The sequence below is a fragment of the Papaver somniferum genome, chromosome 1 (genome assembly GCF_003573695.1).
Source record: "Papaver somniferum cultivar HN1 chromosome 1, ASM357369v1, whole genome shotgun sequence".
Lineage (NCBI taxonomy): Eukaryota > Viridiplantae > Streptophyta > Magnoliopsida > Ranunculales > Papaveraceae > Papaver > Papaver somniferum.
Genome location: NC_039358.1, coordinates 61,496,496 through 61,640,674, shown reverse-complemented (window position 1 = coordinate 61,640,674; position 144,179 = coordinate 61,496,496). Strand labels below are relative to the sequence as shown.

Below are 144,179 nucleotides of genomic sequence, written 5' to 3'. Positions count from 1 at the left end.
ACGGCTGCTGTTTGTGGAAGAATTCGTTTGAACCTCCGGAGAAAAGTATTGAAGGCACCCCATTTTTGGGAACCCCCAGAAATGTCCCAGAAGAGTTGATAAAGACACCCATAAGAGTTTTTGCTATTTACAGCCCGAAATTACTTCTTGTAGCCCACAAATTGTTATTCCCACCCCAGGAATCGCTGAATGTACCCCAAATTGCTAAAGGGACGCCGGATTTTGATAAGGGGAAGTTATCTTCCTCATTTGAATTTTAAATTTTGGCGGAAAAAGTTATGGCAGAATTAGGGTTTGAGAATTGACGGTCTTCTACTGAGACTAAAGTGCTGAAATTGAATGGGTATCCTTCTTAAGACTAAACAGGCCTGGTATGGTCGTCCGATTGGAACAAAATTGGCTAGATATCGATATTTTAAGAAAACAATGTTCCCTGAAATTGGCGAGAAAGTTGTTCTTCATGAACCAGAATTAGGGTTCGATTCTTCAGCAAGTTAGAAGGAGATTCAATCGATGTTCTGACTTGGGATCGGCCTGTTAAGGCTAAACAGGGAGGATATGGGTGAATGCTTCAGTCCATTTGGGTTGGATAATCACCGGTGATGAAAACAGAGTCGGCAATACACTCGGGGTTCTGTTGAGAAGATTTGGACCTTTGCACTGAGATTTAACCGGTCAAATGGATTACAGTTATCCTATTACGACTTAACAGGTATGGTACGTGTGTTGGAATCGATTGGATTGGGCTACACCGTCGGATTGAAGTAAACAGGGGAAGAAGTATCCACGGGTCTCTGTTGGTTCGAGTTTGGAAAGTTTGGGAGAATCTCAAGGGTTCTACGGTCTGGTTACATTGTTACCTAATCAACAAGGAAGAATGACGTGTTTGGGATCAAAAGAAAGAAATAAATCTCTTTATATTTGGTGATTTTGTAAAACAGGGAAGAAGAAGTTACGGGAAGATTGTGTTACGTGGAAAATAGAGAATAAAATCCTCATGTGGTTCGTATCTGTTAATAAAAGAATAAGTTTGATAAGTTTGGCATGGGATGAAACACGCAAGGAAGCTTAGAAGAGAATAATCCCGTAACTTGGCCGTGAAGAAGAAAAAAAAAATTAAAAAGGAAAGGATATCAATGAGAGTTATTGCGAGAGATTGGAAGAGCATGTGATGTATAAATAGAGAGGGTCTGAATCATAGAAGGCATACGGAGATCCTAGGAGAGAATAGATACTGCAGAATCGAAAAATCACAAGTTTCAGAAATATTCCTACTGCTGCATATTCAAGAACACGAAGAACATAGCCTGTCCGAAACAGTCGCAGAACAATATCGTTTTTCAACAACAGAAGGGGTATATCGTTCTTCAGTCAGTAAAGAAAGATCTTCATCCACTGTGCCGTGTAATAGCTAAGATGCTCAATTTAGTAGATGAATACCTTTAGCGACTCGAAATCATTGTAAGCAGATTTCTATTATTTTTAATACAATGAATAATCAATTTTTCTCCAATTTTCGATCCATGAGTAGCTAAATCTCTTTTCTAGGGTTTTGGAAGAAGCTATTTTCAATGATGTGAATTTTAGTAATTATTTTCTTTGACTTATTACTCCAAAATTGTGCTTTTAATTCGTCTAAAAATTTTCTCTTCTTTACATGCTTCATAAAAATTGTTTTGGGTAGTTTAGCTACCGATCTTTAATAAGCGACGGAAAATTAGGCCTTAGAATAGCGACGAGAGTCATAAAAAGAGCTTGTAATGTTATCTTCCAAAGCATGAGATTGGGTTCGAAATTATTTTGAGTAAAGTAGGAGTATTTTGTCAAAGAAAATATTATTGAGTTTAAAAATATTGGAAGTAGTGGAATCCAAAACCCTAGATTCATCCCTCCTTGGTAAAAAAAATCAAATCAAATTAGTTTGTCTTAGTATTTTCTTTTAATAATAAAAAAAAAACAAATCTTTAAAAAGAGTCTGAGCAACGAATTCCTTATTACCACTTGTAAAACTACATCATATATGTATCATTTGAAAGAAGTTCTTGTATATATACATATTTCTGAGCGGGCTAGTTTTGGGTTAAGTTTTTATAACAGTTTTCTTAATTGAATGCTTAAGTATTTGATTTAGATCCGTAGTGCCTCTTTATTTAGTTAATTTCTTGGATTAGTCAACTGCTAGCTTTGTGGGCGCTACATAATTCTACTCCAAATGTAGTATCAGATACTCAAATATGTGGAGTCGATGAATTCAATGACATGGATACAAATCCTGGAGGTTTGTTTAACCAATTTCTAACTGACACTATGCCTCATGTTGTTGGCTTGAACATTAAAGCAATTAGGAAATATACTCTTTATACCCCAATTGCCTCAACCACATCATAATTTCAACCATTTCAAACTCATACATTTCAAGATTGTTATTTTTTTCTCCTCCGCGCGAGTGATCCCGTTTCTTTTCAAGGTTTTGACAATGATGAGACTCAACCACAAAGTCAGTCTCAAAAAGAATCAATCTCTGGTATATTAAACCGTTGATCCAGAAAGCATGACCAACTAAATCTTTAATGGTCAGGGAAATCAATATTTTATGGATGTAATTTAATTTCAATAATTTTAAAGTACTTTTTTTTTTGTTTATATTAATGAAAAATGTCTTGAAATTAATGTTTTAATCCAAACTAGTTTTACATTTCATTAAGTTCCAATATTTAATTGAAAAACACAATCACGTTACATAACACTTAATCAAAATTAAATCCCTGCACCTGAATCTTGTAGAGATGATAGCGTTCATCATGCTTAGACAATACAATGTTGTCTTCAACAAATTTGGTGGTATGAGTGAAAATGCGGGGGTCTAACAACCACGCCCAACAATTCGTTTGGCAATCTGAGAGGACTTACTCCAATACACTTTCTAGAGAATCAACTAGACAGTAAGACTCAATCTGGAATAAAGTATATCAAAGAGTTGAATCTCTAACTCTTAATTCAATCCGCAATCAGCAACTAGAAATCTGCGAGCCCGATTGAATATAAGAGGAATTACTTGAACGGTACCAAAGACCAATATTCAAGTGTCAATCAATGTAAATCAACAACCAAAGGTTGGATATTCTAATTGATTGAACTTAACGAACAACATGTGATATTTCAATTATAAAACAAAATATAATGCGGAAAAGAAATAACACAAACACCAGAATTTTGTTAACGAGGAAACCGCAAATGCAGAAAAACCCCGGGACCTAGTCCATATTGAACACCACATTGCATTAAGCCGTTACAGACACTAGCCTCTACCAATTAACTTTGGACTGGACTGTATTTGAACCCTAATCAATCTCATACTTATTCAAGGTACAGTTGCGCTCCTTACGTCTCTGATCCCAGCAGGATACTACGCGCTTGATTCCCTTAGATGATCTCACCCACAACTAAGAGTTGTTACAACCCAAAGTCGAAGACTTGATAAACAAATCTGTCTCAGACAGAAAAGTCTATAGGATTGAATAAATCTGTCTCCCACAGAAATACCCAAGAGTTTTTGTTTCGTCTTTTGATAAATCAAGGTAAACATGAACCAATTGATAAACCGGACTTGTATTCCCGAACAATCATCCTAGTATTATCAATCACCTCACAATAAACTTAATCGACTAGCGAAACAGTTTATTGTGGAATCACAAACGATGAAACGAAGGTGTTTGTGACTACTTTTCTATCTTGCCTATCGGAGATATAAATATCAAGCCAATTTTACAATTTCACTCAATCACGATAGAAACAGCAAGATCAGATCACACAACTACAAAGAGAATAGTTGGGTCTAGTTTCACAATCCCAATGAAGTCTTAAAGTCGTTAACCTACAGGGTATCGAGAAGAAACCTAAGGTTAGAGGAGAATCGACTCTAGTTATGCAACTAGTAACACACATGAGGTGTGGGGATTAGGTTTCCCAGTTTCTAGAGTTCTCCTTTATATAGTTTTCAAATCAGGGTTTGCAATCCAAGTTACCTTGGTAACAAAGCATTCAATATTCATCGTTAGATGAAAAACCTGATTCAACCAAGCTAATATCTTTCAACCGTTATATCGAACTTAGCTTGTTACACACAAATGAAATGTGCCCTCATTTAGGTTTATGTAACCGTACCCAAACGTGTACACCATGTTGGTTCACAAATAGTTAACCGAGGTTAGCCATATGATTACTCTCATATCAACCTTATTCATCTTAACCATAACTAGTTCAAATGACTCAAATGAAACTAGTTAAAGAGTTGTTCAATTGCTATATTCTCATGGATTTATACAAGAACACAATTGAAAAAAATCGGTTTGATACACTCGAATCAATACATGAACATTATATCCACGGTTTGCAAAGATTGCATTCCTTATTGATAAATGTTTTAATTTCATGTACAACCGATTTTAGAAAGTAACCTACTTAAGTATGCGTACGGGTATGCGTACTTAAGTAACCGGATTTGAGTTTGTTTTAGTTTTCAAACTCAGTAGAAATTCACGGACGTGAACTTTCCACCAGTATGCGTACGGGTACGTGATTAAGATTTTTGATGGGGTTGTAGTAAATAGGATTCGTTTCAGACTTGTGAAGGAAATAGAATTTTTAGATTTAATAAAAATATATATACAAAAATATTAAAAATGGGTGAGAGGTACTGGGACTAAGGATTTGGCTGAATTCACTACACAAGGTTCATTCATATATTCTTTGACAATTAAAACTCAATAAAATTAACATAGACTCTGATTTTGCCAAGATAGATTCTTAAAACATTGATTGTAAGTCCTAAGCATGATGTATCAAAACAACTAAGCTAAGCATACATCATCAAATTAAATAACAACCAATTAATTCAAATCATATTTCAATTTTAGATTAATGCAAAAGTCATAAAAAAGAATAAAATAAATTACCCCAATGATGAAATTCAGCCTCCTTCATCGTCCCAGTGTTGGGTTTTAGCTCCTCATGATGAAAACACACTCAAAATATATTTTTATAGCTCAAATGGTGTTTACAATGGAGACAAAAGGAGAAAATGGTGTAAAACTGTAATCTGCGAGGCACAAAAAGCGTCACAGAATGAACGATAAAACACAAGTGGTGCTGCTGTTTAGACTGCACTGCGACCCACGGCTGTGCATCTTAGACACTGTTGATAAACGACTGTCCTTGCGAGTCTGTTCTTCGTGTTCTTGGTGTTCTTCATCAGCACCAGCAGCAGAAACAAAGTTTCATCAACTCTTGATTTCTGCTTCTCTGGACCTCCTCTCGACCCTAAACTCTCGACCCCCTTCTAGGACACCCAGGGAACCTATTTATACCCAACAACGACAAGAAATCACGCTCAATAACTCTCCATGATCCTCCATTACTCGGTGTTAAAAGAAAATATTTTCCGAATATTTTCTTTCCTGAAATGATTCTCCACGCGTAAACAGCTTCTGATACTCCCTTATTTAGCTTCTACACGCATCTTCAATGACTAAGTGTCATCCAAACACGAGCAGCACACATCAAACTTGCTGAAAATCCGTGAATATCATTTTCAAACCCGTGTTGCCCTGATTTCTTCCACGTGATTATCCAGCCAAATTCAGTCGAAACAATCACCCATACCAGCTCTGTTATGATATATTACATGTTTCCACAAAGTTTCAGCGATTGAATCGCACAAACTCACGTCCAAATACAATCGAGAAAATCTGCCAGTGAAGAGCAAATATTTCCCGCCAAAATATTTTTTTGAATTTGTGAAGAAGGTCACCCCTTATCCAGTGGTCGCCCCTTATCCGTTGCTGGAGTCCGAATAACACATGTCCTTTGGGTGCCTTAAGTAATTTTTCTGGGGTGTTTCCAGCATTTTTTCTGGGTTCCTCCGGCGCATTTATGGGGTGTTTTTAGTCTCTATCCTGGGGCGTAAAACACCACTTTTCGAGCCAATTTCGCCGCAAGAGCTTATTTTTCCAAAAACATCTACAAAAACATAAAATAACACAATAAGTATTTAATCGAGTCTAGCAATACAGAACATTGAGAACAAAATAGACACATAAATGTGTCTATCAAATACCCTCAAACTTATTATTTGCTAGTCCTCGAGCAAAACTAAAAAATAAAACCGAGTTAATCTCGGGAGGATTTACCAGAGGTGTACCCACAAAAACCATGACTTATGATTGGTAACAAGTATCTAAAGATCTATGAGGACATACATATTCTCAACCTATCTCCAAGTAACTAGAATGCCAGAGAAATTAAAGGTGTCAGCTCTAAAGCTGACTGAAGAAAAGGGGAGACACATCCACACCACTGCTAGATAAAGAGATATCCGATACACAGCTAGATAAACATTGTAAGATGCGTCCGCTGCTTTACAGCTGGATAAGATTAGGAGAGAGATAAAAATGAGAGGGACATCTGCTACACAGCTGGATTAATTACGTGTGATGAGTTAAACCAGTGCTAGAAAGATCTTGTGCCAGATTGAAAGCAGACTAACAAAGCAACCAAAATGCATCTTTCTTCGACTCTCTCACAGTGCTCAGTAGAAACAACGCCTTCTTCGGTCTTCAACTGTTGATGATAAACTCTCGAACCTCATAGAACCTTGACAATTAACTCTTCTCTCGATTTCTTTCTTGACTTATAAATTTCTTCTTCCCTATGGCCTTATTGAACAAAAAGAACGTAATGATGTTCCATTTTTTTTTTCATTTTTCATTTTTTTTTTTTTTTTGAAAACAAAAAATTACAAGACAAAAATTTACATGGCCATGAGAGAAGGACTTTCAAAACTTGGATCTTCGCAACTTGTGATGTCTTGGTATCATGGATTCTAACAACTTATATCATTTGCTCTTATAACTTCAACTTTGATTTTTGAATTATTCTCTTCTATTGTTGCGTCTTCAACTTTCTTCATAGATTTTGATGTCGCTCCGCTTGTTGATGATGATAAGTTTCTACTAATAGAGGGTCGCAATCCAGTAACTAAGACTACATTGTGAGGTTGCTTTGTCTTTCTGGCATTTCCCTGACCTACTTGCCTTTCCATCATGTATGGTTAGGTCCATCACGGTTACCCTCTAAAAGGAACAAGTTCTCTCCTTAATTTCAAGGATCTGAATGTCTTTTTCTCTAATGTCTCAATAAGTTGTTATCTCTAGCATTCCAATTTCTATCTTTTCAGTGAGAAACAATATGTAAACTTAGCTAACCGGATACCATGTGACGCTAGAAGTTTCAAAAGTGCAACTAAAAAGTTTCTCCCATACCACCAAACTTAAATCTAACATTGTCCTCAATGTTCTAAAGATAAAATTAAAAGTATATGAACAAGGAGAAACTGTTACCATTTGAAGCAAAAGAGTTAAGGAAAGATATTACCGTGTTGCATGAGATTGGGTTACCTCCCAAGAAGTGCTAAGTTTAAAGTCTTCAGCCAGACATCGGAAGGACTTAGTCACCTCATAGAATCATATAGAAGTAGCCGGAATAATTGTGGGTCATCTGGATCAAAAAGTGCTAACCACAAGAAGAGGAAACTGCAACAAACCAAAAAGATACCGAACAAGACTATCAATCCCTTACTTAGTTTCCTGATTAAGAAATTTATATCTAATTGTGGTTCAGGTTCAGGTTCTATGAAAGGGTCTAAATAGAAAATTTTAATAGGCTGCGTTTTTTCATAAGTGGGATCCGAATCATTAGGTCCTAGAGTCTTGAAAAACTCAAATATGATCTTAGAAGCGCACAATAATAACCTAAATAACTGAGGATCCTCTAAGTCAATAAGATTTGACTTACATAATTGACCACAATGAGAGTAGTGGTCATTCTTAAGCAAAAGTTTCGATTCTAATTTCCTAAAGCATTTAGGTTTAGTCTCACAACTTAATATTCGACACATTTGAAATATAAACGTTCCCACATTTTGGAAGAAAACTATTTGATGGGAAAACAAAGTCAATCTGTGTATCATAGCCTGGGCAAACCACATCAACCAGAGGATGGATTTCTAACGATTGAACTTCTTCCTAGACATCATTAGGTTCGGGAAAACGAGTATGAAGGTAATCTTGTAAAATGGTCGAGGCAGAGATATCAAGTCCAAAATGAGGGATCTCTGTAAGATCTAAAGGTATGGCACAAGGAGAATGATAATCACCCCCAAACTTATATTTTTGGGTATCTCTAGATAGACTAGCTACAATTTCCATAATTTCTAGATCATTGGAATCCTTAAAATAGTCTAAGACTATTGTTTCTAAGTCGCTAGACTCTAAAACAACATTTTCGGAATAAACCCATTCCTCTAAAGCATTATCGGCTTCGTAATCAAAAGAAAAAACTACATCGTCTAAAACGGTGGTATCCCTAATCAAATCCTCGTTCTTTTGAATAGGTGAATAATCATAAAAATTATTTGGATTTGAACTAGAAATAATAGAATCATTATAAAGCTCAATTGGATTAATAGACTCTTGATCACTATGCCTACACATTTCAGATTCTTCATTACTACTATCCTCATCATAATAGTACGAAGATGATTGAACCTCATCAAAACAAGTAGTGCTACCAATTCTAACCTTGTTATCTTGATTATGTAAATAACTATCTTCATTCTCAAGGGTATTATTGGATACACTATATTGGCAATTCAAGTTATTTCGAGCAATTCTTTCGTTCGTCTCAGCTATCCGCTCGAGGGATTCCTCTATAGAAAGTTCACTAATTATTGTAGTTTTTTCGTCTATAATTACACTATTCATCTCAGCTAACTTACGCGTCGACTCAGCTAACTCCCTGAGGGACTCTTCTAATGGAGGAATAGGAACATAGGGATCATAAAAAAGACTACTTTTCAATAGTTTGATTGTATCCTCTAGAGACGAAGAACTAGTACTATAATCTTCTTGCTCGTAAGACTGATGCATGTGTGGATAGTAATTGGGCTCACCAGGGTATGACCCATATCCTTCCAAAGGATGGCGTTCCCAACCACTATTCCCAACATGGTCATAAAAAGGATGATGTCCATATTCAAATTCAGGTCGATAATCATTGTATTGGCTTCTATCATACCAGTTCGACATTCTTAATTGCAAGGGAATTCTACACAATCACAAACAAGGCTGACTCGACCAAATCAAACCTATAAAATCTAGCAAACAACAAGCATGATGTATCCACTTAGATTGTTTCTAGACCAGCTTCTAATCCTTCGAAAGGGAATTCGTTAAAATTTAAGCAAACCCCTCTGGAATCAATCCGAGTCAAAGTAAGTTGAATTGAGGCGAGGGAAGCTCAGTCGAGCTTTGATACCCAAGGCCTCACCGCTATCACAAGGCGGCGCAGTCACGCATTCAACTTACAGAAACCATCATGAACTTCGAAGTATGCTAAAAGAGTAACCAATATTTTTCGAACGACTTTCCTACTAAGCTCATTACCCTATAGGTCTCGTTCTAGTCAAAATTTTAAGCTTAGGTTCGCGTTTGGTTTCGTTTTCCTAAAGCGGGCAAGAAGGGAACGGTGATGAAATCCGAACCCTTATCTTATATGGCAAGTTCTTGCCCTTTACTAGGAAATTAAAGCAGCCGGTTCAGTCCTCAACATATAATCACCTTAAGGAAGACAGTAAACCCGCTGACAGGAGATTCGCGGGTGTTTAGAAGTTTACTTCCCGTACCAGACGGGCGAAGAACCGTTGTAGTCGACTCGGGCCACGACTCCTATGTCGTGTACGAACCCGAGGGGCCGAGACGATATTGTAATCGTCGTCCTTCCCTGCAAACAGTTTATATTTATTTTATTTTTTTATATAACCCTTCCTTAGGGTTTAAAATTAAAATAAATTGTCCAAAGTCCAGTCCAATGAAAAGAAATACAAAAAATAATAATAATAATTACAAAAAAAATAAAAAGAAAGTCTCTTAAAAAAATTAAAATAAATTAAAATAAATCTCTCTCTTTTTTTTCTCTCTTTTTTCTTTATTTTTTTGCTTTGTCTTTTTTCCTTCTCTTTTAGCTTTAATCTTTGATTCCAAGGTCTTTAGTATCCAACTTCAAACCTGCAATACAAAGACACAACCAAAGAGACGTAAAAAGAACAAATGGAATAATAAAAAATAATAAAAACCTAAAAATTCTACCGAAGCACAAATCCCCGGCAGCGACGCCAAAATGATTAAGATTTTTGATGGGGTTGTAGTAAATAGGATTCGTTTCAGACTTGTGAAGGAAATAGAATTTTTAGATTTAATAAAAATATATATACAAAAAATATTAACAATGGGTGAGAGGTACTGGGACTAAGGATTTGGCTGAATTCACTACACAAGGTTCATTCATATATTCTTTGACAATTAAAACTCAATAAAATTAACATAGACTCTGATTTTTCCAAGATAGATTCTTAAAACATTGATTGTAAGTCCTAAGCATGATGTATCAAAACAACTAAGCTAAGCATACATCATCAAATTAAATAACAACCAATTAATTCAAATCATATTTCAATTTTAGATTAATGCAAGTCATAAAAAAGAATAAAATAAATTACCCCAAGGATGAAATTCAGCCTCCTCCGTCGTCCCAGTGTTGGGTTTTAGCTCCCCATGATGAAAACACGCTCAAAATATATTTTTATAGCTCAAATGGTGTTTACAATGGAGAGAAAAGGAGAAAATGGTGTAAAACTGTAATCTGCGACGCACAAAAAGCGTCACAGAATGAACGATAAAACACAAGTGTTGCTGCTGTTTAGACTGCACTGCGACCCACGGCTGTGCATCTTAGACACTGTTGATAAACGACTGTCCTTGCGATTCTGTTCTTCGTGTTCTTGGTGTTCTTCATCAGCACCATCAGCAGAAACAGAGTTTCATCAACTCTTGATTTCTGCTTCTCTGGACCTCCTCTCGACCCCAAACTCTCGACCCCCTTCTAGGACACCCAGGGAACCCATTTATACCCAACAGCGACAAGAAATCACGCTCATTAACTCTCCATGATCCTCCATTACTCGGTGTTAAAAGAAAATATTTTCCGAATATTTTCTTCCCTGAAATGATTCTCCACGCGTAAACAGCTTCTGATACTCCCTTATTTAGCTTCTACACGCATCTTCAATGACTAAGTGTCATCCAAACACGAGCAGCACACATCAAACTTGTTGAAAATCCGTGAATATCATTTTCAAACTCGTGTTGCCCTAATTTCTTCCACGTGATTATCCATCCAAATTCAGTCGAAACAATCACCCATACCAGCTCTGTTATGATATGTTACATGTTTCCACAAAGTTTCATCGATTGAAACGCACAAAATCACGTCCAAATACAATCGATAAAATCTGCCAGTGAAGAGCAAATATTTTCCCGCCAAAATATTTTTTTGAATTTGTGAAGAAGGTCACCCCTTATCCAGTGGTCGCCCCTTATCCGTTGCTGGAGTCCGAATAACACATGTCCTTTGGGTGCCTTAAATAATTTTTCTGGGGTGTTTCCAGCATTTTTTCTGGGTTCCTCCGGCGCATTTCTGGGGTGTTTTTAGTCTTTATCATGGGGTGTAAAACACCACTTTTCGAGCCAATTTCGCCGCAAGAGCTTATTTTTCCAAAAACATCTACAAAAACATAAAATAACACAATAAGTATTTAATCGGGTCTAACAATACAGAACATTGAGAACAAAATAGACACATAAATGCGTCTATCAGTATGCGTACTTTAGGTAACCGGATGAGTTTGGTTTTTGTTTTCAAACTCAGCAGAAATTCACGGACGTGAACTTCCGCCAGTATGCGTACAGGTACGCTACAGGTACGCGTACTTACCCAGTCTCCTACAACCTTTTTGTATACACACAAGTATGCATACTTTAGGCTCCCGGTTTTGGACTTATACACTAATGTGCGAACACACTATGCTTATATCCAAAGATGGTTACAAGATTCTAAACTCTTTATTTCAATCATTGAAACTTTCTTCTATAATGACAATAGCCGTTTTCACACACTATTAGCATCAAAGAAATTTTCAAGATATTGAAATAATCATTATCGAAACATTCCAAGTCTTACACCAAATGATTGTATCACACAAACCATGTAAGATGTTACTCTGCAATTTTCTCATGATATAAGATGAACTTGGTCGAAGTGAAAGCTTACTAACACATATTTCGAGAAATATGTAAGCGAGATATACTCAGCTCGAAGTCTCAAATGTGTATAGAGAAAACTACATCGTAACACGACTTATGTCTCAATATAGGAGATAGACTAGAAATAAACTTTCCAAGTGATATATGAGTTTAAGTCTCCACATACCTTTTGTAGATGAAGTTCCACAAGCTCTCCTTAGTAGTTCTTCGTCTTCAAGTGATAAACGCCGTGAAGTCTAAGCTCAACTACACAAACTATGTCCTAGTCCAAGACATCTATAAATAGGCTAGAAATCAAGACATAGGTTTGATCACTAACATTGACAAACATGCTTGAGATAGCAACGCATGCGACTTCGACCGAGCAGTGCTCTAACAATATCCCCCTTTGTCAATTTTAGTGACAAAACTATCAATACATATGGATTACAAAATAAATAAAAATTGTAGCTTCTCATCCAAATGCTTGATCTCCTTGGCATCTTCAACACGACTCGAAATCTTCGTCACTTCCAAGTACTCCATGATCCTAATGGTTGTAAGTTCAGCATCATAGTTGTTGAAGATCCGTAGCGATAATAATGAGAAAACAAATGCTCTCAATCATTGTTATACCGTGTCATAGTATTATCACACAACATCAAAGTTCAATTGTATCACAACTTTGACAACAATACTATGGTGATATGTATCACTCCCCCTTAGTCAATACTTCATCTCGACATGAAAACCACTCCCCCTTACATAATGATCCGTAAACCATATGTATTTGTAGTATCACAGTACACATTAATGCTCCCCCTTTTTGTCGATATAATTTGGCAAAGGTACGAAAACTAGTGGGATCCTCATGAAATTTTCATAGAGATACTTCATGACCAAAAGAGAATACCATATCAACTTATTTAGATGCCGTCATAAAGCCTAAGTTAAATGCATTCATCAAGGAGTTTATAAAGATACAAGATAACCCCTATAATATTCCACAACCGAACTCCCCACAAAGATTTGGAAATTAAGCACAAGTTCAAAAAGAACTCTCCCCCATAAAATGTCATTCCCGAAAGAACAACAAAGGCGACCTTACTTTCACAAGAAAAGAAGGATTTCTTTGGACATAATCAAATCACATGAAAACATGAATTTGAATCTAAAGTATTCAATTGAATTAACCACAAAAGAATCCATAATTAATCCAATCGAAATGCACAACTAAAGTAACCACAAGAAAACCCATGATTCATTCAATCAGAATTACACAACCAATTAACCACAAGAAAGCGATCAATTCAATTGGTCATGCTCGTCATAAGAGAACTTACGGAGCAACAACTAAACTGACCAAAAGAGAATGATCAATTCAATTGGTCATGCTCAAACATAAGAAAACTAATGGAGCAACACAATATATGCACAAAAATGTGGATCGGAGATTGACCAATACTGCGGAATATACAAGGATTCACTCTATTTTTCATCACTATTTGCACAGTGACATATAATATACTTAATCCTTGTAAAAAAAAGTTTTATCCTTTCTTCCATCAAAACAATGACATAAAAGGCTTTAACTTTTGTAATGTCAAAAGTTCATTCTATCTTCTATCAATACTTCCATACCGACATAATAGAGATAACTTTTGAACAAATACGGGACAGTCACAGGTTCACGGACATAAACAACATATCCCATAACAATTTGCAATATATAAAATCATAAAGATTAAAATTGCAAAAATCATCCTCCAAAAACTAAGAATTTAAATAAATAAGTCTAAAAACATTGAAGATGAAAATCGTTGGACATAGCTATGTGTACTCATAATAATGGCTATTCCAAACCCTAGTTATTCTTCTAAAATCACAAGAAATAAATTCTCATAAGAAGATTTACTAGACAACATCAAGACAAACTCGTAATGCACATACAAGATGATTTGTTCTTACAGGGTAGAACCAATCTTTTTCGCACGGATTTACACCAATAATAGCTACCAAAGGCGTATAAAAATATTTTCTTATCAAAGAAGAACATACAAAGTCAATAACGACCATGCACCATGGTTCACATAAGATGATTGTGAACATTCAAGAATCCCATAGCAATGTGTACTACTGCCCATTCTTGAACTTCCTTCTTTGTGATTCACCAAAAACATTCTTGTAAAATCTACAAATGAGCTTAGAAGAGTAGTACTCCAAGGATCCAAGTGTCCAAGTCCAAAAGAAGTGGAACAAGTGCGACGAAACGGAGCAAACCACTTAAAAACAAGAGACGAGACAAATACCAATCTTAACTCATCCAAATTCAAGAATTCTCGTCTCCAGAAGAGAATTCAAAGAGGAAGATAATGCAAAAAGAATGAGGTCGTTCCGAGTTCGGATGAAGAATATACGGCCAAAACAAATTTACCGAATATTGACGACTACAGACAAGTATGCATACGGGTATGCAAATGGATTTTCAAACGAATTTCCCTGGATTTTAATACAAAAACTCATTTGTAAACTGGTATGCAAATAGGTATGCATACCTGAAGTGTACCATGAAGGCCAAAACATCCCGAACAACTATTTTCAAACTGGAACATTTAAGAACCTTAAACACAAATCAAGTTAGGTAGACATGAATGATACACAAGGTACATAGATCATCATAAAACTTTCTCAAGTTTAGAGACATACCTTTTTAGAAGAATCCGATCGAATTTTACAGTGTTACGAAACATTCAAAATCATACCCAACTTAATATGTGTGCCCCAGTACTTGTGCTTCTCTCACCGTATACATAACATGGCATTTCTTGGTGAGGATGCAATTTCAACACAATCAAGCTGTGTTGAGGTGAACAATGTCTTGCTCACCATGGCACCAAGAAAGAGTTTCTTTCCAGTAACTCTTACATCTTGTAGTGTTGAGAAACACCAAAGGAACTGTTTTTATAAGTCTATCAAAGAACTTCAAGAGAACCCAAAAAGATTTGTGTTTCTGATTTCTTGTTTTCCAACTTATAAAAAACAGTTTCTGCAGATAGTTTTTAGTACTGCGAAGGGAAACTCTTTGATAAAAGGAGACGTGCTAGCTTCTTCATAGAAGAAGACAATACTACTATCTTGATAGGAAGTATCAGGAATTGAGCAATGAATCGATTCATGCTTTGAAGTGATATACTCAGATGACTGAGATTTAAACTCCTATTGTAATTCGTTTAGTTTGTTACAATTAATTTAATTACGCAGAGGAGGAGCATTGCTCTCACTTATTAGTAAATCAATGTCGACTTCAACATGAATATTATTCCTCATAAATTGATTTAGCTTGTCAAGAGATTCTTGTTCTTTCTGGAGGTATAACTCAACATCAAGAGATAAGCTTTCAAGTTTCTTTTCAAGCCCTGAAAACACTTCAAGAGATTTTAAACCTGGTGGAGGTTTAGATAGAATTTCTTCTACAAATTTTATTAAATCAGTCATAGAAGAAAATTCTGCAATCCCTGGATCTGGTGGTGCATTTATTGAGATAGCACTTCTGTGCATATCAGATCGCTACAAACACAGACTTATGAGGTTTTTAATGTGTTTGACTGCTTTGATACAAATTGAAAATGCGGGGGTCTAACAACCACACCCAACAATTTGTTTGGAAATCTGAGAGGACTTACTCCAATACACTTTATAGAGAATCAACTAGACAGTCAGACTCAATCTAGAATAAACTATATCAAAGAGTTTAATATCTCTAACTCTTAATTCAATCCGCAATCAGCAAATAGAAATCTGCGAGCCCGATTGAATATAAGAGGAATTACTTGAACGGTACCAAAGACCAATATTCAAGTGTCAATCAATGTAAATCAACAACCAAATGTTGGATATTCTAATTGATTGAACTTAACGAACAACATGTGATATTTCAATTATAAAACAAAATATAATGCGGAAAAGAAATAACACAGACACCAGAATTTTGTTAACGAGGAAACCGCAAATGCAGAAAAACCCCGGGACCTAGTCCAGATTGAACACTACATTGCATTAAGCCGCTACAGACACTAGGCTACTACCAATTAGCTTCGGACTGGACTGTATTTGAACCCTAATCAATCTTATAATGATTCAAGGTACAGTTGCACTCCTTACGTCTCTGATCCCAACAGGATACTACGCACTTGATTCCCTTATTTGATCTCACCCACAACTAAGAGTTGCTACGACCCAAAGTCGAAGACTTGATAAACAAATCTGTCTCAGACAGAAAAGTCTATAGGATTGAATAAATCTGTCTCCCACAGAAATACCCAAGAGTTTTTGTTTCATCTTTTGATAAATCAAGGTGAACATGAACCAATTGATAAACCGTACTTATATTCCCGAAGAACATCTTAGTATTATCAATCACCTCACAATAAACTTAATCGACTAGTGAAACAATTTATTGTGGAATCACAAACGATGAAACGAAGGTGTTTGTGACTACTTTTCTATCTTGCCTATCGGAGATATAAATCTCAAGCCAATTTTACAATTGCACTCAATCACGATAGAAACAGTAAGATCAGATCACACAACTACAAAGAGAATAGTTGGGTCTAGTTTCACAATCCCAATGAAGTCTTCAAGTCGTTAACCTACAGGGTCTCGAGAAGAAACCTAAGGTTAAAGGAGAATCGACTCTAGTTATGCAACTAGTAACACACAGGAGGTGTGGGGATTAGGTTTCCCAGTTGCTAGAGTTCTCCTTTATATAGTTTTCAAATCAGGGTTTGCAATCCAAGTTACCTTGGTAACAAAGCATTCAATATTCACCATTATATGAAAAACCTGATTCAACCAAGCTAATATCTTTCAACCGTTAGATCGAACTTAGATTGTTACACACAGATGAAATGTACCCTTATTTAGGTTTATGTAACCGTACCCAAACGTGTACACAATGTTGGTTCACAAATATTTAACAAAGGTTAGCCATATGATTACTCTCATATCAACCTTATTCATCTTAACCATAACTAGTTCAAATAACTCAAATGAAACTAGTTAAAGAGTTGTTCAATTGCTATATTCTCATGGATTTATACAAGAACACAATAAGCAAAATTAGTTTGATTCACTTGAACCAATACATGAACATTAGAGCCACGGTTTGCAAAGATTGCATTCCTTATTAATAAATGTTTTAGGTTCATGTACAACTGATTTTAGAAAGTAACTACTCAGCTCGAAATCTCAAATGTGTATAGAGAAAACTATATCGTAACACGACTTATGTCTCAATATAGGATATAGAGTATAAATAGACTCTCCAAGTGATAGATGAGTTTAAGTATCCATATAACTTTTGTCGATGAAGTTCCACAAGATCTCCTTAGTAGTTCTTCGTCTTTAAGTGATAAATGCCGTGAAGCCGAAGCTCAACTACACAAACTATGTCCTAGTCCGAGACATCTATAAATAGGCTAGCAATTAAGACTTATAGTTTTGATCACTAATATTGACAAACATGCTTGAGATAGCAACGCACACGAGTTCGACCGAGCAGTGCTCTAACAATGAGCTCTAATTTTCTGAAAAAACAAGTATAAATAATAATAAGTTAATATGATTTAAATTAAATAAAACTCAGATGTTATTTAAAAAAAAAAACTCAATAGTTCCTTGATGGACAACCTAGGATGATCCCCTTTTATCATCCACAAAATTTTTTCATACTTTCTCACGTCGTTATTGATAAAACGAAATCTTTGTTGAAGGCTCACATTTGTTTTTCTTGAATTTATATTACCTAACGCCATAAAATTTTGAAACACAGTGTCCCATAAATTAAAATTGATTAAATTGAAATCTGTATCGCTTGCAGCCGATCCAACATCGAATTAGAGAAATATCTTCTTCTCGAGTGAAGCGAGCAATAGCCACGTCGGTGTAGTGAGCACTGACCATGTTGAAATGAATTTGAAGTTGACATGGTGTGGTTTGAAATGAATTTGAAGTTGAGTATTTATAAGGGGTGAATTCTTGACCGTTAGATGACGAACTATTGAGCGTTGATCATAGCGTCGAGTGATAAAAAGACTATCGTTGGCGCAATAATGACCATCGAGGGATGGAATATCTGTCGCTCGATAGAGTCTTTGCCGAGTATACAGTATATTTAACACTTAGGCAGTTATGTATTCCACTTTACCATACCCATAGTGGGTGCAAAAGTGGCAAGTTGTAAGTTTTAACTGGTGCATAAGAGTAAGGATTAATAACACTATTATTACTTATACCGTTGGCAGAGAGGTCCTGTAATACCCCGATTTCGGCAGTGGTACACCGATGGAATGGAATATAGGTAATGATTTGTCATTTCCTAACACCGAGGCCTTTTCAGCACAATTGGCTGCAGAATTGGCAGAAAACTCGGCAGTTAAGCGTGCTCGGCCAGGAGTAGTCACAAAATGGGTGACCTCTCGGGAAGCTGCTGCTGGATTACCGCAGCAATGCCTGTTGAAACCACATAGTGTCGGATGACCGAAGTGGCTAAGTGGGGACATTATCGGTGGAGGGACGGATCATTACAAATGGTATCAGAGCCCATGACGGTTCACCTTCCGAGGGTGAGAGAATACGCTGGACGGGATATGTCAGGTACTGCTCTCATGAGGGACAGGGAACGTCGGAGATCTGGGCTTGAAAATATATGCTGGAGCCGAGGACGGCTCCAATTTAAGGTGGTGGTATTGTAATACACCGATTTCGGCAGTGGTACGCCGATGGAATGGAATATAGGTAATTATTTGTCTTTTCGTAACACTGACGTCTTTTCAGCACAATTGGCTCAAGAGTTGGCAGAAAACTCTGCAGTTATGCGTGCTCGGGCTGGAGAAATCCAGGGATGGGTGACCTCCCAGGAAGTTGCTGCTGGATGACCGCATCGATTCCCGTTTAAAACCCCACACTGCCGGATAACCGCAGTGGCTGAGTGGAGATAATATCGATGGAGGGACGAGTCATTACAGGTCCTTAAAAGAGTTAAAGATAAAATAAATTAACAAGGAATATTGCTTGCCATGGGCATTAATTTTTCAGTAAATTTTTATTTTATCCACAATTGATCCATTCACATATCTCCACACCCCATTGGAATCTATATTATATATAAGAATGGTTCATGATCAATGAACTTTCTAGGTCATGTTCCATATAATCTTTTTATTACTATCCCAGCTGCCAATAAGGTCAATTAAGTGTAGGTTAGTAAACAGTTTGGTTAGAAGCTAAAAAATGAATATCAATGTTTTTGGAACCCGTGAAAATGGTCACTTTAGTAGCACCCAATTACAAAAATAATCCTTAATATCTTGAGAAAATCATTTTACGTAAATAAGATTTTTTTTTTTAATATATATTTTTTTTTGGAAAAATAGAACTTATATTGTTAGAAACCCGAGTAAAAATCAGGATCGGTTAATTCAAGCATTTTTAAACCAATAACATCAACACATCCAACACCAGATTTGAAGTTAAGTTGTAGACTCTGAAGTAAGGTCTTGTCCATTTCAAGAGACCGATCCGGTAATAACACTACTAAGTTCAATGGTCTGACAATGATAGCTAATTTATCCATTCTGATTAACAATTCTGCAACTTTTAAAAATATTTGGATTCATAAAGGACCCAATCAATTTGGAGGTTTGTCTCTTCATCTACACAGTAACACATGTAACAAGAGTTAAATGTCTTGGTTTGGATTGTTAATCCATCAAGACTGATTAACAAATATGCAAAATAAATGAATGTTAGGATCCACTATAGGAACCCGTCATTTCTTAGAATTTGTTTTTCCAACACTATAGGGTCAACATAATCAATCTTTTTCTTCCTGGATTGTGTGATATTGGTTGATATCTTCATCAGAATCGAAAATTAAAACTTGAACAAGATTAGAAGGAAAACAAAACTAACCAGATCTATTAGCAAATAAGTAAATAAAGATGAGAGATCGAGATAATAATATTTTTGTATCATGTCTCAGTGGTATATTATTCTTGAATTAAATATGACCAACTATCGCTACAATACTAGAATTACTGGGATCAGGCTAATATGTTCAATAAGATATTAAGGTGATCATGTATGATAGTTAAAAACTTTTTGTAAGTTGGTTATCAATACCTTTAAAATCCTAACTCATCTAAGCTCCCACATCGCGCGGTGAGAATACCCACCCTTAGGTGAGCGTCACCTCCCCTTTGAAATTGCTCCCTTCCACTTTTCCTCAAAGTCTATTAATGTAACCGTGAATACCGTTTTTTTTTTATGAAAAAAACGAAAAAAAAAACAAACTAAAAAACAGTCGTCACGAAAAAAAAGAAAAACAAAACAACAGGAAAGAAAAAAAACATTGCGACGTAATTCTATTTTCTTCTTATCTTTGTTCTTCATATCCATTATTACGTCTCTAGGCTTTTTTTTATGTTTATTTTTCTTGATTCAATTCAACTTCCATTATGGGTTTTTAAGATTGTAAACCCTAATTAATTTTTGTTCTACCTTCAAAACTCTTTTGTAGTTTTGTAGTTAATATACTTTTTTGTATTTTCAGTGAAGTTTTTGTTTTAGGGTTTTAGGAAGAAAAGCATAATCAGAAAGGTGATGAGGAGGAATACAATAAAAAGGTATATAAACGTGTTAGAGCATTGCTCGGTCGAACTCGCATGCGTTTCTATCTCAAGCATGTTTGTCAATATTAGTTTTCAAAACTATAAGTCTTGGTTACTAGCCTATTAGAGCTAAGGTCTTGGATTAGGATAGTAGTTGAGATCAAGACTCCATGGAAATCATCATACAAACGAAGGACTACTCAAAGAACTGGTGGATCTTCATCGACCAAAAGGTATGTGGAGACTTGAACTTATCTGTCACTCAAAAGTCTATTTACTATCTCCTACTCTTGAGACAAAAGTCGTTTTGATATATAGACTTTCATTATACACATTTACTATTTCGAGCCGAGTTTATCTTGCCTATCTATTTCTCGAAATGTATGTTGGTAAGCTTCCGCTTTAGCCGAATTCATCTTTACCAAGTAACGAAAGTCATGTTATGTTTCAATCACTTTGAAAATTGCTCTGACGAAAAATGGTCTGTAAATAACGGCTATATAACGTTCTCTGAGAATGTTTCAATGATTGAAATGAGAGTTTATATTACATAACCATTGGTGGATATAAGCATTGTTTTGGAAACACATATATGCAGAAGTCTTATTCCTTGAACCAAAGTCTGCTAACTTTGTTGATCAAGTGAAGTTGGAAGTGGCGTGAGCCAAGTACGCGAACTCAGTCCGCGAACTTGCGTAACTTCTCGGCCCGAGATTTTCTGCTGGAGTTTGTGTACTCCTTCCATGATCTTAAGTCCGCGAACCCAGTCTGCGAACTTGAGAAGGTTATATCTAAAGTCGGTTGTTCTTGAACTAATGTTTAAATAAACTAAGGAATGCTTTTGCAAACCGTAGCTATAAAATTCATGAACCGATTCGAGTGAATCAAACCGATTTTGCTTCAATTGTGTCTTGTGTAGTTACATAAGATTTCTTTGCAATTGAACAACTCTCTAACTAGTTCATTTGAGTCATTTGAACTAGTTATGCAAGGTTGATATGAGAGTAATCATATGGCTAACCTTTTGGTTGAACTTGTTGAACCAACAAATGTTAATATTTGGGTACGGTTCATAAACCCAAAATTGGACATTTCATTTGTGTGTGACAAGCTAAGTTTTCGATCTAACAGTTGAGAAATATTAGCTTGAATCTAATCAGGTTTTCATCTAACGGTGAATATTGAATGCTTTGTAACTAAGCTAACATTGATTGCAAATCCTGATTTGAAAGTGTATACAAGGGAGAACTCTAGCAACTAGGAAACCTAATCCCCACACATTTTGTGTGATACTAGTTGTGCTAAGCTAGAGTCGATTCTCCTTTAACCTTTGGTTTCTTCTTCTAAACCAGGTTAACGACTAAAGACTTCATTGGGATTGTGAAGCCAGACCTATACTACTTTTATCGTAGTTGTGTGATCTGATCTTGTTGTTTCTATCGTACGAGTACAATTGTAATAATTGGCTTGAGATTGATATCTCCGATAGGCAAGATAGAAAAGTAATCACAAACAAACTTCGTCTCATCGTTCGTGATTCCGCAATATCTTTTTCGCTGCATCGATTAAGATTATTGTGAGGTGATTGATAATACTGAGTTGTTATTCGGGAATATAAGTCTGGTATTATTGATTGGTTCCTGTTCACCTTGATTTATCAAAAGACGGAACAAAACTCGTAGGTATATTAGTGGAGACGGATTTTGTAGGATCCAAATATCGCACAATAGTAGGATCTCGCGAGAATGTAGCAAGAGTCTGAGAGAACATAGCGAGAGCCTGAGATAATATGAGATGTAATCCACTACATATGAGCTGTCATCCACTATGTAATATCCTATATAAAGAGAAAGGAAAGAGAGAGAAATAATAATAATCAGAAAGAGATACACATTTTAGGATGAGAGAGGGAGACACAATTAGGGAGAGAAAACAGAACTTGTATTATTGTTATCTTCTTATTCTTCCTCAAAAACCAGAGAGAGAGATCTCCAAATACTCATTAATGGAGTCTTAATTGTAATCCATATGTAATTACAAATAATCATAGTGAAGATCCCTAACCCCGTGGATGTAGACCACATTGATCGAACCACGTAAATATTGTGTCTTATTTTCTATTTTAATTATCTTTATCTTTATTTTCATATCAAATAAGTTTAGATCTAGAAATCATAATCATGATAATACAAGGGGTGTGTTGTAGTATTTCCTGCAACTACATTTTGGCGCTAGAAACAGGGACAGTAAAGGATTTATCCGCCTGCAACTTGTTAAATTCAAAGAAAAAATCCAGAGATTTTCATGAAATTTGGTCGAGCAAGATCCAGCAAAGTTAGTTGAAGCAGCAGAGAAATCTCGTTGTCTCAGCCAGCATATCCACTTAGTTAAAGAAACAGCAGCAAAGAATCAAGACAATCTCCTCTCCTAAACCTCTTTATCTCTTCAATTTTGTTGTCAAAAATTCAGATCTGGACATTTACAAACAAATTTTTGGGAAAGAGTTTCATAAAATCCTTAATTGTTCTTCATCAAAAATTGATTTCATATTAAAAACAAAATTCAAAAGGAGTTTTCAAAGCAGTCTTGATACTATCAAGCTCCGTTTTACAAAACCATGTGATTGATTTCAAAAACATTGTGTATCAGAAATTTATAGTTGATTTGGGGTTTTTCCCAGTTACGAAGTTGTAGGGACTATCAGTGATATATTATAACTCACGACCTGAATTGCTAATTGAATTAACTTAGTTGATTGCAGCGAAGAAGGATAGTCTACGAAGATAATCCCAAACAGAACCTTGACGAAGCAAAGCAAGTATACAAATGTGAAGATGATATTTGGATGAAGATCGTATTCCAGCTGACTTTACAACAGAGATCAATTCGAGGGTTCAGGCAAAGTGATATCAAGTTTACAACATGCGAAAATTGCTTCAGCAAAGATAAGTCCTGCGAAATTATCTTCGTGACAAACCGCCACCTCGTCAAAGGGAATAGAAATTCTGAGAAATTCTCTTCGTCACCAACCATTACCTGCAAGATTCAAATATATCATTTCTTCCAATCTTTACCTCATCAAGTACGGGATCATCGCTTCCATACGGAGAGACAAACTCCTGTCACTGCTCATTGAGACAACCCCAATCGAAGTAAAACAACTCAAAACAAATTCATTTGGAAAGGTCATCTCGCGGAAGTTAACAGTAATCTGAACAATGTCTCAACTCAAGTTTGAACCATCACAAGTAAACACAAAGGAACACATACATTTATCATACAATGTTCTCCATCATATCAATTCCGGGGAGATGATATTCATCAACAATTCTTCAATCAACTTCGTCAGCAATCAGTAAGAAACAAGATAACTCGCAGAGACGTAGTATCTCAGGTTTAACTCGCTGGTTTGGACAACCAAGGATCAGCAATAATCACTTCGTCAGTTAGATATGGAAACATTACTTCGACATAGGCTCCAGCAAAGAACAACTTTGTGATCACCCGCGAAGAACAAGATCATCACTTCGACAGTTCACCATTTGCGAGATGATCAGTTATAGTCCAACCAAAATTCAACTTTACCCAACGAAGAAGCAAATTTACTTCGTCATCAACGTCGAGAGCAACCAAATAAAAGTGGTAACTCGCAGAAGCAATCAACAAAAGAAGAAGCAGTTAGCCACTGAACAAAGAAAATCGAAGAGGAGAAAATGACATCTTCGTAAAAAGGAAACGAGATTGAAATGAATTCGTGAAGATTAAATCTTAAGTTAGATTGCCAGGCAAATCAATTCGAGTATAATTCAACATGAAGCATTCAGGATTGTATCTATATTTGCTTGGCGAGATTTTGACTTCGTGACTTTGTGTGATATTATTTGACAGGGGCAAAATGCACAAAACCCAACAAAAAACGAACCTCAACCAGTTCCAAGAGATTACGATTAAAAAAAACTACTAGTCTATGAATACCATTGCTAAAGGCAAAGCAATCAACACAGAATGGCGAAATAAGATCATGCGAAGAGATAAGACCTTGTGAAGTGACAATGTTATCCAAACTAGAAGGACAGTGAACAAAGACATAAGTTCGGAAACAAAACTTTCTTTGTCAACAAACAACTTTACGAAATAAAATCGGAACTAACCAGCGAAGAAAAGAAATAAAACATTCAAAATTTACTTCACAAGACAGACTCAACGAATCAACTCGCACAATGATATGATCAGTGTACTTCGCTCGAATGCTTTTCTTCATCACCTATCCAGTTCAGAACATCTATCAATTCAGAGAAGAAAATCCATTCAAATTGTTAGATTTACTTGCATACGTAGTTGGTTCACTAGCAAAGATCAACCACAAATCCGAAGGAAACGAGTAGAACGACTGAGAGGTATGTATTCTTTCTTTCACCACCTTTGACTTTAAAAATTATGTAGAGTATATCAGATAATGTCGCAAATTCAAATTAGGGTTCCATGATTTGTTATAGGCTTCACATGACAATTATTAACCGTTAATGGTACTCACAGGGGGATGTATATATAAATATGAGATGAAAGAAAAGTTGAACAATCATATGGTTCAATAACGGAAACAATTAAAGAGGACATGCAAGTCCAAATGGAGCTAGTTGCAAACGTAACAAAGATAAGTAGAGCAGAAGTATATTAACTTGCACCAAAACAACCATATCACCAGCGAAACATCAAGAGAAACACAACTTGGTCAAGTAGTAGACAAAGTTCACCGTCATCTCAGTAAAGATTAATTGACAAGAAGAGGATTATTTTCGAAGAAATAAACTTGCGAAATAGGCACCCTGAACAGCTCATCTCGCAAAGAGGGACAACTTATAAAAAGAGTCAGCCAAATGAGCTATGCGAATTTCACAAAACAAAATGCAGTAGATTTCTACCATGAACAATCACGCAAAACAAGATGTAATAGATGCTATTATTTCATCATCAAATAGACTTCTACCATGAACAGATAAGGGAGGAAGAGTTTCAGCAAAGGAAGTTCATCAAGGAAGCACGGGAAGTTAAGGGATAGAGAGCAAAAGAGTAAACAACTAATGGAGAAATATCACCCACACAATAGAAGAAAAGAAAGACGAAGACAAAATTTATACAAAAGAGCGATTAAATAAGAATAAGCTACGCGAATTGTACCTTCCAATCACAAACAGAAAATTCGTACAGATGGTTCAAGGCTGAGCGAACAACAAATAGGTCACGGGTTCGAATTCGCAGAGACACAATTGGTCCAGAGAGCAGTATGTGTGTTCGTGGTCGCAAGTTCGAATTTGCCTGCGAACGTAGTTTTCTTCTTTTTACAGATAGGCGAAAAATGAATAATTTTGCAATATTGTTTCATTATTTCGCAAACAAGAGGCAGCACAATTGGTCATCTGCAAAGTTAATGAGTTCATGGTCGTGTGATCAAGTCCCAACACATGCGTATTTTTTCGCACAGATATTTCTTTGATTATTTCGCACGGAAGAGAATTGATGATAATTTCGCAGAGATATTTCGCAAAGAAGAAGCTTGCACAGTTGGCCAGGAGGCATGAATGCAAGCAGCAGGTCGTGGGATCAATTCTTGCTTCTTGCATGTTTATTTTTGTTACACGAAATTTATACAGAATTGCCTCTCACACAGTTGAAATTTGATTACTTCACAAGAACTTTGATTATTTCGCAAGAGAGGGTTAGCATAGTTGGTATGGTGCGAGAATATGCAAGTAGCAGGTCGTGGGTTCAATTCTTGCCTTTCGTATATGTTTTTGCTAAGCGACACTTATACGTCATGCAACGTATTTTTCGCGCGAGATTGACAACAACAACGAATCACATAAAAGCTAAGTACCACTTTCCTTGAACATTTTACTTTTACAGAAAATAAAAGATTTTTGATTTGATTTACAAAAGGCGATATAATCGCATAATTACATAAATTTCATAATTACAAAGATTCCACAATTACAAAAGAAACCGAGAAAAATCTTGCACAGATCAATTTATATATTTCTCTTGAAAATTTGCTTTGTTTCAAATGAGAATGACATCTAACATGGAGAGTAGTAGGAGGAAAAATAAGACCTTCCATCAACAGGCTAGTAAGACCTTCCATCAACAGGCTGCATAAGACCTCATTAGGATCATTTCCATGAAAGATGTTTATCGGATGAGACGAAACAAGTTATACAAAGGAAATCAAAACAAAGAAAAACGATTTGAACTTGCAATTAAATGAAAATTTTTGATAAAAGAAATGTTGAATACTAATCTAAATTCTTATTTGCATTACAGCATTGCATGAGGCAGAGAACGTGGAGTATAATTTCGCAATACTTCTTATTCGCAAACAAGGACGGATACTTCTTATACTTCTCAAAGGATACTTCATACTTCTTATATATTTCGAGGATTAAGTACTTCTTATACTTCTCAAAGGATACTTCATATGTCCTTTCGTATATGTTTTTGCTAAGCGACACTTATACGTCATGCAACGTATTTTTCGCGCGAGATTGACAACAACAACGAATCACATAAAAGCTAAGTACCACTTTCCTTGAACATTTTACTTTTACAGAAAATAAAAGATTTTTGATTTGATTTACAAAAGGCGATATACTCGCAGAATTACATAAATTTCAGAATTACAAAGATTCCACAATTACAAAAGAAACCGAGAAAAATCTCGCACAGATCAATTTATATATTTCTCTTGAAAATTTGCTTTGTTTCAAATGAGAATGACATCTAACATGGAGAGTAGTAGGATGAAAAATAAGACCTTCCATCAACAGGCTAGTAAGACCTTCCATCAACAGGCTGCATAAGACCTCATTAGGATCATTTCCATGAAAGATGTTTATCGGATGAGAAGAAACAAGTTATACAAAGGAAATCAAAAAAAAGAAAAACGATTTGAACTTGCAATTAAATGAAATTTTTTGATAAAAGAAATGTTGAATACTAATCTAAATTCTTATTTGCATTACAGCATTGCATGAGGCAGAGAACGTGGAGTATAATTTCGCAATACTTCTTATTCGCAAACAAGGACGGATACTTCTTATACTTCTCAAAGGATACTTCATACTTCTTATATATTTCGAGGATTAAGTACTTCTTATACTTCTCAAAGGATATTTCATATGTCCTTTCGTATATGTTTTTGCTAAGCGACACTTATACGTCATGCAACGTATTTTTCGCGCGAGATTGACAACAACAACGAATCACATAAAAGCTAAGTACCACTTTCCTTGAACATTTTACTTTTACAGAAAATAAAAGATTTTTGATTTGATTTACAAAAGGCGATATAATCGCAGAATTACATAAATTTCAGAATTACAAAGATTCCACAATTACAAAAGAAACCGAGAAAAATCTCGCACAGATCAATTTATATATTTCTCTTGAAAATTTGCTTTGTTTCAAATGAGAATGACATCTAACATGGAGAGTAGTAGGAGGAAAAATAAGACCTTCCATCAACAGGCTAGTAAGACCTTCCATCAACAGGCTGCATAAGACCTCATTAGGATCATTTCCATGAAAGATGTTTATCGGATGAGACGAAACAAGTTATACAAAGGAAATCAAAACAAAGAAAAACGATTTGAACTTGCAATTAAATGAAAATTTTTGATAAAAGAAATGTTGAATACTAATCTAAATTCTTATTTGCATTACAGCATTGCATGAGGCAGAGAACGTGGAGTATAATTTCGCAATACTTCTTATTCGCAAACAAGGACGGATACTTCTTATACTTCTCAAAGGATACTTCATACTTCTTATATATTTCGAGGATTAAGTACTTCTTATACTTCTCAAAGGATACTTCATATGTAACACCCCAAATTTCGGGCCTGGATTCCGATCCAAATCCAAACCCAAAACTCGAAATGTCACTTTTAATATCAGGCCCTGACTTCCATACTTGGCCCAAGTCCAAACGACTAATTCTTTGTTTAATCTTTATTTATGTTTAATTCAGGAAATCTGTTGCAGCGGATACATAAAAATTCTTTTCGGAACATCTAACCGTTAATTTGACGTAATTTTTAATTTACATGAACCCTAAAGAAATATACTTTATCAGAAAAATTAATTTCACCATTAAAAGTTCCAGATTAAATCCAAAATAATTACGTTTTTAAGAAAGATTCATAAAACAGGAACTGACGCCAGGTCACTCAAATAATTTTACCGAGTCCAATACGAATCCATAAATTATTATAATTATATATTCTGAATCCTAACTTATCTCCTATCCAGTAATAAAATTTCTAGGATTTTTAGTTTACCTTAAATACCTTTTGACCATAGTCAAACGAGTAGTTGACCAGTACTGCAGAAACGCACAACAGTGACGATTCGTTTTAGAAAAATCATATCAATTCACTCACAACTTCAAATTTTCTTTGGTCGATCATTATGAAAAGATAAAAGAACCATATTTGAGTTTTCAGTAGACTTTAAAGGCTAAAACATGACATAGAATATTTTAAAAAAATAGACAACTTCAGTAAAATTGAATCTGACAGAAAACGTCTGATCCTTGTACGGTGAAAACAATTGATTTAAAAATACTTCTGGAACTCAGAAAATTATGAAATTTTTATATGTACATATTGAGAGATTTTTACATGTAACATAAAAAAATGAGACAAAAAAGTATTATATAATAATTATGATAGACAGTCAAACTGACATGATCCAGAAATTTCCATTATTCAATCAAATAGAGTAGTCTAAACAAAGCATTGTTTTCTTTGGTTATACATTAATCCAATAATCTTTAAAGCTTTAATAACCAATAAATAACTAATTAAATCATCTAAAAGAGTTGATGATATTTTATTACAATCCCAATCATAAATCCTATGCAAACTACTAATAATAGCACCAAAACCGATCTCTACGCTTCTCCGCCATTAACTCCTTGTGATGCCATAAAATATGGAATTTTTTTGTCATTAAACGACGTGAGTTGTGACACCCAGTAGGAAAAGAAGCAACAAAACATTTTATCAAACGTTTTCAATTCTTTTTAAAACAACTAGCATGGTTAATATCATCACAATTACATGGAAACACCACATCCATAAGAACAATCAAATCAATCACATCAAATCCGCTCGCCCCAGGGAGCCCCACGTGGGTTTAGGGAACAAAACCGTTCCCAAGGATATCTCGTATCCCATCATAATTGTTTTTAAGAATCACAATCTATGGACCGCAGCCCAACATACATAACCATACTCACAACATCGATTATCATTCATATATGAATCAAAACTTACAAAATAAAATTAATTAAAAGAAACTTAAATAAAAAGAAGGTTTTTGATTGTGTTGCGCCTACCTCAAATCGCTAGCCAAATAAAGATATGAACGATACAGAAAGACCAACTTTGGTAACACCCAAGAAGAGAATCATGTCTTCAGAAAAGCCAATAATGGGCAGTAATAATTATCTTTAATGCAAGGATAAATCTTCTAAGGACTTCACGCGAAAATGGAATATGGACACCGTAACTCTCCTTTTCTCAGTCGACTAATTAACTTTTTATGCCCTCTCTCCCTTTCCCTTCCCTCAAAATGGTCTACACCAGTCCGTTAATTAGAAAAATTCTTATTCCTTAAAATCAAGTCCACCCACTCTTGAATTGACACACAGCAAGGCATTAACTGCAAATAAGATTTCCTTCCCTTTACCAAAATCTCACAGCACACTAAATTTATTCTCTGGCGTAAATCAAGCAAAGCCACTAACTTAATTAGACAGTAAAACAAAGAAAGTCTAAAATGTCAAATGTCAACATAGATTCGTCTTATTAGGGAATTTTTATTTCTATTAAACCTAAACATCAGTTCCTAGCTTACCCAGTGTCGACACAAAACCAAAAACTTAACAAAATAATTCCAACATATTTTCAGTGCGTATGAACATGAAGAACTCTGTTGACTTGTGATAAGCATATACTTGGTATCGCATGGAGAAGATCTTTGTTTACAATTCCATATAGAACCTTAACTAAATCCTTTTCTCCTATTTATATTTTTCATTTACTCGTTTATTTGTCACAAAAATAAATAAAAATGAAACGGCAAAAGCCTATAGGCGATACCTGCATATGATTACTAAAATACTAATATACCAAAACTGGTTTAAATTTCAAAGGAATTAACGTGATTAATTACCACACCAACCCTAAACATTTATAGCAACCATCATAAACCATGCAAATTCACCAAAATACCTTATAAGGAAAAAATGACTATTTTATCCTCGAGAGTAAAATGACACAAGTACCCTAAAAAAAAATTGGGACGGGCCTTACATCATACTTCTAATATATTTCGAGGATTGAGTACTTCTTATACTTCTTCAAGGATACTTCATACTTCACATACTTCAAGAGATGATACTTCTTATTTACTTCGCAACGCTCCGGAACTTCACAAAAGAATAGAGGCAAGTACGTACTTTTCAAGTCCAATATTCTTTCGCTCTTTCCTCCAACAACTACAACAAGGTGGACTTTTCGTTAAAGATCGCTCTTAAAGCAATATTCAAGGAAAAAGAGGCAAGATGTAGGATCCAAATATCGCACAATAGTAAGATCTCGCGAGAATGTAGCAAGAGCCTGAGATAATATGAGCTGTAATCCACTACATATGAGCTGTCATCCACTATGTAATATCTTATATAAAGAGAAGGAAAGAGAGAGAAAGAATAATAATCAGAAAGGGATACACATTTTAGGATGAGAGAGGGAGACACAATTGGAGAGAGAGAAAACAGAACTTGTATTATTATTATCTTCTTATTCTTCCCCAAAAACCAGAGAGAGAGAGCTCCAAATACTCATTAATGGAGTCTCAATTGTAATCCATATGTAATTAAAAACAATCATAGTGAAGATCCCTAACCCCGTGGATGTAGATCACATTGATCGAACCACGTAAATCTTGTGTCTTATTTTCTATTTTCATTATCTTTATCTTTATTTTCATATCAAATAAGTTTAGATCTAGAAATCATAGTCATGATAATACAAGGGGTGTGTTGTAGGATTTCCTGCAACTACAGATTTATCTAGTATCGTAGACTTTTATGTGTGATACAAATTTGTTTATTAAAGTCTTCGACTTTGGGTCGTAGCAACTCTTAGTTGTGGGTGAGATCAGCTAAGGGAATCAAGTGCGCAGTATCCTGCTAGGATCAGAGGCGTTGGGGCATAACTGTACCTTGGATCAGTGTGAGATTGATTGGGGTTCCGAAGTTATCTTGGAGTAGGCTAGTGTCTGTAGCGGCTTAATACAGTGTGTGTTCAATCTGGACTAGGTCCCAGGGTTTTTCTGCATTTGAGGTATCCTCGTTAACAAAATTTCTGGTGTCTGTGTTATTCCAGTTTCCGCATTATATTGTTTTATCTTTATAATTGAAATAATACATGTTGCGTTAGATCATCAATTAGAGTAATCCAACCTTTGGTTGTTGATTGTCATTGATTGATCCTTGGATATTGGTATTTGGTACCATCCGAGTTATTCCTTGTATTTGATTAGGACTCGCTGATTTCTATTAGCTTGAGTAAATCAAAACAAGAGAGAGATATTAACTCCTTGAGATACTTTTACCTAGATTGAGTCTGACTGTCTAGTTGATTCTTTAGAAAGTATTTCGGAGTTAGTCCATACAGATTGCTAAGAGAAATATTGGGTGGTGTTGTTAGACCCCCGCTTTTTCAAAACGGAAACCCTAAAATCATATTCTTAGATTTGTTTTGCCTCTTCTGATTCTTAGATTTTGTGGTTTAATATATTTCTAAGAAGAAATAAGGAGAAACAGAGACTTGGTCTTTTAGGGTTTGTTAAAAAAAACCCTATTAGAACGTTAATCCTGATAGGGTATGTGAGACAAATAAATTGATTTACTGATTTTCATCTTTTTGATAGGAACTGGAAGGTCTTAGTTGATGAGCTTAGACAGTAATTAGCAAATTCATCTATTTGTACTGAAATCTCTTGCAAAATATAATATATACATATAGCAGTGCATTTTTTAAAATGTAATGATCTTATAACTTGATGGTAGTGTAGCTTGATGGTATCTAAAATAATACCTTGACTCAATACTAACTGACATGGATTCTTTTTGTACCAGAGATTTATGTTTCCCTTCTCCGGCAATATGCATAATAACTTAAAGTTCCAGTTATGTTGATTCTGATTATGTTATTGCTGTCAGTGGAACTCATGGTAACCGAAGATTTCATCTTATTTCCTTCGAGTGATTATTAGTATTTATAACAATTTACAGTCATAATTTACTATATCCTACTTCCAATGCAATGCAAAAGTGTTTGTGTGAAAAAGTTTGCTTGCTTATGTTTCAAGAGAAATGGTAGATTATCCTACTTCCAATGCAATGCAATGCAATTCCTCAGGTATTCTCTTTCTCATTTATCTTCCCCATAGGAAAGAGATTGGAGATATTAGGTATTTAGTATTGGAAAAGGTAGTCGAAATGCTTCAGCTTCCTATAGGTATGGTCCCTGAGATTCCCAGAGATATTTCCATACTTCATTAAGAAATAGAATTTGGTTGGGAGTAGGTTAGGATACATTCAGAGATTAAGTGGAAGAAATTGCACCATCGGTCTTATTACAAACAAAAATACAAAGTGGTTTGAGAACCGGAAGCGGAAAAATGAAGGATGTCAGGATTTGAGGCTAAAAATTATAGTATAGAACAAAAATAACATATAACCAACTATAACCTCCACTGATTACCCTGTGAGATATCCTGTCCCGTTTCAGTACGGTGATTCCCTAGTTTCTAATATAGGGTTATCCGTTTCCGAAGAGTAGCTTCGGTCTTTTTTGTAAAATGATTAAACTCCTTATTACCCTCTTGATGTGTATACATCTAATTAAATTACAAATATATGTTTCTTATTAAATAAACAGAACAACATATTAATAAAAGGTTCATATAATAGGGATAAAACAACAACATATTAGATGTGAAGTTAACAAACCAGGCTATATATATTTATAACAACCATTTATATCATACACATGATACCACATGTATCACATGTACCATTCTTGAAAATATTTACGGTAAAAGTGACAATATAATTTTTTTTAATGAGATTCATCGATTTCGCTTAGGATGTCTAAATATTTGGAGGCGGTCTTGCCGTATTTAGTAAACTTTTACTTAGAAAATTGTATTTGTATACTTATATTGCAATTACTAAATGCGAACTTTTAAAAAACATGTTTTACTTAATAAAAGAAAAGAATTGATTTAAATATTATATTGTTGTGACGATCATGGTCTTTAGACTCGAACAAGTCACCATACTGATTAAATATAGTAGAATCGGAAAAACGAATCTAGTGTGGATAGGAACGTGTGCTTTTGACCAAAACACATTGACTAATTAAATAAGTTGGTACCGGTGAAGCATTTCTCTTTTTTTTTCTTCCATAAATGGCTTGCCTAGGTTCGAGATTTGAATGCTTTATACAATTTCAAGAGAGTCAGATCACTGAGTTATACATTATTATTTAATATATATCGTATATACTACTTAATACAGGTGAAATTAAGGTCTAGGTTGTGAATCATATCGTTGATGCATTAGGGTCGTAGACTGATCAAGGACCGTCAAAAAACTGTTAGCTTACCTTTTTTATTTTACCATACTCATTGACTATCAGTTGCTAGAGTTAGCTCACCAAGTTGTGTAGTTGATGGGTTCAACAATGAAAAGCAATTCTCGATTGAGAATATTCTAGCAAGTTATAAAATATAATATGTTCCTTGAGTCTAATTTGTATGGGTACATCTACGAGTTCTGTAGATCACTCTAAAACATTTACCTTGCCATTAAATTAAGTTATCCAGATAAATGATATATATAAGTTGTTAAAGCATCTCTCGGTCGAAATCACAAGTTTTGGTATCTCAAGCTTGTTGCTATGTTATCTGTACAAAACTATATCTTGATTTTTAGTCTACTAAAGTCAAGTCTCAAACTAGGATTACTTCATGGTAATTGAATACTAAATATCACTAAATACCCTAGAAGATTGAAGACAGAAGAGCAAACCAAGACATTTGCGACAATCATCAATAAGAGGTATGTGAAGACTGATTTATCCTATTTACTCATTAAATCTGCCATTCTATCTTATGAGACTATGTCATATGATTTTAGTATATTTAATATTACAAAGAAAAAATTCCGACTTCAAGTTTTTCTTGCTTAAACTCTCGAAATATGATTCAAGCAATAGAGGTTCATAGATATTTAACAATCTTAGTCAAGAACAATTTATTGTCCACAAAATATTTTTGTTTAAAAATGATTTTTGGAAAATTTCCCAAGCAAACAATACACGAATTGTTTAGGGTATGCATACCTAGTATATATACAATGGCTACTGGGAAGGTTTCTGAACTTATATATGAGAGACTTAAAAGTACACGAACTGCTTTGGGTACGCATTCCCAGTATGCATAGTCGATATGACTTCGTGAACCACCGAGGGTACGCATTACCCATGAACATCCATTGCTTGGATCACATTCCGGAAGTTTAACCAAGAAAAGCTTGAACTTGAAATTTATTCTTTGTAATATTAAATATTCTAAATCACACAACAATGTCTTGTAGGATAAAATGTTAGATACAACGAGTAAATTGGATATGTTAGTCTTCACATACCTCTTTGTTGATGAAGCTCTTACAAATGTCTTCGTTTTTTCTTCAGTCTCCAACCTTCGAGAGTTATTCAGTAATATCTGATAATCAAATACCATGCTCTAATTCTAGTCTAAGACTTGACTTTAGTAGACTAAAAATCAAGATATTATTTAGGCATCTAACATTGACAACAAGTTTGAGATAACAGAACTTCCGAGTTCAACCGAGCGATGCTCTAAAAATCTTCCCCATTGTCAATTTTAGTGACCAAACTATGAATACATATGGATTCAATAAATAAACCTTTCTGCACATTTTCCGTAGTGCTTTATTTCTTAAATCTTCAACATCTGCTTGAATTCTTTGTACTTCAAGTTCTTGTATGATTCTGCATATGATCGTTGTAGCACCTTTTTTGTTGAAGATCCGTAGTGTATAAAAACTTATGAGAACACTCTATTAGAGATTTTCTAAAATAAGTCAATCTCAATTGTTATTACATCAGTGTCTAGTGTTTTTATCTACTTCAAAATCCATTTGTACCAAAACTTTGAAGCAATACTACGATGATATGGTTTCCTCCTTAGTCTTTACCTGTCCCTTTTTCTTGATAGGTCGAACCTTTACATTTGCAATTCACCCATTTTACATAATGATACGAGAAGCCATATGTTATACTCGAATACTAGTAAATAATTTCCCCCCTTCTTTGTCAAAAAAATGACAAAGGTGAAAGAAAAATGATCTTAATGAAATGCCAAAAAGATCAGATAACATACAAACTTTCTAAGATGATTCTACTAAGTTTCTCAACTTAGCATATTCATCAAGGAGAGATAAAGGTATAATAATCTCCTATAATTCCGCAATCGCACTCCCCACAAAAATATAACAATTAAGCACAAGTTCGAAAATTAAACTCTCCTCCATTTGATGTCATTCTCAAGACAACAACATGAGCAACCTTTCTCTAAAAAAATGAAAAGGATTTGAAAAAACATGGGTATAACAACCACACCCAATATTTCGTTCGACAATCTGTATGGACTAACTATAATATAGTTCTGAGAGCACCAACTAATAAACCAAGCTCAATCAAGAATGATATCGAAGATTTATATCTCTGTTTCTCAATGTAATCAGCAAATCGAACAGACATGAATTTGTGAGCCTGGTTATTATGAGAAACAACTTGGACGGTACCAAAGACCAATGTCCAAGTGTCAATCAATTTCTATCCAACAACCAAAGGTCGGATTTACCAATTGATTGAACCATGCACAACCTGTGATATTTCAATTATATAAAAATATAATGCGGAAAATAAATAACACATACATCAGAGATTTTGTAACGAGGAAACCGCAAATGCAGAAAAACCCCGGGACGTAGTCCAGTTTTGAACACCACACTTTATTAAGCCGCTACAGACACTAGCCTACTACAAGTTAACTTCGGACTGGAATGTAGTTGAGCCCTAAGAAGTCTCACACCGATTAATGTACAGTCGCGTTCCTCACGCCTCTAGAACCACGTCGGATTCTGCGCACTTGATTTCCTTACCTGATCTCACCCACAACTAAGAGTTGCTACGACCCAAAGTCAAAGACATATAGACAAATCTGTCTCACACAGAAAAGCCTATTCTGATAGATAAATCCGTTTCCCACAGAAGTACCTATGATGTGTGTTCCATATTATGATAAATCAAGGTGAACATGAACCAATTGATAAACCGCACTCATATTCCCGAAGAACAGCCAAGTATTATCAATCACCTCACAATAACTTAACTATATGAGATAAAGAACTTTGTGATTACTTTTTATATCTTACATATCGGAGATAAATCTCGAGCAAATCTTAGAGAAGATAGTACTCAATATGATATAACAAGTAAGATCAAAATACGCAACTACAAAGAAAATAGTTGAATCTGGATTCACGAATCCCAAATGAAGTCTTCAAGTCGTTAACCTATACGGTTTTGGAAAAAACCTAGGTTAGAGGAGAATCGACTCTAGTACGCAACTAGGACACATGAAAGTGCCGGGATTAGGTTTTCGAGTTGCTAGAGTTCTCCCTTATATAGTTTTTCAAATCAGGATTTTCTTTCAATCAAAGCTAGGGTTATCTTAGGAACAAAGCAATTGATATTCACCATTAGATTAAAACCTGATTTAAGATTCAAGCTAAATTTGCTTAAAACCAAAGAAATATCTCCCAACCGTTAGATGGTCTTAGCTTGTTACACACAAATGAAATATACTTATATTTAGTAATGGGTAACCGTACCTAAACTTGTATATTGAGTTGGATCAACAATAGTTGACCGAAGTTAGCCATATGAACACTTTTGTCTTAACCATATTCATCTAGCACTTCTAGATCAAATATGATAATCAATCAATCATGAAAGATAATTAAATTAATCCAATTGTTTTTTCAATAGAGTTTGTTCAATTGTTCATCTTTGAATATAAATGTATATGAACCAATTGAAACAAAATCGGTTTAATTCTTAATTGTACAAAGTACTTATATAAGAATCAAATCATGAACATTTATCTACGGTTTGCAAACTTTGCATTCCTTAATTTATAAATGTATTTTTTCACGAGTATGTGAATCATACTTAACCGATTTTAGAACTTTACCAACTAAGTTTGCAAACGGGTACGCAAACTTTAGTTCCGGACTTTGGTCTTGTCCAACCGTTTGGGAACGGGTACGCAAACAGTCGTCCCAGACCTAACTCAGGTAGAATCGTTCGCATACTGGTATGCAAACAAGGTACCCATACTTTTCAGTTAAAACCGTATGCATAGTGGTACGCAAACAAGGTTTCCGGACCTAATCATACCACAACAGTTGGCATACTGGTTTGCATACTGTAATGTATCCAGACAAATGGTATTTGTTCTAAACTCTCATTTCAATCATTGAAACATCCTTAGAAGACGATAATAGATGTCTCATACAAACTATTAGCTTCGAAGTAATTTTCAAGTGGTCGAATGATCAATACAAAACTTTCCAAGTCGACATCAAATGATTGTCTCACACAAATCATGTAAGATGTTTCAAGACAATTTCCACATGATCATCTTTTGACTTATAATTTAGTTTCCAACAAATAAATTGTTTCCAACTGAACTCGTCAAGAATAACGATGAACATAGCTAAAGCAAAAAGCTTCCAACACATATTTCGAGAAATATATAAGCGAGTTATACTCAGTTCGAAATATCAAATATGTATAATATAAAAGTTTATATAGCTATACGACTTAGTCTCAATAGGAGATAGAATAGAATAGATTTCTGAATGATAGATAAGTTATAGTCTCCACATACCTTTTGTTGATGAAGTTCCTCCAAGCTCCCCTCAGTAGATCTTCGTCTTCAATCGATGAACGCCGTGAAGTCTAAAGCTCAACTACACATTATATCCTAATCCGAGACATAACTATAAGTAGACTAGAAATCAAGACTTCACTTAAACGTGAAAAACAAGCTTGAGATAAAAACGCTTGCGAGGTTGACCGAACAGTGCTCTAACAGAATTTCTTGGACATTAACAAATGACTTTTATTAGAAGGTGAGCAAAAAGCGATCCGAGGAGTGCAAAAATCGTAATCAACTCGCTATTATGACCTATTCAATATAATATATTCAAATCGGACTACACGACCCTCTTAAACACGCCCAACCAATTCATCTTCTCATTCACATTTTCTGTTATATGATTCTTCGTGATAGCCAATAATAAATCTCATCTTAATCTTCATCAATTAACGGAATGATAGACAACCAACAATAATCATTAACTGAAATCATAGTCACTCAAAAGTCTCTCTGTTGCGAATTTTAATTTTTTTTTATAACAATTTCGTTTGCTCTGAGATGTATAGACTTGCTTCTTAGCCGCCCGTAACCATAAGATGAGCAAACCCACTATTACCTAGTGCTTAATTCAGAAAAAAGCAACAACGGTTGAAGAACTACATATAACGGCACAAAATCCAGGACCATAAAGTATTCTTTTTCTTTTCATGGTCTATATTAACGAACGTTTACAAATTTAAGGGAGAAAATCTGACGTTAATTTATCAGGGATCTCGTTTGATTATAAACAGATAAAAGCCACTGTTGGATGTAAACTAAAAATGGATGAATTTACTGTTGTTTATGATTCGTTTTTGGTTATTGTTTCGTTCTTTAACGATTACGTAAAGACCAAATGGTGAAATCCACCTCACATGAGAAGGGAAGGGAGACTTAACTTAATCAAAAGGAGATACAAAAAAAGAGCGGAAACTCGAGTGGTATTTGCAGTCCGAATTAGAAAGATTATAATGAATAGATTTTAATAGCGAGGTGACTACAATTTTTGCATTTTTTGTATCGCTGCTCTCCGTCTAACTAAAATCTTCTACGTTATCCTGCGATTGTGGTTATTATATATATGTTTTTCAATACTAGTGTAACCATTGCCACGGTAGGAGGGGCGATCGAAGAAGAATCTGAAGAAGGTGTTTGCCTGCGTCTACTTTCATCCCGTTTCAGAAAAAGTGATATTCTTGCTCCATTTCAGAAACGGAGCAAAAGTATCATTTTTTCTGAAACAGAGCGAAAGTATCACTTTTTCTGAAACATGGCGAAAGTATCACTTTTCCTGAAACGGAATGTGAAAGTATCATTTTTCCAGAAACGAAAAATTAGTCGATTCATAAACCAAAATATGGTTACATGGTGTATTATGCATCCTTTGTGGTGGTTTGCATAATAACTATGCATTCAATTTTCGAGAATTGTGCCTAAAGTGAAAGTACTATTTTTCTTGAAACGGAGGGAGTACGTTGTTTTATTAGTTGCAACAGAAGATTAGTTGATGCATAAACCAAAATATGGCTACATGATATTATGTATCCTTTGTGGTGGGTTGCATAATGGATATGCATCTAATTTTCTAAAAATGTACCTAAAATGATTTATATTTCCGAATTTTTCGTGAAAACTCTAAATTTGATATTGTTGTTTGTCCTCATTGAGCAGGTTTTTTATAACCTTTTCAACGAGATAAAATTTGTAAATTTTCAAAGCACGGATTTTTAGATATGTTATATTAAAGTTTGGTTGATACCCCTAAAAAATAAGATACATAAGGAATTATAGCACAATTTGATACTTTATATCTATTTGCCATTTCTTTTTGGTTTATTTACGAAAATGTCTAATACCTTGTTGTCCTTCCTCTTTGGTTTATTTACGAAAATGTCTAATACATATTGCCATTACTATTCAGTTTATTTACGAAAATGTCTGAAGAAAAAAAAGAAAAATTTGATTTAGAGGGTAATTTTTGGTTTTTGGCGTGGACCATTTCCAATCTTTTTATGTCAATTGATCACTTAGAGTTTACAAAAAAAAGTGACCATATAAGATCCTCCCTCGCTTCGCTCGGTCCGCCCAACTATCATCTGGAGACAAGTTAATTGCATTACTTCCATATTTAACGGAGGGATTTTGTGAAAGATGCATAGTTGTTTTCTGCTTAAATATTTTGGTTCTTAGTTATTTATAACCTGGCGTCATTAGGGGGAACCTGAAAGAATTAGGGGCGACACAAAAAGACAAAAAGGTCACCCAAACCTAAAATTAAGTCGAAATGGCAATTATACCCTTCATAATCGGTAGATAAAATTATAATCGATAGTTTCCCTCCATAATCGGTAGATGTTAGGATAATCGGAGGGTAATATGTACATATATAGTTTTAAAGTTTTGTTACTTTGAAATAACTTACAATTTGAGGGTATTTATTTACCGTGTCTCCCGATTATGAAGTTGACCCAAAATTGAAATTTGAAAAAGTCTCAAATTTTTCGAATTTGGGAGCTACCACTATCTGTAGACAATACTACAATAGGTAGTGTATATCGGTATAAATGATTGCAGAAATAAAACAAAGAATGCGCCACATCCCAGTCTACGATATCCAACACACATATCGAGAAGGAAATCAAGTAGCAGACGGTCTAGCAAATGAAGCGGCGGATGGAAGCCAATCAACAAATTTCTCAACCAAAATTCCTCGATTTGACTGCCAATCTGACAGTAGTTTATTTTAGGCCAAAGCGGCTACTAGATTTCCAGAGGAATCTATTTCCTTTTCCAAATCGAAACTCTCCTCTATTTCCCCTGCTTCCTATTTTCTAACTAACTTTTTCCTATAAGTAGAAAATTAACCTCTGATTCTTCTTTTGAAAGCACAGAGATTAACAGTAGAACAGAAATTACACCTAGAACAGAGTATTGAGATTTTCTTTTTTCCTTTAATTTTGTGAGAAAGTGATGGGTGGAGGTGAAAAGTTATCATCCGGAGACAAGTTAATAGCATTGCTTCCATACTTAACAGAGGGATTTTGTGAAGGATGCGCAGTTTTATTGCAGAATAGACTTCAAAATATTGGTAAATTTTAATCAAACATATTCTGTACGTTCTTTTATAGAAAAAAATTTCACCTTTTTTTGTTTATAGGGTTTTTAGGGTTTTGCTTGTGTAGTATCAATTGCTTAATTTAGTTTTGGGGAAAGGAATAATTAGGCCCAAAAGGCATTTAAAAATCCAATCTTTTTGTTGATTGAGTTTCTTATGATACTTATTTTTAAGGCTATTCAATTTATGTTATGCAGGAAATTTTGATGGAATTTCGATGTCGAATGGTCAGAACTCTGAGAATGCAGCAGGTGGTTGTTCTGCCCATACGCCAGAGAAGAGTTTGATTTCTTCGCCGGCATCATCTATCGTTGCACAAAAGAATGATAGCCCTTCATGGGGATCATCTAAGACTCCGTTAAATTTTAATGGACAAATAAGTAAGAATTTCTCACCTGCTTCAGCGAGCAGTCAACCAAGTACACAATCGAAAGTGTCTTTACTAGGTGATGATGAATCGGATGAGCAAGTTAGATTATCACAAGTTGGAAGGAAGAAGGATTATACGCACTTTGAGAGAGTTGATGGGAAGCAAATTAACGTGCTTAGAGGGCTTGAACTTCATACTAAGGTTTTTAGTGCTGAGGAGCAAAAGAAAATTGTTGATTATGTCTACAAGCTCCAAAAGATGGGACAGGCAGGAAAACTTAGAGGTATGCAATTTAAGCCCCCTTCGAGTACTCTTTCTTTTTCTTGGTTATGCTTTTGAAGATTCCCCTTTCTATGGTATAGCTGTGATTCGCCTAGTCTTTTACATGTTAGACTTAGAATAGATAAAGGACACTGTTGAATAGAGAGATAAATCGGATATACATGTTGACCATACAGAGAATACCAATATATGGAAGTTCATTGAATTGCAAGTATACCGATTAACCACTTTTTATCTTTCTATCATCAAGGAGTCTTGAGGGCATAGCCTTACCAGCAACTTGCTGGGGTTCTGATTCCAAAGGTTTAGGGGAAAGTTGTCCTAATTTTGTTTTATATGTCAAATGGAAGCCAGGTGACTTTAGGATTACCAAAAAAGCAATTTTTTTCTCTGTTCCAGCTTTGAGATATTAGCTTTGACATTACAAATATGTCCGATTTGATTACGTTTATGCTTTTCTCATACTAGGCATGCGTTTTCTTATTATGGTCGGTCAATACATGTAGTTTTCTTTTCCCAATCAATTGATATTCCTTTTCATATAAATTTACAGAGCGCACTTATACCGAACCATCGAAATGGAAACGCGGTAAAGGACGGGTCACTCTTCAGTTTGGTTGCTGCTACAATTATGCAGTGGTAAGTTATTACTGTCAGTGGTACTCTATCACCACAGTTGCAGTTTCTATGCTAATTTGTCTCAACTTCAGTATACTATATATAAACTATGTACTGATATCCTTATCTTAATTGCTAATCAATTTTGCAGGACAAAAAGGGAAACCCTCCGGGTATTATACGAGATGAGGATGTTGATCCTTTACCGCCTATGTTCAAAGAGATGATAAAGAGACTTGTAAAGTGGCAAGTTCTTCCACCGAGCCATGTTCCAAACAGCTGCATTGTTAACATCTATGACGAAGGAGACTGTATCCCTCCTCATATAGACCACCATGATTTTGTTCGGCCATTTTGTACCGTCTCATTCTTGACCGAGTGCGACATACTGTTCGGTGCTCACTTAAAAGTTGTTGGGGATGGAGAATTTTCTGGTCCCGTATCAATAGCTTTGCCAGTTGGGTATGTATATAGTGTCCTCTTTTTTCATCATCCATATAGATAATATTCTTATAGATTTGTTCTCTTTTTCTTTTTATTTGAGCTTGTAAATCATTATTCTTGGAACCCAACAATAATTGGATGAATGTGTTCATGATAATTATGTTTTCACCTTATCCTTGCAGATCTGTGCTTATCTTAAGTGGCAATGGGGCAGATGTAGCTAAGCATTGTGTTCCTGGAGTCCCTTCCAAAAGGTAAAGCTTGTATGTCACATAACTACACGAATCAGAATTTCTTATTTTTTAAGAAGAATCATCTTATCTATAACATTCGTTGACACATAATCTTTCGGTTTTCATTTTATTCAGAATCTCCATTACTTTTAGGAAGATGGATGACAGCAAATTGCCATACGACTTCTGTCCAGATCCAGAGTTGAAGGGCCTTGAACAATTTAGGAGAACTCCATCATCAACCAAGTTAATGACTCCACGGGTTCTGCAATCTCGCACCCCACAGCAAAACATGCATCCTAGCAGCAACTCCGTCCTGTTAAATAACCAACTCAAGGAGATGAACAACATTGTCACCCCCACCAACATTGACTTGGGGCAAGACAATTTTCCTTCTCTTGGAAGTTCAAACAATAAGGCTAGAAGACGAGGGGCCTAGCTCTTAGGCAGCAGGACTTTTGTATTGTAGCTTATTTTTTAAGCAGTTTGTGCGACTTTTTATTCGTTTCAAACATTTGATCATCATCAGAAAAAGGGCATATAATGTTATATTCACTTATTTGTATTCTATTGATCAGATAAGAAGAGGTTAATAAAAATCACTGTCCAGAATTTTTCTCTGTTAATCAATCAGAACATTTTGTTATGGCAATCAGAAAGAATGACATGAGATTGGGGGTTGAAGCATCCAAAAACTAAAACAAGTTTAAGCAACCAAAAAAGAATATGTTTTACCTTTTGATTGTATTTTGAGTTAAGTTAGATGCTTATACACTTTCACCTTCTTTTACAAGAAGAACTGCCTAAAGGTTCTCTGTTCCACTACCTGACTTTCTTTTTTCCCCTATGTTAAGATTAGCTAAAGAAGTCATTCCATAACTTTGATTTGGCCGAAAATAAGAAAAGGAAAAGAAAAGAGAATAACAAGTAAATGAGATATAACTCTGTTACAGAAAGAATCAAACAGTAAGAAATCTTCTTTTATCATGTTTGGTGCATGCAAACGTGTATTCAACTATGGTTTGGAAAACAACAAAATGTGCAAAGGGAAGGGGCTAGAATGAACGCAACATACATACCCTAACATGTATGAGTTAGCTTCTTCATTCAAAGACAAAGTGTACCATGACCAAACAAAAGCATGGGTGCATTATTACGTAGATTGAATCGAGAATACAAAAAAGTACCGAACAGAACAGAGGAGGTAAAAAAGGTCAAAAAGGAAGAAATAAATGGACACTGAATAATGCAGCACAAGAGTCAGTCAGTAGTCCTCTCCTCTAGAATAAAGACATTTGAAAAGGGTAATTTGGGCAACTTTGTAAAATAAATATTTTCCATTTTTCAGACAATTGCCTTCTTTAAATTACGATCTCTTCTCTCATCTCTCACACTTATCTTTCTCTTTCTATTTCTCATTTTGAAAACCCTCTTTGGCTTGGCCATGACAAGTTCCTCCGCTGCTTCTCGCAAGGTAATCTTTGTGTGTGTCTTTCTCAATCCCATCATCAAATTCGATTTAGTTAGTGTGTATGATGGGTCTAATTCAAACGGTCCTTGTCTTTTGATTTTCTTAATAATTTTGGTTTGGTTTTTCATTTATTAGGCTCTGAGTAAGATCGCTTGTAATCGTCTTCAAAAAGAGCTTGTTGAATGGCAAGTTAATCCACCCTTTGGGTTTAAACATAAAGTTGCTGATAATCTCCAAAGGTATCATTTTGATTCATTTTCATCAACTTATTATTGTATTCTTTTAACTTCAATTTTGGGATTTTTTCTGTTTTTTCTTTTTTCTTTACAATTTTTCTTTTGTTTGGGTGATGAAAAAGGTGGGTAATTGATGTTAACGGAGCAGCTGGAACTCTTTATGCAAATGAAACTTACCAGCTTCAAGTTGATTTTCCTGAACATTACCCTATGGAGGCACCACAGGTAAAACATTACTGAACTCTATTTCTTGATCTCTTTTGTGCATGACTTTTTGATTTTTAATGCTATTGTTGTTGTGGGCAGGTTATTTTTCTATCACCTGCTCCACTGCATCCTCATATTTACAGCAATGGTCACATATGTTTAGGTAATTGTGGCTTGCTTCCTTCTATGTTTCTTTTTACTTTTGAATTCTCATTATCTCTATTTGGTCGAGACATAATTGTTTATCCAAAAGTTTTTACAGTTAAATCTGTTAAGCAACTTATAATTGTTTTTATTTAATTTTCTGAAAAATCTACAAGATTCTGAAGTTTTGAGTTTCATGAATGCAGTTAGTATGTGTGGAAAATTGCAATTAGTTTAACTTACAGTTCTTAGTATTTTTGTAGATGATTGTCTAAAATGATGATATATCTTTAATTTGTAGTTCCGTAGTAAACTGAATTTGATGGTAGTTTTGTTTAAGATTTTCGGGATCATGATAAAGACATGTAATACTGTGGTGGTAACTAGATACCCCTAGAAGAATTTGGGTTTAGGCTGCTTTGGTAGGAAGTGTATGTGCTGTGTGATACGAAGAAATATTAGATTCTGGTCAAGATTGTTGGTGTATGAACCGGAGAATGTTCGGCTGATTTCACAGTTATGTAAGCGTGTGAGTTATGACCATCTTTGCCTTGTTATTTGAGTCTGTGTGTTTGCTTTCCTTACAATGGCTCCATTTTATGAAATTGTTTGCTTCACTTTAGTCTTGCCAAGCTATCAAGTTGTCTGTGCTATTGTTTAGATCTTGCCTATAATCTACTTATATCTATATCTCTGACTGGATGGGAAGATCCACCATGAAAAGCAAACTTCTTCCCACTTGGAAACAGAAGATGCTGTATGACTGGACACTTACATGTAATAGTCATGGAAGTCTGAGGGGCTCTCACTGACATATTTTCATGCTATAGTGCCGACCATGGGAAAAAAGAAATATTATTGGTTGGATTTTAGTTAGGTAGTCAAGTAGGTAAACTGTGAGGGATTTCAATAAGGTGTTCTCTAATCAGATGCAAATACAACTGTTAAATTTTTTAGAAGCAAATTGTATATTTACTGTTGGAGGTGGGAGGTCACAAGTCAGATGAATTGATTTTCCCTTTCTTATATGTTATTTAACCCGCTCTTTGATCTGCATTACGTCCACATTTTCATAAGATTCATTGCAATTACTAATTTTGTCAACAGGTTTAGCAACCCACTAATAAGTTTTAGTCCAATATTTCTTTTGGGATAAATAGAATTTGTCTTCTTTAGAGATAGCTGTCCTACTCATTTTAACATTTTTGGATTATGTGGACACTAGGGAGTCTCACTCACCGACCTTCTCTGTTATAGCATAATAGTAAAGATAGATGGAGTTATGCAGCTAGACTGTTAACGGGGCGGATGATATGGAGAGTGATTTGTCTTTTTAGAGATAGCCTTACTACTACTCATCTAGAACAATTTTAGATGATATATTATAAACACTAGAGAGTCTCACCAACCTTCTCTGGTAGAGTGTGATAGTAAAGGTAGATAAATGCAAAGATAGTTAAGGTGATGTAGTTAGACTGTTAGATGGGTGGATGGTAGGTAGAGTGAGCTGTACAAACTATTTGACGGCAATAATGAATGATGGATATACAGTATTATCTTTGGATGACACTCTACACTTCAGCTCTATTCTTCACAAGTGGCAATAATTTCTTGAGTCACTTGTGAACGTATATCTCTGCATGCTTTAACATTGGAAAACGAGGAAAGATGGGCACTCTTTACATGGAGAACCTCTTAGTCATACAACTTTCTCGTCTTGCATCTGCTTTGGGAGAATGATGTAGAGTTTCATAATGGAGATTAGTCTCATTAGCAACTTTAAGTAATCTTTGCTAAGCGTAACCATGTACCTTGCGCCTATATAGTATTGATGGTAAACATGTATTAAAGCCTTACTGTTCTGTTTCTTTTTGTCCGGCAGATATTTTGTATGATTCGTGGTCCCCAGCCATGACTGTTAGTTCCATTTGTATCAGCATTCTCTCCATGCTATCAAGCTCCACGGCGAAGGTATGATGCCTGCACCAATTCACTTGCTTGTCTTTTCTTCTCCAAGTCGAACTTCCTGTTTTTCTTTTCTTATGATGGCCGGCCCACTGAATCTTTCTGATTTCATGTGCAGCAACGTCCTGCTGACAACGATCGCTATGTAAAGAACTGTAGGAACGGTAGATCTCCCAAGGAGACTAGATGGTGGTTCCATGATGACAAAGTATAATTCCTAACTTAACCAACGCTACACCTTCTTGTAGCAATTAAAGAAGATAAAATCAAATAGTAACTTTCACTGGGAAGATAACAAAAATCACAATGCAGTTTGTTCCCATCCACTAAAATTTGGGGCTATAAGAACCCAAGTATTTGATGAGGTGGTGTATATTTATGTGTCCTAGTGTATTTTGTAAAGAAATGAGTAGTCTGTTGTTGTGTTTTAGCAAAAATGTATGTCATAAAGAAGGTCAGAACAAAACCAGATAGGTTGTTGCAATGAGTAATTTGGACAGATATTCTCTTTCACGTATCAACTTATCTTCTCTTTATCTCTGAAATCTGAACTCATATTGCTCTTACGAAAAAGCACATGTAGTCTACCACTTCCTGAATTCCGTGGCTCTGCAATACTTGAAGAATTGCACTTCTCCACAAACTTTGTTTAGAGGACTAGAAATAACCTGTACCGTAACGGCACGGCATAAATCGGAATAATCTTTAGTTATAATAATTTAAATATATAAATATAAACTATGATTGTGGCTATGAAAATTTAAGATATTTATCATCCAAATAATTATGAATTCGATACACTTGTAATTGATTAAAATAATAATTTCTGATAAAATGTCAGGTAAATTATTTTATTTTGTCCTAAAATAATAATCTTTTTAGTTGATCCCAAAAGATTGGTGGTCTTTGATATTGTTTTGGGTTGTATCCGGACCATTATGCTGAATCTTCATTGACATTTGCAACCATTTCTGGTTGAAAATATAACATCACTCTGTACTTTTTCCATATACGATATTTGCAACACTAAATCAGGAGTTGGGAATATGGAGGTGAATCATGATAATATAGAAGGATTTGGTGATACTAATGGGTCGGTAATATGGAAGGTTTAGATGACGATGCCCAATCGTGTTGTTATGGAGGAAAAGACATTCAGGATAAAAAAAAAAGATGCAGAGGAAAAAGGAAACCGCCCAAAAAATCAGGAAGGTTTATGAGAAGATTGAGGTTTCAGCGTCAGTGTATATAGCAAGGAATGCGATTCCAAGCTAAATTGTTGTCCCATTTGCAAGGTTGCAAAGAATCCAAACTTGTGAGTGTACATGTCCTAGCTAGATCAATTATAAGTTTTAAAATAACATTTCTTTTTTCAATAAAATTAAAATTAGGCCTATGATCGAAGTAAAAAGTTTTGGTGATTCATTATTTGGATAGATCTCAATTATATGTACTGATTTTTATTTTTCGATTGTCTCCCAAAAAAAATTGAGTTAAATGAAAATGAATTTTTCGTATTTTTAGTATAATGTTCTTTTTTGTTTGCAAGTTGATTAAGGACAATTAGTTTATTTCAAGGCAGAAATAAGAATTTCACATGTTGTAGCTGCAGATAAACCCATCTTCAAATTCTTCTTCGGTCGGCCCTCCCACCGAGGCAACGGTTGTACTAGTAAAATTGTCCATGTATATATCAAAATATGACAACCAAATTATTTAAGTAATATATAGTTTACATGTATATATATATATATATCACTTTCCATCAAATTTACCTTGTAACCACTAAATCTAGTTAATTAATATCTTGAATTATGTTATCCATTAATTAATATCTTGAGTTATGTGATTCATTAGTTAAAGATCAATAAATTAAAGTTCATAATGAAAGAGGTTGCAAACACCACGATCGTCGGATATTTATTGCTAGGATGAGATTGGGATGATATTTGTCTCTAAAAATATTATCCGGCCGTTGATGCTTAAAAACGCATGATGTATTGTATCATAGATGTGCCTTGTGGTTGACCCAAAAATCCTATCGCCTCTCTGGACATTCCAATTTGTAAAAAAAGGTTATGCAAATTTACGTCACAGAACAAATTGACAAGGACATAATGAATTTCTGACGCATGAACTGAAAACTTGCATTGCCCTTGCAAAGTATAACGCCGTGCAGTGCCTGCAGGCTAATGAGACACCTCTGGCGGTTCTCCGCGTCCGACAGGATATATTTTAACGATGTTGGATGAACTTCAAAATCTAGTTAACAAAATTCAGCCATGAGAGCAATCAGGCTTCCTCCCTCTTCGCTGCTTATTATTTCTTCTTCATCATCGTCGCATTCTCGTTCATGGCAGTGGAAAAAGAAACATCCTATCCAACTCTTCTCTCCTCAATTAACCTCTTCTTCATCTTTTATTAACCCTGGTGTTTTAGCCTTTTCTTCTTCAACCTCTGAAAAACCAATTGAAGAAACTATAATAGACAATATTCCTGAAGTATCCTCCAAAAGGGTAATCTTCATTTCCCTTCTTTATATTACTTTTGCAAAAAGGGTTTCGTTTATTTATGTTTATTAATCAAAATCCAAAAATTAAGTTTATCAGGGTCCTTTGAAATCTGGATTGTATCTTGTTTCAACACCAATTGGAAATCTTGAAGACATTACTTTGCGGTATGTAATTGTTCTAGCTTTAAATTATGGATGTTTTGCTGCAACACGGTCATGGGTACGTTTTTAGGGTTTATAGGGTTTAGTTTAAGAAAAGAATCTTGCTTATAGAGAGAAATTATTTTATTTTTCAAAATAAGGATTAGGAATCTTGCCCTTTTGGCGTTTAACTTTAATTTATGAATGAAATGCAGTGCTTTGCGTGTATTAAGATCAGCGAATGTGATACTTTCTGAAGACACTAGACATTCACGGAAATTGCTTCATCATTACAATATTAAGACTTCCTTAGTAAGTTCCTGTCTTTGTCTATATCCTGTGTTCTGTTAAATTGTTCAGAGTACTCGGCATCCTGTGTTCTGTTAAATTGTTCAGAGTACTCGGCAGGCTTGTTAATTTCATTTCGTTTACTGATTGGAAGTACTTATATTTTCAGTTGAGCTATCATAAGTTCAATGAACATCAGCGCGAAAAAGCAGTACTGGAAAGGCTTCGTGAAGGTGATATTGTGGCGTTGATTAGTGATGCAGGGACACCAGGCATCAGCGATCCTGGCACAGAACTAGTGAGTAGTTTCTGTTTTGCTTACAGTCTAAGCTTGATTAAAATTGTGGAATTGCAATTCTTTACAAATTCATGAAAGTTGGACCCGAATTTGGTGCAGGCAAAGTTATGTGTAAGTGAGAAGATACCTGTTATTCCTATCCCTGGACCTTCTGCTTTGTTAACAGCGCTTTGTGCCTCTGGATTGTCCACAGAGGAGTTTTCGTTTGGTAATTTGCTATGATACTTGGGATCTAATATGGAAGCCGACAGGATTCTTCAAGAAATACTCTGTAAAGAGCAGCGGGTTATTGATGCCTAGTTTCAATTTACTACTGTAGTTGGATTTCTTCCTAAACAAGCTGGATCAAGGAGAGAAAGATTGCAGCTTTCTGCCAATGCAACTGCAACGCAGATTTTCTTTGTTCCTCCGCACAAGCTTAATCAATTTTTGGAAGAAACATCTTCACTTTTTGGTGATTCAAGGTAACACTAAGAATTAGTTCATATGTAGTATTAACATTGCAGGCCCAGCTTTTCCTTCCGTGCATATTTTTTTGTTTGTTGTTTTGATCAGAATCGTGTATGATCTTACTTGGCACAAACAATAAACTTATGGATATTATTGATGGGCTCTTAGTTTAGAAATAAAACTTACAGCTTTGATGTAGTTATGTTTTATACATTTGCTTAGAAAACGAAACTTATGGCTCTATCGATATTTTGCATCTGAAATAGAAATCAACATGGACCTGTTAGGCTTCTAGCTAATAGCGACACTATCTAGATTATGTAGGAAGTGTGTAATAGCTCTGAGAGATGACAAAAATCCATGAAGAGATTCTATACAGTCATTTAGTTATGGAGCTAATAAAACTTACAACTTTCGTATAGTTATGTTTTATACGTTAGCTAGAAAAAGAAACTTATTGCTTTATCGATATTTTGTATCTGAAAAAGAAAATTAGCATTGACCTGTTAGCTAATAATGGCAGTCTCTGGATTTTTGTAGGAAGTGTGTCATAGCTCGAGAGATGACAAAAATCCATGAAGAGGTAAAGTCTTTGAAAATGTTTAATCGGGTATAGGGTTCGAGACTAGGGCTTGACATTACAAGATCCTGTCCAGTTACCATCCCCTCTTTGACTTTTTTATGCACTCAATTATATGTATTCTTGGCAATTTAGTTTTGGCGCGGAAGTCTCGGAGAAGCTAAAGAAGCGTTCTCGGCTAATCAACCAAAGGGAGAGATTACTCTCCTAATTGAAGGAATAGCAACCTGTATCCCCGAAGCTCCTTCAGAAGATCAACTTGAACAGGAACTGAGAAATTTAATCTCCAACGGCCACAGTCTTTCCATGGTAAGTTCTAAATGCACTGACTAGACAAACCATTTCTAATACAGTGGATCAATCAACATGGCTCTTACGTAAATGCAATGCCTGTTATCACTATTACCGTTTACACTGACTTCCTCTTGTCGTTGGAATAGGCAGTGAAAGTATTATCTGAAGCAACATCAGTGAAACGGAAAACAATATATTCACTTGCACTTCGAAAATTCGGAAACGTGGAAGAGGCGGAGGAAGATTCAAGTTGAGGCAATGAGGCACACCAAAACAGCAAACAGCATACAAAACTCTTGGGCTTGGGCTTGTAGTCATTTGCGTGTTCGATTTTTTTTCAAAAAGATATTTTTTTCTTGAGAATTATTTGTGCGAAGACTTTGATAACTAGACGGGGGGGCCTACAACATTATCCTTTCAACACAGGTGACGTGTCACAGCCAAATTCACACACAAAAAGATTGGACCTCTCCTTATTTCCAACAAATGGAAGAAGACGTATAAGATTCCCACGCAATTAAATGGGCCCCACGGTTTCTTGTTTTTTCTTTTGTTTTGTAGCATAAAGAAGACACAGGGACCCACATTCTGGTCTGACATTTTTATTTTTTTATTGTCAACAAATGATCTCATGCTTATTTCATTCTCCTTCCTAATCACTCTATTAAAAATGCGTCAAGATGTTATTGGGTCGGTCCCTACCTTTTATAATAGAGTTAAAATTTCCCACTTTTGATCAATTAAAATTCAACACGTGGCTTACATTCACCTCGGACTTACCTTCATTTGCTTTCTGGCTCGGCTTGTTGCTTGGTTCCAGCTGCTTCGAGCTCAGGGGTAGTGAACTAAGTGATGTTTGGATACTTGGATGGCCGGATGCCATGCTTTATACGTAACTAATTTAATGTTGCACATTCATTTTAGACGATTCAATAATTTAGAAAATGGTCCATAAGAGGGTTGGATTTTTTGTGGCATTAATGAAAGTTGTATAGCAAGGCTAAGCTTGTGTATTAGACCCGGCATGAGGGTTATAAAATCCCAAGGAAACTTACTAATATGATAGCAAAACCTTATGCAGAGTTAAAAATTTTGTTATGCGAACATATAGTGGGGTCATAAACCCAATTCTTTAAAAGGTTTAGATTTGGAAGCCACATGAGATTTAATAACTTCCATGAAATTTGATAATCCAATATAGCAACCATGATAGATGTGGCAGAATAACTTCGCTAAAAACATGGACAAAGTCAAGAAGAGTTGGGATATGCGAATTTAGCCTCTAAATCCATTTGGCTGCAAAGTTCGGCTTTTGGGCTTGGCGTAGCTTAACCCTTTTGTACCCCATGGCTCGGCTACGGTCAATCAAACCGAAATTCTATTTCTACCTAATTTAAGTTGGCAAATTATTGTACATTCAGCTTGTAGTTTCAAATTGAGAGATAATTATCTACACGTGTCAATAGAGTACGAAACACTTCTGCTTACTTGTATGGCGGGACCCGATTTCTGACCTCAGGTTTGCCCAACTGGCTGTTACCAATATTACCGTCTACGCCAGTTTATGTATTTTTTTGAGATTATAAAAATGGAATCGAATTAATTAATACTCCCAATTAATTAATTAATTATCACAGTTGGCTTTGAATTTTCTTTTTAAATATCTTATTCTAATTTTATAATAATATTATTTTGAGGAAAATAAATTTATTTATTAATTTATTATGCTATTTCCTATCCAAAGGAGGGATATATCTATGCCGGCCAATGGATGTGCCCCCCCCTCCCCCCAAAACTAGTTATTAATCTAGTTGGTGTAAACGAGTTCACCAACTTTACACCACACATATAAAAAATTTAAAAAATAAAAAAAATCTGTTTATTTTAGGAAGATTTAGTTCTGAAATTTATTTATAAAAAGAAAAAATAGTTAAATTTGGTTCTATCCATATTGAATGGGAACGAATCGAATTCAATTGATTTTTTTTCCAATTTGTGGCAGAGGCTGAGGTTGCAGTTAATGAAAGAAAAGAAGAGCAGCAGGGTCAGTGATTGCGGCCCACAGATATAAATTCTTGATACCAAGCCAAGTGTCGTGGATCATTTGATTTTGATGATATCAAGTGGGAATTTATGATTCTAATCAATTTGCAATTGCCTGGTCTAATTGAAGCTATTTTGAACTTCAAACATACTTGATGTTGTGTGTTTAGTTTGGCCACATCATAAGCATCTTACTAATATTGCATGACAGCCATCCGTTCTTTATGACCGACACAGCATAATAACATCTTGTGATCATGAGTCATAGATTTACACCATCAATCACGATAGTATTTTTTTTATCGAAAGTTTGAACTTGGGATCACTGGAAATCAACCGGACTACGTGTTTTTTTGGCTACAATAGAAAGAGAAAACATCATAAAAACCGAATATTTCTGTATTTTATTTTTGGCTCTCTTGATTTGTTGTCGGCCGCATTTATTGGTGAAATGATTCTTAGATTCCTAGTATGAGTATGGTGTTTTGTCAACGTTTATGTATCGGTCATGGAGAGCAAGACAAAGCTCCGTCCCATCGGTCACAGGAAAATAACGAATACTATCATATGCTAGCATAATAATCAACCCACTGAACGGTTTAAATGGATAATGCTCTAACCCGACAGCAGACACGTAAAATTAAGAAACGAAGGTCTTTGAAAACAGCGACAGTCAAACAAGTCTCAAATTTCAAATTTCAAGCAACAAACGTTCTTGTGATTGCGATCACAAAACATGTGCAAATCTTTCGTTCTGAACCAAAATCTATACTTGAGAGTTGTAAATGCAGGTGCAGTGATATGTGCTACTACTTTTTACAGTCTTTACTCACAATGACCGTAGCCATAATAACCTGCTGCAGTCAATTTTTTTTAATGTCTCAGATATTCGAGAGTACGGTGATCAGTTTTAAATTTTAGGAGGTGGCACAAGTTGGCCGATAGAAAATTAATGTAAAGAAAAACTGGGAGCAAACTCACAAATGGAAATTAATCTGTCAATCCGAAGTCTATTATTAATAATTTAATCAGACGGTAATGATTACCTTGAAAATCTTGTCAGAAAATTTTCTGTCGTTTAATAATCAACGTGTCGAAAGGTCTTATAACCAATCAGAGTCCGTGTATCATTATTATTAACGTTAGATCTCGAATATCGAAGCCTGCTGTTGGTTCCAAAACCCAATACAACTTTCTGATTTCCTCTGTCTGAGCAAAAGTGTGTTGGATAAGGCGCCCACGTCAGTGTTTTCGCAGCCGCGTATTTCTGCACCCCTGCATTTATTCCTACCTATTCTTAGCCTTGGTACATTACCCTTCATCTTCGAATGTTATTACCGAAACCATTTTTGGTACCAAACAATCATATTTTGGAGTTGTTGTCCGATATCAATTTCCCACTTACCGGTCGACGAAGATCATGCAGCCAGGGGAAGAATAGAAAGTAGGGAACCTATCACGTTGCAAATAGAAAAAAACAAAACGAAAAAGAGAATCAAAATCTATCAATGAAGACGAGAGGGTACCAAAATAAACACTTTGTGAGGGAAGCCGGTTGGCGAGAAGCCTACCTATCGGTCTTAAAGTTACCGGATCGAGTCTCCACTCCTAAATTGAGATTTGAGATGCTGTGAAAATATCTTTCGCAATTTTATCAACCGATCGAAATTTGATTCTTGAGTTTTGGGGATCTCGTAAAAACTCCTTTCATGTATCAGAAAAAAGAAAAAACACTGCAAACACACCTATAATTCTATTTTAGTGTTTGATTATTTTTTAAATCCTGCAAAATTCTTTGATAATTAAATTCACCACTACATGAAATGTTACCCAATAGCTTAAATTTTATGTTACCAAGTAAAGTGCGGAAAGAAAGAAGAAAAAATCAACCGGCCAAGATTTTTATATACATAGTACAGGACCATAGATAAATTTAATATGTATGGTTATTAAAAGAAAAGTTTAAATCTAACTGTGCTAGACTTAATCAAGGAACAAAACGAAAAATTTAATGGTGGCATGAAGATGTGGGCATTGTGTGTGTATATTTTTTTACAATATGTTGTAGAATGGTCCACATTATGATCACTATCCAATAACGATATGTGAATGCGATGCTTTCATTTTAGTGGGTCATTTTCATAGGATATGTTATATACTTAGACGTATCAGGTGATGTACAGAAATACTAGTCATAAAATAGAAACGTTTTATAGTCCAACACCAACTTGCAATAAAAAAAACACTGTTCTAACAATCTACATTCCTATAAACAACAACAACACGAAGAAAACAGATGGTGAAAAGTAATGGTAATTGCTTTATAGAGATTCACTAACTTTTATGGGAGAAATCATTGTTAGATAAAGACTTGACTTAAAAGATTTAAGGGCAAATTAATAAAGTGTCCTGCTTCAAACCATATAATTAATAAACCGGCCAAACTTTTAAATTCTTTTAGAAACTGGCCTTTCTGTTAGAGTTGACACCTGGGCCCACCAGATCGGTCAGCTGCGTTGAATAAGTCAAACTCGGTAGGAGAATTTACGACTGTGCCCTTGCCCATTTAAAGACCCGTGTGGTCTCTCACCACAATTTCTCTTTCTCCCTCGTTCTCTTTCTCCCTCGTTCTCTTCTCCCTCGTTCTGAAACTAGGGTTAGGTATTGAAGCTGTTTGAAGCTGGTGTTATTGAAGTTGTTTTTGCTGAAGACATAGATGTTAGCAGAAAGACCAGAGTGTATTTGGAAGAAAAGTTATACATATTTAGGGATTCAGAGATAGTGGTGATACAGTGAAGATGAGGTACAAACCGGGATTGAAACAGTCTGAATCAAGGTAAGATTAACGAAACCCGTGACTTAATATATGATGAAAATCATTGTATTGATAGTTAATTAATTTAATTGATCGATTGATTTTTAGGGTTTCTGTTTTTTTTCCTTTGTAATTAGGGTTTATTTGAAACCAAATTTTTATTGTTTAATTGGGGTTTAATTTTCGTGATTGGGTGTTTGATTTTAAGTAATATTGCTTAATTAGGTTTTCATTGGGTTTTCATAGGTTTATATCTGATTTTGTTTCATTTGTGTTGCAGTCAGTTCAAATTTAGGAATATCAGTGTATATGCGGAGCCAAAGAATGAGACTTTGGTATTTCCTGATTGCCATAGAGATGAAACAGACTTGATGACACTTAAGTATATGGTGTATAAGGGTTTGTCTATGGATGTTAAAGAGAAGTTTAATTTATATTGGTTTAAGGAAGAATGTCTGCCACTGCCATTGTTAAACAATGATGATTTTGATAATTTTTGGGAGGATTCTTTTGTAAATGAGGATGGATGTATATGTTTATGGATGGGGATGAAAGACACAGTGTTTGGGACTCCAAAGACTACACCAAAGAAGAAGACAGTTAGTAAGGGAACCACCCCTAGAAGATCCCCAAGGCTAAATAGTGTGGATAAATCAGTTGAAGGTGCATCAAGAAAGCTGAGTTTCATGGATGTGCCCATGTCCAAACATTCTCAGGCTAGTAGCAGTGGTTGCAGTCAGTCAAAAGCTACAAATGAAGTTAAGTTTGTTGAAGATGTGGACAATATTCAGCTGGAAAACACCAAAGAAGATGAATGTCACCCAATTGAGAATCCAGAAGCTCCTCCAGTATATGACAGTGATGAAGACATTGAGTATGGGTCAGATGAAGAAGAACAAGAAGAGAAGAAGAAGAAGAAGAAGAAGAAGAAGAAGAAGAAGAAGAAGGAGAAAAAGAAGGCAAAGAAAAAGGTATATTTCATTTATAACTGATTTCATTTATTTAATTTGTAACTTATTATATGGTACTGATGTTGATCTTGAATGTGAAGGTAAGGATGTGGATGAAAGACCTGCTTACATGGATGACTTTGATGATGATTTTGGTCAGTACATGAAGGGTGAGCATGATGTAGATCTTTTCCCTGAAGAAGAAGTTTTTACTCCAGTAGATCCTAGCAAAATGGAGGTAAAAACTAGATTTGCAAATAAGGAAGCATTTAAGAAACATCTCAGGGGTTATTGTGTTCTTAATAAGTGTCAATATATTTTGGATAGAAGTGCTCCCTCTAGAATTAAGGCTGAGTGTAGGTTTAAAACAGAACATGATTGTCCTTGGTTTGTGTATGCTAGCAAGAAAGAGGGTGAGAAGACTTTTGTTCTTAGGAAAGTGAATTTGGAACATAAGTGTGAAGGGGATCCCCAAAATAGGAATAGATCTGCTGATCCTCATTTTGTAAAGGATTTTGTTCTTGATCAGATGAAGAATAAGCCTAAAAAAGTTGTTCCAGACCCTTATAAAATCAAGGAAGACTTCTTAGCTGAAAAGAGAGTAAATATACCATATCAGTGTGCATGGAAGGCTAGGAATCTAGTTTTAGAGTCATTATATGGGAACTATAAAGAAAGTTACAATGAAGTACCAGCATTCTGCAAGATGTTTACAAAATGCAATGATGGGTCTGTTGCTAAGTTCACTTTTGACACAGTGAATAACACCTTTGAAAGCATGACACTCTCATTTGAACCTGCAATGAGGGGTTGGCGAAAAGCATGCAGGGGAGTTATAGGGCTTGATGCCTGCCATCTAACAGGGGAATATGGGGGAGTATTGATGGCTGCAACTGCACTTGATGGACAGAATGGGTTAGTAATGTTAGGAATTATGGTATGCAGAGCTGAAACAAAGGAAAATTGGATCATTTTTTGAAGCATTTGAAGGATGCAATATTAGCACATCCAGTGAAAGTGGCTTTCATTTCAGATAGGCAAAAAGGTTTATTGGAAGCTGTTGGTATAGTGTTCCCTGGCCATCACCACAGATACTGTTGGAGGTAACTTTCTTGTCTAACTTTGTTTCTTGTTTCTTTTGTTTGTCAGATCAGATAAAGTCCTTATGTTAATTGCAATGTGTTAAAATGCAGACATTTATACAAAAATTTCAAGAAGGATTACAAGGGTCTTGAATTATACAGTTCTTTATGGAATGCAGCAAAAGCATACAAAGAAAAGCATTTTCAGGTTTGACAGTTCACAACAGTTCTTTGTTATTGGTTTTATGCACTATTTGACAGTCAAGTTAGCTAGTTTTTGATTGGCTGTGCAGGAACATTTTGACAATATTGTGAAACAGAGTGCTGCAGCTGGTGCTTATCTCAGTAGAGAAGATCCTGCTACATGGTCCAGGGCCTTTTTTAACCCTATTCACTGTTGTGAACATATGAACAACAATTTTTCAGAGTCTTTTAACAATATGATCAACAAGATGAGAAATAAACCAATTATAATGATAGGAATAATGTATGCTAACTTAGTGATGGGTACATGGTACAATAGGAGGACTGAATCTGCATCATGGGTAGATGGTAATTTGGTTCCTACTGCTGTTACATTGATTAAGAAAATGTTGGAATTTGTGACTGACTATGGTGTTGACCCTTGTGTGGCTGGAGAGTTATATATGGTGACTAGTCCAAAGAATTCTGTGTTCACAGTGAACATACTTGCCAAGACTTGCTCTTGTTTGCAGTGGCAGTTGAGGGGGTTCCCCTGTATGCATGCAGTGAGTGCATTGCATAGCATAAGGCCACAATGGAGAAAGTAAGATTTCTCTTTTTTTAAATCTGTACCTTGTCTCAGAACTTATTTATGCAATTTCTAGGCCTTAAATGTATCTAGCACTAACCTTTACATACTCTGCTTGAGCAGGTACTGCAGTGATTACTATTCAGTGGAGAACTATAAGGCCACATATGCACCAACTTTTGCACCACTAGATGATAAAAGTGAATGGGTCCAGGTACTTTTTCTTCTTAAATTTGTAACTATATGCCCTATTTATATTCTCAACTACATTAATATAAGTGCATTTGTTCTTGTAGCCAAACATGAACAAGAAGATCTTGAACCCTCCTCACAGTAGGAAACCAGGAAGACCCAAGAGCAAGAGGGTAAGAAGTTATGATGAACCTCGTGTTGAGAAGACAAAAAGGAGGTGTGGGAAATGTGGAAATGTTACTAACCACAACAAAAGAACATGTGCTGGTGGTGAAGTGGGATCTAATCCAACTGCAAAGAGGCAAAGGACTGAATGTGATGCACAAAGCTTCACCTTCAGCAACATAGAGCCAAGTCAGACCACCGGAGTTAGGGGTGCAGCTAAGTCAAACAAGAAGAAGAGAACGGCATCATTTGTTGGTGAATGTTTTACAGGGCCTGGCAGTCAGCCTTTGGCAACACCATCTTCTACTCCAGCTTCCACAACACCTATGAGTCTGCCATCTATAGCACCATCTTCTACTCCACCCTCTACAATAAATAACCTTTATCAGAACTTCTTTGGCATTGGATCTGTATCTCAGAATATAAAACAAGGAAAGGGAAGGGGAAATGGAAAGGCTAAGAAGAAATGATTTGAGATCCGTTTTCTGATTTTTTGTGTTTAAGAAGACAATATTTTTTTCTTTTGTAGACTTGAATTAATGCTGAATCAAAAGTGGATGGTTGTTTATTAGTACATTTGCAGGTTACATTTTCAGATTGTTGAGTTCCTTACATATAGCATTAAGTTGTAAACTTGAATGCATAATTCTGTTTTTTGCAGCAATGAAGACTTCATCTGAGACCCATTTAAAACCGTCACAATCTGTACAAGTGAGGTATGCTATGTTCTTGTTGTGTTCATTCTTGCAAAATTTCATCTCCATTTTGATTTGCAGTGATCTTTGTTGCAGGTTTGATTTTGCAGTGGGCAGTTTTTGAAGCAATGACCAGATTCTCCGCAAGCGTAACAACCATTCTCTACTGGTAATTTCACCATCTTGCATTTGACAGGATCGATGGCATCGTCAAACCATTCAAAGTACTGACAGGTTGGAATTGAACACTTCAAAAACATTTTTTCGTTTGTTTCTTTTGCTTTTGAACACAATAGTTGCCTTATACCATTACATGGTATATATTTGCACCTGGAATAAATCCAAGGACATACCTTTGGATCATGAATTCCCTGTGCACAGATAGAACATGAAATTAGGGGTTGTTTTAATCTTAATCTTACCTTGCTGCTGCTACTGCTGCCTGGAGAGTTTACTTCATTTTGGCTCATGTCTTATTTATTTTTATTTTTTTGATCTGTTGAGTATGACAAATACTATGGTTTTTCTCTGCAGGGCCTAATTTATATGAATGAAGCTGAATCTGACCGTTACAAATCCAACCGTTACAAATCCGACCGTTGCAATGAGTCACCGAGTTGACTCGATACTGGTTTGGTTACGAACTCAGACGAGGGTTAAGTCGTCTTTTACCTAGCAGGTTAACTGCCACGTAGCCAGTTAACTATCTAAATTCGTTTTTTGAAAAAAACGGGATGGAAAATGTCAATATCGGCCAGTTTATATAAAGATTCAAAAAAACGGCCAGTTTCTTAAATATGGTTCAAAAAGGTGGTTACTTTATACTGGTTTTTAACCGCCAAGAGCAGAAAGAGTAAAAAAAAAAAAGGTAAAAGCCTGGTTATTGCTCGTCCTGGTGATGTAGGACTATTCTGACAGTTTGTTCTCAAGATTCGCCTTTGTATACGATACAATGAATCATCGAATGAAGAATTTAACCGCTAATATGATTTTTGCTTAGTGTAGTAACCATTACGAAGTACTAGTACTAATTAAGCTACAAAAAAGAGAAAGTGAGAATTATTCCATGTACTAGCAAGATAATATTTAGAAACCCTTTTTAGCTTTAGGAAAAGTGGTTGTTTTATGATCAAAAGTTATAATGAAATTACAAAGCCCACGAGCTCATCATTTGAAGTTCAAATGCCTTTAATTAACTTGAACAAATTTGACTTTAACATCAACACAATGGACAGTAACTACTTATAATTGCTGCACTCTTCTAATTATTTTGATTGATTTGATCATATTTATTAATTAATTTGGAGGGTTTTAAGCTAATTTTAAAATAACTACTAATTTAACTGTTTTTGATTAACTCTAATACAATGAGAAAGACAAATAAGAGAAGTTTGAAAAATTTGAGGGGGCACGTCATTTCCTAAGTAATCAAAATTCAAAGTGGGGTATAATTAAATTAAAATTAAGTTTTTGATTAGTGTTGTGATTATCATAATTAAACCAAAATTAGAGATAAGATTCATTTGTTTATATGGTGTATATTATTACAACAAATTTTTGTTCAGATTCTTCTTCTCAAGTTTGTAGAGGAAGAAAGAAAAGATAGAGAGAGAGAGAGAACAAAGATGGGTGGTAATGGAGAGATGGTCTAAGAAGGGGTTTAAGAGAGGGTTTAGGTCTACCTACTGGTAGTTAGAAGATTTGAACACCTTAACTACAACAACTACAACAGCAGCAGCAGCAGCAGTTGTGATGGTAGTAGTAGTAATAACCAAGGAAGAAAGAAACAACAACCAACAAAGAACAACAACAACAATAACAGCAAAGATTTTGATTAATTAATTAATTAATTAAAGTTTGATTTTGTTTGTTGAGTTTGATTCAGGGTTCATAGACAGAGAAAAGAACAGTTTCATGGTGTGTCGAGTTTGATTGTAATTGTAATCTCACGTGTGAAAGAAAAGAGAGAAGGAGAGATTGAAAGGGATGAGATGATGATTAATGGATAGAGAGAGATTTTAATATTAAAAACATAAAAGGAGATTGTTTTATAATTTTTTAATTTGAGTGGATTTCAATGAAAGGAAATTGTTGTTTTTGATCTCGGGATTGGTTTTTGTCTCTGTTTTGGGAGGTCTATTTCACCCGATCATATTTTTTCAAGTTCTTCTTTTGCTCCCCACAATCCACACACTCTCTGGTTATATCTTTGAGGTATCCTCTCTCTCCCTCTCTCTCTATATATATATACTAAAATCTTTTCTTCTGATGTGCATGTGAATCAATTGACAGTTCTGATGATGTGGGTTCTTTCATGCATGACTAATGAAATCATTTTCAATGATCAGTAAACAGAAATAAATGGATTCTTTCTTTTTTAGTTGCAGAGAACTACTTTTTTGTTTGTTTGTTTTGAGCTTTACAATTTAATTTTCCAGAGTCTTTATGTGTAATCTTGAATCTTTTTTTGTTGGATTTTAACAATTAGATTGTTTTAGTTTCTGGGTTTCTTCTGTTTTGTGTTTTCATTCATGTTTGACTTATCCCTATTGATGTTTTCTCTGATAAATTTATCTTCTTAATAAAAGATTTTATGAGAAACCCAGAAAAGAAACCATATCATTATGATGTTTGTTTGGACAATCAGTATAAAGTTCTGATTTTTCTTAGATTGTTTTGTTTTCTTTATGTTGTTGATTGGTCAAATTGAGAACTAATCGTCCTTCTCTTTGATTACATAATCAGTTGCTGGAGCAGCAGCAACAAATATTCACTGGCAAGTAAAAACTGGTAATGGTTTGTAGTCCAATTCAGAGTCCTCAACAGGAAATTTCCAAGTTTGAGGAAGAAGAAACATAAATGGCTACTTATTACCCACCAACAAGCAATCAAAGAGACGTTGCTCCAAGCATCTATTTAAGAGATCCCGCACCCAATTCTTATCCTGAAGCTCAAGGTCTTGCAGGAAACATGATGATGTACATGAATTACTCTAATTCTACAGGTTCCTACACGGATCCTTTAACTGCAAATTCTCAACCGCAGCAAATGAATCTCCAATCTGTAGGAGCACAAGAACTAGGCTCTTCGCAGCAAGCGATGTTATCGGATTTGTTAGGTTCACAAAACGGTGAGCAAGCTTACAATTTGTGGAGGGATGGCAGAAATGAGATGTTGTTCATGCAGCCGAACGGTAGTCCTACGACTATGCAGTCCATTAATGGCACAACAGATAATCTAGTCCGAAGCTCGGTTGCTGAGGATTCTTCACAGATTGGTTTGGGTTCACAATTAGGAATTTTAAACGGTGGACAGAATTCGCAGAGTCAAGGATTGTCTCTCAGCCTCAGCACACATATCCCATCTGCCATTCCAGTCCCTTCATTTCAGTATCGGCAGCCTAATCCGGGTTTCACTTCATTCCTGGCTTCTCATCCTTCAGTTTCAGGTGGTGGCTCAAGAGATGATGATCATTCTCCGAACAAGCAATTGCGTAACGCCGAGTACTTGCCACAAGGTTTCTCGAGTGGTCATCATGACATGATAAAAGGGGAATCACTGAGTAATCTTGTTTCTGTCGTTGGATCCAAGCAGATGCGTCCGGATCATTCTCCGTATGTCATGCCTGGAGTTACAAGCACCATTTCTAACTCCAAGTACCTTAAAGTGACACAACAATTGCTTGATGAAGTTGTCAATGTTCACAAGGCTCTGAAGCAACATGAAGGTGCTCCAAAGGCATCTAAAGAGACTGATGAGCAATTGAGGGATGCTGATGCGACCGGAATGACTTCAGACCCTAAAGAGCCGAACACCTCATCGGCTAATGATCTTTCACCTGCCGAAAGACAAGAATTACAAAACAAGGTGACAAAGCTTCTGTCCATGTTGGATGAGGTGAGCAATTTCATTCATTTTTATTGCATCTGTCCAGTTTTTTTAATACTCAAATATTGACACCCAATTGGTGAAAGGATGATATGGCGACCAGCATATAGAGTTAGGTGGCACTTATGGTTTCAACTCTAATTCGTCTTGTGGTTTCATAGACTCTTTGTTTCATACTTTTCATACTTACTGAATTTTGTTCAAAAATGTTACATTTCATGGACACACCTCGGAATAAACCCGTAAAATGTTTGAACTGTAAGCATTATGATTGTGATTGTGTTTGGTCCAACAATTTGTTTGAACTGTAAGAACTTTCTTAGTTCTTACGAATGTCTGAAATGACCTCACTGTAATTTGAGTTTATCAATCTTAAAGCAATTTGTTTTCACAGGTCGACAGAAGATACAAACAGTACTACCATCAGATGCAGATTGTAGTTTCATCTTTTGATGTAATAGCGGGGAGTGGAGCAGCAAAACCATACACAGCAGTTGCCCTCCAGACCATTTCACGCCACTTCCGCTGCTTACGTGATGCAATTAACGATCAGATTAAAGCCACCCGCAAAAGCCTTGGGGAGCCAGATCCCCCAGGAAATGGCAAAGCTGGTGGGATATCTCGCCTTCGTTTTGTGGACCAGCAGCTCAGGCAACAGAGGGCTCTTCAGCAGCTCGGTATGATGCAACAACATGCTTGGAGGCCACAGAGAGGCCTCCCTGAAAGCTCTGTTTCGATTCTTCGGGCTTGGCTGTTTGAACATTTCCTTCATCCGTAAGCTCCCCTCTCACTGTCCCTCTCCCTTTTTCTCGGTCATTATTTGGCCTCTCTAATTTATGCTATTGACAATCATCAGTTACCCGAAGGATTCTGACAAAATCTTGCTAGCAAGGCAAACTGGGTTAACAAGAAGTCAGGTAAGAAATGAAACAAAAAGCTTACTCTTGGAAGTTCCAAACTTTGCTAGTTATTTTATATATTGGTTGCTTAATGCATTCATCTAACCTTTGATTATCAGGTTTCAAACTGGTTTATCAACGCAAGGGTGCGTCTCTGGAAACCCATGGTAGAGGAGATGTACAAAGAAGAGTTTGGTGAAGCAGAGTTGGACTCAAACTCTACATCTGAAAATATCCTAAAAGCAGCACGAGACAATGCAAAGGCGTCTGAAGATAATAGAAGGGAAGACTTGCAACAACTTGTCAAGTCTGCTACCAACGAAAGATACAGTCCCAGACATTTCCACGATTCAAAGCCCGATTTTATTTCTGACATTGAAATGTCAGGGCCTACAGCCGGAGTCTCATTTCAAAATAGACCTCATGAAGCCGAAGGTACAGTTTACGGGGGAATGAAAATGAATAATGGACAAAGGACCCATGCAGATGATTGTAGTTTACTCCAGGATGCATTTGTGCAGTCAGAGGGAAACGACAGCGGAAGGTATATGACAGCTGCCAATGCAGCATACCAAATGGCAGAATTGACAAGGTACGGCAATGGTAGTGGGGTGTCACTTACATTAGGTTTGCAACACTGCGATAATGGTGCACTATCTATGTCTGGTGGTACACATCAGAATTTCATTATGAGAGCGGACGATATGTACAATGTAGCAGCTGTTTCTTCCCTTGGGTCCGAGGCAGCAGATTACGATTGTATGGAGCCAGGAGACCGACGTAACAGGTTCAGTTCCTCTCATATGTTGCATGATTTTGTAGCCTAGTAGTTTCATAAGGATGACAGTTGAAGCTCTTCTTGAGAGAGAAAGAAGAAGAAGGAAAAATAACATCATGTGCCTTATCTTGGGCTATTTGATATATCGGCATCTTCATAACTTGAAACACAAAGTATGAATGGTGCCCTCTCTCTTTATATATATGGATATATATGTTATGAAAACAGTAGCTGTAATATATAGCAAAAGATTGGTGGGGGGAAATTAGCAATATTTGTAAAGATTAGGATACACTATTATTTTTTGTGTAATTTGTTGAAGATGGGACAACTTGTAAAATACTTAAAACAGAAAATAATTGTGGTATTGAAGATAAAAGGTAATCATCATCAATATGATTTTTGCTGCTAGTAAAATCACATAGTAGGATTTTGTAACAGAGTTTCCAGAAATCCAAATTATAGACATGCAAAATTCCATGCCCCTTCTCAACATAACCCATCAATCACTAGCATATGCATCTCTAGTACAGTGGTAAATATCGTTTGTGTTGATACCCATGATACGAGTTCCAGGCTCGTCCACACCTTAATTCCTGCCATCATCGACGAAAAAGAAAATGCAGAACCCCTCACCTCTTGGTTGGACTGGAGTCGGCCATTTGAGATGAACCTTGTGGTAAGCAGCATGACAGATTGAAGAGCATGATGCCCATGAGATGCTATATTGGTGGGCCATGTCCTGGATGGGAAAATCTTAAATGTCTGTATTTTATTCCAAAAATCTTATCCAGTTATCAATCATTTTACTTGGCCATTCAAATTCCAAATTTACCATTTCATTTCATCCCCCAAAAAACTATGTGCTTCTCTAATGGTGGATAAACTTTGGCCAAGATTTCTCTGCTCACATTCAGCAAAACCAGTGGTAAAAGAAGGAGACAATGAGAAAAACTGTATGAATTCTTTAATCTATCTCTGTCTCTGCATTTCTTTACTTTTTTCAGTCACAAACATCTAAGCCTATCTCCAGAACTTGATCAACATTAGCATATTCAGTCATGGCAGCAGCTCTGCTACATTGGCTGACGCCACTTCAATACTCTAAATTGCAAAAAAGAAGAAAAGCTTATTGTTTAATCTCTCAAATCCCAAACCTTCATACCCTTTCATTAAACAAAGGTTTTTCAAGAGTTTTAGCATCATCTCAAATCACAATAGCTCCTAAAGAAACTGTTTTTACACTGCCCAACTGGAAGGGTGGCAAGAGTGATCCTAGAAACAAAGAACTTAGACTCAATGATGCATTTCTTTACTTGGAATATATGATAGGTAAAGGTCATAGGCCTGATGTGTTTCAAGCTACTCAACTCTTATATGATCTTTGCAAAACTAATAAAATTAGGAAAGCAATTAAAGCAATGGAGATGATGGTTTGCTCAGGTACAATTCCTGATTCAGCTTCTTATACTTTCTTGATAAATCAGTTGTGTAAGAGAGGGAATGTTGGGTATGCAATGCAATTAGTAGATAAGTTGGAAGAATTTGGTTGTCCACCAAATACTGTCACTTATAATTCACTTGTTAGAGGTCTTTGTATTCATGGGAATCTGCAGCATAGTTTGCAAGTTTTGGATAGGTTGATGCAAAAAGGACTAGTCCCGAATGTGTTTACGTATTCGTTCTTGCTTGAAGCTGCGTACAAAGATAGAGGAGTAGATGAAGCTGTAAGACTCTTAGATGAGATTATTGCTAAAGGTGGTAAGCCTAATTTGGTTAGTTACAATGTTTTGTTAACCGGGTTCTGCAAAGAAGGTAGAACCGACGAAGCCGTTGAATTCTTTAGGAACTTGCCTTCAAAGGGTTTTGATCCGAATGTCGTGAGCTACAACATTGTGTTGAGAAGTATGTGCTATGAAGGAAGATGGGATGAAGCAAATGTGCTATTGTCTGAGATGGTTGGTGAAACTCGTTCTCCGTCTGTCATCACGTATAATATCTTAATTAGCTCACTTGCCCTCCATGGGAGAACTGATGACGCTCTCGAGGTCCTGGAAGAAATGATGCGAAGTCGATTTAAGCCCAATGCCACAAGCTATAATCCGATAATTGCGCAGTTCTGCAAAGAAGGGAAGGTTGATTTTGTGGTCAAGTGTTTAGATCAGATGATTTATAGGCATGTTAATCCTAATGATGGGACTTATAATGCTCTCGCTGTGCTTTGCGAGGAAGGAAAGGTTCAAGAAGCTTTTCTCATATTCCAGAGCTTGGGTCATAAACAGAGATCGTCTCCGCATGACTTCTACAAGAATGTCATTTCAAGTCTGTGCCGCAAAGGGAATACTTATGCAGCATTTCAGCTTCTATACGAGATGACAAAGAGTGGGTTTACCCCGGATTCTTATACTAATTCTTCATTGATCAGGGGATTATGTTTGGAGGGAATGTTAGATGAAGCTAAGGAAATATTTACAGTCATGGAAGAAAATGAGTATATGCCAGAAATCGACAATTACAATGCACTTATACTAGGTTTGTGTAAATCTCAGAGAACGGATTTATCATTAGAGATTTTCGAGAGCATGATACACAAAGGATACATGCCTAATGAAACAACTTATACTATTTTAGTTGAAGGAATTGCTCATGAGGAAGAAATGGAAATGGCTGCTGAAGTTTTGAGAGAATTGTATCAGAGAAATGTTGTAAGTAGGAGTACTGTCGAGAGACTTGCAATGCAATATGATCTCGATTGACTTGCAGTCTCTCTTCAGCTTCGGACGGAAATAGAGCAAGAGAAGATATGACTGTTAAGTACACCATTCATAGACTAAAAACCAATTGTTAGTAATTGGAGTATGAAGTTTGTGTAGTGATGAAGGAAGATTTACGAACTCAAGTTGTTACTTGAAGAACATGACTTTGGCTCCAAATGTTTCAAAATGGAGACTGACTGCACAATGCAACATGAAGTTTACAAATTATGTTGGCTCTCCTGCGGATTGTGTAACAAATGTTTTAGGTGGCTGTGGGAGATGCAACAAGAAATCATGTCATATTTACATTTCTAGTTAGGCTCTGGATGTAAAATGAGGATGAACTATCTTTTCTATATATAAAAATGAAGAGGATATAAAAATTATCTGAATTTTATGTCTGCACCAATGTGTGACCAATACCATTATTCATATAGCTCCAAATTTATCTTTTCTAGATGTAGTATTACTTTCTCACTACTCGAGATATATTATGGAGCAAGGGTAAGAAAGTATCGTTCCCGCAGACAGCTCTAAGTTTGTTATTCGATTTCAATATCTTATACGATGCTATGGGGATTTTTTGATTTCTATCTAAAGTAAACTAAAAGCTAACAAGGAAATAAACAAGCAAATCAAACAAGTAAAAAAAATTTGGTCAAGGATTTCGTTTTCATTCACAAACATGTTGTTATCTTAATAACTAGAATTGATATATAATCTCGTTTTATCAAAAGTCCTAGATTACAATGATCGCATAAATATCTAGCAAATTTCCTCAAATCATCACACTTAAAAAAATGTATGAATTATATTCTAGAGAACATCCTAACGTATAAAAGCACTAATCAAGTTCAATTCCCCAGACACATTAAACTTAATGAAATTAGGCTAATCAATGCAACATAACCTGGAAACTGCACTAATCCGATTTAATAAAAGTCGTGGTTCACATACGATTACAAAGATATATCACTACAAAACCATATTTATGTTACTTGCAATCAGGAATTTATCACTTTTGCGCATGATAAACCATAATCTAGCTAAAAATATGAATGTAAGTTCAACCAATTTGCAAATTGACAAAACAAACGCTCAAATCATGTTACAATACGTCAATCATGCAACAACATTTCTAGTGAATCATGAACGATAAAATTGACATCAAATTAATTCATTAAACCAAAAATCATGTTTGTGAAATCAAAGTGATCTTTTAACCAATAAAAATAAACTAGCTTCACATGTTTTTGGAAATCATAAAAAAAAAATAAAAAAAAAGAAAAGCATGTAAAAACCTATGTGCTTCTCCCTAAGGGAGAGGTGGCTAGCTATCTAGACAAAGATAAAACTCTTTTCTTTTATATGTTTCTCCTAAAATGATACTTTCCTTATTCTTCTCGAATACCTCAAATTAGGCCAAGTCTTCAAAATCCATCTCCAAGGAGCTCACCAAGTCAATGTGTGTGAAAAACCCATGTGAAAGTCTTTGCCCAAAACAGGTCGTCAAAGTGATGATGCAGTCGCCAGAAATCGGCCTGAATATTCCTTCCGGACACCAGAGATGCTGCTAACGGCCATCTGAAGTCAACCTAATGGCTGTCCGTTAAGTATAACGGTCATTGACGGTCTCAGTTATATTAACGCTACACTAACGATACCGTTATTCGTGAGTCAGTGACATGGATCGGTGAGTCAACTCGCCGTACTCCAATTCCAGTTGGGTTTCCGCTGTTTCTGACCAATTCCAGGCCAAATTCAGACCTATTATTGTTCTTTCGTATATATTTTATACACTCAAACCTTAAATTCAAGCATTTATTCATGTAGCACCACCGTTTTACTTTTCAACAACTCAAACTCATTTCAATCTCTGTAAACAATTCATTGCAGCTCATTGTGGCACTGCACCCTTTCCTGCACCAATTCCATCACCAAATGCAATTGTCTTCATTCGAGCTACACCATACTCAACTCCATTGCGTAAAGGTTATGAAGATGAGAGAGCAATTTTGGCATCCGATATTAGGATGGGGGCCACCTAAAGTGGCATCATTTCAGCTACAATTTGTATGATGGTGGTTCTAAGTTAAGTTGCATATGTATTTAGCAATTATTCATGGTCGCCCCTTATCCTTGGATGTACTTTTGATAACACTTTCCTTAGAAATGACAATTTTTCTCTTTTACGCATATTTCTTCTCCTTCGGCGTCATATGACTCCAAATCACCTATAAAACTCGAAACAAAAGTAAAATACATAATTTACAAGAAAAATAACAAAGAAAACATAACCAATTGATAGTAAATCAAGGTGTTTAAGACACCTGTCAAATCCCCCCATACTTAGATTTTACTAGTCCTCGAGCAAACTAAGCTAAAATAATTATAAAGTATACAACTCTCTTTTGTTGAGGTTACGGTTACACTTATCATGTGTGGAAAGCTCTTAAACTCCTAAATGTCCCTAGCAGACGAGTTATACTTTCGTGAGGGTTTACAAGAGTTGTATCCACACAACCTAATCTTCTAACTTTCGGATACTCCGAAGCACGAGCATCCATCGAGCTGAGAAAACATAAAGTTTCTGCACACTAATAATAACAAGTTAGAAGTACAAAAGAACATATTCTGATGCTTAAGTGGTGAGCGATAAATAACCTATGCCATATAAAAGAATTTAAGTTCGAGAGTGATCGAATGTCTCAACTTCTGCCTCACCAATAGGATTTTATGATAATTGCACTCGAAAGACAACTTTTTTGGTCTCACATGCGCGCAGGTAGGAATGAATATAGAAATACTACAACACATTGAATAGTGGAAAGGAATAACTTCCGAAATAATATTTCTTAAAACCCACTCTTTTACCGTTTTGAAGAACCTTTTTTTTCTAACGATCTCTAAGAAAGGAAATGAACCACTATGCGAGGATGTGAATATGCTTACTTACTTTGTCGTCCGATCTACAATTAGCACCACTCTTACAACGTCCAATAGAAAGGTCTTCATCTTTGGTCTTCAACTTTTATTGATAAACTCCTGAACTTCGTAAAACCTTTTCAATTTGTAACCTTTTTCCTCAAATCCTTGTTATTTGAAACTTGTTCGTAGATTTTTCCTTCCCCACGGCTTTATTAAGTGAATACAAATTAAAGTAATACAAGAATTTCTCTTGTCTCTTTTACTCTTGTCTTTTTTTTTCGAGACAAGAAAAATAAAATAAAATACAAAATGAAACAAATTAAATTAAATTTTCTTTTATTTTATTTTTTCCAATTCATTTTTCATTTTTTATGAGACAACAAAAATAAAATACAAACTAAACAAAATAATAAAACTACTATGGCCGTGGGAGAAGTACTCTACCGCTGGATTCGTCACAACTTGATATCATAAACTTCAATAACTCTCATCATTTGATAATTTTCGATCTTTTACATAAGTCTTCAACTTGTACATATAATTTTGTTCCTTGTCTTGTTGCTTCACTTGAATCTGAAATCTGCTCTTTGTTGTACCGTTGCTTATAAAGGAGATAATCACTACACCAAAATAACTAGGATGTGAATTGTGGAAAGAGGAGGGTAACAACGGGAATGTCAAATATTCATTATGTGCAGGTGTCATTAATAATATGTACTCAATTAGCACACGCGTGAGAAACATGTATGGTTAGTGATGAGATATAAATTGAGTATCTATGTATTGTATAAATAATGAAGGTGGAGGTGTGAAAATTTACTTCTAGCTAGGCTGGAAGTCAAATACAAGAAATCAAACAACAATTGCAGGGGCTAAAAATCATAAGTACTTTCGATTTGCATTTGCATTGGGGGTGTGTATATGAGGAAAAGAGTGGTTTTTATGGGAACAACAACATGCAACAATGAACCAACCAAGAGTACTACAAAACATAGATGGTTATATATAGGAGGAAGATTATGAAAATTTGTTGAAGAAAGAAAAAGGACATCTGGAGCAACAACAATCTTCCTGAGATTTCAAATTCCTTGAATGGGATATATGCAGGCAGGCATACTAAAAAATAATTTAATCACCATTACAATAGTTTGTTATTTAGCCTTCACAAATATTTAATCACCATTACAGTTAGCACACAATACATATGTATGATTAGCTTAGTTTTTTTTTTTATGGTATCGAAAGGAACTTTATTTAAGCTTATCTTACCAGAGCATAACCCATCACCAACCTATGTAATTATGCATCTTTAATGAAAGTTAAATATCCATGACATGATTTGGAGGCTCATAAACACTCAAATTCCTACCATCATTAGCTAAGAACAGAACCCAGAGCCTCTCCCCACCTCTTCTCTTGGTTGGAATCATCCATTTGGGTTAAACCTTGTGGTAAATAGATTGAATACCATGATGCCCATTATTGGTGTACCTCGTCTTGGATGAGAAAATGTTAACCGTATATGAACTGTTTCTTAATCCTAAAATCTTATCCAGTTAACTATTAGAGCACTGCTCAGTCGAACTCGTAAGTTTTACTATCTCAATCTTGTTATCAATGTTAGATGCACAAAGCTATATCATGATTTTTAATCTACTGAAATCAAATCTCGGACTAGGATTCAGTATGATAGTTGAGTATTAGACATCACTGCATAACCCTCGAAGGTCGAAGACTGAAGATCAAACGAACATATTTGGAGAAATTTATCGGTAAAGAGGTATGTGAAGACTGAACCATTTTATTTACTCAAGGAATTACTATTTTATCTATATGAGACTACATGCTGTTTGACTTCTAGAAGATTTAGTGTTGCAAAGAAGAAGTTTCGAGTCAAGATTGTCTTGTTAAACATCTCGAAATATGATTCAAGCAATTGATGTTCATAGATCCTTAGAAATCTTAGTTCAAAACAATTTATTGTTCAAGAACTATCTTTGTCTCAATTGGATCATTTGAAAATTGCTCGAGCAATGATATGTTATATCTATGGAAATTGAGAATGTTTGAAAGCATGAAAATAAAGTTTTCATAACTACTGAAATCTAGACGCAAGGTAGGTATATGGATACTCAGTACACGTACCCTAGTCCACAGAGTTCCGGAACAAGGTAGGAATGCTGGGTACCCAAGGGACTGAATTGGTGAATAACTTAAGGGTACACGTACCTTAGCTTCGTGAATTCACGAACTAGTTCATAGGTACATGTAATGCACACACATACCAGTTTAAATTAAGTAGATGCTCATAAACTATTTTCACAAAAATGTTTGATACTGCTACGACTCTCATAAACACCTCTAAGACATCTTTGATCACTAAATCACTTTGTGTATGTGTATTGTTAGACACATTTATGTGTCTAATTTGTCTCAATTCTATATATTGTTAGTGCTCAATTTTGTAGTCATTATGGTGTTTTATGTGTGTGTAGGTATTTCTGGAAAAGAAACATTTTTGGAAAAATCGTCTCGAAAAATTACTAAAGGCACCCAGAAAAGTGTTAAAAGCAACCCAACTTTGGATAAGGGCACTCCCAGAAATGCGATAAAGGCACCCCAAGAGTTTTATATTTACAGACAAGATTACTACTTGTAACCCACAAATTGATATTCACACCCCCTAAATTGCTCGAAAATCTGGTTTAAAAAAGCAGAATTATGGTTGAAGATTTGTAGGTGTTCTGAAGAGACTTAATGGCTGAAATTGATTGGGAAGACTTGATTTAGGCTAAAAAGATTGATAAGGGTGTATGATTGGATTAAAATTGGTTAGAATTCAAGTTGGAGTAAAACAGAGAGTGAGAAGTTACAGATCTCTGTTTGTAATGAAATTGGACAGTTCTGGTCGAACTTGGTCTTGGATATGGACCTATTAGGGTCATACATGACTGGTAGGTGATTTAGATTCGAAGAAATATGGTCTGTTACGTGGATTCAAAGTCAAACAGAGAGTTGAAGACATTCACGGGATTTTGGAAGATTACGTGTGTTTAACTACTTTTGGGATGACAATGCAACGTGTTTGGAGCATGTCAACCCTAGAAGGCAAGTGAAAGAGATAGTAGAGTTACTACAGAAGCGTAACCGAGATTTTTTTTTAATCGGTTAAGAATTTTGTGCTACCGAGTTTCGAACTCAGGTCACTGGTATCATCACCTAGTGACTTTACCATTGTACTACATTGGCACCGGCATCGTGATAGAGAATTAAAAGGGAATTATTCCCTGTGGCTGGCCGGAAGAAAAATAAAAGAAGAAAGAAAATATTTTAAGTTATTACGAGAGATTTTATGTGCATGTTAGGGTATAAAAGAGTTGTTGGGATGCTAGAATCGAGAACAGGGAGAGATTGGAAAAACTTAGAATCGTGAAACATCAATTTTCAGAAAATATTTTCTGCTTCTACCAAGAACATGAAGAACAAAAGGAGGCTCTGAACAGTCGCTAAATCCGTCGTCAGTAGCTGAACTATTTTAGCCAGAGCCGTTTAGTCGCCGGAGACCTTTAGCGACTAAAAATCGTTGTAAGAAATTTTATCTCTTTTTGAATACAATGAATAATACATATTTCTCCACTTTCTGATTCATGAGTAAATGAATTAATTTCTAGGTTTGAGGAGGAAACTATTTTTTTGATGTATAATTTTTAGTATTTAGTTTTCTTTAATTATTACTATGTAATTAAGTTTTAATTGTGTAAAATTGTTCTCTTCTTTATATGCTTCAGAATAACTGTTTTAGGTAGTTTTTTAGGTACCAATATTTTATAAGCGAAGGAATAGGCTTTAGATTAACGTCGAAACTCATAAAAAAAAGAATTTTAACGATTTATTTTCTGAGGCATGAGATTGGGTTTGAAATTGTCTTGAGTAGTTTTGAAAGAAAATTAGATAAAATAATTATTGAATTTACAAACATTAAAAGTAGTGGAATCTGATACCCTCCCTAGTTCTCCCTCTCTATGGACAATACAATTAGTTTTTCTTTAGTATTTTCTTTTATCAGCCTTGAACCAAATCTTAAGGGAGAAAAAAAGGTACGAGAATCGAATCCCATACTTACTGAAAAAGTGGGGGGTACACAACCACACCCAATATTTCGATTAGCAATCTGTATGGACTAACTCCAATATACTTTTAAGAGAATCAACTAGACAGTCAGACTCAAACTTAATAAAAGTATATCAAGAGCTATATCTCACTTTCTCGATTCAATACTTACTCAAGAAAATAGACATCTGCGAGTCTAATTGAATACAAGAGAAATCACTTGAACGGTACCAAACACCAATGTTCAAGGATCAATCAATTTCAATCAACAACCAAAGGTTGGATTTCCCAATTGATCGATTCAAGCGCACAACCTGTGATATTTCAATTATATAACAAAATACAATGTGGAAAAGAAATAACACAAACACCAGAAGTTTTGTTAACGAGGAAACCGCAAATGCAGAAAACCCCAGGGACCTAGTCCAGATTGAACACACAATGTATTAAGCCGCTACAGACACTAGCCTACTATAAACTAACTTCGGTCTGGACTGTAGTTGAAACCCAATAAATATCACACTGATCTAAGGTACAGTTGCGCTCCTTACGTCTCTGATCCCAGCAGGATACTACTCACTTGATTCCCTTAGCTGATCTCACCCACAACTAAGAGTTTCTACGACCCAAAGTCGAAGACTTTAATAAACAAATCTGTATCACACAGAAAAGTATACGATAATAGATAAATCTGTCTCCTACAGAAATACCTACGAGTTTTGTTCCTTCTTTTGAAAAATCAAGGTGATCACAGGAACCAATTGATAAACCATACTTATATTCTCGAAGAACAACGTAGTATTATCAACCACCTCACAATAAACTTAATCGACTAGCGAAACAATTTATTGTGGAATCACAAACGATGAAACGAAGGTGTTTGTGACTACTTTTCTATCTTGCCTAACGGAGAAATCAATCTCAATCCAATCTTTACGATTGTACTTAGTACGATAGAAACAATAAGATCAGATCACACAACTACGAGAAAGTAGTATCGGTCTGGCTTCACAATCCCAATGAAGTCTTCAAGTCGTTAACCTACAAGGTCTCGATAGAAACCTAAGGTTAAAGGAGAATCAACTCTAGCTTATAAAAATAGTATCACACAGGAGGTGTGGGGATTAGGTTTCCCAGTTTTTAGAGTTCTCCCTTATATAGTCTTTCAAATCAGGGTTTGCAATCTAAGTTACCTTGGTAACAAAGCATTCAACATTCACCGTTAGATGAAAACCTGATTAGATTCAAGCTAATATCTTTCAACTGTTAGATCGAAACTTAGCTTGTTGCACAGAAATGAAATGCACTTTTTTAGGTTTGTGTAACCGTACCCAAACATGTACATTAAGTTGGTTCAACAGTAATTAACCAAATGGTTAGCCATATGAGCACTTTCATATCAACCATATTCTTCTTTACCATAACTAGTTCAAATGACTCAAATGAACTAGTTAGAGAGTTGTTTAATTGCTTAGATCTTTATAATAGACACAATTGAAACAAAAACGATTTGATTCACTCGAATCGATTCATGAACATTATAGCCACGATATGCAATTATGCATTCCTTAGTTTATATAAGTTTAAGTTCATAAATAATCGTTTTTAGAAAATAACCAACTTAAGTACGCGAACTGGTACGCGGACTTAAGTACCCGGAATAAGTTTGTTTTTAGTTTACAAACTCCAGCAGAATTTCTTGGGATGAGAATTTCCGACAGTACGCGGACTTGGTACGTGGACTCTAGCTCCGGTTTTCCTGAGCAGCAAAGTACGCATACTTTGGTTCAAGGAATAAGGACTTACACACATATATGTTACCACACAATGTTTATATCCTTCCATGGTTATATAATCTAAACTCTCATTTCAATCATTGAAACATTCTTAGAGGACGCTATATAGTTGTTATTCACAAACCATTTTTCGTGAAAGCCATTTTTAAGTGATTGAAACTTATCATGACTTTCGTCACTAGTAAAGATGAACTTGGCCAAAGTGAAAGCTTACCAACACATATTTCGAGAAATAGATAAGCGAGATAAACTCGGCTCGAAATAGCAAATGTGTATAATCATAGTCTATATAGCAAAACGACTTTTGTCTCAAGATAAGAGATAGAGTAGATGGACTTTTAAGTGATAGATAAGTTCAAGTCTCCACATACCTTTTAGTTGATGAAGTTCCACCAGTTCCTTGAGTAGTTCTTCGTCTTTGTATGATGATCACCATGGAGTCTTGAGCACAACTACACTTTCTATCCTAGTCCGAGACTTAGCTAATAGTAGACTAGAAATCAAGACTTATAGTTTTGATCACTAATATTGACAAACATGCTTGAGATAGCAACGCATGCGAGTTCGACCGAGAAATGCTCTAACAATATCCCCCTTTGTAAATTTTAGTGACAAAACTATCAATACATATGGAATACAAAAATGGATAAATAAACTTTTGTAGCTTCTTTTCCACATGCCTGATCTTCTTGGTTCTTCAACATTACTCGAAATCTTCGTCACTTCCAAGTACTCCAATGATTCCAAAGGTTGTAAGTTTGGCATCATCGTTGTTGAAAATCCGTAACCATAACAATGAGAAAACAAGAATTCTCAATCATTGTTACACAGTGCCATAGTATTATTACACAACATCAAAGTTCAATTGCATCACAACTTCGACAACAATATTATGGTTATATGTATCACTCCACCTTAGTCAATACTTCATCTCACATTGAAACCATTACCCCTTACATAATGAACCGAAAACTAGTGGGATCCTAATGAAATTTCCATAGAGACATTTCATGACCAAAAGCAAGCACATATCAACTTTTAGATGCAATCATATAGCCGAAGCTAAATGCTTTCATCAAGGAGTTTATAAAGATACAAGATAATCCCTATAATATTCCACAGCCGCATTCCCCATAAAGATTTGGCAATTAAGCACAAGTTCAATTAAGAACTCTCCCCCATAAAATGTCATTCCCGAAAGAACAACAAGAGGGACCTTACTTTCATGAGAAAAGAAGGATTTCTTTGGACATAACAAATCACATACGAATATGAATTTGAATCTAAATAATTCTCAATTAAATTAACCACAAGAAAATCCATGATTAATCTAATCGGAAATGCTCAACATAAGAGAACTTACGGAGCCGCACAGTATATACATAAAATATGGATCAGGGAAGATCAATACCTCGGAATAAACAAGGATTCATTCTATTTTCCATCACCATTTGCAAAATGACATACAATAGACATAATCCTCGTAAGCAAAAGTTTATCCTATCTTCCATCAATATTTGCATAATGACATAATAGGCTTCAAACTTTTGTAATGTCAAAAGTTCATTCATTCTTTTATCAATACATGCATATCGACATATGAAAGACTTAAATTTTGACAAAGTATGGGACAATCATAGTTCACGGATGCAAACACACATATCCCATAACAAATTGCAACATATGAAACCATAAAGATTAATACTGCAAAAATCATCTTCCAAACAATTTTAGAATTTAAACAAATAAACCTAAAAACAATGAAGATGAAAACGTTGGACATAGCTATGTGTAATCACAATAATGGCTATTCCAAACTCTAGTTATTCTTCTAAATAAAACAAGAAATAAAATTCTCATCAGAAGATTTACTAGATGTTAATACCTTTGAAGAATTCTTTATCGTCCCCGAACTCCTTGTCGTCAACAGCCATTGGGACATAAGGTTCATGAAGATAGGAGTTAATATCAATAAACCTTCTTGACTGATATCGAACTAGGGCCTTTTGAATCTCATGAGTCTTAAACACAAAAGCCTTTATTTGCTGAATCTCCTTTCGTATTTCATTCAAAACTTCAAGAACATCAGAAAACTTCTGAGAATTTGAAGGAACAACTCTTGGATTCCTCACATTCCTTCTTTTTCTTTTCAATGTCGGAGGCAACGGAGATTTCTCTTTTTACTTCATGATTGATGGCTTGACAATCATATCAACATCTTTTCCATCAGAAGACATGATGCTTGGAGTATCCATAAGCCTATGGGTTTGTGAGAGGAAATCACAATTTAACTCAACAAGTAGTCTTAAGATAAAATAAGTTTCAAGGAAGGAAAAAAGGAATGTAGGGTTACGAAACCTTTTAACAGGTTCGTGTACGCAAAATTTTGAACCCTAAAAAGAGTAAAATTGTCGAGACCCTCCTTAATTGATAGATAGGGAATTCCAAAAACAACAAAACCAAGAAAAGAAGAAAACAAACTTTTCTTAAAGCTTGAGAGGTGTAAAACCTTGTCTCTTTTGATCAAGCACATGAGACAAGATTTACAAATCAACACAATCAAGTTGTGTTTTGGTGAACAACAATTTGTCCACCATGTTCCTCTTGAGAGGAATCCACAGACCTTTATATATCAAACCGAGTGGACCATACTTTCTTCTCTAATGTTATTGTTTTATCATTGGAAACTAACTTCTTAGACGAAGATAAAATCTTACATACCTCAGAGGTCTTCTAAGTAAGTTTAAGCTTGTTTGCTAGTCGATTTGCTCTTCGTTGAAGTTTGTTGACATGTCTCAATTTGTGTTTGTACTTGTAACACTTTGATAGTTCATGACCTTTGAGTGAACAATATGAGCACGTCAATCTTGGATATAATTCAGGCATCTGAGATGTGCAAGCTGCTAGACACATAGTAGAACCTGAAATATTATACACAGAGTTTCCAATAGAAAGGTCAATTTTATCTTCCAGATTGGTTGAGTTTTCTTTTGAAAGAATATCAAGATTGATGTATGTATTGCTACAATTATCAAAATCAATATTTTCACAAAGAAGTGCAACACTTGATTTTTCGTCTTCATTAGAATCATAATTGTCAGATATTTCATCAAGAGTTCCAGCAAGACCTTTGTTCCCAGTGTATTTCTTTCGATTTGGACACTCATTTGCAAAATGACCAAAACCTTTACACTTAAAGCACTGAGGCATATCCTCGTCATCAGTTTCATCATTATCCATATTTTTAGGAGGAACACGATTATGTGGTTTATCTGATTACTTGGTTTATCTCTGGAGAACGTTTACTTCTCTTCAAAAGAAGATCCCTAAACTGTCTTGTGATCAACGAGACTGACTTGTCAAGATCTTCATCTGATGAATCATCCTCAGAAAGATCATCTCCAGAGATGTAAACAGTTTTACTTTTATCAAGTAATTTAGTGTTCTTTAGTGCTTTGAAAGCAACATCCTTGCTAGACTCGGACGTATGCTCATGATCGAAGATCTTTAGCTTCCCAACCAGAGTATTTCTGGACAGAGTTGCGAGATTATTTCCTTCAACGATGGCATACTTCTTAGAATCGTATCTAGATGGCAGCGATCTAAGAATTTTCATCACAATGTCCTTTTCAGGAATAGTTTTACCCACTGAAAAAGATGCATTAACAATTTCAGACACTTCGTGATTAAACTCATCAAATGTTTCTTCATTTGTCATACGAAGGTTTTCCCGATCAGAATTTAGGTTATGAAGCCTAGCTTCTTTCTCACTGGTATTTCATTCAAATACGATTTCTAAGATATCTTAGGCTTCTTTAGACTTAGTGCACGTAGTCACATGGTGCTGAAGATCTGGGGTAATGGCATGTATGATAGCATTCAAGCTATCAGAATTTTGCTTTGCAGCAAGAATTTCTTCTGGACTATATCTACCAATATCCTTCGGTATAGATACATCGCCTTCTGTATTAACCGGAGGATCATAGCCATTAACAACACGTACCCATGTTTGAAAATTACGATCTTGAAGAAAAGCACACATAATAATTTTCCACCATAAGTAGTTTGAGCCATCGAAGACTGGTGGTACGTTTATGGAGATAGAATTCCTGTCCATAGAGTCAGATCGCTACAAACACAGATTTGTAAGGTCTTTAAACGTGTTTGCCTGCTCTGATACCAATTGAAAAAACGGGGGTACACAACCACGCCCAATATTTCGATTATCAATCTGTATGGACTGACTCCAATATACTTTTAAGAGAATCAACTAGACAGTCAGACTCAATCATAATAAAAGTATATCAAGAGCTATATCTCACTTTCTCGATTCAATACTTACTCAAGCAAATAGAAATATGCGTGTCTAATTGAATACAAGAGAAATCACTTGAACGGTACCAAAGACCAATGTTCAAGGATAAATCAATTTAAATCAACAAATAAAGGTTGAATTTCCCAATTGATCGATTCAAACGCACAAACTGTGATATTTCAATTATATAACAAAATATAATGCGGAAAAGAAATAACACAGACACCAGAAGTGTTGTTAACGAGGAAACCGCAAATGCAGAAAAACCCCGGGACCTAGTCCATATTGAACACACACTGTATTAAGCCGCGACAGACACTAGCCTACTATAAACTAACTTCGGTCTGGACTGTAGTTGAACCCCAATAAATCTCACACTGATTCAAGGTATAGTTGCACTCCTTACGTCTCTGATCCCAGCAAGATACTACACACTTGATTCCCTTAGCGGATGTCACCCACAACTAAGAGTTTCTACGACCCAAAGTCGAAGACTTTAATAAACAAATTTGTATCACACAGAAAAGTCTATGGTAATAGATAAATTTGTCTCCTACAAAAATACCTACGAGTTTTGTTCCGTCTTTTGATAAATCAAGGTGAATAGGAACCAATTGATAACCCAGACTTATATTCCCGAAAAACAACCTAGTATTATCAATTACTTCACAATAATCTTAATCGACTAGCGAAAAAAGATATTGCGGAATCACAAACGATGAGACGAAGATGTTTGTGACTTCTTTTATATCTTGCCTATCGGAGAAATCAATCTCAATCCAATCTTTACGATTGTACTTAGTACGATAGAAACAACAAGATCAGATCACACAACTACGAGAAAGTAGTATCGGCCTGGCTTCACAATCCCAATGAAGTCTTCAAGTCGTTAACATACAGGGTCTCGATAGAAACCTAAGGTTAAAGGAGAATCGACTCTAGCTTATACGTCTAGTATCACACATGAGGTGTGGGGATTAGGTTTCCTAGTTTCTAGAGTTCTCCCTTATATAGTCTTTCAAATCAGGGTTTGCAATCTAAGTTACCTTGGTAACAAAGCATTCAATATTCACCGTTAGATAAAATCCTGATTAGATTCAAGATAATATTTTCAACCATTAGATCGAAACTTAGATTGTTACACACAAATGAAATGCACGTTTTTAGGTTTGTGTAACCGTACCAAACATGTACATTTAGTTGGTTCATAAGTAGTTAACCAAATGGTTAGCCATATGAGCACTTTGATATCAACCATATTTTTTTTACCATAACTAGTTTAAATGACTCAAATGAACTAGTTAGAGAGTTGTTCAATTGCTTATATCTTTATAATAGACACAATTAAAACAAAAACGATTTGATTCACTCGAATCGATTCATGAACTTTATAGCCACGGTTTGCAATTATGCATTCTTAGTTTATATAAGTTTAAGTTCACAAATAATAGTTTTTAGAAAATAACCAACTTAAATACGCGAACTGGTACACAGACTTAAGTACCCGGAATAAGTTTGTTTTTAGTTTACAAACTTCAGCAGAATTTCTAGGGATGAGAACTTCCGACAGTACGCGGACTCTAATTCCGGTTTTCTTGAGCATCAAAGTACACATACTTTGGTTCAAGGAATAAGGACTTACACACATATGTGTTACCACACAATGTTTATATCCTTCCATGGTTATGTAATCTAAACTCTCGTTTCAATCACTGAAATATTCTTAGAGGACGTTATATAGTTGTTATTCACAAACCATTTTTCGTCAAAACCATTTTCAAGTGATTGAAACTTATCATGACTTTCGTCACTAGTAAAGATGAACTTGGACAAAGCGAAAGCTTACCAACACATATTTTGATAAATAGATAAGCGAGATAAACTCGACTCGAAATAGCAAATGTGTATAATCATAGACTATATAGCAAAACGATTTTTGTCTCAAGATAGGAGATAAAGTAGATAGACTTTTGAGTGATAGATAAGTTCAAGTCTCCACATACCTTTTAGTCGAGGAATTTCCACCAGTTCCTTGAGTAGTTCTTCGTCTTTGTATGATGATCGCCATGGAGTCTTGAGCACAACTACACTTTCTATCCTAATCCGAGACTTAGCTAATAGTAGACTGGAAATGAAGACTTATAGTTTTGATCACTAACATTGACAAACATGCTTGAGATAACAACGCATGCAAGTTCGACCGAGCAGTGCTCTAATACTTACCACTGTTAAAACTGCACCATGTGTCATGATACAAGTCTTAAGTGTTAAATGAACACGATTATGCTTATAAGTCATAAGGATTACTTTCTATGAATAATCATTATACATGGTTCCGGTACTCGGAACCATAGTGTATATTCTTCTATGTAATTGGACAAACTTCTCACATACTTCATGAACTCCTAACAAGAGTTTCATCTAAACATAGAAAGTATTTGATTGATTTCCAAGTTATCTTAGCTTGAATTCAAAGATGGTGGTATTGGTATCAGATCAGGCAAACACCTTTAGACCTAAACGGTCCGTTTTTGTAATCATTCTAAACCAGTGTATACGTACCTTTATGGCCACCAATGGCTTTGCATATGCCAAGTGCTTGGGAATTACCTCAAAGGATAACTCTTTTATACAATCAGAATTCAGATCCTATTAATTTGGATACGATTAAATTGATCTTGAATATTGATCTGTGAGATCGTCCAAGTACTCTTTTATACAGTCAGGTTCACAGACTTTATTGTCTCAAACATTCTGATTGTGGGAAAAAAGAGATATAAACTCTATATACATATTATTCAAGGATTTTTAATTAGATCTACTTGCGAGTGTAATAATTTTTGTCCATACAGGTTGTTGAACGAAAAAATTGGTGGTATAAGTTTTACAATTGGTATCAGATCAGGCAAACACCTTTAGACCTAAACAATCTGTTTTTGTAATCGTGCTAAACCAGTGTGTAGTACCTTTATGGCCACCAATGGCTTTGCTTATGCCAAGTGCTTGGGAATTAACTCAAAGGATAACTCCTTAGTTGATTCTTCCGAGTCTAAAGGAAAAGAGCTTGTCATATCCTCAGTCTCTGAAGATATGTTCGTCAAGCATCTTAAAGGCTCAGATTCAAAACCTGAAAAGGAACCTCCCACAAGTCACAATGACTCATCTAAAATAATTGAAAATTAAGTCTCTGTAATAAATGACCTTCGAGAGAAGTATGCTTAGTATGATGATGAACTCAAAATTTTCTTAACATAGACGTACGCTTGATGAAGTTGTTGAATCTTTTTTTTAACAATATCAATAAACTTATTCAAGAACTAAGCCTAAGTTGAAAAAGGTTGGTATTATTGAGGATACTGTTAGAAAAAATACTGCACCAGAAAAACCTATGGTCGAGACTCATTCCTCTGAAATGGATAACCTTCATTTATAAAAAAAAAAATGTTGAATCCGATCTTCTGTTAGCTCATGATCAGTGTCAATCCTTTAGGAAGGAAAATACTGTCTGAAAGTGCAAACATTGCCCAATATCTAATAAAATATTTAATACTCTCTCAAAGACATTATCTAGTGTTCATAAAGGCACTCCTACTTCTGCTAATAAACGATGAAGAAATATACATCAAAAGACAACATATAAGAGAGATTCTAAAAGATATCATGTATTAAACATCTTTTCTGGTACTTTGCATTCTTGTTCTCATTGTAATAAATAGGGTCATCTTACATTGGATTGTTTTCATAGGAAGAAACAAATAATTAACCTCCAAAAATTGCTTATTTTTCCAATCGAAGAGGTAAACAGTCTGTCAACATCTCCAATGATCCGGGTTGTGCAATCAATCAAAAACTTATGATAAGAATATTTAAGATTACTTTCCTCGAATATTTCATAAGTCAAGTAACTCTTATGGTATAATATCCAGGCACAAAAAAGACATTTCCAATATCAGATTTCCTACTAATAAAAGGACTTTACCTGGTAAATCTATGTTCTGGGTTCAGATCTCTGATGTCTCCTGTCCACGAACACAGATTTCAAGAGGTTCAAGATTCTCTTTCTTGAGAAAATCCTTATCTAAAAAACAATCATGTGAGGTTGATAGGTCCAAGAGACATGAGAGGTTGTTAAATCCTTCTTGGAAGAATATATGAGGATTAAAACCCCTTCTAAAGAGTACACTAAAGGAAAAGAATCAAAAGGTAATAACCACCACCGTCATAAGATAAACAAATTCGGAATATCCACCTTGGATACAAATGGTGAGTCACAATATCACCTTGTCACTTCTTAGTATATTGACGGGTGCATCCTCAAATCTAACTTGAGAGTTATGAGGACTTCACAAACATCATAATTTATTATGCTTGTGATAACGAGGTTGCTCAAGTTTTATTATATGTTTAAAACTAAAGATATTTTGTAAAAGGGTCGGATGTCTAGAACCTAATAAGGGTCTGGATCGTAAAAGATGTAGTTGATGCAATAGGGTCATAGACTAACGAAAGACCGTTATAAAACCATTAGTTGACTTTTTAAATATTGCTAAACACCCTGACTATTAGTTGACTAATGTTGACTGAATATTCTTAAAAGCTTCTCTCCTCCCCTCTTCTCGTACACTCCTCTGTTGGGAAACTCTAACGGCTCATCTGTTGATCATTGAATTAAATTTGAGGATTTTGATTTAAGAGTTTCATTTTCATCAGTTGAGTTAGAAGTTGCGTTTAAATGATTAAATGAATTGAATAAGAGTCTAGAATTGGTTTAGATCATTTCATCCTTGAATCTGGGATTTTGTGGATGCTATCCAATTATATTTGAATTCAAAGCTATGTTAATATACGGTCCTGGGTTGTTTATTTAATCATCATATGGAAGGTTGTAATCTTCACTTTGTATCTACCATCTGATACGATGAATACCATGAAACTCCAGTGAAGGAAAAGCTTACTGGTTTTAATGGAATCGCCAGATCATCTTTGTTATGGAACACAACCTCATCAGTTATACCCAGATAAGTCCTTGATTGGGTTATGCTATAATGATATTTCTTAATTTCATTGGGTCATTTTAGTAATAAATTAAACGGTCAAGGCAAGTCTACGACCCTATCGCATCAACTGCATCTTCTAGGACCCAGATCCTAAACATGCGACCCATTTACAAAATAACTCTTGAAACTATCTCGTACCACATGTTTGAAAATGGACTTTTGTCCCTAATTTTTGAGTACTTAAAGACTCTAAAAACGAAACCCATCCCCACTCTATCATGCTGGATCGATCCCCTTCTCCCAACTTCTTTATTTACACTACTAATTGAGTCAAGTTCTCTTGACTTGGTGTAACCACATCACAATTATGAGTCCAAAATGTAACGACTCCATGTTAGTATCAAATCTTATTATGCTCCTAAAAGAATTCTCCCTGCATATCTGACTCCAAAGCAAGAGAGGAAAACATGATCCGTGAGGACTCTATTTGCAGCTAGTATGCAGGTTATGCTCTTATATCTTATTCTAATCATTATTTTGATACTTAAACTCATATATAAAGGAAAGATTGATTTTACAGTGAAGTGTTTAGATCAGATGATTAATAGTCATGTTAATCCCAATGATGAGACTTATAATGCTCTCTGAAACGACGAGGGTACCAATTACACCACAATCTTTTCGTATCAATCTATATAATACGCACCTTGCGCGATATACTGTAGACAAAAACTGTTTAGAATAACAACCACAAGATGTCCACTTGGCATATAGGAAAAAGTTCATACTGTTAGAGCATTGCTCGGTTGAACTCACAAGTGTTGATATCTCAAGCTTGTTGTCAAACTTAGTTGTCAAAACTATATCTTGATTTCTAGTCTACAATTATAACTTAATGAATATTTGGTGGTTCAGTCTTCACTTACCTTTTGTTGATGAAGTTCTCCAAAAGCTTCAGTTGATCTTCTCCTTCAAACGGTAGAACACAAATGATGACTGGTTGGTTTCTCAACTACCACTACTATCCTAGACCAAGACTTAACTAACTGTAGACTAAAAATCAAGATACAGTTTTGACAACTAAATTTGACAACAAGATTGAGATAACAACACTTGTGAGTTCGAAAAGTGACTCATCCGATAAAATCAAGATATAGTTCAAACCGGTCCGCGTACCATGACTTATCCAATTCACGAACGACTCAGGTATTTGTACTATTGCATTTATAAACTATGTCGATTGTTTTCAAATTCGATTAACTTATTTCTATGAGATGATTTGCATTTGATCAATTCTCTTAAAACACTAGACTCATTTGATCACATGTTTGTGACTCAAGATTAATGTCTTTGAGTTCATGAAAATGAGTGTTAAGCTTTTAAGTTCAAACCAGCTAGTTTCGGATAACCATGTTGAACATAGTCTTTGTACACGGTTCGATTATGATTTACCTAACCAGAGTGTATATCTTGTTTATGTGAATAAGATTCAAAGTTTCCATCTAACGGTGAATATTCTGTGCTTGGTTCTAAAGCTATCTTAGCTTAAACCTAAAGCAACCTATGCTTTGAAGTCTATATAAGGGGAACTCTTGGAAACTGAGATCTTTGAATTCCGACACTACTTTTTGGTGTGTCCTAGTTGTATCTAGAGTCGTCCTCTCCAGAAACAGTTTTAGGATTCAACGACTATCAAAGACTTCATTGGGATTCATGAAGCCAAGTCCAGTTATCTTTTATCTTGATAACTTGAGTATCCTGATCTTATTCGATTGTTGATTTATCACTTGAACAAGATAGATAGAAATCACAAAGTTCTCTTCATCTCAACTTTGTGATTCCTCAAGTTTTATACTTGTGAGGTGAATACTAATCTAGGCTGCACTTCAGGTTGCATAAGTCCGGATTTTGAGGATAGCTAGACTTTTTCCAAATTGATATTGATTCTGATCACCTTGATCCTACATTTGTTCTGATCATCTGTTTCGATCGTAATCAGGAAATCAATTATACAGGTTTAATCTGTGGGAGGCAGATTTGGTTTGAAGTCTTCAATTGAGTTGAAGCAACTTTTAGTTGGCGTGATGTCATCTAAGGGAATAAATTGCGCGGAGTCCTGCTGGGATTCAAGAGGCGTAAGGAGCGTGATTGTACCTAAATCAGTCGGAGACTGAGTTCGGGCTCAACTACATTCCAGACCGAAGTTAATTGGTAGTAGGCTAGTGTTTGTAGCGACTTAATATAGTTTAGTATTCAATCCGGACTAGGTCCGGGGTATTTCAGCATTTGCGGTTTCCTCATTAACAAAATTTCTGGTGTCTATGTTATTTCTTTTTCCGTATTATATTATTAATATTTACAATTGAAATATCACAGGTTGTGCGTTGATCAATCAGAGTAGATACGTCCGACCTAGTTTTGTTGGATACAACTTGATTGATCTTTGGACATTGGTCTTTGGTACCGTCCAAGAACTCTCTTTGTGATTAGGTTCACGGATTCAATTCCGTAAACGTTCTAATCGCAAGAGAGATAGAGATATAACTCTAGCCACTTTCATTGATTGAGTTTTAACTCTCAGAATTGTGTTGAATTTGTCCATACAGATTGCCTACAAAAAAGTTGATGGTATATTTTGGTACCCTTAGTGTTTTCACGTATCGAACCAACTATGGGATCAAACCAAGTGTTTGATTAACGTACAATGTATTTACTTTAATTATAAAGACAATCTATGATATGAAATTCCAGACTATTAATTTGTATACAGACATGCTAAACCACGAGACTTTCGTTCTTGCAATTTTGATTAATCACTTACACCTCGATTTCACTAAAAATCTAAGCAAATTAAATTTATCATACCATCACTTACAAATGAAATCATGAAGATAGAATGATGCAATTCATATTATAGACGAAAAATACAACTTTCGTGGATCGATTTGTAATCTAAATCAAGAATTTATGTGTGAAGGCATGAATTCTCAATTTTATAATCTCAATTATGATAATATTAAATGCGTTAAAATGCACAAATTAACTTGCATTTCTCTAAATGCTCGAATATGTCACAATCTTGGTCCATGTCTTATGCTACTGACTTAAGTCTTACTTGAGTGTTACTTTTTTCTTTATACAAAATAAAATTTGATTGATCAGAATTTTCGTATAATAATCCTTCTCTAATGGATTGGATATATCCGAATAAAAATATTCTACTAAATGAAAACTAACTGCATCTTCTCCAGCTTTTTTTTTTGCTAAAGAATGCGCTACATTATTACCAAGTCTTTGTACATACTTGCAAACCCAAAATCTATTACTTTCAAACTTACTTTTTACTTGACGAACAATACCTTGGTTAAACCAATAAACCTGCATATGATTCTCGCTAAGAATTTGATTACAGCTTCACAATCCAAATCAAAAATTACTTTGATGTAACCCAATTCCTCCATCCATTCCACTGTTTTTCCCAACGCTTTATATTCAAAATGTTCATCCATATTTTTCATCTACTTCCTCATCCAGCCTTATGTCTTTAGCTCCTTGGCATTTTCCTGCAAAATTTTAGACTATAAGACCAATGCTACATTTTTTTGCTTCTAAAAAATAAGAACCATACATATTTATTTTGATATAATCCTTCTCTGATGGTGATGGGATCCATTCCTTCACCTGCAAAATAGCAGAACTATTAGTGACGTTTCTGTCACACATACCTTTACACTGCTGCAACAAATTATGTATTCTGGTTACAGTTTTTGAAAATTTGTCTTAGTGTATTCTGAAAAATTAGGGAGCATTTATCTTCTAAATGTACCTGACCGTACATATAAATCTGCAAAGGTATTTCTCATCAGCTATGTAACGTGCTGGATAATTTCGATTATTAGAATGAAACCAACTAATCACTCAACTATGAAATTAGCGAATTGATCAATAACATCACTAATATTGATATTCATAGGCTTCCATACAGCTCTAGCAACATTCCATAAATAAATAGTTCATAGTATTTATACTATTGTTACAGAGAATACAATGTAATTTTATATAAGGTTGTATCTAGCTATTTTGCATCTAATGTGAATATTTCTTTCAGACACTTCCAAATAAAAAGTTGGCCCCTATGTGGAATTTATTGTGCCAAAAATGTTTCCAAACATCTCTATGGGTTTGGTCACTAAAAATATGATTACTAACGCATCACTATACTGTTATAGGCACTTTTTATAGAAAAGTTTCCTTTTCTGCCAGGTTTTCAAATAAGATATCCTCCGTAGTAGTTGGTATTTTCCTTTTCAGACGCATAGTGGCACAATCCTGAAAATTAAAAGAGTGCGCTAATGATATCAACATTTCAATCTCCAGTTTTGGGCTAGAAAATATCACAAACAAAATTATAGTTATCATAGCTAGATGAACCATATATATCATACCTGTAATTGGAACAGGTGGGATAATCATTCATATAACCCAAAAATCTAGCTATATACTAATATTTGTTTTGCATCTAACAACCCACGTGACCTGTTGTTGAACAATTTCAAGTCCAGAGTAAAAACTTCTCTGAAGCCAAGAGGAGCCATCTTTAAGCTTATCTAAGTGAATAAAACTACCATTTTTAATCATAGCAGATTTAACAGCCTGCTTCATAGCTTTTCCTTTCCAATTTTTTAGTCTACTATTAAAAGAGTGAATGATCGATTTGAAAGCTTTATTCTTATCTCTACCAAACAATAAAGTAAGTTCTAGATATTATCAGATTCTTTCATCTCAGTCATATTAAGACCTTTATCTGGGTCATAGTTCTTGGACTAATATTCTTGCTGAAATAAGCATTAGATCTATCATAGTTAAGCATTTGGATGGAGCATCATCTGACTGTGTCCGAAACTATCCGTATTCCTTGCATTTGGACCTGGATATTGCCATGCATATTTTATGTTGCTTGTGCCATAATGCTTTATTGTATATTTCAACGAGAGTCCTTTTCTAGGCCAAGTGATAGGGGACCAACATAAGGCAGTGCTACTAAAAGAGAAATATAAACGTGAGAGCGTACATCTCAACTCTCGACTCGAGGGAGGGGAAGTATGAACCATATGCATTTACCTGTCACATCCTTTAAAAGCTAAATTGTGTGATTCACATTTTATTTTATTTGATACCTAGACTAGTGTTCCTACACTATTCACATTTTAGTTGATGTAGTGTATTTCAAAAACCATAACTCCTTTCCTAGTACTGTTGGTCCATACCAGCTATACGTGTCAGTCTGTTAAATGAGCAACCACGAACCAGATGTAGTCCGATGTACTTCGGTAGCACTCACCGGCCAAGTTCAGACAAACAAATGTCGGCAACATTAAAAAAAACATAAAATTGGCCAATTAACCCAATAACGATAATTCTTAGGTGAAAAAGACATGTAAAATTTGATACTGTTTAAATGAACGAGAATGTAAAAATAGCCATGATGTAAACAGTTTCATCCTACCCATTTTCAAATATTTTTTCTTATTTTTAATTTACATCAGGATGCATCCAGTTTCACCTATGTTATTTTTTAAGTTTAAGCCAGGAAGAATCCAAATTCATTCTTCCTATTTTTTTGGTGTCCATTTCACCCATACTAATTTTTACCCGTCCATTGGAACCATGTTTTAAGAATATTTGGGCAATTGACCCAATTTCTCTAAAAAAAAAGTAGTTCCTAGGAAAAAGGATAACAGTTTCGCTTGAAACATAGGGCACTGGTAATTCCAAGCGTCCCAATCCATAACCCTACCTTGTCCTATAAGGGAATCTAATGAACAAATGTATTTCATTTTCTTACAGTTGAGTTACACTCTTAAAAGGTATTTTTTAGAGCCACATCTGTCTTGGGCCTCTTGGTTATTGCTGCTATAAGTGCTGGTGTCTAGTGAAGATTAGTTGTTGTAATTTTTGTGGTGAGTATACAAAGTTTATCAACAATATGGATCGGGGCATGGATCGATTCATCCGAAATCTCCGCATGAATGGTGGCACCGGCAAAACTAGTTACTCTTACAACTCATCAGTTCAGGTCTCTCGGACTTCTAATTCTCTAGCTAATTCTACTGCTTAAATATTTGAACGTCTATTTTACACCAAATTCAGGATATAGCAACCAAGATTAGCAACAGCTCTAGGGATGTTGCTAATTCGCAACACAAAATATAGTTGCCAAATTTTAGCAACAGACATTTTGAGTTGCAAAACTCGCAACTGCCCCTTTTCTGTTGCGATTAGCAACTGCGGAGATCGTAAGCATGCGATTCACATGCTTCTAGGTAACACTTTGAAACTCTTTTTCAGCCCATATTTTTGATATCCTTTAGTGTATTGATATATTTCCACCCCCCTGACCCTTTGACCTCTTTGACGATTTCTCCTACTTGTTTCTATCGAAGAGATAAGGTTCTCTTCTACCTCTTTCTTCTTCCTTCCTCTCGGAGAGAACAACTCGAAGGAAAAAAAAATTCCGACCCAAAAAATCATGCTACCTCTTTCTTCTTCTGATTATTCTGCCGATGATTAACTTAAGACCTAGAATATTAAATTTGTGAAGGTCAGCTACCTTGTTCGATCTAATCTTAGTAAAAAGATCCATTTTTTAAGATCTCGTTCTTTATTTTAGTTTCTTTATGATTCAAGTTTCATATCTGTATATATTGTTTAACTTCGATTATCTTCATGGTTTTATTTTATGTCAGTAGTATTTGGATTCATAATTTAGGGTATTTTAATTTTCCCCCCTGTAATTTAGGGTTATGATTTAGGTATTTTTAGTTTTCTAGGTATTTAGGGGTTATGAAACTCTGTTGTTATGTTTAGTTTCGCGTTTGATATCTAGGGTTAGGTTTAATTTGGTGTTCATATGCAAGTGTTGTTTATGTTATGATGGCTTTTAAAATTGTGATTCATTGGTAAAGATGATTATTTTTAATTGTTATGTGTCAGGAAAAGATGTAGTTTTCTTGGAAGTTCGTGGGGATGAGTTTTTTTAATTTTCCCAAAGGTTTCCCTCAATGAAAGCTGAGAACATGAAAATAAGGAGCTAACTAAAATTCAAAACACACCAAGCAGCTCAAACTCCACACAACAATGAAGTTTGCACTGCGGCGGAGTCGCTTAGTCCAATATAAGGAGACGAGCAGCAGTCTAGAACGTACTGCGCTCCTCCTTTTGGGATGATGAACATGTCATTCTGAGGAGAATAACCAGTTGCGGATCAGCTTAAGTGTACGTGCAAGCCGTGGACTCAGTATAACTCAACGATCAACTTATGGAGCAAGAGAAAGTCTTGCGCTGCCAACCTCACAGCTTTACGAAGTGACAGAACAGTTCAAAGTTCATATTTTTGTCAGTACTAAGCACATCCGGTTACACTATTTAAGGTATCTTTTTTGTGATCAGTTGCACTCTTTTGGCTTCTAATAGCTTAAATTGTCATTTAGTTTCTTGATATGGCATATATCATAGAGTTTGTTATTCTTGTTACGTCTCTCCATCAGGGAGATACAGATCGAGCTTTTTTACTGCAGACAATTACATAAATCTGTTTTTTCCTTTACATTTGTACCTGAAATTTGTAGGCCTAACATTTCTTCGAGAAATGGGAGCGTCGACTTTGACTTGAGATGGATAAATGTGAGACTAAGATGACTATGGAGAAACTATTTGAAACTTGTATAATGATTTTCTTCTTCATACACTAGGAAGATAACGCATACACATCTCTTTTATCACTGCATATACTTAAATTGGTTTATGAACGGAGTATCTTGTTTAATTATCTTTTGCTTATACTATGAAGCTGCTTCTCTTTTTTGTTCCTGTCATGCTTATTCTATAGGTGACATGTATTCGTAAAACATTAGACATATTCACTCTCGTCACTCTCAAAAAATTTAGTGTTTATCAAGTTAGGTAGATCATTGGCTTTGTTTCATTGTTTACCAAAATTGATATATTTGATTTTACTTGAAATCTTTACATTGTTAGTTAAAGAAGACACCGAAAAGATGGGAGGCGCAAAAATTGTCCAAGGAACTTCGCTAGTAAAGCCCTACGACAATTTGGTTTGGTTCAAGCTGTGGTTCTTCATCTTCTACATTTTATCCTATTCCAGTAATGTAGATTGTAACTGCAGTGATTAAATTGCTAACACTTAAGTTGTTCTAAGGGTTTATACTCGCTTTCCTCACAAGTTTCAGTTGGATGGCTTTTGCAGAACTGTTAACACAAAAGTATATGTTTAACTGAAAATTATAATAAAATCTTGCATGATTTATGTCCATTTCTTGTTTTAGAATGAAGCTGTTCTGTTTGCTTTTATAGTTACCGACTCTTAGATTATGTGTGTCGTATTGTGAAACCTAAATTGTGCTGCTTGTAATAAATTTCAGAGTTTGAAGAATATCGCCAAGATGATCAGTTCAGTTCTGGAAACAAACTAGCTCAACTACTGAGCTTCGAACTTCTTGAGGCGTTGCTTGTGGAGCATTTGCCTAGATTCTTACTCACATAAAATCCATTCAAGTCCCTCTTTCCTGATAATGATCTGTTTAGTCAGAAAGTGCTTCTTGTTAATTTACTCTCTTCTACAGGGTGCTGGAAACCTTCTCTGCGAGGTCACTGTTACAGGTAAGTAATTAACTAGCAGGATTGTTCTTTCACATCTTCCTACTAAGCATTTCATTTCATCTGTGGACTGCTGATCACATCATTTTGCAGTCACTGTTGCACCTAGTTTGCCACTCAAGTTGGGATGTGCGTAAAGTGGCTTATGATGCTCTGAAGAAGGTCATCACGGGCTCTCCACAATTGTGTGATGATCTCTTGCTTGAATTTACAAGTTTTCTTTCTTTAGTTGGGCAGCGAATGCAGTTTCGTAAATTAAGGTACACTCAAGACTATAGAATTTGGCATAAGTATTGGCGCTCCTCTTTAAATTTTCTGTAAATAGCTAGTCCTATAGGTGAATCGGCTACCTTTGTGAAATATGAATTTGGTTGATGACGGTTTCTCACATTTGAAGGCAAAAAATAGATAAGGAAACAAAAAGACAAGATAATGATTTAAGTGTAGAAAGTGTTCATTTGAATGCGATTCAACAATTCGAATCCTTCCGTTGAAGTTATATGGTGTAAGTTACATAAGTAGAATTCTACGGGTAGTGGGTGAAGGCTATGACTATATCCCACATATAGTCAAAGAAAGAGTCCAATTGGTTATAGTTAAGAAACTGCATTTGGTTAATGTGGCATTTTGAGTTAGTAGGGAATAATGGCGGGACTGTAAACGGATTCCTCTGATGATTTCCACGAAATACTGTTTAGCATGCGATTCATTTAACGAGTTAGTTTCTGTTAGTGTTGGATATCATGTATTTTGGGGCATCCCACCATTTTCTGCTTTTGAATTTACTTCATAGGATAAAAATTGGACACCTTTTATATTAGGTCTGATCTTGGAACACTCGGTGATTTTCCAAGCAGATGACTAGCAAGTGTTGATAACAGGTTCTTCTGAATAGGAATCTTTGGTCTAAAATTTATCATCATAAAACAGATTATTCTGGTCATTTCTTATAGTCTTCACTCTTTCTGTTCTTTTTCTCATCATTGTTGTATATTTCATCTTTGATAAAATAATCTCTCTCTGCCTCCCCCACTCTCTCTCCATTTGTTTGCGTGTCTCAAGAGAAAATATTGACTAAAATTATGAGTCACTGGTGTGTTCAAAGTGTTGTGAACAGGTGGTCACTTGCTTGAACTTATGTATTGGCAACATCTCGCAAGTTATGTTTGCTGTATAGTGATGCAGAGACTTTGGTGGATTCCCAAGCGCCCTTCCTTCCATCTATCGAGGTTTTAGTGAAGGCCCTGCTTGTCATTTCATCACGAGCTCTTGATGCAAGAACTAATGCTCGTGGAAATTTTTTATTCTGTTCGCACCATCCATGCTTAGTTAACACAAAGAAAAGAGACGCAGTATGGAAGGTAAAGATGCTTCATCTTTGGTGACTTATTCAGTTTTCAATTTTTTGTTTTATACAAAGCTAGGCCTTTGAAGCTAGAAACTATGAATTTTAAGTAGCAATGTCCAGTATCTTAAAATGTTTCTCTTATTCACACAGAAGTCGCAGCATTGATAATTTGGTATGAATAAAGAAAAGAAACTATTTAAAGTAATTGTTTTATCAGACACATCGAAAAGTCTCATTCATTTCTTTTTTGCTCAGCGTTCGATATCGAAGGTACACTTTTTTCGCTCCCGTGATGTTATGCTTAATTTTTTCCTTGCAAATGAAACTACAAGTTGAAAGTAAATCTTGTAATATTACTTGGCTTCGCCATATAAAACAGTCTGTCTGGGAGGTTAACTTAGTGACCCTAGTCCCTAACTAAGCAAGCTTTGGCACGGTTATAACCGCCAACACTTCTATGACAGTAATCCAGTAACAGTCCTCTAGTCTTTACCATTCCGACTTTATGAGACCATTTGGCCACTACTGTGCCACCTCCTAGTGTTATGACTGGGTCATTTTTATCATGGTATAGCGAAAACTCATCAGAAATCCCAACACTTACTCGAATCTCATTGGTCTCACGTGGTCTCTAGTATCTTTCAGGTTTAAGCAAATCATTAGCAGTAGAGTATATACCCTGAATTCTGAAGTATTCTTACTTTCTTTATTTGTTATCTCTAACTATATGTATCTGTGACAGGTTCTTCATCATCTTGGTCGTATTTACAAGATGATAATTCAGCATCCTCGTGTGATCATCTTCTCAAAGCCACAATAATTTGCTGCATTCTGATTACTCATTGTAAGAGATTGTAACATTTTGTTTCTATATGCAATCCTTAGAAGCTAAAACAAACATAGTTGCACCAGCACAATGTGAGAAACAAGAATATATTTACATGTGCAATCTTTCAGTTGTACAATTTGACATCTGATTTTCTTAATGAAACCTGTAACATGTCTTTGATGTCATGAGTTCCCTGCTTTTTATTGTATTTGGTTCCCTTTCTTTGTAGAATGTCTTTGAGGTTTAAACCTGTGGGAGTATGAGAACTATAAGATTGAAAAATTGATGGATATAAAATGAATCAGGGTTTTACAGGGAACTGGGATATTGGGGGGAAATCAGTTTTGACTAGGTCAACGAAGAATTGACCTATTTTTTGTTGTTGCAAAACATTAGCAACAGCAAGAGTGTGTTGCTAAATATGAACCAGAACAACTATATCTTGTTCTACTAAAATATATTCCGGAATGACTCTAAAATTAGCAACATAGTAGCAATAGTTTTTTCTGTTTCTATATTTTAATTTCGCAATAGCTCACTCTGTTGCTACTGCCGTTACCGAAATTAGCAACAGATCCTGAGCTGTTGCGGAAACTGCGTCAGGGTATTTAGAACGGTTAAAATCTGTTGCAAGCCCAGTCAGCAACAGATTTAAGCTGTTGCTAAACGTTAAATTTGGTGTAGTGTTATTTTCGTCTTTTGTTGTCTTTTCTATGGATGTACAGGAAAGAGCTGTATACATAACAAAGCCATTGATAGAGGAAGCATCTCTTGATGTATTTTCGAAGTTCTATGCTTGCAGTGCAACACTCTCTCCAACTGAGATGATGGGAAAGAGTATAGGCATTGCCGATTTAGGCTGTTCCTCTGGTCCAAACACTTTGTTGGTCATTTCTTACCTATTAAATATTATTTACAACAAATGCCGCGAATTTGACAGTGCTTCACCCGAGATTGTCATGTTTCTTAATGATCTTCCTGGAAACGACTTTAACACCCTTTTCAAGCACTTGGAAGGATTTAGTGACGAACTGAAAAGAACTAAGGGAGATGGTTTCGGACCGTGTTTTGCAGATGGAATGCCTGGCACTTTTTACGGTAGACTTGTTCCTAGGAACACTCTTCACTTTGTCCATTCTTCCTACAGTCTCCAATGGTTGTCTCAGGTGAGCAGTAATAATCGTGGTAGACTGGTAGTACGAGGTGATCAAAACTTAATTAATTAAGAGTAGACAATTGACGCACGTTTCATTTTTTTTTCCATAGGTCCCTCTAGGGATTGAGAGCAGTAACAACGGGAACATTTACATCTCAAAGTCTAGTCCTCCATCCATAACAGAAGCATACTTAAAGCAATTTAAGAGTGATTTTCAGAGTTTTCTGAATTGCCGGTCCGAGGAATTAGTCAAGGGAGGGAAAATGGTTGTAACACTTTTGGGCAGGAGAAATGCAGACCCAACAAGTATAGAGTGCTGCTATTTCTGGGAACTATTAGCTTTGGCACTCAATGACATGGTTTCAGAGGTAAACTATATAGTCGATTTTTTGTACGTAAACTAGCTAATCGAATATATAGGTGCAAACATTTTTCTTCTTTATATTTTAATTACCTAATGTTAATAAGTTCCAAAAATGTAGGGAATGATTGAAGAAGAGAAGTTAATGTCATTTAACTTACCGCAACATATGTCATCCAATGAGGAAGTAAAGAATGAAATTCATTGTGAAGGTTCATTCATGATTAATCAGCTCGAAGCTTTCCAGGTGAACTGGGATGGTAGTCATGAAGATGACAGTTCAGAGATAGACAGCTACAAGGCAGCAAGCTGCATCAGAGCCGTGTCGGAATCCTTATTGATGAGTCACTTTGGGATAGGGGAGGAAATAGTCGACAAATTGTTCCATATGTACAGGACTATTGTTGCTAATAATGTGCCTAAAGAGAAAGCCAAGTTCACTAACATAGTTATGTGCTTGACCAAAGTACAATTATAAGATGCTGCAACATGCCCATGCATGCATCTTAAGTCACCTAAATAAGAAAGCAGTGATGTTATCTGCAAGGAGGATCGTTGTATTTGGCCATTTCTTTTTTACGTACTGTAGGAAAGAATTTTTTTTTGAAAACACCGTAGTTGAAGGTTGCATTTTTTTTCCTCGCATCATTTATTTTATCACAAAGACGTACTCCTTTCAGTAGTTGTCAAATACGTGACGTAAAAGATGATATATGTGTTCAATTTTTCGTTCTCTAGCCAACGTCTATCACGCTAGTCGTTAACGTCTAGCCAACGATAGAAATCGTACAAAGGGTGTGAGAGAAGAGAGAGAGATTTTTGAAAACATTGTTTGATTTTGATAACTCAAATGGCACACATGGTAAAATGTCCTAAATCAGTTGTACTATGGATATGGATGGATATCTGTATTATTTGACTTTGCTTGTTGGGTATGATAAGGGTCACCATCTTTGATAGTGTTCTTGTTCAATTATCAATTCTTATGCAAGGATGAACAAACTTAGAGAAAGTTCAAACAATTAAGATATGTTGATAGTAATTCCAAAGGCTTCTTACTGAGCAAAATCAAAAGTTCTTTCAGCAAGGAGTATATTGGGAGTTTGAGAATAATCAAGTAATAATCGATGGATCAAGTCACTCAACATCTACACATGAATGCGGGCATTGCAGAAACTAGTTATGCTTCCAACTCATCAGCTCAGGTTTCTCTAACTCATAACTCCCATTGTCTATTCCTTAGATGAGAAACATTCATAGTATTACAAACTTTTTTGGTTTTGTTGTTTTATACGAATGAGCAGAAGAATTCTATATACAAAACAAAGGCAGTGGTAGAGGAAGTAATACTGGACGTATTGTCGAAATTTCATGGTAGTGCCATCTCTACAACTGCGAAGCTGAAGAGTATATGCATTGCAGATTTAGGCTGTTCTTCTGGACCCAATGCACTGTTGGATACCATTCATAACAAATATCGCAAATCTGACAGCATTATGCCCGAGATCCTCGTGTTTCTTAATGATCTTCCTGGGAATGACTTCAACACCCTGTTCAAGAACTTGGAAAGTTTTCAAGACGAATTAAGGGAAACCAATGGCGATGGTTTTGGACCATGTTTTGTAACTGGAACGCCTGGCACATTTTATGGTAGACTTTTTCCTAGAGGCTCTCTTCACTTTGTTCATTCTTCCTATAGTCTTCACTGCTTATATAAGGTGATTACTGCAGCAGTACTGCTAGCACTCAATTTTGCTATTAGTTAGCTAAACTTATTTCTGTTTATTGAAGTTGACTAATTAAAATGTCTTCCAATAGGTTCCTCAAGGGATCGAACAGAGCAACAAGGGAAACTTATATATTTCAAAATCAAGTCCACCATCTGTTGTTGAAGCATACTTGGAGCAGTTCAACACAGATTTTATGGTTTTTCTGAAGTGTCGCTCTGTGGAATTAGTTGATGGAGGAAGAATGGTGTTGACACTTTCGGGAAGGAGAAATTCAGATCCTACCAGTAAAGAGTGTTGCAGTGTATGGGATCTATTAGTCACTGCATTCAAGGATATGATTACAAAGGTACACAGATACTAACATGCCATTGCAGCAGGGTTTTTTTTCACTGTCAACGATGCCATTGCAGCAGTTCTTTTTCACCGTCAAGGATGCCGAGGTTCTCTTAACCTAAATCAAAACATTACTAAATTATGAACCATATTATTCTCATGCAGGGAATGGTTGAAGAAGAGAAACTAGATTCCTTTAACTTTCCAATTTACTTTCCATCCCCTGAGGAAGTGCAGGCGGTAATTCAGAGTGAAGGTTCCTTCATGGTTGATCAACTACATGCATATAATGTGAACTGGGACGGAAGTGATTCTCGCGAAGATAGAAGTTCAGTGACAGAGAAGTACAGAAGTAGCTATGACACAGCTAAGTGCATTAGAGCTGTGTCTGAATCGTTACTGGTGAGTCACTTCGGGGAGGAGATAATCGATGAATTGTTCTGCAGGTACAGGGAGAATGTTGCAAGCTACGCAACCAAAGAGAAAACCGAGTACACTAACTTGGTTATCTCCATGACAAAGGGGGGAAAAGTTGTCCCTGAATCATAAGCTGCATAAATAAGTGAAAAAAATGTACATCTTTCATTCAGAATTGAAGACATTGCTTACAAAGAGAATCTAACGGTAGTAGTATGTCTTTCATTCAAAAATTGAAAAAGTTAGTGGCGATATATGGATTTATATTCTACAGTTTCTTCTCCTCTGTCTTGCGCTCCCATTATGGAGTGATCATCTACTCAACATCCTTTCTCTGCCATAGACAATCATCCTCTCACCGCTCATTTAACAGAGTGAAAAAGTGACTTGCCTAATTAACATAACGATCTCAAAAACCCACACCATTCTAATTCCTGTTTAGAAATATGAATCGGGATAGTTAAATTATAGTGATTAAAGTGTACAAGACATAAAAAGCAGCATATTACAAACACTACTGAGTGCCACTTGAAATGCAGCAGTGGGAAGAAAAACTTGTTGTGCACTACTTCGGTTTACCCTACATAGCTCTTAAATTTTCCTTCCTTCTTACTACTTTATTAAATTTCATTTATTTATTCCAAAACAGGGACAGTTTACTTGCCAGAGGAGAATACATAACCTACAGCCAAGAAGAGTAACGACCAGTTGCAATGCACACAAGCACATGCGTTAACCTCCACAAGAGCACACCTGAAAAATAAAACGTGACCAACCCATGTAAATAAGAACCAAAAGAGAACAAATACAGTAACATCAGTTCAGCATACTTGCACGTAAAAGATACAAAGGCACTTAAAGTGGCATAGACGAGGGATGGTAGGATACAGTGTTCGATGTCTGGAAACAAATTGAAATTCTCATCAGAAAACAGTTCACAGCTGCAAAATTATCATTAATCATTTCATCCACAAATGAACCCACAAACAAATTGAATAAGATACTTTTGTTACTACTAGTACAGTACATATTAATATGTAGTATCACCGTATTCATATTACTAGTATTTATTAACATACTACTAATAACATTTACATGTGTTGATACTAATTAGACCTGGAAGGGTGTTTTTGGAATTTATAAAATACACTTTATAGTCTCCACAAAGTTTTTGGACTAGAGAGTAAATAATCTAGTCCAAAAACATGTTTTTGGACTAGATAGTAAATCTTTTCCACGGATGGACTAGCCATTAACTGAGTCTGCTAGAACTGGACTAGCCGGTAATTCCTACATTCTACAAACAACACTAGACGTGCAGACTGCACCTCCCCGCTGATATACATGCTCACCTAAAACGAGCCCTAGGTTTTATATCTTTTACTGAAACTTGCCTTTGATGGTTCACTACCATTTGTTTCCATTCAAAAACATCGGCACAAACACTTCCAACAGTTCTCTCTAAAAAAGATGATTAGCACCCCATTCCTCCAAAACTATTAGTAAATTTCCATCTGGTTTCAGCCATAACTACGAAACATCAAACCTGATTTTATAATATTACATGGTCAATTCACATTTATTTGGACAATCAATGCTATGAGAGAACTAAGGTGTGTTCAACCATCTCCGAGAGGCATCTCCAATATTACTATGGCATTTCTTCTGGTCATATAGACCAGCATTACTACAATGACCAGAAGTTTATATATGCAGCCATAACAACCTATGATGTTAAAACAGTGAAAGGCTCAGAGGGCTTCAAATGCTTTTTCACATGAGAGCTGGATGTTGAAAGCAACGAGCAAAGCATGGCCAGCTGATAACACTGTGAGTTAAGGATTCTTTACCAGAAGAACTAGAGCCTTCTATGCAGGCAATTAACGACCTATGGTTTTAAACAGTAAATGGCTATCATTGTGTATCTACCCAGAGAGCTTCAAAAGCTTATACACCTGCGAGCTGATCGTTGATAAAAAAACGAGCAAAGCATGGACAGCTGACAATACTTATAAAAAAACGAGCAATGCATTCTTCCCTCGGGTATATCGAGATGCCAATGATAGGGAAAAAAATGGTACTGAAGGATAAGGAATGACACATCGATCAATAATACTTCTTAATATTAGTGACTGTTTACAGAGCTAATACAATTGAGCTAGTGTTTGCTATGGAATAAAGCTTAAATATATATATATCGATGTCATTGTTATCATTAGACGGAAATGATGAAACTTATATCAAACAGAATCAGAGTTGACCAAAATGGGAGCTTGATACAACTGTGGAAGTAGGCATGAAGTTTGTGAATAAGTGCAAACTCATCCATATAGAGGAAGATATCAAAACTCTAGCTGCCAACCGAATCATTGTTCTGGATCCTGGTTGTAGCCTGCAAGGTAACTGCTCATTTATCCTTTCTATGGAGGTGGAAAAGTAGCTTGTTGATGATAAACAATTAGGTAGGTTGCAGTTAATGACAGAATGGAACATGAAAATTGTTGGCTATCACGGAGAACTATGCCTGATTGTGAAATTTATTGACGGTTTAAGACAAACTTCAGTGCACTTTCCTCTTCAATTTTTTTATTTTGCCTGCATATGCTTATTCGACTCCCAGGTATAAGCGAAATAAGTCATTACAGTGCACTCAACACCATTCAAATAAGTTCAAGTCACTGACAAAATGCACGATTTAAAAGGAAATATAGTTGAATTAATGATACAAAGACAGAATAAAAGTAATCTACATATGTTGCTCACTAACACAATGTCATTAACACTTAGGTTCACAGAAAGGTTACTTATAAATGAAACTCATAACTCGACGGAATGATATGGATATTACTGCCAAAAACTTAATGAATTACCAGTTTATAATTATGTAATCCGGGCTCACAAATATATTTTTTTGTGAGGGAATACTCGCAGAACCAGTACCTCAATGATTAATTTTCATCAACCCTAAACTCTTTACTCCAACCAAATGACTGATGTTTGTCTCCCTCTTTCTTGCCATGCTTAATCCATTAAAATTTGTTAGGGTTTAAAAATGAAATAGTAATCGGCAATGGGGATTTTGTGATTTTGTCTGTGGAAAGAGAGTTAGGGTTTTAATCTTTCAGGAAAATTATTTTGAAGAAGAAAACATAAAATTTTGTGAAGGTTTAGGCGTGATATTATTTGAAGCACGGGCACTACCCAAACCAGAACCAGAACCGAACCCAAACCATACCAAGAAATTCGCCCTTCTTGGTTGTAGGCTGGGTTAGGCTAAGTCCTATAGGCTAGATTAGCCAAAAAAGTGTTGCAATTCAAAAAAAAAAGGTGTTGTCTATTTGTTAACACTAGTTTCTCTCCTATCATTTGCTCGCATGTGAACTAGCAGCGAGATAGTTGCGTTGAATGGTTCAGCGCCACAAAAATCACCTTTTCGCTGAATGGTTCAACGCATCTAGATTTTTTCTTATCTGGCGGCTGAGATTGGTTATGCTGAACCAAACAGCGCTGACGTGGACTGTTAATCTAGCTGCTAGATTAGCACACCATAGGACTTAGGAGGTTTTCCTACCTGACGTGGACTGCTAATCTAGCTGCTAGATTAGTACACCATAGGACTTAGCCTTATGAGAAGGATAACTTTTTCTTGCAGTATGGTATGTCTTTTCTTCTGTAGGAAAAAACCTAGGCTTCATTTCCATCTTGCTTTCTTTGAATGTGAAATGCAGTATAATTTCAGACTCCACCACCCGCAGAAATGAATCTTTTTCCCTTCTCGCAGTTGTCGTATGTATTTACACCGGTGTACTTGAAAAAGCGGGGGTATAATAACCACACCCGATAATTCGTTCAGCAATCTGTATGGACTAACTCCAATTTAATTCCAGGAGCACCAGCTTATAAAGCGAGCTCAACCAAGAAATATATCAAAGAGTTGTATCTCAATTTCTCCATAAAATTTGCAATCGAACAGATAGAAATATGTGAGCCCGATTAATATGAGAAATAACTTGGACGGTACCAAAGATCAATGCCCAAGTGTCAATCAATTTATATCCAACAACAAGGTCGAGTTTACAAATTGATTGAAACACGCACATTCTGTGATATTTCCGTTATATAAACAAATATAATGCGGAAAAGAAATAACACAGACACCAGAAGTTTTGTTAACGAGGAAACCGCAAATGCAGAAAAGCCCCAGGTCCTAGTCCAGATTTGAACACCACATTGTATTAAGTCGCTACAGACACTAACCTACTACAACTTAACTTCAGACTGTAATGTAGTTGAGCCCTAACCAAGTCTCACACCGATTAAGGTACAGTCGCATTCCTTACGCCTCTTGAACCACGTCGGATTCTGTGCACTTGATTCCCTTACCTGATCTCACCCATACACGTTTAGATATGGGTTACCGTACCTAAACGTATATATTGAGTTGGCTCAATAACATTTGACCGAAGTTATCCACTTTTACTTAACCACATTCATCTAACACTTCTAGATCAATCAATCATGAAAGATAATCATATGAATCTAATTGTGTTCCACATAGAGTTGTTCAATTGTTCAGTATCTCATAGAAACATATATGAACCAATTGAATCAAAATTGGATTGATTCGTAAGAGCCAATTCATGAACACTAAGTCGCGGTTTGCAAAGATTGCATTCCTTAATTCATAAATGTATTTGTTCATGAGTATGAAAACATACTTAACCGATTTTAAAAGTTAAACCACTAGGTATGCAAACTATAGCTTCCAGACTTTGGTCTTGTACAACAGTTTGCGAATGAGTATGCATACTGTTGTTCCGGACCTTAACTTAGGTAGAACCGTTCCATACTGGTATGCAAACTTGGTTCCTGGACTTCAACAGTTCAAACCGTTCACATACTAGGTATGCAAACAAGGTTCCCGGGCCTGAATCATACCAAAACAGTTTGCATATGAGGTACGCATACTGTGATATATCCAGACAAATATTTTTGTCCCAAACTCCCATTTCAATCATTGAAACATCCTTATAAGACGACAATAGTTGTCTCACACAAACTATTAGCTTATAAGTAATTTTCAAGTGATCGAATGATCAATAAGAAACTTTCCGAGTCGACATCAAATGATTGTCTCACACAAATCATGTAAGATGTTTCAAGGCAATTTTCACATGATCATCTTTTGACTTATTATTTAGTTTGCAACTAAACTCGTCAAGAATATGATGAACGTAGCTAAAGCAAAAAGCTTTCAACACATATTTAGAGAAAAAGATAACCGAGATAAACTCAGCTCGAAATATCAAATGTGTATAATATAAAAATCCATATATCTATATGATTTATTCTCATTAGGAGATAGAATATAATAGACTTCTGAGTGATTGATAAGTTTTAGTCTCCACATACCTTTTGTTGATGAAGTTCCTCCAACCTCTCCTCAGTAGATCTTCGTCTTCAATCGATGAATCTCGTGAAGTCTAAAGCGCAGCTACACATTCTATCCTAAACCGAGACATAGCTATAAGTAGACTAGAAATCAAGACTTATAGTTTTGATCACCTAAACTTGTCAAACAAGCTTGAGATAGCAACGCTTGCGAGTTCCACCGAGCAATGCTCTAACAGTTTTCGGTTCAGACTTCGTACAAGTGAATTTTGATGGATATTTGTTTTATTTTGACTTTGCTCAGTGGGTTTTGATAATGTTCACCATCTTAATCTTGGTAGCGTTCTGATTCAGTGAACAATTGTTATGCAAGGATGAACGAAAGAAGAGAAAGGAGAAAAATAATTGAGAAATGAAAGATAGTGAGAAAAACATTATTGGCCCATCCTTACATTCTTATAATCCTAAATGATTATATAAAGAGGACAAAACCTGATTATGAAATATAGTGAGAAAAACATTATTGGCCTCCTACTAAGAAGAATCAGAAGTCCTTCTAGGGAACCAGGGTCATCTTACAGTTTCGGAGTGCCCTAGGTGAACTTCAATTTTGAGGCATTTTTATGTGATACTAAGTCAAAAACATAGACAATATTTTTGTTTTTGATATAACTTTGCATAATACTAAAAGCGATAATTTAGAATTAACTTGGTAGCCGAAGACCGTTGATTTTTTTTTCTCCGGTTTTTTAGGTTAGATTTCGGGTCGTACACTTCCAATTTAGCATCCCAAAATTGATAACTAACATATACTAAGAGTTGCTTTTGGTTGTTACAAAACAGTTTGTAACAATTACAGTTTCTACATCTGTCTGTTATATTAGTAGCTGTAACGAAATTATTTAGTAACATTATTCGACTGTTAGTAATTCACTTGTAAACCATATATTTTTAGGCCCTCAACAATTTGGGGCCCTAGGAGACCTCCTAGATCGCCTACCCCTAAGACGGCCCTGCAATGAACAATCGATGGACAGCTCACTCAACATCTTCACATGAATGAGGGAATTGTCGGAAACTAGTTATGCTTCCAACTCATCAGCTCAGGTTTCTCTGCAGACTCTAACTCTCATTGTCTATTACTTACGTATGAAGCATGAAGACTTTTAAACCTTATTTGGTTTTGTTGTTTTACATGAATGAACAGAAGAAATATATATATAAAACAAATCCACTGTAGAGAAAGCAATACTAGACGTATTATCGAAGTTTTATAGTACTACCATGTCTGCAACTGAGAAGCTGAAGAGTTTATGCATCACGGATTTAGGCTGTTCATCTGGACCCAATGCATTGTTGGTCGTTTCTTATCTGTTAGATACTATTCATGAGGAATGTCGCGAATCTGACAGCGTTATGTTAGAGATCCTAGTGTTTCTTAATGATCTTCCCAGGAATGACTTTAACACACTTTTCAAGTACGTAGAAAGTTTTCATGACGAACTAAGAAAAACCAAAGAAGACGCATCCGGACAATGTTTTGTTGCAGGAGTGCCCGACACATTTTGTTGTAGGATTTTTCCTAGTGACTCTACTCACTTTGTTCATTCTTCCTACAGTTTCCACTGGTTATCTCAGGTGAATGTTAGTACAGTACTAGTATATTTTTATCAGTTAGCTAAAGTATTCTGATTGTATCAATTTAACTTCTTCATACAGGTTCGTACAGGGAATGATAAGAGTAATAAGGGGAACCTTTACATTGCAAAATTAAGTCCCCCATGTATCGTTGAAGCATATTTAAAGCAGTTCAAGAAAGACTTTATGGCTTTTTCAAAGTGTTGTTCCGACTTCCGAGGAATTAGTCAAGGGGGATCACATACATTGTATGTACGTCGTATATAACTTACTTTTTTGGTTGATTATATCGTATCTAACTTTATGGTTTATGTACATCGTATCTAACTTCCTTTTTTGGTTCCCAAAATGGTGTGGGTTCATATACATTGCTTATTACGTATTTCTGAACTTGTTATGATGCATTTAGAAAGAAATTGGACGACCAAATATTTTTCTAGTTAGAAATATTTATGGGCAAAAAAGAAATTGACTAAATTTTGTGTATATTGAAAACCTATGTTGCCTTAAACTTGGTCGACCACTTTTTCGTATAACCGGATGGTTTTGGTCCGCTATTTAAAGTTTTCTTGTAGTTTGGGTCAAGTATAATCTATATTGAGCCGAGTAGTATTTGCCTACACGTGCTACCATAATATATCCAATGTAGGAAATCTTATCTTATATCATTAGTACAAAACAAAGTTGTGGCATTAATTCCAATATTATGAATGAAAAATGAATACTCAAATCAAGATATGAAATTTCAAAAATTATAACGGGGAGGTTCGAACTCATGACCTATTGAGTCATAAGAGTGGCCTCTAACCAGTGTTCCACCTTGGTTGGAATTGATAGAAAAGATAAATCAACAGTGGTGGTTTGTTCAACTTAAATACCATAATTGCTTTATTAATTAGTGTTTCACTAATTGCACATAATAAATAATCTATTCATTATAAATTGTTTTATTAATTAGTGTTTCACTAATTGCTCATAATAAATGACTAATCATTTTTTAATTATATATGTTTTCTTAATTAATTGTAATATTTATTTCTATTAATAAGTAATTTTGATAAATAATATCAATAGATATTTTCTCTGACAATGAGTAGTAGAAGAGATGGAGGTTGAAAGATTAGTGGTGGTTAAGGGCGGAGCCAAGCACAATTATATTTATTGTTGTTCTTTTATCGTAAAATGGGATACAAAGTCCATTTTTCATGTATCCAACTTGCCAAGAATTTCCCTCTCTCCTCAAAATCCTGGCTCCGCCCCTGGTTTGTGGTGGAAGAAGTAGTGACGGTAAATGCTGACGAGTAGTGATGGATAATATTAATTTTATGTTGTCGTTACAACATCGATAGCACCGTAGTGTGGAAGATGTGGTCGGTTGTTTTTAACACTTTTGATAAAGGAAGGTACCATATATTTCAGGGATGATATCATACAAGACAATATTTTCATGATCGTAGTTGGATCACCCAAATGGTACCCCTGTTATCTTTGATACTATATCGTATAAATCATGATTTTTTAATGTTAAAATAAAATTGATTGCAATACAAAAAAGAATATATAAACGGAAAAAAAATAATGAAACTAATCAATTGACGAAATTTTGTTCAATCTAAACCTCATACATGGCATTTGTGATTGAAAATTAGAATTGCGTCCAACAACCTAATGGGATGGGCGGCAGTGATGGTGGCAGTGGTGGAATCAAAAATTGACATTGAGGAGGCCTATATTTTTTTTTTAAAAAAAAACATGTAAACTTTGGTGGACTAAACCATAAAAATATATGGACAAGTACTATTTATAAAATAAACTAAAAAAATTATGTATTTATTAAAAATTTAAGGGGTTAGAGCCAGGTTAGTCAACCCTTGGCTCCGCCACTTGATGGTGGTGGATAAAAAAAGTGGATTCATATAGTTTTATGGTGGTGGCGGGTATTGGTGAACAAAAACATATTATGCTAATTTCATAACGCCACAAAATGTGTAACGTTATATTATAAATTATAAAACGTGGTTGATCATTCTAATGTTAAAATAAACTCGATAAAACACATGTCCATTTTAAAAAATTGGTGCAATCAATTGCCATGTTATGTAATAACTAAACGAATGACACGAATTAAGATCAGAACATATGAAATTATGTATTATCGATTTGTTTATGTAAAGAATGGTCAGGATTTGTCCTTGGCAAAGATAAATTTACCGTTGGGGTTTGTTCAACTTAACCATTTTTAAACGTTTTATTAATTAGTGTCTCATTGATTGTTCATAATGATTAATTAAATTTCTATTATAAATGTCCCTTTAATAATCTAACATAAATACATAATTTTATTAATAAATAATTTTACTAAAAACTATATTAATTCTAATGGTGGTAGTGGAAGTAGCGTTAGTATAAGCGGTGGCGGGTGTTTGTAAATGGTGGAGGCGGTAACATTACTATTGGTGGAAGAAATAGTGGTGGTGGATGGTTTTTATGGTGGTGGGTGTTGGTAATGGTAGTGTACAATAATAGTTTTTGCTTTTTAGTGAGTTTTATTGACCAAGTAAAAAAATAATCTTCACAAAACATGCAACATTGTATTGTGAAAGATGTAATTGGTCGTTTTTAGCACGATTGATAAGGACAAAAACTAAATATTTCAAGGTTGATACCGGAACGTATAAGACAATATGATCATGACTGTTTGATTACCCGTATTATATAAAGGCAATTGGTGTACCCGCGTAAGAGAACATTATCGCTCTCTCAAGTACTATTACATTCTTTTTCCTGAAAGACAATCAATGTCGAGTTGTTTCGCGACAACTACCTACAAAGACAACAACTTTCACTCAATTCCCGATATAAAACCTTATTGACCGGGAAAATGTATTTGCATTCTAAAATATTTGTTTGAAAATTCTGTTTGTTCATCAAAATCATCATAAAAAACTGTAAATCATAAATCTAAATTTTTCCTCCGATGTTTATAGAATATTTTTTATATTTTACATTCTCAAATCATGCAACCTCTTGATGACAAATCAACAATATAAAATTACGGACCAATATGTATAGGTTTCATTCACTGGGTTAGAAGGTAGAGTAGACACAGATGGGTAGATCACACAAAGCAGAACATGACTGAGAATACTTCAATAATTTGGTCAAGAGATAAGGTCAAAAATTTAAGACTAACTTTCTATAGGACTAATTAGATCGGCTTCGGTAGGAGCTGACTAAAATATGGATTAATAATAATTTTCACGTAAGACAATTGCAAAACATAGTTTGGCTAACTCTGCCTATGCAAAGAGTGGTCAAGATATGTCCTTCCTCAATTGCTATGTTATGTGAGAAGAAGGTGATATATAAGATTGAGGTATAATTCAAATCTATTAGATTCATACCATTCACAACTGGATGCCTTGAAAAAAATTGACGTGTTGTTATTATTATTACAGGCAAGGGATACATTGACCACACTTGCGCAAATAGCTCACTTCGCAAATGATTGGTGTTGCATATACTGTCTAGAATGCAACAAGGAATTTTAGGAAACAAGGCACTAGAAGCAGTGTCCGGAGTATTTTGGATATAATAACTTAGACCCGATATAATACTTATGTTCTTTTTTTTTTTTTAGTTTTTCCACAACCTATTTATTTAAGAAAAATGAAAATTGCAAATACATAATGATAGACGCATATATGTGTCTATTTTGTTCTCAATTCTCTGTATTGTTAGTACTTGTTTTCGTCCTTATTATGGTATTTTGCGTGTTTGTAGGTATTTTTTGGAAATAAATAATTTTGGAAAAATCGGCTCGAAAAATTATGCGGAGCATCCCCGGTGGAAATTTGTTACTCGGACTCTCATTTTGGTTAAGGGGCAACCCAATTACTAAGGGGCTCTCAGTTGGGCATTTGCTACTTTCACTCCACATACGGTTAGGGGGACACCCTTCTTCACGATTTGAAAATTCAAAATGGCGGGAAAGTTCATGTAGTTCACGGAAGAAATTTGGGTTCGATCTTGTGTGGGCTTTGAGCGAGATTCAATCACTGGATTTTGTTCTGATTGACCTGTTTGGGCTAAACAGGGATTGTATGGTTAATGGATTCGATCCAGTTGGGCTAGAACATCGAGTCTTGGTTAAACAGGGAAGAGAGATTATCACGGGATATTGGATGATACGTAACTGCATGGGAGAATATTTTCTTCTTTATTCAACAAGATTCGACCAATCAAGCCAGAATAAACAAGGAAATCCAGCTCAGAACAAACGTGTGAGAAGAGAACAGGAAAGTAGCTAACAGAAGACGCGTGAAAGGTGAACAGGGAAAGAAAATATTCCCGTGAAAATAAAAATCATTAAGGGAGAATTATTTGCATTTAACTCGGATTATCTCGGTGCTTTTGAGTATAAATATGTCTATGGGGTTGAATAGAAGGGTGGTCGAGAGTTGGGAGGAGAGAAGGAACGCTGCAGAATCGAGAACCATGATTTCTCTCTGCTGCTGCTGCTGCCATTGATGAAGATGAAGAACACGAAGAACAGACAGCCAAATACCGTCGTTCTTCAACAGTGTCTAAGACGCACGCCCGAGGGTCGTAGTTCGTCATACAACAACAGTTACAATTTATCGTTCTTCTTGTAACAGCTGAACATCGCCTTTGCAACAGTTATTTCTGTTGCGATTTTTCTGTTCAATTGTTTCACCTTTTCATCATTTGTAAACCACTTTTTGAGCAATAAATAATTATTTTGAGAGCATTTTTACTATGATGAGCTAAAACCCAACACTGGGACGACGGAGGAGGACAAACTTCATACTTGGGGTAATTTCATTTAATTCTTTTTTATGACTTTTGCATTAATTTAAAATTGAAATATGATTTGAATTAATTAGTTGTTATTTAATTTGATGATGTATGCTTGGCTTAGGTTTTTTGATACATCATGCTTAGGACTTACAATCAATGTTTTGAGAATCAATCTTGGCAATAAATTAGAGTCGATATATTTAATATATTTTTTGAGCTATTATTGACAAAAGAATTATTATTTGAACCTTAAGAAATGAAATTGGCGGAATCCTAGTCCCAGTACCTCTCGCCCATTGTGACAAATATTGTGTATATATTTTTATTTTTAAATCTTTACAAGTCCGAGCAACGAACTTTTACTACCACTTTCAAAACTACAACACATAACATCCACAAAAATTAGACAGATTGCGTTTGACAATAATGGCTACTGATGGTCCGGAAACGACAAAAGAAAGGAATTGTTGGGATATACAACAGATTACTTGATACGAATGAAAGAGGTATAACTATTTCGATTCTGAAATCACATAAAGTTCACAGTAGAAGATGACATCAAGTTTAAAGTTAGTAACAAACATAATATGGCTAACTAAAATGTTAAAAACAAACAAGATATATAAACTTAGAAAGCCGTGGGACTTGAAGAGGCCAATTTTGAAAACTACAATCTTAGAAAGCAACGATCCACAATACCATAAATTTTTTTTATAAATATTCAACGTAGAATATGTCAATTTTTAGTAAAGGATCTATTGACAACCTATTAATTTGAAATAGGATCAAGGAGTACAATATGTATTCAAGGTTCTTTATGAGGTAATGTGTCGCCAAATTGTATTCCAAGTGAAGGTAGGAACATACGGAAGTGACAAAATGTCCAAGACTTTTGAAGTTACCAAAGCCTTCGATAAGACGAATTGCTGGGCACAATACTTTGTTGAAGATTTAATGGCAGAGGTTCGCATATATACAATCCCTTCGAAAAGGTAATGGGTACACATTTTAAACATTGTCATCTAATGGGTGTTGAAAAATTACAGGAAAATCGTGTCACATTGGATAGTTTGTATCATTCGTTCGATGCAAAAAATACGATTCTCTGCCTATTTGGAGGATCGACAACATGACCATGATAGATGAGTCAGCTGGAGCGAAATATGAGCATGTGGAGACTTTTATGGACGATATTGATTAGTTGATTTCACTGAGATGAGCGCTGCTGACGACATATTTCCAAAAAATATTTAAAATTACATGTTCATGTAGAGCATTATCTCATTATAAGCAATGAACCTAAACAAAAAAGTGTGGAAGTTAAGATTATATTTCTTTCGTTTGAGCAAATCTCCGGCGGTAAAATATTAAAGGAAAAAACAAAGAAAAAAGAGAGGAAAATCTAAACTATTTTTATGACAAACACATATTAAATCATAAGGAGTTGATCAGTATTCGGGACACAAATTATACGATATATTAAAAATGAACCAACATCATGGCTCGTGCCATTATGGCACGGGTTAAGGGCTAGTACTAATATAAAGAAAAAAGACATTTTTGGTAGGAGATCCCTCAAATTACTAGGTTTCCCTCATTTTAGTTACTAAAATCTATTACATCATGTAATTTCAATCAAAATTAAGGGTAGAAAATATATTTCAAATAACACCGGATTAAAAATGTCTTTAGAAATGTACATATATACAGAAATGCCATTTTTTTAAAATAAATCAAAATATTTAAAAACTTTATATCTTCTAAAATATATACCCGATTTTTATAAAATTTATATATTTGAAAAGCTATTCGAATTATCAATGCAACTAGTACAAATAAGAATATTAATTTTTTATTTTACGCAAAAATTTTCACTGCTTTCAAATTTAATATTGTTAAATGAGACATATTCAAGCATGTGCATCGCACATGTGTTCTTACTAGTTAATTATAGACATTCATTTTTAATCTTGAGGGCGAGCGTGTAGGATCGAATCCGCGGATCGAACTGGTCCATCCGTTTTTGACGGGTGGGTATCCGGTCTATGGATTAACGAATTTGTTGCAGGTGCGGAGTTAAAAATCTATTGATATTCACATCCACTAAGTTGATAGCTTTCATCTTTTGATATGCTTGTTCACTAACATTAAATTAGTTTAGGTGGAGTACTAATATATAAGTTTTTTAACATTATTATATTAGTTAAAATTTTCAATAATTCTTTTCAGCCCACCCCAAATTTCACGGTCAATCCCACCAGTTATGTGGCAATGACTTTTTCCAATTTTTGGTATTCTTTTTCTTTCCGACGTGTTTTTTTCTTTCCGATGTGTTGTATTATTTTTTGTTTGTTATTTTTATTTTTGTTTTAAATCGGAAAACCAGGAAAAAAGACGAAAAGAAGAAGAAAATAATTTCCAACTCTCTCCCAGTTACTGCATAACCTATCATAACTTGAAACCGTCAAAGAAGAAGAAGAACTAACCAACAGGTAATTTGTATCCAACTTCTTATAAGATTAATGAAAGATTAAACATGATTTTATTTATCACGAATCTTAAAAAATAATAATTAGGGTTTAAAACAGAATTATGGTAATCTTAAATCAGTTCAATATAGGGTTTAAAAAAGTATGATCAATAGTAATCTTTTCTATGTTTGATTATTTTGGGACAACAACCTCAATGAAATGTTCGTGGTATTGGTTACTGTTGATAATGCAACTGGAGTTGAGAATCCAATTTTAAATAGTTCGTCGTGCATGCATTAGCTGATCTTTATTCTCACTGTCCCTTGAATTGAATAGATTTACATTTATTGTCACTATCTTGAGGTTTGCCATACTTTAATGGATTTGTAAGACTAGAACTTTCTGTTGAACTAGAAATCATTTGCATCTATCAGTTGGGGCTTCAATTTGCCTGCATCTTGTTTTCTTTTCTTCAAAGTTGTGTCGAATCTGTGCTATATAGTACCAAGACTAGGGTCTATGGTTTCATATCCAAATATCCTTGGTTTTGATTTGCCATTGTGGCTATAGCTAAATTATTAAAAAAAGAAGTTTACTGGTTGGTTGATAACTTACTCGACTTATTTAGTATATATATATATATAGTTTAATTTTTGAATCTAACCTAACTATATATATGTTTTGTATAGGCATCTAGGCAGTCATGAATGTGGACGAATTGTAGAGTGAGGAACCTTATATATCTAAGAAACTGCATGAAGATGATGGAAAAAGAAATTGCAAATAAAAAGAATGAAATGTATCTAAGAAACTGCATGAAGATGATGGAAAAAGAAATTGCAAATAAAAAGAATGAAATGTGCAGTAATTTTATTTTGAACCGCTTAGAGAATCAGACGTGAATCGAACACGCAACCTTCTGACAGAGTCAGATGCGCTACTATTGCGCCACAGATTCATACTGGAGTCGGGTGTTTGTGAAGCTACAAATAAGTAAGAGCGGACACGATGATTTACCTCTGTTAGGGACAAGCTGTCGATGTTAAGCAACTTCCTTCGAGACTCGCCATCCTGGGAAGCAAGTACCTGACTCTATTATAGATAGGGAAACATAGAGTATAAGTAACTATCCCAAACTCCTAAAAATGTATTTAAATTGAGAAAAATCAAGAAGAATCTAACTTGTCTTTAGAAGATGTCACGAATAACACTCAACATAAGTTTTATATTATCGTACTGTCAAGGTCAGGACTTTCAGAACTCTTTAAAAAATAGGCGTAATTTTCTTGAAAACATGTCGTACAGAAAAGTTACGAGAATACATCCAAGTATTTCCAGATCTAGTCATAATTAAACTAAACAAACCAAACCATTGTTGGGGTTCAGATCCATCTACGTGCTAATCTTGCGGAAACATATTAGCTAACAAGAAACACTTGATCTCTCGGATTGCTCCATGAACCTCACTACGATCTAGGATAAGAAGATGATAAAGAGAACCACACAGATGCAATCCATAAACAAAAACAACAAGAAGAAAAGTACTCACATATTTAACGTGGTTCAACAATATACACAATGTGTGTATTATTGTCTACATCCACCAAACGGTTACGACCTCTTTATTCATTATTGAATCACCACTGAGAATTACACAACTGATTGACTAAATCAATCCATCGACTCACCACAACGTGACCGAACACAAGAACTCTCACAAGCACTATATAAGATCCAAAGTAGTGTCTTCACCCATTTGAGATAATATTTATCGTGTTATCTACCACAACGAGATGATCTTCTCTGAACACCCTAACATAGATTACCATGGACGCCTTTAGCTCAACACCAGTAATCTAATCCAGCACCACCAAGATGATCTTCTCCTCAACAAGATGTCTTACCAACATCTCCATATGATACTCCATAACGACATATCTTCCAACATCGATAAGTATCCCATAAGCACCATAATGGTGCACTCCTTCCACCATTAGGTCTCTTACATAACCACCTCAATAGGTGGGATGAATCCCTCACATATCTATGAGATTTACATTGAGGATTCCACATTAAAACACTTAGCCTAGACCTCCTTATATAGGAGTCACAAAATTGGTTCTCAAGGAAACCATGGTCAATTAGGAAACCCATCTTATATATGTAAGTTGACCTAAACTAGCTACGTTTCCCTAACGGAGCCTTTCCAGAACCTCCTAGAATTTAGCCGTCTTCTTTGACCTAAACTAGGAAACTCACATTTCCTTACAATTCTCCACCTCGGATCATGCATTCATGCATGAGACGATCAACTTGTTATCCCTCCATCTTCTGAACATCGATTGCACCATCACTGGTTGCCTACATATCCTCAATAGAAATCAAACTGAAATGTAGTTCACCCAAATTGTTCCGTAGAACTTCTACCATAAGAGAGCAAACCAAACTTGAACGTCACCAACTCAGACTTAACAATCCAACCTACTGGTGATTGTACAAATCTCCACCATGGTGAAAAATCTAACCCAACAACTATCATCATATGATCATCCGTTATGCAACATCTTGAGAAAATACACCATACTCCTTCATGTTCACAACTCCACATTGATTGACATCATTATAGGTGTATTGCGTGCCAACTCAATCAGACCATATACGATTGTTGTTCACATGATGCCATAAGATTTAGTTACAGTCATTATGCGCCCTTGAGCCTTTGCCACCTTAGAACTACGAACACAACTCCGTCTTGACTGGCATTGCTCCGCCTGAGTTAATGTTTCGCTATTATGAGCCACTAACTCCAAGTTGCGCACCATACCCATAGGATGACATCCATAACTACTCGATCACCAAATGAAGCTAACATAGTAGCCTCCATGCATCTTCCTAAGCATTACCTTAGCAGAACCACAATGTTCATTTTTGTCTCTAAACTCCAGCCGAGTCACTTGCTTATTCAAATAACTGATCACATACTTGCTATTTTCCATGAGCATGTCCTCCAAAGCGAGTTAACGAGAAACCTTGCATTAGTTTGTCATAAACCAACCTTCATGTTAGATTCCAAGAAACTAACCATCTTGTATGTACCAAAGCATATTGAGCATGACTCTATCTGCGCACTAAATACAACTAATCCATGGATCATTGCGACTGCGTGCCAATCTCGATCTCATCTCTATGAATCTTGCTTTACGAGCCTATCTCCGATTGGATCATGATTCTACGACCATCCCCAATTGAGTTTTACTCCTCCAAAAAGATCATCATATCTTTGACCAATGCATACATACCAAAAACACGTGTCCAGCTTCACAAAGACTGCAGCAGCTGACACACTAAACTCCTTACCATTTCAGCAACCTCAACGTCCTTTGACAACAATGTCCTTTTTTACGGGCTTTAACATAATTATCAAGATAGTCTTTTATCAATTTCATAGCAAGCATGTAGTTTCGACTTCGCGACAGTCAAACCACAACATAATAAGACTTGGATAACCCTGTGACTAATGTCGAAGAATTCATTGTTACCCTCGTAACAATGCATAAAGCCACACATTCTTCCTTATGCATATCCATTTCTCAATCTTGCTCCAAACGTACACCAACGTTCTGAAATATGATAATCCGTCCTTCACACAAAGACCCAATCACACCTAGCCATAATATGAAACCTTTGGTAACTTCCTCAAGCTCCAAGCAATTCAAGACGCTGTTGTGTTTATCTTCTCATGCTATGTAGAGAAAATAAATTGACGGAAACTAAATCGTTGCTGAATCAAATTTCTCAATAGAAATTTCTACCTTTATCTCTACAGGCTCTGTCACTATTGAAATCAATTTCAATAACTGTAGCAGACGAGCAAACCCCCAAATATTATCATTGCTAAGTCTCTCCAACAGAAAGTCTCACACTGATCATCAGAAAATCAAATATCCAATGGATAATAAAGGTTGATGGAAAAAACACGCCGAAATTGTATCCCTTCTCAAATTCCTGCACCGTGTTTTCTCCAAGTAGTATGTGCTAGCTTCCTTATCAACACCACCATACACATTATAGTATTATATCTTCATTTTTTAAGCTCTTGAAGCGTCCAAGCGATACCTTTTTAATTCCTCACAACGGGTCTTTACCAAAATAGGAATGTATCGGCAAAAAAAATAGACCAACATGTTTCTTCCAAATGGTCTTGCACTTCAACCAGCTCCGATCGACTTCAAATGGTGTACAACCAAACACAAATCTTCGATTGAACGTCATCGGAAAGAATCAAAAGATTACAACCTATCTATCTTCTCCATCGGAAACATGTACGAGAGAAAATCCAAAACATTGTTCTTCAATGACACAATGTCAAACTTAACACAGATAAACAAACCCTAGAAACTTTGTCGACAAACTTCTTCTTATACAATAATAAGAAACCATAGCTCCACCACAACCAATATCACATCTCATCCAACGATCAATGTCTTGCAACTATTTGTAGCCACGTGTTTCAAATACTCAGACTGAAAATCAAACTCTTCACTTCTGGAACATATCAAACCCTGGCCAACGGTCAACACATCCAAAACGAAAACCTACTATGAGATTTTCCAAATCGTTATTGTAACAAACAACTAAGGCAGAACGAGTATGAATTTCTTCAACTTCAGGTTAAAGAAAAGCAGCAACATAATCTAACTGATGACGATTGATAACCAAATTATTGTTTCCCTTGATATGGAACAATAATGAGACTTTGACATGCTTATATTCCATCTTTACTTCCACAAACATACAAAACAATATTTGTATCTCAACTACGATACTCTTGCCTTCTTGTGTCTTGCCAAGCAAACACCGATTAATTGAAAAACAACTACGCGGGTCTTTCAAACAGTTCATAAGAATATGGTACGAAGTATAGAGAATAAACAAACTTACTCGAAGCCATGCATAAGGTTTATGCTCCAATAAGTATCAATGCCAAATCTCCAATGTAGAGAACCATAAACATCAAGACCATACATCTTGACCATATCGAATGTAGATCACCTGATATAATCTCATTCCTTCAGAAGTACACTTTACTTTTCTTTGTTCCCAAAACTGATGAAATCAAATCATACACATACTTGATAACATCAAACTCTGCATCTTCGGAAGTTGTAACATCAAATCCTCACATACTTGATGAAACCAAATCCTTTGTCTTCAAAATTTTCTGCCGATCCAGAAAACCCAAAAAACTTCTCTCTTCAAACCTTCTATCCAGCCTAAAGCTCTGATACCAATTGTTGGGGTTCAGAGCCATCTACGTGCTAATCTTGCGGAAACATATTAGCTAACAAGAAACACTTGATCTCTCGAATTGCTCCATGAACCTCACTACGATCTAAGATAAGAAGATGAGAAAGAGAACCACACAGATGCAAGCCATAAACAAACACAACAAGAAGAAAAGTACTCACAGATTTAACGTGGTTCAACAATATACACAATGTGTGTATTATTGTCTACATCCACCAAACGGCTACGACCTCTTTATTCATTATTGAATCACCACTGAGAATTACACAACTGATTGACTAAATCAATCCATCGACTCACCACAACGTGAACGAACACAAGAAGTCTCACAAGCATTCTATAAGATCCAAAGTAGTGTCTTCACCCATATGAGATAATATTTATCGTATTATCTACCACAACGAGATGATCTTCTCTGCACACCCTGACATAGATTACCATGGACGCCTTTAGCTCAACACCAATAATCTAATCCAACACCACCAAGATGATCTTCTCATCAACAAGATATCTTACCAACATCTCCATATGAATACTCCATAACGACATATCTTCCAACATCGATAAGTATCCCATAAGCACCATAATGGTGTACCCCTTCCACCATTAGGTCTCTCACATAACCACCTCAATAAGTGGGATGAATCCCTCACATCTCTATGAGATTTACATTGAGGATTCCACACTAAAACACTTAGCCTAGACCTCCTTATATAGGAGTCACAAACTTGGTTCCCAAAGAAACCATGGTCAATTAGGAAACCCATTTTATATATGGAAGTTGTCCTAAACTAGCTACGTTTCCCTAACGGAGCCTTTCCAGAACCTCCTAGAATTTAGCCGTCTTCTTTGACCTAAACTAGGAAACCCATATTTCCTTACAATCATTGCTATGCACATTCCAAAACTAAAGCCAAATATAAAATGACGGGGAAGATGGGAGGAAATATCTCTAGTGTGTGAACAACTGAATAATTCAGCAACTGGGAGAATCAGAAGAATCAGTAGTTTAGTCGAATCTTTGAAATTCCCTAAAATCCCCATAGTTTCCAAGCCTAATTTCACAAATTTAAGTTACATTGGGATTAACTGTCGATAATAAACCAAACACCCAAAATCAATACATTTTGAAGCCCTAATTTCATAGATGTAATCTTATACTCCTAGAAAACAATATTATAAACAGTGTGTATTATCAAGTATTAATTGAAGAATTCACACAAACAAATCCGAAATCTGATTAAAGATTGTACCTTTTTTTATACAGTGAGACATGAGCTTCAGCATATGCGTTCGAGCGTAGGTAATCTCAGTGAACGCTTACACTCTCAGGAAGATGAGCAAAGGAAAAATTTGTAGAAGGTAAGAGATGGACAAGGAGGAAAGAGGAGGAAGAAATTTTGGAAACAAAAAAGAACTATGAAAAATAAAAATTAAACACGTCGGGAAGAAAAAGAAAACCAAAAATTGGAAAAATTCATTGCCACGTCACTGGTGGGATTGACGGTGGGATTTGGGGCGGGCTGAAAAGAATTATTGGTCCTTATGCTTCTTTTTCCATTAATCTAGCGACTCTTTCCGACGAGATCGCCACGTGATTGCAAAAGGATCACCGGCCAAATCTTTTTCCCTAGTTTTCTTCTTTTTCCAAAACTTATCTTCTTCTCTTTTTCCAGCCCAAGCTGCCAATTCTAGACAAAAAGCTAGAACTGTCCCGAATATCGATCTAGAATCCCACAAAAATCTAGACAAACTTTATTTTACTAATATTTTCCATTCTCGCAATTATCATATGGACCTAGATGAGTGTTTTTTTTTTCCTTTTTTGAAGCATAAGATTTATTAAGATGAGTTATTTTGCTCTGTATTGTTTGACTTTGCTCGCGAATTTGATAAAAAAAATAAAAAAAATTGAAGCAGCGAAGTTGATAATGGTCATTGGTCACCATCTTAATCTGGTAGTGTTCTGGTTCTACGTATGATTGTTATGCTAGGATGAACAAAAGAAGAGAAAGGTGAACAGATAATTGAGAAATGACAGAGCGAGAAAAACACTATTGGCCCATCCTTGCACTCAAAATGATTATATAAAGAGATTAAGTTATGCATATACCACATAACTATAAGCGCAGTCATTTTAATGGCTTCCTACTGAGCAGAATCAAAAGTCCTTCCAGTGAATAGTCGATGGATCAACTCACGCAACATCTTCACATGAATGAGGGCATTGCAGAAACTAGTTACGCTTCTAACTCACCAGCTCAGGTTTTTCTTACTCCAACTCTAATTATTTATCACTTATATAGGAAGCATTAAATGGATTAAGAACTTCTTTGGTATTGTTGTTTTTACACGAATGAACAGAAGAAATATATATTCAAAACAAAGGCAGTAGTAGAGGAAGCAATACTAGACGTATTATCGAAGTGTTATAGTAGTACCATGGCTGCAACTGAGAAGCTGAAGACTATATGCATCGCGGATTTAGGCTGTTCATCTGGACCCAATGCATTGTTGGTCGTTTCTTATCTGTTGGACACTATTCATGAGAAATGTCGCGAATCTGACAGCGTTATGCCAAAGATCCTAGTGTTTCTTAATGATCTTCCCAGGAATGACTTTAATACACTTTTCAAGTACGTAGAAAGTTTTCATGACGAACTAAGAAAAACCAAAGAAGATGCATCCGGAAAATGTTTTGTTGCTGGAATTCCCGGCACATTTTATCGTAGGCTTTTTCCTAGTGACTCTATTCACGTTGTTCATTCTTCCTACAGTGTCCACTGGTTATCTCAGGTGAATGTTAGTACAGTACTAGTATTTTGTTATCAGTTAGCTAAAGTATTTCTGATTGTTAGCATCTATCAATTTAACTTCTTCACACAGGTTCCTACAGGGAATGATAAGAGTAATAAGGGGAACCTTTACATTGCAAAATCAACTCCCCCATATATCATTGAAGCATATTTAAAGCAATTCAAGAAAGACTTTATGGCTTTTTTGAAGTGTCGTTCGGAGGAATTAGTCAAGGGTGGTCGAATGGTGTTAACACTCGTGGGCAGAAGAAGTTTAGATCCTACCAGTAAAGAGTGTTGCTCTTTATGGGAGTTATTAGCCATGGCACTCAACGACATGGTTCTAGAGGTATATCGGTAACAAGTACCTGCGGATGCACTTTATTTCCTACTCATGATATTTTCTTTATTTGAACTGATTGAATACTTTAGCATTAACCTTTTGGAGAATGACTTCCATTCTGACCAACTTAGATAAATGACTTCCATTATGCAGGGAATGGTTGAAGAAGAGAAATTAGATTTATTTAACTTTCCAATCTATTATCCGTCCCTTGAAGAAGTGAAATCTGTCATTCAGAGTGAAGGTTCATTCAGTGGTAATCAACTAGAGACATTTCAAGTGAATTGGGATGGTAGTGATTCGAGTGAAGCTGGACGTTCAGGGACAGACAAGTCCAGAAGTAGCTATCTCATAGCTAACAGCATCAGAGCCGTGTCGGAACCTTTACTTGCGAGTCACTTCGGAGAGGAGATAATCAACGAATTGTTCAGTAGGTTCAGAGAGATAGTTGCAAACTACGCAGCCAAAGAGAAAACCGATTACACTAACCTAGTTATCTCCGTGACCAAGAGTTAAACAAAATACCCAGAAACTATAAAATTTCAAAAAAAAAATCAGGGGATGTACTGCCCAATTGCTCTTTCGTTCTTACAACAAAATTCCATCGTTTACGCTCATTTTATAGTAATACAAAACTGCTGAGCATTATTTGGTCTTGAATTATTTCTATTTTCTAAAGGTATTGTACAAAGGGTTAATTTTTCTAATGAATAACTAGAAACTTCACACATCGTCTGTAAAGGTACTGCATTTGGTTTCTAACAAACATGCTGCAATTGGTTTCTAAAGGTACTGCATTTTATTGCAGTTGGCTCTCAAATTAGAGCTCGTAATACCGAATAGAGGTTTTTGCATATGCAGCAGCAAGTAACAGTAGTTCTTAGAGCATTCAGATCTCTACAGATATTTGTGGTCTACAATTGTTGCTGCAGCAGCACAAAACGAGACAAGGCCGGAATGGTCTCACATGCTAGGACAACACTTGGTAATCAACTGAGTTTCCTTGCAAGGGGCGCACTTGCCAAAGATATCTGAATCAACAAATATTATAATTCTCTCTCTCATATATCTGTTATTTATTTAATAAAAAATAAATCCTGATCATCAATAATTGAGAGTTACAGCAATGTTTTGTTGCCATTGTTGGTGAAGAATCTGAAGATGTTGTTCCAAGACACCTACCGCGTATGGTATAGTTGTCCAAAATAATAACCAGAGGCATTGCATTGGTAGTCTAAATGGTACCCACAGTGACAGTGCTGTTGTTGATCACTGGATTTAATTTCTCATGATAATATTGGTAATGTAGTGCTTGTGTGTATTAGTCTCTGACTTAAAATCCTGCAAATCCTGCAGTATTATCAGCTCGTTGGGTAATGCTCAGTTTTTGTCTTTAAGATACTTTTAATATTCATGGTGCAATTCGGCAGAGTAAGTTTAACTATCTGTGAGATCTGTTCGCTCCATCAAGCAAATAAGGCAAAGAACAGTTGAGCTACTTAACAAACGGGAAAAGAAAAGAAAGAAAAAAAAGGTTCAGCTCAAGTTTTGGGAACACGCTTGAGGCTTTCTTCTCTGTTCAGAAAGAAGGAAAAGACCGTCTTAGCTTGGATCTGCATTTGGTACAAACTACAACTCTGAGCACGAACCAGCTAAGGCAAATCTGAGCACTTATCGTCTGTCTTGACACCATATGTTACATGCCTAAATTCATGTCATATTGTATAAAAGAAAACAAAATGCTTCTGGAAGTTCAGCAGGGAAACCAGCTAACACTACATTGTGATTGGTTGTCAAACCAGCCTAATCTTTTTCAGAAGTTAGTTTGCGATAGATTTTGTGAAATATAATAAGCAGCACCTGGGTTAACTACTGAACCTGTTAGATAAGGGTCACCATCTCTGGTATTGTTCTGGACCAAATGACAATTATCATGTCAGGATAAACAAAAAGAAGAAATTATTGAGAAAATGTAGAAAGAGAGACAAGCGCTAGTGACCGTACATTCAAAATCCAAAATAAGTATAAAAATAAGCATCCCTAAGCAGACCAACTATAATGCAGTCCATGCAGTGAGGACTGCACACAGGTTTAGGATTTTATTAAGAAATAATCGATGGGTCGGGTAACTCAACTTCTGCGGATGAATGGAGGCAATGTGGGAACTAGTTATTCTTCTAATTCATCAGCTCAGGTCTTTCTCCAACTCCAACCCCAACCCTGACTCTCACATTTTATCTCTTATTTAACATTTGACTTATTCTGTTTTGTTGTTTTTCATGAATGAACAGAAGAAAGCTATATGCATGACAAAAGCAATGTTAGAGGAAGCAATATGGGACATAAATTTGAGGTTCTATAGTAGTACCACCTCTGCAATTAACAAGATGAAGACCGTATGCGTTGCAGATTTAGGCTGCTCTTCTGGACCCAATACACTGCTGGTTGTTTCTCATCTGTTGGACACTATTAACAAGAAGTGTCATGAGCATCACATGACTACACCTGGGAACGACTTCAACACCCTTTTCAAGAACTTGGAAAGTTTTACTGACGACATTAGAAAAACCAAAGGAAATGATTTAGGACCATGTTTTGTTTCTGTAATGCCAGGCACATTTTATGGTAGACTTTTTCCTGGTGGCACTCTTCACTTTGTCCATTCTTCCTACAGTCTCCACTGGTTATCTAAGGTGACTACTGCAGATGTACTGCTTGTTATTAGCTTGCCAAACTTACTTCTGATTATTGAAATTGACTAATTAAATGTCTTCCCCTAGATTCCACAAGGGATTGAGAAGAGAAACAAGGGGAACTTATATATTTCAAAATCAAGTCCACCATCTGTTATTGAAGCATACTTGAAGCAGTTCAAGAAAGACTTTAGGGTTTTCCTAAAGTGCCGTTCTGAGGAATTAGTTGATGGAGGAAGAATGGTGTTGACATTCATAGGCCGGAGAAGTTCAGATCCTACCAGTAGAGAGTGTTGCTGCCTGTGGGAACTATTGGCCATGGCACTTAAGGACATGGTAATAAAGGTATACAAATAATAACATGCCAACGGGGCAGTTCTTTTTCACTATCAATGATGTCTTTCTTTCCTGGATCAATCTAAATAAGGCTCTGCTGATATAAACTTTTCACACTTTTCAGTTCTTCTTAGCCTAAAACTGAACGAGATCGTCTTAGAAAATCAAAAAAAATTAAAACACTACTAAAAGATGAAGTATATTATTTTGATACAGGGAACTGTTCAAGAAGAGAAACTAGATTCATTTTACTTTCCAAATTACTATCCATCCCCTGAAGAGGTACAGTCTGTAATTCAGGATGACGGTTCATTCATGGTAAATCAACTACAGACATTTAACGTGAATTGGGATGGTAGTGATTCTAGCGAAAATGGAAGTTCGCTGACAGACAAGTTCAGAAGTAGCTATGTGCATCAGAGCCGTGTCGGAATCCTTACTGGTAGGTCATTTCGGGGAAGAGATAATTGAAGAATTGTTCCAAAGGTACAGGGAGATAGTTGCAAACTACGCAGCCAAAGAGAAAACTGAGCATACTAATGTAGTTATCTCCCTGACAAAGGGTGGATAAGATGTTCCTGAATCACAAGCTACATAAATAAGAAAGCATGTTCTATTATTTTTATGCAGGGAACGGTTGAAGAAGAGAAATTAGATCTATCAACTTCCCAATCTATTATCCGTCCCTTGAAGAAGTGAAATCTGTAATTCAGAGTGAAGGTTCATTCAGTGTTAATCAACTAGAGACATTTCAAGTGAATTGGGATGGCAGTGATTCTAGTGAAGATGGGCGTTCAGGGACAGACAAGTTCAGAAGTAGCCATCTCATAGCTAACAGCATCAGAGCCGTGTCAGAACCCTTACTGGCGAGTCACTTCGGTGAGGAGATAATCAACGAATTGTTCAGTAGGTTCAGAGAGATAGTTGCAAACTATGCAGCCAAAGAGAAAACCGAGTACGCGAACCTAGTTATCTCCGTGACCAAGAGTTAAACAGAAAACCCAGAAACTATAGAATTCAGCAATCCTTATCTCGTGTAAGACGCTCAAGGTCAAGGGGACAAGGAGAGACAGCATCATGGTAGTCCTGGAAAACAAAATCAGGCTATGCACTGCCCAATTGCTCTTGCATTCATACAAACAAAATTCCATTGCTGCTCTGTTTATGCTCATTCTATAATAATACAAAAGTGTTGCATTATTTGGTCTTGAATAATTTCTATTTTCGTCTCTCAAATCAAAGCTGGTCTTACAAAACGAGACAAGGTCTACATGGTCTCAATTTCAATTATTGAGTTTCTTTGCAAGGTGCGACATTTGGCAAAGATTAGATATGGGCGTCAATTCTGAATCAACAAATATTATCACAATTCTCTCTCATATATCATTCATTTAAAAAATAATATCCTTATCATGAATGATTATACTGCGAAATCGAGTGGTATTGTGAGCTACAGCAATTTTTTGTTGCCATTGTTGGCGAAGAATCTGAAGATTTTGTTCCAAGACCCTACCGCGTATGGTATAGTTGACCACAATAATAACCACAGAGGCATTGGTAGTCTAAATGGTATCCGCAGCACTGTTGTTGCTTTCTCATGACAATAACAGTACGTGCTTATCTTATCAGAGAGGCCTACTAGTCTCTGACTTAAAATCCTGTAAATCCTGCTGCATCATCAGCTTGTAAGATAATGCTCGCTTCTTGTCTTTAAGATACTTTTAATATTCAAATCTAAGTGACCAAGTCCTTGGTGAATTGAGCAGAGTAAGTTTAACTATCCATGAGATCTGTTCATTTCATCAAGCAAATAAAAGGCCGAGAACAGTTGAGCAGCTCCTTTTCAAATGAAAAAAAAAAGGACTCAGCTCAAGTTTAGAGAACAAGCCACAACTCTGAGCACGAACCAGATGAGGGAAAGCTGAGAAAGTTATTGTCTCTCTTGACACCACATGTAATATGCCTAAATTCATGTCATATTGTATAAAAAAACAAAACACTCCTGGAAGTTCAGTAGGGAAACCAGGCACTGACACTACATCACAATTGGTAGCCAAACCAGCCTAATCACCAAGTTAGTTTGTGTTAGATTTTGTGAAATATAATAAGCAGCGCCTGGGTTAACTACTGAACCTGTTAGATAAGGGCCACCATCTTTGGTATTGTTCTGGACCAAAGGAACAATTATTGTGTCAGGATAAACAAAAAGAAGAAATTATTGAGAAAATGTAGAAAGAGACACAAGCGCTAGTGACCGTACATTCCAAATAAAAGATAAGTTTAAAAAGAAGCATCCCCTAAGCAGACCAACTACAATGCAGTCCTTGCAGTGAGGACTGCACACAGGTTAGACAAGAGTCAGCTCAGGTAACCCAACTTATTAAGAAATAATCGATGGGACAAGTAACTCAACTTCTGCAGATGAATGGAGGCAATGCAGAAACTAGTTATTCTTCTAATTCATCAGCTCAGGTCTTTCTCTAACTCCAACTCCAAATCTGACCCTCACATTCCATCTCTTATTAAACATTTGAAACTCATTCTGTTCTGTTGTTTTTCGTGAGTGCACAGAAGAAAGCTATATGCATGACAAAAGCAATGTTAGAGGAAGCCATATGAGACATAAATTTGAGGTTCTATAGAAGTACCGCCTCTGCAATTGAAAAGATGAAGAGCGTATGCATTGCAGATTTAGGCTGCTCTTCTGGGCCCAATACACTGCTGGTTGTTTCTTATCTGTTGGACATTATTAACGAGAAGTGTCATGAGCATCACATGACTACACCTGAGATCCTCGTATTTCTAAATGATCTACCTGGGAATGACTTCAACACCCTTTTCAAGAACTTGGGCGATATTAGAAATGATTTAGGACCATGTTTTGTTTCTGGAATGCCTGGTACATTTTATGGTAGACTTTTTCCTGGTGGCACTCTTCACTTTGTCCACTCTTCCTACAGTATCCACTGGTTATCTAAGGTGACTACTGCAGCTGTACTGCTTGTTATTAGTTTGCCAAACTTACTTCTGATTATTGAAGTTGACTAATTAAATGTCTTCGCGTAGGTTCCACAAGGTATTGAGAAGAGCAACAAGGGGAACTTATATATTTCAAAATCAAGTCCACCATCTGTTATTGAAGCGTACTTGAAGCAGTTCAAGAAAGATTTTAGAGTTTTTCTGAAGTGCCGCTCTGAGGAATTAGTTGACGGAGGAAGAATGGTGTTGACACTCATAGGCAGGAGAAGTTCAGATCCTACCAGTAACGAGTGTTGCTGCCTGTGGGAACTATTAGCCATGGCACTTAAGGACATGGTTATAAAGGTATACAGATAATAACATGCCAATGGGGCAGTTCTTTTTCACTGTGAATGATGCCTTTCATTCCTGGATCAATTTAAATAAAACTCTGCTGATATAAAGTTTTCACGCTTTTCAACTTTTCATAGCCTAAAACTAAATGAGATCATTTAGGAAAAATAAATAAAATTTAAACGTTACTAAAATATGAACTATATTATGTGTACACAGGGCACTGTTCAAGAAGAGAAACTAGATTCATTTAACTTTCCAAATTACTTCCATCCCCTGAAGAAGTACAGTCTGTAATTCGGGATGAAGGTTCATTCATGGTTAATCAACTACAGACATTTAACGTGAATTGGGACGGTAGTGATTCTAGCGAAGATGGAAGTTCAGTGACAGACAAGTTCAGAAGTAGCTATGTCATAGCTACGAGCATGAGAGCCGTGACGGAGCCCTTGCTGGTAGGTCACTTCGGGGAGGAGATAATTGAAGAATTGTTCCGAAGGTACAGGGAGATAGTTGCAAACTACGCAACCAAAGACAAAACTGAGTATACTAACCTAGCTATCTCCATGAAAAAGGGTGGAAAAGATGTTACTGAATCACAAGCTACATAAATAAGAAAGCATGTTCTACAATAGCTTATATAAGTTTCTTGTGGCTGTTGAGTCTACTTTAAATTTTAAAGTTCTATGTTTTGTGTGTTATTCCAAGGAAATGTTTGACAGACCCATTTGCAGTGTTATTCCTGGACCCTGGCAACCCTCTTGTTCCTTTATTTGTAACCAAACCAGGTAGTATATAGCTTTCATTCAAAATTGAAAAATGTTTATGGCAGTGTTTAAGTTTTTCCACTGAGATTCTACAGATACTCCTCCTTTGCCTTGGGCTTCTACCTTAGACAACCCTAACCACTCATTTAACAGAGTGAGGAGATATGTTCTTACTCTCTACCCAAAAACTATTACACTGGCATCAAAAAGAGACTTGACTTTTTAACAGAACTAGCTTAAAGATCCTCACCATTCGAACTCATTCACCTATGCTGTGTAAAATATGCAAATTGTGACAAACAAAAAGAAAAAGGTATTCTATTTCAAGTTGCCAAAGTGTCCAAACACAACGAGTGGAATTTCCTCACTGTGGCATTACAGGGAACTCAACTAGCGTATCTATGTTATTTTATTTACTCGCTAACTAATTGATCCTTTGATGGCTAGGTTGGTGTTTTTAACAACGATAATTGTGTGCTTTACTACTAACAAAGTACCTAAAAAATTACACACTCCAACAAAAACAAGATATCTCTGTTTCTCAATCTAATTGAGACACTATGTCTGTCATCCTACGAATTGATCATGTTGAAGGTCGAGAACAAGGGGCAAAACAACCAAATATTAGTCGTGAAACAACATTTTTCCCAAAACAAGGGATCAAAATATTTCTACGACGTACATGCTCAATAGCTCATACCTTCTTGCAAAACTAATTCCATGGTTAATTGCTATATTTATACTCATAACTCTGACAATTGCAGACTTTCAAGCATTATTCGATACCAATGATTCTCAGTGTGAAACAATCGTAAATAAGCATAACATGTAAAACTAAAAACTAATCCGAACAAAAACTCATGTTCAACCCAAAAATGAAAACTTCCCAATGAATTACAACGGAGAAGACAAATGAAATACCTTATTATTCCATTGTAACTTTAGCACCAATAGCCGTCATCTTCTCGATAATCTTCTCTGCTTCTTCCTTAGTTACTCCTTTCTTTAACAAAGTTGGAGCCTTTTCAACCAATTCTTTAGCTTCTTTCAAACCCAAATCAGTAAAAGTTCTAACTTCTTTAATAATCTTAATCTTTCCAGCAGCATCAAACCCTTCAAGCTTTAAATCAAATGCAGTTTTTTCAGCAGCTTTTTTCTCTTCTCCCCCTTTTGAAGCTCCTCCTACACCCCCACCAACTTTACCACCAATTCCCATTCCTGGTATCATCATAGTCATGATTGGCATTTCATTTATATTCAATTTCTTCATCAATACTTCTGTTAGATCTGCAACTTCAAGTAATGTAAGATCACTGATTTCATCCACAAGTGATATTACTCTTTCACTGGGTTTTACTTCTTCAGTTGATGTAGATGCAAAACGATTATTCCAAGATCGTTCATTTGGAATTGAGGAATTAGGGTTTATTGATTGTGATAAATAACCTAGAAAAGAAGAGTCTTTTAGAGATAAAATTCTAGGGTTTCTAGATGTTCTTAAAATGTAGTTTAAGTACCTCATGATTTGGAATTTTCGGTGAGAAACCCAGGATATTCCAACGGTAGAGAATACAAAAAAGAAGAAGCTGATTAGGGTTTAAGAAGCCATGGTTTTGAAGATGGAAATGTATTGGGAAAGCTCGGAACTCTGTCTCACACTCGTGCACTGAGGATTTTTCTCTCGAGGATGTTGAAGACCGAAAGAGAAGTAGGTGCGGCTGGTGCCCACAAACATTAAACACTTTCGGTACACCCGTTAGATGGGGCCATGGGGATTAATTATTCTTGAGCAACTCCATGAAGAGGTGTTTGCCTTTGGATACACCTTAAAATTTTCCATTTTCTAGAAGGGAAATGAATCAAATGATTGTCAAAGACGGGGTACCAGAATTAGTGGAGGTACCATTTGAATGATCCGATGGTTAGGATGGGCTTAAATTGTTTTGTTTTTGTTTTATTTTTTTTGAACAAAGGGATTGCATTAAAAGAAACCACCAAGAAAAGAATAGATAGTTCAAAATGTTGTCAAGTTATCAGCAGAGGACATTCTCTGTTCTGAGATTGAGACAACACTCTGTTGGTATTACCAATACCTTCTTCCTGATTACTTATTTTATCTAATTGATAAAACTATTTAGAAAGGCTGATAAATCTTCTGTCCAACTATTGAAAATTGGAGATTTTTTCGCCTCCGCTACTAGCTTGTCTGCCACAGAGTTGCCAGACCTATGAACAAACTTGAATCCCAAAAAGTTGTTGCATTCAGTTAGAACTTGCATTGCTTCCTTAACTATAATCTGGTTCCTCCAATCCATCATTGTTCCTTTGATAATACCCACAATTCTTTCACAGTCACCTTCCATCCAAAAGTGTTCCAAATCTGCATCTTTGGCCCACTTAGCTCCCTGCAGAAGAGATACAGCTTCTGCTTTTTCTGCACTTGCAGCAAGTAATACTCCCGACTTAGCTGATCTTCCGTTACCTGCATCATCTCTCAAGATTAAACCAAAACTAGCAAAAGTTGTCTCTGAAATCACAGAGGCATCATAGTTCAATTTCAAGCAATGATATGCAGGGCATTTCCAAGGAGCATTATGAGTTTGTTTTATTGTAGAACAAGCCATAGCATTTGTATGATTCCTTTCATTACACCTCCGGTAGTTTAAGTATCTTTAAATTATGATAGATGTTTGTAAAGAAGTAGCAATTTTGTCTTCAAAAATCCTGTTACACCTTTCTTTCCATATAAACGAACATTTGTAGCATTGATTTCTATTACCTTATCTCCTTGTGATTGCCATCAATTGAAGTAATCAGTAAAAGAAATTTTCAAATAATTAGATTGACTTTCACCAGCAAAAGGTGGTTGCATCCATACTGATTTAGCATACTAACATTCAAACAAAAGATGATAAACAAATTCTATTTTATCTCTGCAGAAAATACATTTATTGTCTACATTATGCATATGTCTACTAAGAATTTGAGTTACTGGCAAGGCATCATTCAAGCATTTCCATAGGAATAGTTTAATTCTTTGTGGCAGTTGAGTTTTCCAGAATTTCTTCCATAACAACTCAACAACCTGATTTCCTTCATGTTTACCATATAACCTATCATATAATGAATTTACTGTGAATATGACATTCCTAGTTAGCTTCCATCTAGGTGTATCCTGGTCTAAGGTATCATGCACATTCATAAACAATTTAATATTCAATATAGTTTGAGCAATAACATGAGGAAATGAAGCAATAATGATTTCATGGTTCCACCTATTTGTATCTGGATTAATCAGATTTGATACAAGTGTTAACTGTGCGTTCCTTTCAGAACATATTTGATATTGAGTTATTTCTAGATTTGGTATCCACTGGTCAGTCCAAATGTTGATAGACTGACCATCTCCAACCTCCCAACAGGTTTATTTATGAATTAAGTTTGCTCCTTGCACTATACAGTTCCACATCCAAGAATATTTCACCACTTTTTTTAAAGCTAAAAAGGTTTTTTTCTCGAAGTACTTGTTTTTGAACATCTTAACCCACCAAGAGTTAGGTTCAGAGATGATTCTCCAAGAAATCTTGGCTAACATTGCTTGGTTCATTTTTCTGCATCTTTGAAGCCCAAACCTCCCATTGAGATTGGTTTGCACATGAATTTCCAGGATTTTATGTAATTCCCTTTAGCATTAGCATCTTTCCCTTACCAGAAAGCTGTTTGGATGGAGTTTATTCCAGCCGTTATCTTATTTGGAAGTTTAAAACATCCCATTTGGTAGGTGGGCATACCAGAAAGAACTAATTTGTTAAGAATTAATTTACTTGCTTGGCTAAGAATCTTAATTTTCCAACCTTTAATTCTTTGTTCCATTATGCTAATAATGAAGTCAAAAGTTTTTAGTTTTGATTTATCAATAAGCAGGGGAACTCCTAAATAAGAATCGGTGATATCTATTTTCTTAATTTTTAGCATTTTGGACAATAATTATATTCAGCCCACTAGCCAATCCCACCATCAAACCTACCGCTGATGTGGCGCTGACGTGGGTTGACTATTCTGTTTTCGTAGAATTCATCTTTCTTCTGACGTGTTTTTGCGTTTTCCTATCTCGTTCATCGTTTGATCTCGGGCTGAAAAATGTTCAATCTACCACATCTAAAACTTCGGACATCAGATCCACGAAACGAAGTTGTTTTGGACTTCAAAGGATCACTGCAACATCTAAAATTTCAAACATCAGATCCATCTAAAAAAAATTAGTTTTCCTAAAAAATAATCTACTGTAAGACGACCGTTTCTAAAGAAAAAAAAATTGATTTGGTCTAAATCCCATTTTTGGGCATCTGCTACTATGATTTATTTTTTGTATTAGTAGTGGTAGTGCAGTTAGATTTTTACTAGATTTGGAAGTGTTCTAATGATTCAGTTGATAAGAAATGATATTTTATGCACAAATTCTACCTTGGGTCTGCTGTTTAGTTGAGTTTTAAACTGAACTTTTAAGTATAATACACGTTAGATGTTTGACAAGTTTCCCACCAGAAAAATGAAAAGGTTATTAGCAGTGTTGTTGTGGCATAATCTGCATGCTGATAAAATGCCATCAATGTGCTTGCTTGGCTATTAACTTCAATAAGATTTCTGCCAAGTGATGATAATGCTTATCGATTACCTTAAAGGAAAACTTATGCTGGTGGGGATCACTTTTTAATGCCATAAATCATTTATATCTTAAAGTTATTTATGCCTGAATTTACACCTCCTCGCCTTTTTGGTGTTGAACTTAATTGTGTTTACAAAGTTATTTTTACTGACCTGCCAATATGGAGATCTTAGAATGAGAGTAAGTGTTTAATGATGAGCTTACAGACACAATACGTCCATCTATTCTTGTGTGGCAGTGTGTTAGTGGTTTTATGTAGCTTGAAACTGTGACTGAAATTCCGCAGTATCATGGTGGAAACCTTTATTCCGTTGTCAGTGATATGTTGCACTTTTTGTCGTTACTTATTTTAACTTCATTTTATCAAGCAGTCATATATTTTACAAAAGAATGCAGATAACCTGGGGAGTTTGCTATCTCAGGAAGCTTCTAAGAGTTGTCTTAATAGCTTGACTAAGAATGCATATATATATAGCTTGACTAAGAATGCATATATATATCTAACATTTTTATAGCAATTATACGCTAACTTGTAATGAAGGATTGAAGATGCATCCGGTTACAGTGTGAATATGAAGTTGCAACCTCATATATATCAACAAATTTATGGTTAGATGTGTTATGCAGATATAGTGATGATACAAGGGCAAAGTTAGTGGAATTGTTGTTGTTGTTGCTACTGGAAAATTGGATCTATGCCACAAGGGGTCGAGCTAGTGGGATTGTTCTAAACTTCAAGGGAGAAGCTAAGGAAGAGTAGTCACTAAGAAATATTAAGTTTCTTCTTTCTAGTTGAAATGTTGATGTTCAAATCAAAGGCCTCTCTTCCTTTCTTTTTTTTAATTGGAAATGTTATAATAATGTTGATGTCTTTCTTAACCGCATACTTCTTTATTTTTAATTTTATGAATATTGTTCTTGGTGTCAACTGATTTTGGAGGAATATAACTACTTTGTTCTTCCTGGTTTCTTGTTTGGTATACTATTTTACTGCATCTTTCAGAATGCCACTTTAACATAACTATAGTCTGAACAAGTAAATGAAAAGAACATAAAAGTAGCTAGTGAACATAGAAATTGCAGTTACCAAAACCAATAAATTCTATTATGTATCTGACAATGGCATCTTACAAAAAAATATAGATGGCGTTGCAGGGTATAAAAATTCATAGTAGCAACACTTCTTTTAGATAATGAACTTTTTCATTCACGACAATAACATATTTCTAACACATTTAAGGATCTCGAGCTCTGACTGAGAAGAACATTGTATTTTGTGATTAAAAAAAAATCGAAAACAGAAACACTCGAAGTGTATTTAGTCTTATCCGAGGAGAACATCATCCTTCTCAACCACTTTACTTGATTTCAGAAACTTGCATTTTCTCTAACCCGACCGAGAGCCTTCACCATGATCTTTGCTGCATTTCCGTCAATACTGCATTAACTCGTCAAGGTATTTCTATGGTTCTTCGAAATAATGGATGCTTCGAAATAACTCGACCGAGAGTACTTGATTAAGTGTACAGGTCCGCAAAATTTTTTTACAAGGGTGTTGTAAGGTGCACATGACTTTACCTTCATGGCTATGTGATCAAGATACAACCATGTTTGTGAACCTCAAAAAACAGGTTATATGACGTTGCCAAGTTGATAATAATAACAACCTTGTACCCATTACAAAAGAGTCAATTCAAAATCAACATATAGATCAATAAAGGTACCTGAAATGAAGAACAACTGTGTGCTATCTTACTTCAACAGAATCGAACTGCAAGTTCGAAGTACCCAAAGACACCATACTTTTAACATAAAACTTCCGGAAACTCAAATTCACTTTTATGAATGCCACCATAGTTGGAGCCAGATCGGCTCAATAAGTCACTAGATACATTCATAAGGATCCGAAAGATACCACTGATTGCTGAGTGAAACTCGGATGTGCATCGGCAGGTTTTTACCTTGCACATAGACTAATTTGAGCATGCAGGCGAAAATCAAGAGAAGAGAGTAAGAACCCTCACCCATTGAACCCCACTTAGAAAATCAAGAAGGGTACATCCTCAAAGGAAAGTGCATGCCCACGAATCAGAACAATTTTAGATTTATAAGCTATTTTGAACTTCTTTTTTAAGCCTGAAATTGGATGAAACGGAGAATGAAAATACAAAAATTGGAAAAATAATGGTTAAAATTGAGATTAGGGTTTACTTTAATGTTGCATTGATTAGTTCAAAGTACAAAACAACTTTGTTCCACGGATCTGATGATAGGTTGAAGATTTTTTGATCATCTTTTTCAGCCTAAGATTATACAATGAGCGAGAAAGCAAAACTTGAAAACACGTTAGAAGAAAGATGAATTCTAAGAAAACAGAAAAGTCAACCCATATCAGTGCCACATCAGCGGTGGGTTTGAATGGTGGGATAGACTAGTGGGATGAATAGAATTATTATTGCATTTTGGACATCATTTTTTTAAGCTTATGATGTATTTTTTTACTAAAGAAAATTCCTGACTTTTCAAAGTTAACCATTTGACCTGAAACCATACCAAACTCATGAAGTAATTTAACAAATTTTTGCAGCTTTGCAGATTTGCCTTTGTGAAAATTAGGCAATCATCAACAAAGAAAAGATGGGAAATTGGAGTGTTGTTCATGCTTATTCTTAAGCCTTGAATTTCCTTAGATATTTATTTAGAAATTAAAAATATTGAGAATACCTCCATGCAAATTAGGAACAAGTAGGGGATAACGGATCCCCTTGTCTTGATCCTCTAGTTGGTTTAAAAAATTCACCAGCATTGCCATTTAAAACAACTGCAATAGATGTTGTTGAGATATACTGAGTTATTAAGGTACACCAATCTTTACAAAAACCCATTTTCTCCATGGAAGTTGTTAAAAAATCTCAACTTACTATGTCGAAATCTTTCGACATGTCAATTTTGACTCCTAAACCTTTTTCTTTTGTTTTCCTATGATTCATAGCATAGATTAACTCATGTGCTACTATAATGTTATCAGAAACTTGTCTATTTGACAAAAAGGTTGATTGATAAAGAGAAATTAGCTTATCAAGTAAACCTTTCATTCTATTTGCTAACAGTTTAGATATCACTTTGTAAGGAGTATTACAAAGACCAATTGGTCTAAAATCAGAAGGTGTTTTTGGTTCTTTGAATTTGGGTATTAAGAATAAAAAGGTTTTGTTTATTTCAGGGTTCAGATGTTTTGAAATCCAAAAATCTTTAACTAAACCTACTAACTGATCTCCAACCAAGGACCATTTATGTTTGAAAAAAGACACTGGGAATCCATCAGGTCCCGGCGATTTGTTGGGTTTCATGTTTCTTACTACTTCCCAAATTTCTTCATGAGTAGGTAAAGCCATTAAAATCATGTTATCATCATCAGTCACTCCTACTGAGAGATAAGAGAAACAAAAATCATTTTCCAGGGTTGGTATTTCCTTTAAGAGATTTTCAAAGTAGTTTTTTAATTCTTGAGCTATTTCTGTCTTATCTTTTATTTCTTTAGAATCAGCATTCAGAAGACAGTCTATTTTATTTCTTTTTTTTTTCATTGTTTTGAGATGGAAATATCTTGTGTTCCTTTCTCCTAGATTTACTATGTTATCTCTAGAAAGTTGTTTAGCTGTATCCTCCTCAGTATCATAAAGTTTTTCTAGACTCAGCATTTTAGAGCTAATCAACTTTTGAGAACCAGTAGAAAATTTTAACTTGTTTAAGTTTTCTATTTCAGCTAAGAGTTTCCTAATCTTCTTTGTTGGTAAGCCAAAGACATTTTTCCTCCAAAATGTCAGTTGATTACCCAAATTCTGAAGATAGTAAATCATCGAATCTGTTGGATTAGATGTTTCCTTAATCCAACACGCATTTATCAAATCTAAACAAGATTGATCTTTTAACCAAGTATCAAAAAATTTAAAAGAAAAAATAGAATTGTTCTTTTCATTTCCATCCATGTTAACTAGTAGAGGACAATGATCAGAGCCAACTGAAATTAAAACCTATAAAGAAGAATCTCTGAATTGGTTTTGCCATTCAACATTTACAAATGCCTTATCTAATCTTTCCTGAATATTTTCATTTCCTTCTCTATGATTATTCCATGTAAATTTAGGTCCCTGGTAACCCAAATCCTCTAGAGCTGATCTAACAAGGAGTCTTTTGAAAGGTTCTACTTCACTTTCAACAAAGGGTGCTCCTCCTTGTTTATCCTCTTTACTCAGGATTTGGTTCCAGTCCCCTAAAACCATCCAAGCCATTTTTTTATGATTTACTTTTACTGCTATTTCTTCCAAGAATTTCCAGGAGTCTAACTTAGATGGTTTATATGGTGATCCTTAATCCTGTTAACAACCATTCCTTGTTAGAGAAATTGGTTTTAACAAGGACATTGATCATATTTAAGGTTGAATGAACAATTTCAAAATTAAATCCATCCACGCATGACATAGCAAGTCCTCCTGCTATGCCCACTGGGTCTAGTATGAACACATTTGGGAAATCTGACAAAAAAAACCCTTACTACTGATCTTTTCTTTTTTGTTTCAGATAGAAAAACTAGATAAAAAAGTTGTTTTGTTTTGTTTTGTTTTGTTTTGTATGAAAAGGTAACACCCAGCTAGGAATAGTACTCGCTTTTAGCAATCGAGCGAAAAAAATACAAAAGTCAAAGTTGAGAACAAATCTTTGAGAAAGACTTCTAGTATGTATGGTTGTCAACGTACAAAAATCCGTCGAATTTTGACCAATCTGATTCCGTTAGTTTAAGTATTATCGGAAATCCGATATTCGATAAAATTCGATGGAATCCCAAAAAGCCAATATGATTCCATTACAATAAGCTATCATATATTATTCCGATACACATAAAAATTAAGAAGTCAATTGCTTTGTAGTCTTTCATTAGTCACCATAATAGTATTTGATTATTGAAATCATTATTCTTCTCAAAAGAAGTATTTGGTAAAGTTAAAATTCAGCCGTAAATCATGAATCTACAGGTATGTTCTTTCTGTCTAACCTCCTCTGAACAGAGCCAAAGAACCTGATAGAAAGGTAAGTTTGTTTGATACTGCCACTGGTGTTTTTGATTCTCCATTTCCTCCAACAATTAGTTATTTTTATTGATACTTTAGTATATATCTACCGCTAATAGCTCTGCATCAAATTTGTAAGAAGAGGGGAAATCAAAGGAGAAAGAAAAGGGAAATTCTAGGAAACATCGACCATTTTATGGAAGAGCTCAAACTTGAGCAAGAGTTAAGGGAGAGAAGGAATCAATAACGTGATCAAAAACGCGATGGACGCCAGATTGAGAACTGTGTGACATTTGAATGGTGTCTGCGCATTATAAGACTAAATATGATATCAACCATCTAAACTAAAATATGATATTAACCATTTTATCGGATATCGGAACTTAACCTATCGGAGTCCAGTTCTGATATATGAAATCTGATATATCGGATTAAATCCTATAGGATGTCGAAATTTTCGGAAACAGATCTCGGTCTTCGGACAGTTATTGATGGCCCTAACTTCTAGAAACAAAGATGTCAACATTTTGTGAAATATAAATCTTTTGCTTCTGATTTCTTAGACGAAATCTCTTGCGACCGCTCTTTTAAAGACTTTTGTGGGATCAAGAAGCTCTATGAGTACCGTTGGTGGGAAACTAGATAATTGCATCGTTATTTTACTTTCCGATTATTGATTTGATTGACTAATGGTTGTTGAAACTTTGATTGCACCTAGTTTGATTATTCTTGAGAACCTTCTCTTCTGATATAAGGGTCATTCAAACTAGATCAAAGTATCGACGGGATCTTTAGAACCATTTGCGGATCTAAAGACATCTTATGATAATCCATTATTAATAGACTTCGCTCTATGTGTGATTGATCACAAGATGATTCAAGTTTGTGTTGTGCAGGTTATTGAGAAGGCAATTGACGAGTCCCACTTGTTTCTTGTAGAATTCGTATCTTGAAAGATAGATAACAAGTTTAATCACTTGGCAGAATTCCGATTGAATTATTGGGATACAACTAGATTGATCTTGGATATTAATTTATTTTGAGATCGTCCGAGTACTCTTCTTAACAATCAAGTTCACGGACCTTGTGTCTATATACATATTGATTGCATAGAGGTTGAGATATTAACTCTATATACATACTGTCAAGGATCATTAAATTGGTCTACTTGCAATCAGAGTAGTTGAAGTCGCTCTCCTTGGCCGAGTAATCAGCGATTACTCGCTACAAGGTAAATGAGCGAGGCGATTGCCGATTCCAAGGTCATTCCGAGTAACAACCGATTAATCGACCGAGGAGACCGAGTAATCCACCGAGGAGCCGAGTACTCGCCGAGTAATTGGAAAAGGAGACTGAGTATTATATATAAATCGAGCGAGTAATAGGTATAAGTCATGACTCATGAGTATTATATATAAATATTTAATATATTGGTTCCGAGTATGAGGCTGAGTATTGGCGATTTCCAAGTCCAAGCTCATTGATCCTCGCTACAAGGTACCCCACCGAGTAGGACCGAGGAACGTTTTCGATTACTTTGCTTACAATTTTATTAATTTTTGTCTATACAGGTAACCGAACGAAAAAGTTGGGTGTATTTGCCATCCCCTGTGTTTTCACTATCATCTTGCATGTTTAAAGTTTATTTAATTAAATTTTATTTTGGAAGATGACTTGCAATACCCAATCTTCATGGATTATATATATATATATTGCTTATTTTGTAAGATTTGTTCTTTGTTATCATATTGTTGTGATTAGAACGTATATCTCATATTTTGTCATATGTTAAGCTCTTAACTCTTGCAAAAGAGGAGTAAACTATCTTGAGAATGACAGTATTGATCTCTCCACGATTACACTTTTATGAACGTATTCCTACAG

The 144,179-nt window shown here is 35.4% G+C and overlaps 11 protein-coding genes, 1 long non-coding RNA gene and 2 pseudogenes across 19 annotated transcripts; 13 read left to right on the top strand and 1 right to left on the bottom strand.

Moving 5' to 3' along the window:
• Positions 1-41,282: 41,282 nt before the first annotated feature.
• LOC113288763 (RNA demethylase ALKBH5-like) lies at positions 41,283-44,689 on the top strand. The gene is made up of 6 exons (XM_026537884.1): positions 41,283-42,095; positions 42,320-42,775; positions 43,328-43,413; positions 43,544-43,854; positions 44,019-44,090; positions 44,205-44,689. Exons 1-6 carry the CDS (start codon positions 41,978-41,980, stop codon positions 44,506-44,508), a joined length of 1,347 nt encoding a protein of 448 aa, XP_026393669.1. The 5' UTR covers positions 41,283-41,977; the 3' UTR covers positions 44,509-44,689.
• A 701-nt stretch (positions 44,690-45,390) lies between these two features.
• On the top strand, positions 45,391-48,613 carry LOC113288754 (ubiquitin-conjugating enzyme 15). Its single transcript, XM_026537875.1, has 6 exons — positions 45,391-45,543; positions 45,676-45,779; positions 45,899-46,001; positions 46,083-46,146; positions 48,010-48,098; positions 48,211-48,613. The coding sequence occupies exons 1-6, from the start codon at positions 45,514-45,516 to the stop codon at positions 48,304-48,306; spliced, it is 486 nt and encodes a 161-aa protein (XP_026393660.1). The 5' UTR covers positions 45,391-45,513; the 3' UTR covers positions 48,307-48,613.
• Positions 48,614-50,349: 1,736 nt separating this feature from the next.
• LOC113288743 (ribosomal RNA small subunit methyltransferase I-like) lies at positions 50,350-53,363 on the top strand. Its single transcript, XM_026537868.1, has 9 exons — positions 50,350-50,608; positions 50,702-50,769; positions 50,961-51,057; positions 51,203-51,331; positions 51,431-51,539; positions 51,651-51,795; positions 52,322-52,364; positions 52,497-52,670; positions 52,802-53,363. Exons 1-9 carry the CDS (start codon positions 50,375-50,377, stop codon positions 52,907-52,909), a joined length of 1,107 nt encoding a protein of 368 aa, XP_026393653.1. The 5' UTR covers positions 50,350-50,374; the 3' UTR covers positions 52,910-53,363.
• A 5,074-nt stretch (positions 53,364-58,437) lies between these two features.
• Positions 58,438-59,442, top strand: LOC113321927. Its single transcript, XM_026569936.1, has 2 exons — positions 58,438-58,484; positions 58,565-59,442. The coding sequence occupies exon 2, from the start codon at positions 58,594-58,596 to the stop codon at positions 59,440-59,442; it is 849 nt and encodes a 282-aa protein (XP_026425721.1). The 5' UTR covers positions 58,438-58,484; positions 58,565-58,593.
• Position 59,443: 1 nt separating this feature from the next.
• On the top strand, positions 59,444-61,329 carry LOC113288732. The gene is made up of 5 exons (XM_026537857.1): positions 59,444-59,566; positions 59,657-59,753; positions 59,839-60,332; positions 60,441-60,531; positions 60,614-61,329. Exons 3-5 carry the CDS (start codon positions 59,953-59,955, stop codon positions 61,142-61,144), a joined length of 1,002 nt encoding a protein of 333 aa, XP_026393642.1. The 5' UTR covers positions 59,444-59,566; positions 59,657-59,753; positions 59,839-59,952; the 3' UTR covers positions 61,145-61,329.
• A 1,600-nt stretch (positions 61,330-62,929) lies between these two features.
• Positions 62,930-67,351, top strand: LOC113288722 (BEL1-like homeodomain protein 6). Its single transcript, XM_026537847.1, has 5 exons — positions 62,930-63,583; positions 64,115-65,266; positions 65,652-66,031; positions 66,114-66,174; positions 66,276-67,351. The coding sequence occupies exons 2-5, from the start codon at positions 64,229-64,231 to the stop codon at positions 66,981-66,983; spliced, it is 2,187 nt and encodes a 728-aa protein (XP_026393632.1). The 5' UTR covers positions 62,930-63,583; positions 64,115-64,228; the 3' UTR covers positions 66,984-67,351.
• A 391-nt stretch (positions 67,352-67,742) lies between these two features.
• Positions 67,743-70,095, top strand: LOC113288713 (pentatricopeptide repeat-containing protein At1g79080, chloroplastic-like). The gene has a single exon (XM_026537835.1). The coding sequence runs from the start codon at positions 67,996-67,998 to the stop codon at positions 69,688-69,690; it is 1,695 nt and encodes a 564-aa protein (XP_026393620.1). The 5' UTR covers positions 67,743-67,995; the 3' UTR covers positions 69,691-70,095.
• Positions 70,096-94,307: 24,212 nt separating this feature from the next.
• On the top strand, positions 94,308-98,936 carry LOC113288699. Of its 3 annotated transcripts, none has more exons than XR_003330690.1 (8): positions 94,308-94,437; positions 94,830-95,266; positions 95,874-96,118; positions 96,278-96,515; positions 96,606-96,772; positions 97,690-97,873; positions 98,011-98,130; positions 98,603-98,936. It is a non-coding gene; the product is annotated as an uncharacterized LOC113288699 (long non-coding RNA). The 3 variants fall into 3 exon arrangements; XR_003330689.1 differs by having other exon boundaries at positions 97,630-97,873; XR_003330688.1 differs by having other exon boundaries at positions 97,618-97,873; positions 98,603-98,934.
• A 466-nt stretch (positions 98,937-99,402) lies between these two features.
• Positions 99,403-100,684, top strand: LOC113321852 (salicylate carboxymethyltransferase-like). Its single transcript, XM_026569824.1, has 3 exons — positions 99,403-99,855; positions 99,956-100,213; positions 100,328-100,684. The coding sequence occupies exons 1-3, from the start codon at positions 99,403-99,405 to the stop codon at positions 100,682-100,684; spliced, it is 1,068 nt and encodes a 355-aa protein (XP_026425609.1).
• A 510-nt stretch (positions 100,685-101,194) lies between these two features.
• Positions 101,195-102,857, top strand: LOC113288688 (salicylate carboxymethyltransferase-like). The gene is made up of 4 exons (XM_026537810.1): positions 101,195-101,411; positions 101,511-101,924; positions 102,025-102,282; positions 102,435-102,857. Exons 1-4 carry the CDS (start codon positions 101,334-101,336, stop codon positions 102,816-102,818), a joined length of 1,134 nt encoding a protein of 377 aa, XP_026393595.1. The 5' UTR covers positions 101,195-101,333; the 3' UTR covers positions 102,819-102,857.
• A 21,644-nt stretch (positions 102,858-124,501) lies between these two features.
• On the top strand, positions 124,502-125,968 carry LOC113321763 (salicylate carboxymethyltransferase-like). Its single transcript, XM_026569713.1, has 4 exons — positions 124,502-124,579; positions 124,679-125,110; positions 125,201-125,458; positions 125,606-125,968. Exons 1-4 carry the CDS (start codon positions 124,502-124,504, stop codon positions 125,966-125,968), a joined length of 1,131 nt encoding a protein of 376 aa, XP_026425498.1.
• Positions 125,969-126,619: 651 nt separating this feature from the next.
• On the bottom strand, positions 126,620-134,331 carry LOC113288655 (50S ribosomal protein L7/L12-like). Of its 6 annotated transcripts, none has more exons than XM_026537768.1 (2): positions 133,482-134,331; positions 126,620-126,802 (listed from the first exon to the last, which is right to left on the bottom strand). In XM_026537768.1, exon 1 carries the CDS (start codon positions 134,080-134,082, stop codon positions 133,486-133,488), a length of 597 nt encoding a protein of 198 aa, XP_026393553.1. In that variant the 5' UTR covers positions 134,083-134,331; the 3' UTR covers positions 126,620-126,802; positions 133,482-133,485. The 6 variants fall into 6 exon arrangements, with proteins under 6 accessions (XP_026393553.1, XP_026393584.1, XP_026393570.1 ...); XM_026537799.1 differs by having other exon boundaries at positions 126,621-126,793; XM_026537785.1 differs by lacking the exon at positions 126,620-126,802 and adding an exon at positions 127,348-127,364.
• LOC113321679 lies at positions 127,569-129,473 on the top strand (annotated as a pseudogene).
• LOC113288648 lies at positions 130,732-132,545 on the top strand (annotated as a pseudogene).
• Positions 134,332-144,179: the final 9,848 nt, after the last annotated feature.

What these genes read in the sequence shown, in the direction of transcription:
- LOC113288722 (XM_026537847.1), top strand. Translation starts at nt 64,229, where the DNA reads ATGGCTACTTATTACCCACCAACAAGCAATCAAAGAGACGTTGCTCCA. An exon ending in TTCTGTCCATGTTGGATGAG is followed by an intron (nt 65,267 to 65,651) that starts GTGAGCAATTTC and finishes TTGTTTTCACAG; the next exon opens with GTCGACAGAAGATACAAACA. An exon ending in TTTGAACATTTCCTTCATCC is followed by an intron (nt 66,032 to 66,113) that starts GTAAGCTCCCCT and finishes GACAATCATCAG; the next exon opens with TTACCCGAAGGATTCTGACA.
- LOC113321852 (XM_026569824.1), top strand. Translation starts at nt 99,403, where the DNA reads ATGGATGTACAGGAAAGAGCTGTATACATAACAAAGCCATTGATAGAG. An exon ending in GTCTCCAATGGTTGTCTCAG is followed by an intron (nt 99,856 to 99,955) that starts GTGAGCAGTAAT and finishes TTTTTTCCATAG; the next exon opens with GTCCCTCTAGGGATTGAGAG. An exon ending in TCAATGACATGGTTTCAGAG is followed by an intron (nt 100,214 to 100,327) that starts GTAAACTATATA and finishes CCAAAAATGTAG; the next exon opens with GGAATGATTGAAGAAGAGAA.
- LOC113288743 (XM_026537868.1), top strand. Translation starts at nt 50,375, where the DNA reads ATGAGAGCAATCAGGCTTCCTCCCTCTTCGCTGCTTATTATTTCTTCT. An exon ending in GCGATCCTGGCACAGAACTA is followed by an intron (nt 51,332 to 51,430) that starts GTGAGTAGTTTC and finishes AATTTGGTGCAG; the next exon opens with GCAAAGTTATGTGTAAGTGA. An exon ending in TGACAAAAATCCATGAAGAG is followed by an intron (nt 52,365 to 52,496) that starts GTAAAGTCTTTG and finishes TTGGCAATTTAG; the next exon opens with TTTTGGCGCGGAAGTCTCGG.
- LOC113288732 (XM_026537857.1), top strand. Translation starts at nt 59,953, where the DNA reads ATGAACAACAATTTTTCAGAGTCTTTTAACAATATGATCAACAAGATG. An exon ending in ATAAGGCCACAATGGAGAAA is followed by an intron (nt 60,333 to 60,440) that starts GTAAGATTTCTC and finishes CTGCTTGAGCAG; the next exon opens with GTACTGCAGTGATTACTATT. An exon ending in ATAAAAGTGAATGGGTCCAG is followed by an intron (nt 60,532 to 60,613) that starts GTACTTTTTCTT and finishes TTGTTCTTGTAG; the next exon opens with CCAAACATGAACAAGAAGAT.
- LOC113288754 (XM_026537875.1), top strand. Translation starts at nt 45,514, where the DNA reads ATGACAAGTTCCTCCGCTGCTTCTCGCAAG. An exon ending in GTTGCTGATAATCTCCAAAG is followed by an intron (nt 45,780 to 45,898) that starts GTATCATTTTGA and finishes GTGATGAAAAAG; the next exon opens with GTGGGTAATTGATGTTAACG. An exon ending in ACCCTATGGAGGCACCACAG is followed by an intron (nt 46,002 to 46,082) that starts GTAAAACATTAC and finishes TGTTGTGGGCAG; the next exon opens with GTTATTTTTCTATCACCTGC.
- LOC113288713 (XM_026537835.1), top strand. Translation starts at nt 67,996, where the DNA reads ATGGCAGCAGCTCTGCTACATTGGCTGACGCCACTTCAATACTCTAAA.
- LOC113321763 (XM_026569713.1), top strand. Translation starts at nt 124,502, where the DNA reads ATGGATCAACTCACGCAACATCTTCACATGAATGAGGGCATTGCAGAA. An exon ending in CTTCTAACTCACCAGCTCAG is followed by an intron (nt 124,580 to 124,678) that starts GTTTTTCTTACT and finishes ACGAATGAACAG; the next exon opens with AAGAAATATATATTCAAAAC. An exon ending in GTGTCCACTGGTTATCTCAG is followed by an intron (nt 125,111 to 125,200) that starts GTGAATGTTAGT and finishes TTCTTCACACAG; the next exon opens with GTTCCTACAGGGAATGATAA.
- LOC113288688 (XM_026537810.1), top strand. Translation starts at nt 101,334, where the DNA reads ATGGATCAAGTCACTCAACATCTACACATGAATGCGGGCATTGCAGAA. An exon ending in GTCTTCACTGCTTATATAAG is followed by an intron (nt 101,925 to 102,024) that starts GTGATTACTGCA and finishes GTCTTCCAATAG; the next exon opens with GTTCCTCAAGGGATCGAACA. An exon ending in TCAAGGATATGATTACAAAG is followed by an intron (nt 102,283 to 102,434) that starts GTACACAGATAC and finishes ATTCTCATGCAG; the next exon opens with GGAATGGTTGAAGAAGAGAA.
- LOC113288763 (XM_026537884.1), top strand. Translation starts at nt 41,978, where the DNA reads ATGGGTGGAGGTGAAAAGTTATCATCCGGAGACAAGTTAATAGCATTG. An exon ending in GAATAGACTTCAAAATATTG is followed by an intron (nt 42,096 to 42,319) that starts GTAAATTTTAAT and finishes TATGTTATGCAG; the next exon opens with GAAATTTTGATGGAATTTCG. An exon ending in GCTGCTACAATTATGCAGTG is followed by an intron (nt 43,414 to 43,543) that starts GTAAGTTATTAC and finishes TCAATTTTGCAG; the next exon opens with GACAAAAAGGGAAACCCTCC.
- LOC113321927 (XM_026569936.1), top strand. Translation starts at nt 58,594, where the DNA reads ATGGATGACTTTGATGATGATTTTGGTCAGTACATGAAGGGTGAGCAT.
- LOC113288655 (XM_026537768.1), bottom strand. Translation starts at nt 134,082, where the DNA reads ATGAGGTACTTAAACTACATTTTAAGAACATCTAGAAACCCTAGAATT.